This window comes from Hippocampus bargibanti, linkage group LG11, assembly GCF_051943395.1.
Source record: "Hippocampus bargibanti isolate YZ-2025 linkage group LG11, ASM5194339v1, whole genome shotgun sequence".
Classification (NCBI taxonomy): Eukaryota; Metazoa; Chordata; class Actinopteri; order Syngnathiformes; family Syngnathidae; genus Hippocampus; species Hippocampus bargibanti.
Genome location: NC_142744.1, coordinates 14,851,988 through 14,982,500, shown reverse-complemented (window position 1 = coordinate 14,982,500; position 130,513 = coordinate 14,851,988). Strand labels below are relative to the sequence as shown.

Genomic DNA, 130,513 nt, shown 5'->3' with positions numbered 1-130,513 from the left:
TTTTCAAACCAATAAATGAAAAACATGAAAACAATTCATTCAGCAAAAAGGCGCTCAAACCTTGTGAGCTCACATCTACAAGGAGCTAAATATCTTTTAAGGTCTTGCTTGTCTCCTTCTTTCTTCGTTTAGTCAATAGTTAAAAATGCTTTCATCATCATCATCTTTGTTTCAATGGCTGTGCACAAAGAAGTTGTCTGCTTGAGTGTACGTTTGCAATGGCACATAGCAATTAGTGATGGGCAGAAGCCTTTTACGTTACAATTGGTTCCTGTTAATAATCACCACTAGATGGAATAGGAACACTAACTGGAAAACAAATAAATGGGGAATATAAAGAGACCATATATCATATTTTCTGGTGTTTAAGGCGTACCCAAAAGCCTTCATTTTCTTCAAAAGATGACCCTGTGCCTTATATGCCGGTGTGCCTTATATGTGAAGTAATATTGAGCTACAACACGTCTCGAAAGTCCTGTCAGCAGCCACCGACTCCATTTCCCCCTGAAGAAGAAGTAGTGCGTGGTCCATGCCTGTACTGTAGCGCCTTATAATATGGTGTGCGTTATAAATGGAAAACATTTTGAAACATGTCATTCATTGAAGGTGCACCTTATAGTCTGGTGCGCCTTATATGTATATGGAAAATACGGTGTAACGTGCATTACATTATAGGGCGCACTGTAGTGCAGAAAGTACAGTACTTTTCAACAGGTCGGGCTTGTGTCCTTGTATGTTGGCTCCCCAGCAGCACATGTCCTTACTATCAAGTCATCAAGCCCATTACAGCCTAACTGGGATGCCCGTGTGACAAATTATGGGCGCATTATTTGTGCCGCCTCCATTGCAGGCAGTTGATCGCAGTTCCAGACGACACGACTAATTGCCCAGGCCTACTTTTAAATGCATTGTTTCTTTTCTTTGACTCTTCTTTCGCAGGATCGTATTTACTGGACAGACCGGGACAAGGCATCTGTCTTCATGGCCAACAGACTGACGGGTCAAGACATTCACACTCTGGCGGAAAACCTCAACGATCCGCACGACATTGTGGTCTTCCATCAGCTGCGCCAGCCGCAAGGTGCGCGTGTGACGTTTTCAGTGTATGCAAATTTGCATTTGCACATGTGCTTGTCAAACGCACACTCTCTGACACCCAGATTGGGTGTGAACTCAACCCATTTTGAGGCCAATCTGTGGGATTGTGTTAAACCGCACACATGAATAAATAATAAGGTGAGGTTTGGGAGTAGAGCACATTTATCAAGGCACAAACCTTCTGCAAATCAGATTTTAATCGCAGAACGTTCAAAATCGATGACAAATTAAATGATTGCTTTGCATTTTTTTGTGTGTTTGTGAATCGGATTGGACTGGCACCTTACTTTGTATGTGCATATTTATATGCTCCTGTCTTCCGGTTCAATGTACAATCACAGAAAAATAATATTATGCCATCCTTGTTTCCTCAGTTTTTGTTTGATTTGAATTCCTTGGTAGGCTACAATGAAATGTGCGTTCAATTGGACAAAAAACATAATGAGAACAAAAACAGCCATTAGAAGACCACCGCTTGATTTTCTTGATAGTAACCAAAACCAAGTTCAAGCATATCAAATGATGCTATAGTCAGCTATATTGTGTCGTTTTCACTGCATTCTTCAGTTAATGCAATATACTGCTCATTTGAACAAATAAATAAGGAATTGAAAATGCACAGGTCCAATCATTTTTTTCATTATTGTCTTTGCAGGCTATATTCAGGCCGTGCGTTTGGTTTCTGACCCTTCAGTGGGGATTTATTGGACTTAATCCCTTTCTTAGCACCATTGCATTGCAAATATAGAGAAATCAATACCAGACGAAAAATGCAATATAGCAACAGGGGGCTGTACCACCTGATGCATCTGCAATAGTTTGCAATCCATATTTGTTGTCAAAAACAATGAAAAAAGAAATAAAATATATGTTCCCAGACATTAGCATTATTAAATGACAGAATAGGCCGTGCTTGGAAATGAGACCCATTGTTAAATTAGTTTAAATTTCATTGCCCAGCCCTATTGATTCAGAAGGCAAAGAGAGAATTAGATTGACAGGGGTCAGCTCTGATTGGCAGGGTGATAGAGAATAGACAGAATAGAAGTTATCATGTTTAAAAGTCCATCCTGTTGTTCGCTTAATTGGCCGAACACGTGTGGCTAAAATACACAATGGTTTCTCGTGCACTTTGATCAGAACAGAACCAGCCTGTTAACTCTTTCCTCCCTCGCAGGCATTTTGCATTTCTTCCCCCACAGCATACATAGCCTGCAGCCGAGCTTTGTAGTGTGCTCCCTGAGTGGCTTCAGCAGGAAATTCATAACTAACATGTGTGTTCAAATAAACTGTTATAACTTCTTTATTTGTTGTTCAATCTTTATGAAACTTTCAGTACACTTTCATAAGATATAATAGAATAAGATAACAATGTTTTTTTTGTGAAATTGATTGAAGTTTTAGAAAATTATTCCAATGTTAATGAAGATTTTTTTTCCTCCCAAAACCTGCAAATTACAACAAAATGGATTCACAACAAGTCACATATGCATGAAATAAACATAGAATGCATTTAAAATAATTCAGGATGTTTTTATTTGTGGTATGGTTTAAAACATGGAATAGATATGTTCACCTTGCATTGCTCACAACCTGTTCTTGGCTCGCGACGAATTTTCTTCTTTGCACACTCTTTACATGTTCTCTTTTTATCCATTTCTACTGGCCAATGAAGGAGGGCAACAGTGTCATTCTCCTTCATGCATTCTCTTTTTCTTTTCCTTCTGTAATTGCCAAACTACTGATGAGCTAAGTTTGTCCTGAATTGTAACGGAGTCCATTTTCGGAGGCGACCTGTTCTGGTTTTCACTTGATGGTTTGGAGAGAGTTTCATCAGTATAAATCCATTGCAAATACAAATATCCACTAGAAACCAGAACATGTATTTCCACCATTTGCGTGATTTCCTGGAGATAGCGTATGAAGCACGTAGTTGATCGGCCCGAAAGTATTTGAATGGTGATAGAAGTTCATCAATGCAACAGTCACGACTGTGTCAGATGCCAAAATGTCTTCACCAACATGATCATCTATTTCATTCTCATCAGGATCTGGAAAGATATACAGTACATGGGTATTTTAGAAAAAAAAAACATATGGACCTCCGTTTCAATAATCATATTGAGAATGAGGTACAGCTATTAGTGTAAAACGCACCATTCACTTACAATTATTCGCAAGTCAGGATCAACAATATCATCATGAAAATAGCGTTAGAATGTTCAGAATTCGGGACACTCCTTATTTGTAATATTTCTCGGTAAATAAACAAGTTAGCGTTAGTTTATTTCATTTTCAAGGTTTATTTCAGTATCAAGGTAAACCTCTTCTGAATAGCTCATCAAATAGTTACAACATATACTTGCGTGGTATTTCATCCATGACGCTTAGAAGATGGAGGAGAGCAGGTTGTGTTGCGCATGAAGGAGATGATGTCACTGACGCTCTTAAAGGCAAAGCTGCATATAATCTGTTTTAAAGGGACATGTAACTTGTGCCGTATCAGTTTCAATCGGCACTTGAACTGCTACCTTTCATTTTCTCAATCTAGAAGCACAATCGTCCGTAAAGGGTTAACATCTACTCACGGCCCGCCTGTAGTCGGCATCCGGCATTATTTGCTATCGCTTCAGACTGGAGGTGTGACTCGGGATACACGGAAGTAAAAACACAACGACTGTAGCCGTTTGCCGTCAGGAATGAGTTAAACTGTCATCCTCAGGTAGCAGATCTGGCCTTGGGCAGAAGTGAGGACTTGATACACTCTTGTACAGTAAGAGCTCATTAGCCAGGTTACAAATCTTTCAGTTCATGGAAATACAACCCATTAAAATGTCTGCGTTCTCTTGGTTTATGGATGTTGGTGCATGTACCATGGGATTGGGCGTGGTATTCAAATCAAGAAGCCTGTGTTTTACTAATGTATCACTTACATTTGCATATACTCTTCATAAATAGCTTGGCAGAGGGCTGCAAAGGTAGGGCGTCGGTCGAATAAGCTCACGTAATGTGGCTTCATGAAAACTGCATCCCTACCGGCAGTAAAAGACAATCTTCTGTGTTGAGCCTTTGTTAACAGTGTCCGAGCGAATGTCTCTGCTGACACAGGAGTTATATCTGATTGAAAGGAAAAAAAATCAAAAACAAACTATATCCATATACAGATGTACTGGAAGCTCTGCAGTCTCGAAACAATACAAAATGAGAAGAGTCATTTGGGTATAAATGAATAGAATTTCAGGAAAGCCATATTACAATTGCAATATATATCCTCATCTATTCCCAAATTCAATATTTGATCATTTCAAATGTAATATTAATCCTCATCTTCTCCTCTGTCATTCTCCTCAGGTCCAGACAGCTGCAATCTAGGCAGTGAGGCCAATGGAGGCTGCGAGTATTTATGTCTTAAGGCGCCACAGATTACGGAGCAGTCTCCTAAATACACCTGCGCCTGCCCCGATGGACAGGACCTTGGCCGCGATATGAGGGCATGTGTGCCAGGTGAGACTTATGGAACGCAGGAAATGAAAACTAATGAGGTCTGAAAGGGATTTGTGGAGCACATCACTATTATGACGCAAAGCAATGGGTGTACACTCACTCCAATGCATTTGTTGCACCTGCACAATCGAGACAATCGAAACCTATAAGAGTCATGGCACAAATGTTGTATTTATGGTCACATTATGATTGATTTGCTGCATTGTAGTCAACAGAAAATAGATTTACATTTTGGGGGGTATGTTACAATGAAATGCAGTTGATTAACTGATTCACTGCCAGACGATCTGCAAAAATGTGTCCACTCCAATGCCAGGGTTTTTGTCATTTTCAGTCAAATTGCAGGACCAACAGAATATTGAGTTTTAGGACTACATAAACAGTCAATGCAGCGTAAAAAAACCTCTTCTTTCATCAGAAGACTCTCTTCTTTCATCAGAAAAAAAAGAGTTAATTACTAAGTTCAATGGGTCTGGAGTTATATGAGCTTGAAATGAGGGCGGCTGTACAAAAGGGAAATGCTGCCCCCTCGTGAGAGGGGAAAAACATTGCCAGAGGTCAGACCAGCTCTTTATCGGCACCCGAGCAAAGAAAAACCAAAACCATTACAAATTCTGGAAATGGCAGTGAATGAGGTAAAGATGTCAAAGAGTTTCCATGTGACAATCTTCAAAGTAATCCTCCCTCCCCCATTTGCGTTCAGCACCGAGAAATGACATGCCAGCCTCTCATGCATTTCCACCTGATACCACGGCAACAGAAGAATATGTGCCAACTTCAGAGAGAGTCACAGAGACAGACACCAGCCCACTTTTGATCACATCACAGCTTCCTTCCCTGGAGCCACGCACGCCCCTCAGCACAATCAAGACAGTATCATCCCAGGAGTCCAAGGCCCTTGGATCTCACTTGACTGCAACCGTCACCGTGGAGTCCACCACACCTGCAGGGGACAGCAGCGTGTCACAACATTGTGAGTGAACTTATTTATTCATTCTTGCTCTGTCTTATTTTAGGATGTATGACTTCAATATTACTTGCGATTGACAACATTAATTGAATGACACATTAATTGTATAAATACCTCTGATACATTTCTCCCCATAATTATTGATGTGTTCTGTTCCATATAGTAGCCTGTATTGCATTCTGTCTTTCTCTAAATAATGTAGGCCACGCTTAAAAAAAAGGAAAAATGTATTTAAAGTGCATTCCTTGAGAAAAGAAATCCCATCATATACTGTTCTCAAGCTACTTTCAGCGTTTTACATTGCTAAAGCACATGTAAGTAGCAGCGGAAGGGAAGGCAAGCCATCACTATCAGTTTGTGAAAAGGAACAAATTTAACCATGTTTGGACATATACGAAGGCGACATGGTGTTCAATTGGTGAGCACCTCCGCCTCACAGTGGGGAAGTGCACGGTTTGATTCCGACTCCGGACTTGCTGTATGGAGTTTGTATATTTTGCCCGTGTTTGTGTGGGTTTTCTCCGGGTACTCCGGTTTCCTCCCAAAAACATGTCTGGCAGGTTAATGGAACCCTCTAAATCACAGGTGTCAAAGTCAAGGCCCGCGGGCCAAATCCGGCCCGCCACATCATTTTTTTCGGCCCGCGAAAGCAAATCAAACTTGTTAAATTCCACGATGATTGCTAAAATCTGAGCCAATTTCATATTTTTGGATGTCAACCACAATAAAAGTCATTATTCTTGACTTCAGATTTGAAAACGAGTTATTCATTAATATACTGTGTGCTCTATATGTAATATTTGAAGGGATTTAAACATTCTAATGGGTTCCCCAAATTCATAACGGCCCTCGAGAGGAAACCATAACTACAATGTGGCCCGCGGCAAAAAATGACTTTGACACCCCTGCTCTAAATTGTCCAGAAGTGTGAGTGTGAGCATAGATGGTTGTGAGTCTCTGTGTGCCCTGCAATTGGTTGGAAACCGGTTCATGCTGTCCTCCGCCTACTGCCCGAAGACAGCTGGGATAGGCTCCAGCACCCCTGCAACCCCTGTAAGGATAAATGATTTGTGGATGGATGGATGGATGGATGGATGGATGGATGGATGGATGGATGGATGGATGGATGGATGGATGGATGGATGGATGGATGGATGGATGGATGGATGGGTGGATGGATGGATGGATGGATGGATGGATTTGGGTGGATGGATGGATGGATTTGGGTGGATGGATGGATTGATTTGGATGGATGGATTTATATGAGATGAATCTGGATTATATTAGATTATATTATATTAGATTAGCCTTTATTAGTCTCCCAGTGGAGAAATTCACAATTCACAGCATCAAAACTATGAAAGGAAGAAGAAAGGGAAAAGAAGTACAAAAACAAAATATAGGAGCTGCTGTAAAGGCAGCCACCTTCGCTGCGCCATCTTGAAGCCAAAATAAAGATGTCAATGGATGATTCTGCTCATTGCCTTCCTTGCCTGACTGTATACTCACATCCTTACACAATGTCAGGACTCGCACACTGCCTTGTGCAAGTGAGTTTTACTTAAGACTGGGTGCGGAAAGAATAGAACGAATAACAGGGGAGCTTAATAGAGCCAAATGGATGAATCTGAAAATGGGAAAGCAAACTCCCAGTGGGCACTTGGCACGTTGAGCTTTCAATTCATATTGTAGATTTATTCTACGCCTTTACCGCTTTATGGCTTATAAACAAGTGCTGCCCATTTATTTTATCACCTGCCCTCCTGTCTCCTCCTTATCGCTCAATGTTGCTCACATAATGTTATACCTTCATCATTCTTCATCCTTCTCATTTAGACTGTCTCTCTCCTCTGTGCCGTATCCTTCTAATGTTGCTGTCTCCTTCCAGCCGGAAGTGAACATTTCCTCCTTGGAGAGAATCTGACAGTGGCTGTTTTAGGAGTGGTCATCCCCATTGGTAAGTCACATTAAAACCTCCTCCTCTTTGTTTGTCTGCTGCTGTCTGTCAAAATAGTCCATACATAATCATATATAACATTATCGACTGTGGCGGCAAAAGAGAACTTTGGCCCATCGATGCTCCTTTGTGGGTTTCTTCAGGAGTCACATTTTGTGCGTCTGACATTGCTACGTTATTCACTCTACATGATGTTGTGCTGGATTTTGCTGCAGTTGATCTATTTTCGTTTGTATAGTGTACTTCCATCCATCCATCCATCCATCCATCCATCCATCCATTCATTCATCTTCCAAGGCAGGGGTGCTCACATTTTTTTCAGCATGGGAATTACTTTTGAAATGACCAAGTCAAAATGATCTACCCATCATATATATTGAGAAATATAGAAACATATTGAGGATTCTTGCAACTTATGTTGATGTATAACCACATATGTTGCATTACACAACATAATTATGTATATTTTTGCCATTCCCTGAGTTCACTGTAATTGGCAGACGAGACAAACACTTTGAAAATGTCATCGTAAAAAAAGTCCTCCTTTTTGTATGAAAGGGATACTTTTTTCTTTCGACTTGGTCCAGCTCCCCCACTCATTTTTATACCCTATTTTAAGTTTAAGAGGAAAAAAACAAGCAACTCAACTTTATTTGTTTAAAGTTAGTTCATGACAATGTCACATCACCTTGTCATGCGATCTAGCAATAGTACCTGACAGCATTTACCCTGACAAGGGTAGCGAGTGTGCTAGTTGCGAGCCAGTAGCATAGACGAGCAACTATTCGCTACTAGGGACAACGTAGAGTATTCAATTTACCTACAATGCATGTTATTGTAAATGGGGAAGGAAAACGGAGTACCCTAAGAACACCCATGCAGCCCCTTGAAAATGAAGAACCCCCCTGAAAAAATCCCTAAAAGCATACAGTGATACCTCAGTTTACGAACTTAATTGGTTCCCAGAAAGTGTGTGGAAGGCGAAACGTTTGTCTGCCAAACATTTATTTCCCATAAGAAACCATTACAAATTAGAATAATCCGTTCCCAGGTCTCCAAAAAAAATAATTTTCTTCTAAATAAGCCTTAAAGCTATACAAAATCGACCTTATTTTATGTATAATGAATGTGCTATTGGATTGTAATAAAATGAATAAACTGTACTGTATAATAAAGTCGTTTTATTTACGTTTGTGATGGTTGTTGATGTAGTTGCCTCTTGATGATATCCAAGTGAAGTTGCCGTGCTTTCTCTGAGATAATACCCTCATTTAGAATGTCCCCTGCTTGCAGCTTTTCGTTAATCCAAATCAGTTTTTCACCTCTTCTATTGCCTGAGATCATTGCTTGGACAACACAGAAACATCCTTAGCCACAGTAGCAATGGTCGACTTGGCGTATTGGTACTGGGACGCTAAGTCACACAAACGCACACCTCATTTGTGTTTTTCGAAGATCTCCTTCTTCTGCTCTTCTGGTCTTTTTCAGTACCCTAATTGCAAAACGTCTGTGTAAGCTCTCAGTCGTACAGGAGTGGTCCATCGATGAGAAGGTTTCTTCAGCCGTCATCTGTACAAATTTGAAGGTTTCGGACGTTTCGCCTCCTATCCAAGAGGCTTCGTCAGCGAACTAAAGTCTGACTGGTCGTATCGGCCCCTGTTTATATATCCCTAGTGTAGAAAACTAGTCTGCCAGCCATCGTGGCGCTGTTCGACCGTGTGTTTTTTTTCGTCCGTGGAAAACTAATTTGTCTGCCAAGATTATATTCTTGCGAATTTAATGTTCATAAATTGAAATGATCGTGAGCTAAATCATTCATAAACTGAGGTACCACTGTACTTTCATCCCAGCATAAAATTAAATGTCATGTTACAAATCTATATGTACAGTATATTATCTCAGCGTTGGACAACTGACAAGAAGAACCTGATCTGTGATCGTATTCTGCAGGAAAATAGCCTTGATGGATCAATTAGCCACATTAGCCCATTAGCATTGGCAAAAGCCGCTCGTGGCACTCTGCATTTTGTTAACTAGTTCCATAATTTCAGAGTTACCTCATGTAACTATTGACTCTAGTTGGTAAATTTTGCAAATTTCCCCATTGCGGGACGAATAAAGGTATTCTGATTCTGATTCTGATTCTGATAAATTAAACAATTTATGTTAAAATATGACAGTTTTTCGTGTCCATCTCTGTCATTGTTTTTTATGGCCATTCAATGGTTTCATTACGCTTTCTTTACCATTTTTGGCCATGCAGAGACAACACCCACAGTCACTCAATGTGCTTCACGTCATTCAAAATGTGAACCAATCTTGACACATCACAATTTGGCTGAATCACCCACACTAACACTTGATCACATATATGTTTCCCCCCACTTGCGTATCCTCCTCGTGTCTCATTTCACGCCATGGGCTTGTTATGCCTCATTAACGCCCCACTCCTCCCCCGGCGGTTGTGTGTTAAATGTTTCTATCCAGTTCCTATCGTTGCCACAGTGGTGTTCGGCTTGGTCTGCGCCGGCATCTACATGGTGTGGCGGAACTGGAGACGCAACTCCACCAAGAGCATGAACTTTGACAACCCTGTCTATCGCAAGACCACCGGCGAGGGTGAGGAAGACGAGATTCACATCGGTCGGACTGACGCAATTGGCCATCACGTGCACCACCACCACCACCACCGCCCGTACTCACAAGGAGTCGGCATGGGGGTGGTGACCTCGGGAGGTGGCGCCTGCCCGCAGTTCATCACCTTACCACTCGGAGGCAGCATGCCCGATCCGGGGACACATTGGTATACGGAGCAGCCCATGCTCGCCACTGCGTGAGCCAGGACGAGCGACTTCAGGGGCAAAGATGGCTGTCAGTGTTACACAGTGAGGTCAAAGGTGACTGGGGAAGTACATATCATCAAATGTCATCCACAACCATGTTCGTTTCCAATTTTCCTCATCCTACAGATTTCAACAGCTTCAACGGTTCTTGTTGTTGATCTATTTTTTTCTCTGATGGTGTCACATTTCGCATTGACAGAGTGGGTGTTTTGCACCATCTATTTTCTCAATCAGCCACTGAGTATTTTGTCCTAGATGTGTTTATTTGCGATCGGCGTTGGGCTGGGAACAGACAGTCATTGTGGCTCTGCGATGAAAGGGACAATATGTACACATTCATAACAAGATCAATCGCTCTGTCAAAAAGATCTTCCATGGTTTTTTTTGAAAACATTTCTCAGCAGCCGGGATAATGGTATGACTGAGTTGTTTGCTCTCACCTAATACCATTCCGCACTGATGAACTGAAAGACTACTTTTTGTTCGACCTTCAACACTCTATAAAGCGAAAGGATAAAAGCAGCATAAAAGGGGGAAAAGGTACATCAGGGGCAGAAATAACTACTGAGTGACTTTCCTTATTCTTCACTATGAGGTTTCAATGTTAGAAAGTTTCAGAGGAGCAATACATATATCCAATGAAAAAACACAACACAAACTGTGTGCCTCACCTATGCACACAGTTTTGATAAAAATAAAATAAACAGTCGTACAGTGTTTATAAGGTACAGTGACTGTACATTATATACACTAGGTAGACTGTAGAAATTTAGTTCATATACTAAAAGTGTTTGAACACTTTAATAGCGATATGCAGAGGGACAGCAATGCGGTCTCACTGCAGAGCAAGCCAGCACAGTTAGCATAGTCATTGCGCAATCCATGGTGAGGCTCAGCCGGCTGCTGCCTTACCGCTCGTCTCTACTTAGTATTTGAACGGTAAATGTGAGAATTCAGCCATTTTGAAAAAAAAAAAATCAAAAACTGGTGAGATTAAATGGAAAAGAACTTTAAAGTACAAATCACTGAATAAATATAACTGTTTAATTTATTTCTTCATTTGATATTTCCATTATGACAGGTGAGGCACGGCCTCACCTGCCTCCCTTGACTGCACGTCATTGCATATATCATCACTTTACGTTATATTGCAATTGTGTTTTCCCCCTCGTTTTTACACATGAGGAAACTATAATAGGGGATAGATTTGAGTTGTTCAGTGATGTGCAACTCAAATGGGAGTGGGGACTACAGTTTTTCAACAGCGCTGTTGGCTGGCCACATAGGACCACACACTTCTCAACCATATGCAGGACAAAAAAAATCCATGCAGATGTGACAAATATGTGCTTTTAATTTGTTATTTTTTTAAATCGACATATTCACTGTTCTACAACAAAGGATTTTAAGTAAACAACAAAATAACCAGAAACTGTGATTTGATTCTCTTTCACAAAAGTAACCATTTGGGAAAGGCACAAAATTGCTCAGTATCAAACAAACATTACGTGCAAGGCCAAAAGTAATTTGTCTGGAGCATAACATTCCATATATGCAAAATATACAATACAATACAATCATATTAAACCAGCATGCTGGCTTCACAGTGCAGAGGTCATGAGTTCAAGACCCGGTCCGGCCTACCTGTGTGGGTTTTCTCCGGGTCCTCCGGTTTCCTCCCACATTCCAAAAACATGCATGGCAGGCTGATTCAACACTCTAAATTGTCCCGAGGTGTGAGAGTGTGAGAGAATGGTTGTTTGACTCTATTTGCCCTGCGATTGGCTGGCAACCAATTCAGGATGTCCCCCGCCTCGTGCCCAAAGACGACTGGGAGAAGCTCCAGTCCCCACCGCGACCTTCATGGGGATCAAGCGGTCCGGATAATGGATGGATGGGAATTATATTAAACCTACTCACATTTCAGTACAGTACAGTGAAGTTTAAGACCAAGTGCAAATGCAATTAGACACGTGTGCTGACTAATGGCGAATGATGATTTTACGACTTAAATCTACACACCTGATGAAGTGGACAGAAAAAAATAGATATACTTTTGTCAAACCAAAATACAGTATTTAACAAGAATTTAGATGAACCAAAAATCATAAGAATTCATCAAGGGGCACTCAAATTGCTGCCAATTGCCCACCCCTGCACTCGAGGATGCAATGTGCAGTGATCACAATTCACCCACTCAGTGTTTTTATCCATACACACACAGTTGCACACACACAAACACACATACACACACACACACACACACACACACACACACACACACACACACACACACACACACACACACACACACACACACACACACACACACACACACACACACACACACACACACACACACGGTGTCTTCTGCAAACTGATTTCTTGTATTTTTTGTCTAACATTATTGTTATTATAATGATTATATTTGAGTGGTAGGCCCCAGCTGGTGACACATCAATAATACACCCCGTCTGCCCAATTTTGACACTGTGTTCACATTACACTGTAAACATTCTGGTTGTGTTTGTGTGTGTTTTCACTGATATGCATGTGTGTGCTGTTGTTCATCCTGCGGCCATATTGGAGTCGTTTTTTTAAACGCTCTGTGTTGCACAGTCCTCTTTGAATGCCTTCCGTCTCGCATGAAAGTTTGTGAAGCCGTGTGCTGTTGTGTCGATGAATGGCTGTCTAATTTATGCGTGGATGGCAGCATCGGAGGCACTATCGGGACTCATTGATATGTAAACATGTTTTCACAAAGTTTTTTGATAAGGTATAGCCGACTGTGATTTCCAAGAGATGATGTACATAAGATTTTAGATAAAAGTGTTGATATGTATCCTAATTTATTTGTACAGAGAGCACAACATTCCCTGCTTGTAATGATTCACCAAAGTTGTTAGTGTTTTGTCTTGTGCATTTTTTTAATCATCCAGCCTTATTTCTGTCTTGGTTCATGTGAAATACTGCAGACCCAGTGTTGCAATTATTGTAAATCTGTTTTGTTTGTGCCTTTTTTTCTTACTGTTTTCATGACAACACGGGACATTTGCAAAGACAAACGTTATTAAAACCGTACTGGTTCCACTTTTTTTGTGTTACTTTTTGGTACATAAAATCTGCAATTTTCTTCTTGTGTCACACTTTATTTCAATGTAAAAAATGTGTTATATGCTCACGACCTATAACAACAATACTACAACTAATATAGACACAGCAAGCACTCTCAGCAATCCTTGTGAGGATAAAGTGGTTCTGAAATTGGATGGATGATTTATATACTTTCATTCAAAAACCCACATTCATTATTTTCTCTGTTATTGTGGTGAATTTGTATGTTATATCCATCCACTTTGTGTGCTACTGGAAACGTCCATTAAAACCTTGAGCTGCTGCAGGATGAGAAGCAACATCGCGTGTTGAAACCTTTCTCTCTCTTACGAAGGCTGATTGCGACGATGCACGCTGAGGCCTGTAGCTTGCTGCGGGTTGAGTGCGACGATGTTCCAAGTAGCTCGTGGCTAGCTCCGTTACACGTGGTTGAGTGCGACGATGCTCGATGTAGCTCGTACCTTGCTATGCGAGTGCGCCGAAGCCGATAGCTTGCCTTTGGGGAGGGAAGCACCTGCGCGCCGGAGGCTCCAGGATGGATGACGACGTTTTACTTGTGTGAGCACGTTTTCACTTTTGTGAGCACGTTTTCACTGTATCTACCCCGGTCAAGGATGACGCTTCGTACTGATGTCACAACGTTTATTGTTGTTGTTGTTTATTATTGAGACTGTCGTTCTCTATCTAGCAGTTGCTCTGCTTGTGTCTCTCTCTCGCATTAGTCTCGTTCCGTCTGTCTCGCCTTACTCGCGTTTATCGAAAACACATGACACGGAAGCACAAGTGACAATAACAAACATTATAAATAAAGTATCGAAGACGATTTTAAGAAAAAACACACATATTAAGGTTTGCATAGAAACATTAAACACTTTTACAGAGCAACAAGTCCAAATAAACCAATGACCCGCCAGTTACAAGACCATTTATTTGAAAGAAAAGATCTATCTATTTCCACACAGGTGTGTTGTGCGCAATAAAAATAGTGTCTATCTGGCTTGAGTAAAATTTCCACATTTGTGCTTTGAATGCATATGATATACGGTATCAAAAGATGCTTACTATTTATTTTCTTGACACAATATGATAAGATAGTGATCTCTGCACACGAGCTGTTTGTTTGTTGACTTGTTTGTTGATTTGTTTGTCTTTCGTCACCACTCAAACTCGCTCAATTTACGAAATTTTGAAGTAGTCTCTGCAGTATTTTGATCGTGAGATTCATAGCTAACATCTCAAAGCATTTGAATGTTGAACGAGTGATTGGATAATTGTCAACTGATAGTATTAGCGTCTGATAGGAGACATGACCTTCATTGCTAGGTGAAGTTCTGGATATAGTGGCCCTGGCAGGTACTTCTTTAGTGTCCATGCGCCACAGACACAGTGGGTCGGATTAGAAATGCACCCGCCCCCGCGACCCTAATGAGAAATGAGCGGTACGGATAACGGATGGATGGATGGGTGGATGGATGGATGGATGGATGGATGGATGGATGGATGGATGGATGGATGGATGGATGGATGGATGATATGGCTCCAATGAATTCAATTGACTTTGGAAAGAGAGTCTTCGAGATTCCACTCTCCAGCTGTTCAGTGCACCCTCATCACCAGGATCAAAGATGAGATAACTCCCTGAGTGAAAAAAACGAGGTAAGCTTTTGCCACAATGACCCCTGTCTTGTTCATCAGGGAGCGTGTATACAACAAAAGTCAATGGGTCGAGCATGTGATGGCATAACCAGGCAAAGTAGGCCTCACACTCACGCACATGCACACACGGAGGCGGTCCTGAGCCATCAGGTACAGGGCCACGCAGGGAGACTTAACAAAAAATAATTTATTGAAAAAATATCATTTGGACTTTCATCTGAACTTAATAAAAATCTTTGGAAAAAAACAATATACTCTTGACCTTGTTGGCCATATTTTGGCTTATTATCACAAATGGCTGACTTTGTGGTATGAGGGAAACTTTATTGTGACAAGCAGTGTTTAAAAAAAATCCCTCAAGGATAACATTTTATTGAGACTTGAGCTGGAAGAAAAGTATCAAAACATTACTCAGGCCATGAAAATAGTTGCCAATCACTCGCAGGGCACACAGAGATGGACACACATCCCCGCACAGAGTCAAACTTCGGGATCATTTAGAGCTTAACCTGCTACGCATGTATTCAAAATGTGGCAGGAAACCGGTGACCTGGAGAAAACCTGCACAGGCACGGGAAGAACATGCAAACTCCACGCAGGTTTGCATGTTCGGTTTAAATTCTTGTTTCTTTCTTGGTTCGGTGTTCAAAGAAGTTCAGTGATAAAAATATCAGTAACGACGATAGATGGTGAACAAAAAACTACTTTATTCTAGTGAGACAGAAAAAGCACACTCTCGTCTAGGTAGAAGAGCGAAGACATGAGCACACGGACAAAGATAGAAAACAAAGAGAGCGAGCTCCCGCTCTGACAAGTTTTTGAATGTCCACAGCAGCGATCTGTTGTCCAATCAGCTACGGACAACTCAGTGTTGGGAGGGTTGTGGCGTCACACGTGTGTATGATTTTGAAGTGCGCTTTTCAACCCTTTCATGTCTTTCAATTCCTTGATCTCCTTGATGTGCGTCTCACCCTGACGCATAGCACACGATTGAAAATGGTATAAAAGGAGCTGTCGCAGGACAGAGAGATTGGGGCGAACCACGGGGCAGAATCATATCAGACTCATCTCGAACTCACGCCCGGCTCACGCCGGGCGTCGGACGGACATCACGGCTCGACTCCACGCCACGATCAAGCTCTGCGCGTCACCTGCCTGGGAGATCTGACAACGAACCTACTTACAAATAAAGAGAACCATCAAACTCTTTATTGGCGAGCCAGCCTGTTGAGAAAGTTACATTGTATCCTCATGTTATGTAATGCTGTAATACTGAACTGATCTGGCAACCTAGCCACGACGCGACATCACATGACTTGACAGCGATAAAAGCCAGTTTGTGTGTCTATGTTTTGGACTTCTCGTACGACGGTGAACGCAGCGGTTGCTGTCTGTGCTTCGGCAATAAATATCCTACTTGTATGATCTAAACAAGAGGACCATCTCGACTCTTTATTCTCCCAAATGCATCGCGAAAGCGCTGAAGATCTCAACACAGCCAGAAGCATTTTTTCCCTCCTCCTCAGCCCAATCAACTCTCCAAATGGAAACACCCAGATTTCCCAGCCGCCCGTGAACCCGGCATCTTCACAGCAAGACCCCTCAAGCCGAGCTCCCGATGGGCCGCCACCACCCGTGGGCGCCCCGCCCCATCGTGAAACCTGCCGCACCCTGATGGCCAACATCGTCCAATTCGCCTGGCGACTCTGCAACTAGCTGCATCGTATATGTCCACGATCGCACATCGTCGGACATCGCTTATGTCCACGATCGGACATCGTCGGACATCGCTTATGTCCACGATCGGACTTCGGGAAGACGCTTCATGTCCGACACGGCCGCCAACGTCAGCGTTTTTCCTCAGCGTCATGCAGAGCGCCATGGCAGCGTGATCATCGCCACCGTCGCCGATGACCGGCCTGTCCGTGCCCGGCAGCATGGCCAACCCCACGCACCTTCGTCCTCACAATCCCTCATCGATTCTCCGACTTGACCGATCCCAGCCGAACAACTCACGGTGAGAAGACCTTCCGGCATCGACTCGACGGCCGCGAGGAAAGTTTCCATCGATCGACTCAAACTGGCAGTCGTAGAGCACTCTTTGCCGTGCTCCCGTACAACGACTTCAGGCACCACGAAACTTCCTCGGCAACCACCCCACCGACGCCTGCCATGCCCGGTGATCGTCATCTTACCTGGCCTCACCATGTCGCAGAATGACTGTTTTTATTTATTTTTCCTTCATCGCTTTCACCGACTTCGGATCTAGGAGGGGAGCCCTGTGGCGTCACACGTGTGTATGATTTTGAAGTGCGCTTTTCAACCCTTTCATGTCTTTCAATTCCTTGATCTCCTTGATGTGCGTCTCACCCTGACGCATAGCACACGCTTGAAAATGGTGTAAAAGGAGCTGTCGCAGGACAGAGAGATTGGGGCGAACCACGGGGCAGAATCATCTCAGACTCATCTCACGCCGGGCGTCGGACGGACATCACGGCACGACTTGCTCGACTCCACGCCACGATCAAGCTCTGCGCGTCACCTGCCTGGGAGATCTGACAACGAACCTACTTACAAATAAAGAGAACCATCAAACTCTTTAGGGTCTTAGAAGTTGGAGCCATTGCTTCTTTGCAACGACTATTGAACTAATAAGCTTGATAATGCTATTAGACTGAAATTAAACGTGCAATAATCATAATGTGTACTAAGCTAAACATGAAATAACCCAATATGTTTACTAATGTGCATAAAACACTCTATCACCCGGAGTGTTTGATTTCTTAGGGATGATGTTGACTGCCCGAAGACAGCTGGCATAGGCCCAGGGATAACATGATTAGAAAATGGATGGATTATAAACACACACTCACACACACACGCATTCACGTTTTGCTACATGGTGGGGACATGGTGTGCAAAGGTTTTGACCCGTAGGAAACCAATTTCAAACATGAAAAAAACATTTACGAAACGATACGCGGGGTATCGCTCCAGAGAGCGCAGTCCAGCCTCGAGTCGAGTATTGGATTCGAGTATACATCCCGTAAGTAGCATTAGCCCCTACGACGTCGAGAGCCGAGATGTTGCCAAACCGATCGCATGAGAGCCGGACGGTCAGCGGCAGTCCCTACAGCGCGAACAGGTCGTGGAGAGACTCGATAACGCGTGTACCGGAGAGTGTCCTGGCGTAGCCGACGGACTCGCGAACGAGGGACGACAGTTGGATTGCGGTTCCAAGCGACTACGATCACAGCTTGATCCTAAAGGCGACGAAGGAAACTTTCGCAGACCGCGGATCCTAGCGCGAGTCGCTCGTTCCAGGACGGAAGCATCTAGAACTCGTCACAAACCGAGGTGATTCTTCAAAGTCTAACAGTATATACTCGAACAGCAGCGGCAACAGGTGTTTCACTGACGTATAGCATTGTAGACTTGAGATGATCGGCAATAGACCGATCATGAGAAAGTCGATGAACGACAAGGTATACGTTGTATAGAGATTGAATCATAAGTAACGAACATAAAAGTAAAGTGTCTAAGGTAAGTTCAGAAGAAAAAATTACGGAGCAAGCGACAGCAAAGTGCAGCACGCCCAGAAAGTTTAGAAAGCATTTGTGTTCAGAAAACTGCATTCGACATATGTTCGTAACATTCTCAACTCCTGAATTGCACCTGTTTCTGTCAGAGTACATATTACGATAAATGCCTATCCGATCCAAACTGCAATGCACTCGGAACCGTTCATGGAAGTACATCATGACCATACTGACCATACGCATTACGTCTCGAAAAGTCTTCGCACGTGCAGAATTCGAGGAAGGATATGTAGTAAGTCGTTCCATAAGATTTGGTCTGTAGGATTTCGATTGAATGTGCTGCACTGCTTTGCATCTGCGGGTAAGCTCGACCTCGTCACCTTCTTAGTCTCTCATTTATTCGATAATTCTGTCGTGTCACGTCAGTCCGCGTGCCAACGTTCCCGTCCATGCGACTGAACTTCGCCGATCTCGATCGTGGATGCTCGGTAATCGAGCTCGCTAATGTCTACGGATCGTAATTTCCTCGTATTCACACTCTATTCTGACTCTCTGCGTAGCACTCATCCCTTCCTCGTGTGCCTTTTTTTAATACGTTGTAATACGCTCAGGTTGCATTCACTTCACGGTTCGAGATGCATGACACTCCTTCTATTTGACGATTAGCCTCTTACATGATTACTTGTTGTATGTAAGCACTATCTTGCTTCGCTCAAGCTAGTACACCTATAACGACTGTGACACGTATCCTACGCAAATACGTCTGCACAACCTATTTATCGAGAACGATTACATCGCTAGTCGCCCTAGAGCATCAGCTACTTGCAGACTCTCGATTTTGAGAGATAACATCTTACACACATATTTGCAACTCTTTCAACTTGTCGAGGCGTGTCAACGTGTCGTTCACTGTACACTTATTGTGACGCAGGACGCAGTCAACATGTAACTGGAGTATTGCAACTAGAGTCTCAGCTCAACGCCAACGTAAGTGTAGCGATATATCGTACTGATGAGCACTTGCTCGAGAACGACACTTCCAGAAGTGTCACCTCAGAATAACTGGAAAATCTGAATGATTTGTTTACTGAAGAATGATTGTAGCACTGAGTTCAGACTGTAAAGATTTAGACTAGTGCTAATACGTGGAATGTACTGTCAGGAGAGCAGTAATTGTCGACTGACGCATTGGCGTCTCGCTGCGAATTCTATGAGAAATTGTGTTCAGACGTGATTATGACATGCAGATCTGCTAGTCAAATCGTAATGATCCTTATATGACATTAATTGACACTAATATTTCTGTTGCACAAGGAGCTATGCAAGCTTTTGAACGTATCAGAGCTTAACTCATGTTCTATTGACTCTGCAAATTGCTGTGCACTCACTCACTGATAAAATTGACATGCTGCAGATGATGTTCAAGCTTGCCACATTTCCTAGTGTCTGTCAGCAACGCAGCGTAAATTAAAATATTGCCAACTGACACTTGCATAAGTACTCATGATCAACAAATTTTGTTCCTTAATCATTCTGAATATACTCAGCTTGTCACGATCGCAATTACGTACATATGCAATGTAGCATATTCTCATAATTCACTTAGACTTGCCATATGGTCCGTAATAGATACTTGCTTGCAAGACTGGCTAATCAATTTCAATGCAAATGCAGTACATTGCAAGATTGTCGATATGTTAGCAGTAGTAGCAGACTGTAAAATACATTGTAAAAGATTCAGTTCAAAGTAATGATATTGAAGTATTGACAAGACAATCAAAATAAGTCTCAGATAAGTATACTATATTTAAGAAAGAGTAAAGTAATTCCATGAAATGCTTAAGCTAATAAAGCTAACGAAGCACAATCATTTAGTATTTTGAAACATTAATCAGAATGCAGTCATACTCGACTTACATAAATTATCGTTGAGAACAGTTCGCTCAACATGCTAGATATCGTCAATTGAAGCAGATCGATTAGATATGAACTGGACTGTATGAGCGCATTGAGTATGCTGCTGCACTTAATGATGGTACTTTGTAACAACATGTGCGTGATTCGAGTCAGTGAGGCTTGACGACATGCGATTGCTGAGAATAGATCTGAATGTTTGCAATTCTAGAATCATATGTTGTGCCTCACTCATGACCGTCGGATACGAATTACATTTTGACGTATTGTGTGATCTGGTGTGCTGACGGCCTGGCTCTGAGCGTCTGATTGATGGCATTATTTTCACTTGGACATTGAATACTCTCCATTGTCACAGTTTCCGTGCAGTAAGTGTGAGCTCTTTGTGAAAGTATTTTGACGTTCTAGAATATTTCGAGTTCGAAACCTTGCAAGTATAACCTAATTGTCAGCATCATTTGAAGGTCATTTCTGAAAGAAGAAGCATTCGTCTTGAAGGTTGCAGTATTTCATGTCGAGTGATCAGTTAAGCTTCGAAGCTTTTCGACATCAACATGACTCAGAATGATACGGTCACTGATGCAGATTATGATCATGGCTCTATCAGACAGTCGCAGACCTCGAGACTGTAAGTCTCAGGGCACCTGAGCAATGCGATGGGTCAGCCTCATGTCACAGCAGGACATCCATCGTCCGTGCGCACGAGCTCATTGCAAGCCAGTCAGGCGTCGTCTCGACTACTCGGCTTGGTTTGCGAGCTTGTCAAACTAGTCGTACGTGCGACATAACTGAGGGTCATTCACCCATGCAAATGTATGCTGCTATATCAACAGTCATCGGTTAAATGTCAGTCCTCCCACAGCTGATAATGCAATATCTGACATATTAGCGTGCAATCACTTGATTCTAGACTCCACGGGTTGAACTGCTAGCAGACTGTAAGATTCATTACCATCAACATTCTAGAATCAAATAGCCTTGCGATTTCGAGGACTCTAAGTTGCAGCATTCAGCTGATTCAGCTGCTTTTCTGAGGGAGTCAATCACAGCTTGCACTCGGGGTAAGTGACTCTCCCAGTCGGAACTCTGTATGACGACATCATCTAAGTATGCTGCTGCGTACCTCTTGTGGGGGGTGAGAATCCGGTCCATTAGGCGCTGAAACGTGGCGGGTGCTCCATGGAGACCAAACGGGACCCTGGTGTATTGGTAGAGCCCCTCAGGTGTGGCGAAGGCTGTCTTCTCCTTTGATTCCGGGGTCAGGGGCACCTGCCATTAACCCTTTGTGAGGTCGAGAGTGGTGATGAAGTGTGCCTGTCCCAGGGAGTCAATAAGATCATCAACACGAGGCATCGGGTACGCATCAAATTCAGACACCTCAATCAACTTCCGATAGACATTGCAGAATCGTATTGACCCGTCTGGCTTGGGAACCAACACGATCGGACTTGCCCAGGCACTTTGGGACTCCTAATTTACTCCAAGTTCCAGCATCTTCCGTATCTCCTTCTGAATAGCTGCCTTACGGGCCTCCGGCACCCGGTATGGACGTTGGTGGACCGTTTTTCCAGGTGTGGTGCGTATCTCGTGTTGCACCACGTCCGTGTGTCCAGATATGGAGGAGAAGACGTCTTGTTTACGCTCAACCAATTCGAGGGTTATCTGGCGTTGGTGTGGGTACAAATTTGGACCCGTCTGGACGTCTTCTCTGGCCGGTTCCTTCGCCTCGCTGGGGGGTAGGCAACTAAACAGCGCCTCTCTGGCATGCCATTTCTTTAGGAGGTTAACGTGATAAATCTGCTCAGGTTCCTCTTAGTCGTTTGCAGCATCTCCGCTGTGGCCTGGTACTGCTCCACCGCTGCCACTTTTTGACCCGCTGTAGTCAGCGACTGCTGACTGATTATCATTTTTGCCTCATAGGGCAGGGCTCGTAAGTAGCGATCCACGACAACGGCCTCGACCACCTCAGCTGCCGTGCTCCTTTCCGGTTCCAGCCACTTCCGTGCGATGCGGGCCAATTCGTGCATCTGTGCCCGTGGAGGTTGGTCTGGCTGGAAAGTCCAGGTGTGGAAGCGCTGTGCCATCTCGAACTTGGTGAGCCCATGTCTGCTGAGAATTTCAACTTTTAAATAGTCGTAGTCTTCTGCTCTGTCTGCGGTCAAGTCCAGGACAGCATTCAGCGATTCCCCTGTCAGGAAGGGTGCAAGCAATCCCACCCACTGCTGCTTGGGCCACTTTTCTCGAGTGGCGGTTGCTTCAAACGTATGCAAGTACGCCTCAACATCATCCGCCCCCCCCCCCCCCCCATCTTGGCTAAAAAATCCCCCGCCTTCACCCGGGGCATGTTCTTGGCGGCCATTTGTTTTTGCAAGAGCAATTCCTCTGCCTTCAGTTCATTGGCTCTCCTTTGCTCCTCCTGGAGAGCCAAATTGGTCTGATATTGGGCTTCCTGACTTGCAAGCAGGGTTTTCAAAATGTCTTCCATTTTTGTAATTGAGGATATTTTCAATTTAGAAAAAAACATAACACAAACCATCAATGTCCATGCACTTACTACCGCTTGTCCAGTGCCCGTATCCTCCACCATATGTGATATCATGAGAGGCTAGCTCTCAGCGGGACGGGACAAGAAGTGCAATGGACGACAGGTTTGGATACAAACAAAATGTTTTAATCAAGGGTTCCAGGGGGAATTCACAAGCAACAAAGGTTTGAATAGCGTCTCTTCCAATACTTATCAAAATAAAGTCTCTTCTGATACTTAAATCCAAATAAATTCTCTTCTGCTACTTAAATCCAAATAAAGTCTCTTCTGAGGTAAAACTGAAGACGGAGTTCTTTACAAGAGTCTCTAGGCCTCACCCCTCTTGACGTCCTCGTCATGTAGCCTAGCCACCTTAGCTAGGTTCAAATCCAGTGTCCAGTCGTGTGGTCCCACCTGGCAATGAGTTCCACGCAGCAATCAACTTCTCCACAGAGCACAGCAATCGAGCTTGTCTTTCCCCAAGCTCCACACTCAGAGGCTCTCTGCCTTAAGAGCCCTGCTTTCCAATCAAGCCCTGATCAGCTGCAGGTGTGTGGGTTAAATTGCTGCCTTCCACCAGGAGGGGCCAAGACTCTCTCTGGGTGGAGCCATCTTAGGGGGATGTATTTGCCCTCCAGGACACAGCCTCTCGTGACATCACAATATATATATATATATATATATATATATATATATATATATATATATATATATATATATATATATATATATATATATATATATATATATATATATATATATATATATATATATATATAAATAGCAGTTTATTTGCTGCACACTTTTGTGAATTGCCATAGAACTGTTGAAACATTGAACCTGTTGAAACTGTTGAAACATTGAAAGAAACTCAGGTACTTATTTGAACTGTCGGTAAGTAAAGAATCTGCTCAACATTACATATCAAGTAGACAGGATGAACTTAGTACAACGATTGAAAGAAACAATTTCAAAAGATCTCTCTGGTGCAAATTTTGAACTTCAGGTCGCAGACATTAGTCAATTACAGCCAATTAGCCTTCTCAACGTTGAGGGGAAAATCTTTTTTAGTGTGTCAGCACGGAGACTTTCCACCTACCTGGAGAAGAACAAGTACGTTGATACTTCTGTACAGAAGGCTGGCATCCCTGGGTTCTCTGGTTGCTTGGAGCACACCAGTATGATCTGGCACCAAATCCAAGCACCAAAGAAAGACAAGAGAGATCTTCATGTCATCTTCCTCGACCTGGCCAAAGCCTTTGGCTCAGTTCCCCATAACCGTCTCTGGGAATCCTTCAACTTCTTCCAGGTTCCATTACCGATTACTACCTTGGTAAAAGCCTACTTCGAAGACCTGCAACTGTGCTTCACAACACCTGACTTCATAACATCATGACAGCGTGTAGAAGTTGGCATCATGGCAGGTTGTGCGATTTCACCCCTGGCCTTCACAATGGCCATGGAGGTCATCATCAGGGACTCAAAATGGGTGGTGGGGGATGAGCGAACCAGGAATGGGATCCACCTCCCACCTTGGAGGTCATCATCAGGGACTCAAGGTGGGTGGTGGGGGATGAGCGAACCAGGAATGGGATCCACCTCCCACCTATCCGGGCATACATGACATGATGACATGACCACCTTGACCACAACTGCAGCTTGCACCAGGCGGCTCCTTGGAAAACTGCAGGAAATCATCAAATGGCCCCAGATGAAAATCAAGCCGAACAAGTCACGCAGCATCTCAATAGTCAAGGGAGAGCTAAAAAATGTGAAGCTCTGCATTGGTGATGACCCAATACCAACGGTGTCTGAGAAACCGGTCAAAAGCCTGGGCAGGTGGTACAATGCAAGCCTGAGAGACAAAGATCAAGTGCAGCAACTAATGCAGGACATCAGCAAAGATCTGGAAAACATCAACAAGATTCCACTGCCAGGGAAGCTCAAGCTCTGGTGTCTGCAGTTTGGACTTCTCCCTTGGGTAATGTGGCCACTCACAGTCAATGAGGTCCCACTCTCAACGGTGGAGAAGATGGAGCGAGCCATCACTAGATATGTGAAATGATGGCTTGGTGTTCCACGCTGTCTGTCAAACATCAGCCCCTATGGAAAAAGGGGTCCTCGAGCTTCCAATCACAAGCCTCACCGAAGAGTACAAGTGCTCTAAAGTGACACTTCAGATGACCCTGACAGACTCCAGAGACCGGAAGTTCAGTCAAGCTGCACCCCCCCTATCAACTGGACGGAAATGGACGCCATCATCGCGGTGCAGCATGCCACAGCAGCCCTAAGGCACAGGCCTGAACATCGGAAAGAAGGACAATGGTGATGGAAGAGCTGCGCCGCCAAGAGGAAGCTGAAAGAACTGCGAAGGCTGTATCTCTTGCCAAGCAGGGACAATGAATGAGATGGGAAGGCCTGGAGAAGCGGAAGCTCAGCTGGAGGGATCTCTGGGAAATGGAGGCAAGCAACATCAGCTTCATCATCAGAGCTATCAATGATGTACTCCCATCTGCAAAAAAATCTCCACCAATGGTATGGCGAAGATCCAACTTGTGACCTCTGTCCAACTCCAGGAACTCTCAAACACATCCTGACCGGTTGTAAGACCAGCCTCACACAAGGCCGCTACACCTGGAGGAGGTCCTGAAGAGTTTGGCAGTTGTCCTTGAGAGCAATACGAATGCCATCAACTCCTTGCCCATGAGAGCCACCACTTCCAGCACAGCACCATTGACTTTTATCTGAGAGGGAGAGGAACAGCCCAAACATCCTCCTGCGAAACTCGAGGTTGGACAGCTGTCCAGGGCCCGGGATTGGAAGATGCGGGTTGACATTGGCCAGCAATTGGTTTTCCCAGCGGAGATTGCAGCCACCACCCTAAGACCAGACTTGGTGCTCTGGTCCCCTTCACTCAAGGCTGTCTACATCACAGAACTTACAGTCCCGTGGGAAAACTCAGTTGAAGAGGCCTATGAGCGCAAGAAGCTGCGCTATGCAGAACTAGCAGTGGATGCGCAACAGAGAGGATGGAAAGCCAAGGTCTATCCCATTGAAGTTGGATGTAGAGGGTTTGTGGCTTCCTCCACCATCAAACTGCTAAACGACCTGAGCATCCATGGACAGGCTCTGCGGCACACAGTTAGTTCACCCTCTGAAGCGGCAGAAAGAAGCAGCCACTGGATCTGGATGAAGAGGAAGGACCCTTGTTGGGCTCATAGGTCAGCAACCTAAGCCCCCCCCGCCCCCCACCCACCAGCTTCTGAACATCTGATTGGGCATGGGACAGAAGCGCGGGCGTGATCAACCTGTCGCTGGCCACCATCGATGAGGGTGTCTAGTGATGAAAGGCCGAAACACCCAATGATTCTTTGGAGCACTACTGATGATGTGTCCCAAATTCACAACCTTCCCATCCCTGAGGCACAGCTCCCACACCACTCTCAACATCAAGGTTAAATCTCATGTGCGGACCATCCATTGGCTCAAACGGACAGAATAACATCATGTCCAGTGTTTCATGATTCTCAGCATGCTCATTCTTGTATTAGACATTGTAATAGGAAGACAATTGTTTTGAAAAGATGCTTGTTGGACCATAAGCGATGCAGCCTATCGAAGTGTTGCTTTAATTACTGTTACTGTAAAAGCATTTTCCCTCTCTCACTGTATATGTATGTATGATACCGTCTAGTGATTTCATGGTATCCTTTATTGTTCTCAGAATAATATGAGAGCGAATAACAATCTAATAGCTATTCAAATCATACCAAGAAATGTTAAATCCAGGTTTTCAAAAAATATGTTTTTCTCCATATCTATGATTAATAGAATAAGAATCAGAAAGCCTTTAATGGGGAAATTTGCAATAGATTAAGCACAATAGATTCTTATGATGATACTGACCGGCCTCTGGAGCTCAGGGACACTTGCACTATGACCACCAACATCACTAGAAGTGTGGTCATGGCTGTTGTCATCATTGGAGCTCTCTTTGTGTTTTATCTGAAAAACAAAAAAAAAAAAACATCTAATCAACTGCTAATGAAAGAATGTTTGGCATAAATGGGTTACTCTCTTCAAATATGTTTCACAATGTGCAGGTGGCTGAAGTCGCAAGTTTTTATAACAGTGTCGATAAAGTTAAGTTTAACTTCATTTCATTTGTGGCAGACTATAGTTCAGCGAACGTTGCATTCAGTCAAATACGGTCCTTATACCTTGGTTGACATTTGTGGTTAAGTCTTCTCAGATCTCTCCATCTCATCCAACGACTTTGATTCTGCAAAAACAAAAATTACATTTTGAGATGTTAATCATGTTGTTTCTTTTTATTTATTGATTGTCATTTGTGGCACTTTTGGAAATACTGTTGCATGTTTTTTTTTTTGCCATTACCGCCAGTATTGGACCGTTAATGGCTTGATCTGCTCTATTCAATGCAAAGAACTAAATGATCACTGTCCTTATTTCTGACAAGAATTCCAATAAATAGCCTTGAAACATTTTCAAATGCTGAGATTACAATTGCTGCCACTTTTATACCTGTCTCTGGCTGTTTGGATCAATCTGTTTATTTTGAACACATGCAAGGATGCATCTGTGAAATAAAAAAAAAGGTTGCGTCTGAAAAGGGGGCCAAAGTCTAAAATGGATGGGGCCAAATTTAACTAGATTGCCCAAGTATACAAAACTGATTGGAATAAACCAACATACATTCATTGGAGCATGATATTTCTAAATTAAAAAAAAACATTATTTGTCGAAAATCTATAGTTCTAATGTACAATTTTAATGCTATCGATGCTAGTGCTAGATCTCCCGCCCCCTGTCATGAGGCAGGAGAACTGTGTGCCTGACCTATGCACAGACAAAAAGTAAAATATATATATTATAAACACTGTAGTACAGTGTTTATAATGTACAGTGATTGTACATTATATACACCAGTTAAACTGTAGAAATTTAGTTCATATACTAAAAGTGTTTGAAAATTTAGCGATATGCAGAGGGACAGCAATGCGGTCTTACTGCAGAGCAAGCCAGCAGTTGGCATAGTTATTGCGTAATCCATGGTTAGGCTCAGCCGGCTGCTGCCTCACCGCTCGTCTCTACTTAGTATTTGAACGGTAAATGTGAAAATTCTGCGATTTTGAAAAAAAATGGTGAAGTTAAATGGAAAAGAACTTTAAAGTACAAATCACTAAATACATATAACAGTTTAGTTAATTTTTTTCATTTGATATTTCTATGATGACAGGTGAGGCACGGCATTACATCTGGGCATTCGAAGTAAACCACTGTTGAGTCAAGACGTATGGCACTGCTTGTCTTGTGTTTTTTTTTCTGGATCCCACAACACCGTATCTCCCTTACCATAGTGGAGAGCGCAACATGTATCAACTGAAAAGCGAGTCCAAGGTATTGAAGTAGCGGGCAGGCAGGTTGTGATTAGCCAGGTGGCAGATGACACCACGCTCTTCCAAAGGCCATAGCTCTGGTTAAACAGTTTCCCAAAGTGTCAGGTCTCTCGCTAAATATAAATAAATGTAAGTTGTTAGCTGTGAACTCATGTAATGAGTCTATGTAATACAACATACCTGCAAAAAATCAAGTGACATACCTAGGTGTTGTCATTGCCAAAGAAGACGAAGAGCGTTGTCATCTGAACCTCGATCCAATAATTGATAAAACCAAGAAGCGCTTCAATCACTGGTTACAAAGGGATCTATCACTAAACGGAAGAATACTGCTAGCAAAAAGTGAGGGAATCTCTCGGTTTGTATATCCTACAATGGCTTTAAATGTGGATCCAAGTACATGGAAGTGTACTGTTTGGATATTACAACAAGACCGACGATAAATATTTTATTATTAATTTATTAGTTTTTCTTGCCAAACATCATATTCATAAATCAAATTTTGTGGGAGGAAACCCTTATTTGTAATATTTAAAAATGAAATGAAACTATATCAGAAAACAATTCAACCATCTGCCGACCCAAACGTTATCAAAACACATGATTTGTTGATGAAATATGGTATAGGATGATGTGCTTGCCGAATCATCTGGTGTTCCCCCCTCTCTTTTTTTGTCAATTTCACTATGTTGTGCAGACTCAATGAAATGTTAAAACCCCTGGCACTCCCCCGCTCTTTATCTCACTCTTCTTTCTTCTATTTTTTACTTCTGTCCTCCTTTTTCCTTTTTGTATAATGATTATCTGTCAGGAACTCTTATTTCCTGTGCGATCAGGTATTGTCTCTTACGCGATTATGTCACCTAATGTATGTTACTGTCTCTTACGTGATTATGTCACCTAATGTATGTTGCCAACTGTTTACAAAATGTTAAGTATGCAGAAAGATTTGTTGAGACATGTGGCGTCACCGGTGCGCTCCGCAGCCTTAATGTCTTTCTATTCGTTGATGTGCGTCTCACCCTGACGCATATCACACGCTTGAAAATTGTATAAAAGCAGCTGACGTGGGACAGAGAGAATCAGACTCATCTCAGACTCACAGACTCAAAGATACTTGCAAAGGCCCGGCTGACGCCGGGCGGACATCACAGGACGACTTGCTCGACTCCATGCCACGATCAAGCTCTGCGCGTCACCTGCCAGAGAGATCTGACAAAGAACCTACTTACAAATAAAGAGAACCATCAAACTCTTTATTGGCAAGCCAGCCAGGAGGATTTTTCCCTCCTCCTCAGCCCAATCAACTCTCCAAACGGAAAGAACCAGATTTCCCAGCCCCCGCATCTTCACAGCAAGACCCCTCGAGCCGAGCTCCCGATGGGCCGCCACCACCCGTGGGCGCCCCGACCCCACCGTGAAACCTGCCGCACCCTGATGGCCAACACCGTCCAATTCGCCTGCCGACTCTGCAACTAGCTGCATCGTTTATGTCCACGATCGGACATCGTATATGTCCACGATCGGACATCGTCGGACATCGCTTATGTCCACGATTGGACTTTTGGAAGACGCTTCATGGCCGACTCGGCCGCCGACGTCAGCGTGCTTCCTCAGCGTCCTGCAGAGCGCCATGACAGCGCGATCAACGCCACCGTCGCCGATGACCGGCCTGTCCGTGCCGGCAGCATGACCAACCCCACGCTCCTTCGTCCTCACACTCCCTCATCGATTCCCCGACTCGACCGACCCCAGGTGAACGACTCTGCGGTGAGAAGACCTTCCGGAATCGACTCGACGGCCGCGAGGAAAGTTTCCATTGATCGACTCCAACTGGCAGTCGTAGTGCACACGTTGCGCGTGCTCCCGTACAACGACTTCAGGCACCACCGAAACTTACTCGGCAACCTCCCCACCGACACCTGCCATGCCCGGTGATCGACCGTCATCGTGCCTGGCCTCTCCGTGTCGCAGAATGACTTTTGTTTTTGTTTCTTTTTCCTTCATCGCTTTCACCGACTTCGGATGCAGGAGGGGAGCCCTGTGGCGTCACCGGTGCGCTGTCTTTCAATTCCTTGATATCCTGACGCATATCACACGCTTGAAAATGGTATAATAGCAGCTGTCGTGGCACAGAGAGAATCAGACTCATCTCAGACTCATCTCAGACTCACAGACTCAAAGAGACTTGCAAAGACCCGCACAGGCACGGCCGGCTAATGACGGACATCACAGGACGACTTGCTCGACTCCATGCCACGATCAAGATAAAGATAATTTGGTGATAATGTCTCAGATTATAGAGGAATGGGGGAGTTCAAAGGCAGAAAGTCGTTGGGAAGGAGTAGAAAGGCTGGGAGAGGTGGGGGGGACAGAGGACCCGAGGTGCTGATGGATTTTGTTGATCTTTTCACTAAAAAACATAAGCAGAGTGTTGCATGTCTCAGAGGAATAGAAGTGTGAGGGGAGAGAGATAGGTGGTTGTGTGATTTTGTGATAGAGGGAAAAGAGGGCCCGTGAGTTTTCAGGATTAGAGTCAATGAGTCCAGAGTAATATTGCGATTTTGCACGAGTGATAGAGTCCTTATAATGGGTAAGGTGAGTTGCGTACATGTCCTTGTGAGTAGTGAGCCCAGACTTCCTGTAAAGTCTTTCAAGTTGGCGAGATTTTGCCTTGATGGAGCAGAGATGGGCAGTGAACCAGGGTGCAGACCGGGTGAATTGGATCGACCGGGACTTTACAGGAGCCAGGGCGTTGAGGGTGTTCGTGAGGTCCGCGTTGTACCGGGAAACAAGTTCATCAGGAGATGAGTTGCAGTCCGGAGTCAGGGTGGCGATCATCTCAGCGCGGGTGGCAACATTGATGTCCTTGATGTTGCGATATGAGATGACACGGGGGGGTTTGGGGAGAGAGAGGGTGATGGAAACAGTGAAAGAAACCAGGAAATGGTCTGTTATGGGGAGTTCATTAGCTGTGCAATTCTTAGGGATAAGGCCAGACATGCAAATGAGGTCCAGGGTGTGGCCTTTTATGTGGGTGGGAAAATCCGAGAATTGATGGAGACTAAAGCTGTCGAGTGAGGCGGTGAAGTCTTTAGTGAGGGGAAGAGTGGAATTGTCCATGTGGATGTTGAAGTCCCCGAGAATAATTACATTTGGTGACAGGGTGGAGAGGTGTGTGAGGACATCAGAGAATTCTTTTAGAAAGACACAATGTGGTTTTCACTTCACTTCACTTCACTTCATCCCATGGCCTAGAAGGCCGTAGGGGTGCCATGATGGACGTCTGGGCAGTCAGAGATTTCCAGCGCTCTCGGTCTTCGTGGGTAGCGCGGTCGTTGTTTTTCCGGGCCTCGGCCGATCCGTAATGAGTGATCCTGACTGTTTGTACATCATGACATTTCAGTAGGCAATTAAACTTGGTGGTGCCTATCTCCTCTCCAAGCTCTTCACCAGGAGTTCCGGAGCCCCCCTGGTTACCCTTGTCTAGTTTAGCCTGCCGGTCGAAGCAGTTTGCCGTGGTGTGGCCGCAGAACCTCTGCTACTTGGAGCCATAGACAAGAGCTGGGTGATGGTGAGGACCAGTTAGGGATCAACCAGCTATAAAGCATCAGCAATACAGCTGCGACCGTATCTCCCTCAAAGGTACTACCTCTCCCATACACCCCATACTCACAAAGTGGTTTTGGTGCACGGTATACAGTGGCTATGATGGTGGGTGAGGGTCCAGAAATTTTACAAGCAAGGCATTCAAACGATAGGGTTTCTTGGAGTAAAACTTGAAGGATTTTCCAGTTCTTGCGGTAAATTATCGCGAGACCACCTCCGCGGCCTGAGAGGCGGGGCTTAGAAATGTAAACAAAGCCTGGCGGAGTCGCGCCATTGAGCTCGGAGAAGTCTCCCGCCATTTGCCAAGTCTCATTTATACAAAAAAAGTCAAGCTTACAGTCAATTAGAATGTCTTGGATGAGACACCCCTTTCCCGTAAGCGAGCGGACGTTGAGGAGGCCGAAGTTGATGCTGGTGGCGTCCCCACTACGAGGCGCATTAGCCGACCTAGCCAGGCCGGCTAACATACGGTGATCGACCGAGCGGCTGCTCCTTCTGCGCGGCTGGCGGACGGATGACCACAGGGAGGTGATATCCTTGGAGCCATCGAGGTGAAAGCCTCGATGTGATCCGCGGTGGATATACCTCCGGGAAGGGCGACGAGCGATTTCCAGGAACCGGAGAATCGCCGGTAGCACGCTCGTCCATCGGGAGCGGAACTTCAGCAGCTCCACCGCCGAGTACTGTAGCCGTCTAACAGGTCGATGGAGAAGCAACATGATATTCGCCAGCAACACCGAGAGAGAGGCAGCGGCCAGGTTAGCCCTCGACAGCGGGAACAGGTGGGTGGAGATGATAACGCGGCTTCGTCTGTGATCCGGATAAGCGACCGGGATCGAGAGATGGATCGATAGCCAACGTTCGTAGGTGATTGTCTGGTATTTCCAGAGGCTCGTGAACCATAATAAAGCTAAAAAGAGGTTAAAAAGGCTAAAAGAAGGTAAAAACATTTCGCGGGAGAGCAGCGGCAGCCAAAGCGCGCCAGCGTCCGCTCGTCCCGGAAGCGGAAGTTCTAGAACCCTGTTCGAAAACCGATTTGTTCGAACACAGAAACCATTTTTCCCATTACAAATAATGTAAATCCGTTCCAACACCCTGAATGTTTACCTTTTTAGTACAGTATTTTATACATTATTTTATGCATGAAATTGCACATTAAAATGCTGACCAACACATAAAAAGCAATGTATATCTCAGAAAAGGTTCAGCAAAATGGCAAAGACACAAAGAACATAAACATAAATGTAACCCAGGCTAATTGTACGTTCGTAAAGAAAAGAATTATTTGTGGTGGTCAGCAGAAGGTGCAGGTGGACGGAGGAATTTATTGTTTGGAAGGGGTCATGTTCCATAAAAACTTCGGGGAGCTTTTCTGTCTGAGGGGTGCTCACATGTTCAAATGTCTTTGCTCCTGTCACGTGCGAGTTGACAGCGGGGGGCGCCCTCCACCTGCTGTCAATTCTCTAATCACGGACACGGGGCATTCATACGGTTCGCGATCACCTCGCCAATGCCGGATGATTGACTCACCTCGCCACCGTACCTGGAATCTTCCTTCGATGCGCGAGTGTATCCGGTCCCAGGTAATTTCCCCGCGTCCCGTAAATTTATGTCATCTTCCGGGATTGCATAATTTTGCACCCTCGTGTGCCATTTGCTTTTTGGCGTCGTAAGCGGGTCGGATCACCCCCTGCCTTCTTACTCGCTGTGTTTTCTTTTATTTGTGAATAAACATCCTGCTTGGTTAGTACGTCTCCGCCGCCTGCTTTGGGATTCCAAACATTCCACTATGTTCCGACGAGTAAGCTGCCGTCACTCTCGCTCGGAACGTGAAGCTACGGATAACTCGGCTACAGGATGTTCTTTTCTCTTAAAATATCTATCCAATGACACTTGCTCTCACTCCCACAGCCACATCACTAGATTTCACAGCCTCCTTATTCTTTAATATCGTACTGATCGTAGATTTCGCCATGCTGTATTCCCTAGCCAGATCAGACACTCGCACACCTCCTTCATATTTTGCGATTATTTCTTTCTTAAATGCAATAGTTGTACGCACTACTTTTCTTTTTTCACTTGTAGGAGCACTTACTTTCTTTTGAGGCATGATTCGGGGCTAAAACTCTTCGTACACCTATATTAAACGCTAGAGCAAAACGCAGCACGTCTGCAAGCGACAACAGTTGGTCACGGAGAGAGCGATACACCCGTACGCCGCTCAGCAGCCCACCCTCGCGTACGCACTCACGCGTCGTACTGGTGTTCGAAAACCGATTGTTGTTCGAACTACGAAGCAAGAATTTCTCGAATATTTTGTTCGGACTCTGATTTGTTCGAACTGTGAGGCGTTCGAGAACCGAGGTACCACTGTATTGTATTTGTCCGCCAGGACGAGCGAGAAGAAGTGGCTGGGGAGAGGGAAGTCTGGGTTTCCCTACTGAAGCTGCTGCCCCCGCGTCCCGCACCCGGATAAGCGGCAGAAGATGGATGAATGGATGGATGTATTGTATTTTGTGCAGCCAGCCCCATTTCAAGCTCAGATAACTCGAGACCTATATACTGTAACTTAGGAATTAACTTTTTTTCTGTTGTAAGAAGAGAGTCTACGGTTTCTAACGCTGTATTGAATGTTTACGTAGTTCTAAAATTCAATGTTCTATGACTCCTGCAATTTGAGTGAAAATGACAAAAACCCTGGCACTGGAGTGAACACATTTTTGCACATCGCCTGGCAGTAAATGAGTTAATATTTCTTTTTTTTTAAGACACACTATTTGCTGCTCAGGTTTCTCTGTACAGCAAGAAGGCTGATAATGAATGAAAATTTGAATTTAAATTCAGACAGCTTAAGCGTCACATTGATAAAAATGTTTGGATATGCCAAGTTTGTGTGCCTTCCGCTCAAAGCATATCCATCAAAATGACGCGTGCAGGGAATGCCTTCACGAATGTCTGCAACAACATTTACCTTTTAAGTTTCATTGCAGCATAGGTGTTAAAATCCAGGCCTGTGGGCCAGACCCGGCCCGCCACATAATTTTATATGACCCGCAAAAGCAAATCATATGTCAACTTCCATGACACTTTGCATAAATCTCTACCAAAATAATTTTGTTACCTGGTTTACACTCATTTACGATAACAATAATTGAAGAATCAAAAGTTATTTTCAGTACAAGTAATAAGACGATACAATGATCTATTGGGTCATAATGGTCGTTCGAGGGAAGACTTAACTCCAAAGTGGTCCAGATCAAAAATGAGTATGACTTCCTTGCAATAGAGCTTTATTGAAAAATAAAGTCAGCAACTGAAAAAATAAGATTGTACATATTATTTAAAAGCATGTCCAGATACGCTGGTGTGGGGTACATGAAAAAACATAACTGTGCAAAGAACTTAGCAACAAAAAAAAATTATAGTAATTTTATCCATAATCATAATAATACCCATGTAACACACGAATCGTGTGGAGTCTTTTAAGAAGATATAGTTGACCAAATGCTCACAGGCATCAACCCTTAAACTTTCTCACGAAACAAGGTCAACTTGCAATGCGTTTTTTCGGTTACACAAAGTCCGACGTCATGACTGCGCTTGAGTCTTCGCATGGGCTTGCAGAACAGTCGCTGTGTCACTGTGCGAACAAAACATGGCGATGGAGAGTGCAGTACGACCATTCTAAAAAGAAGAAGAGATTAAAAATGTTTGTCATATTTCAAATCAGTGTAGATTTGGTGCGACGCGCCAATTCCTGAACCGGTCGGATACTGAACTCGGCCCTTGATTTGAATTCTGCGCTAATTTATATACATGTGTGTGTGTGCGCGTGCGTGCGCGTGCGTATGCGTGTGCGCGTGTGTGTGTGTGTGTGTGTGTGTTTTACACTGTTTAGAAAGTAACTTTTCTGTTCCACCATTACTCTTTCCCAGTGGACAAAGCAAAAAATATTAACATCCTGGAAAGCTAATAAGTGAACAGCCATTCCGATTTACAAGAAGGCCCTAGGAAGGACTTTCTCAGTCTTAGGAAAACCGTACTTGGCGAGTTGATAAGGCCGCACTCTGGATTAGTCAGCTTGAGAAGGTTTCGGCCCTTGAACCAGGTCATTTCTTTGCAAAAGAGATGATAATTCTCCTTGGTTGCAGTTTTTTTTTCGCTGCCATCAAAAGGCCTTTGTCGAAGTCTTTATTACGAAAGGCAACAAAGGAAGCAAAACTTGATTGGTTTGCGGTATCACCTGATCAGTCAGAGTCAGATCGCACTGGGTCCTCTCCAGCAGCAGTCTGGCGATATGCGTGTAGCCCCTCTCGGATGCAAACATGAGAGCTGTGGTTCCCTGAGCGTCCTGGATGTTGGCGTCTGCGCCACAGCTCAGCAGCAGGCGGACCATCACCACTCGTCCGTGTCTCACAGCCAAATGCAAAGCCGTCTGGCCTGTCTGTGTGACAATATGTGTTGAGTTTGCAAAGTATTTGTTCAAATCATATCACAGTTCAATAAAGCTGTTCAGGGTTCATTTTACCTCCCACAACTATTATGCGGTGCCTATACACACCACGGGACTAATGAAAATTGACTCTAGCCTCCTCCCACATTCAACAAACGTGCAAATTAGCATAATCTGAGACTATAAATCAGTGGCTCTTCACTTGGATTCAAAAGAACCTCAGAGGTTTCTGTGAATCTGTCTCAGGGGTTCAAAAGAAATTCTAGCATGATAAGGATAAGACACACATTTGCAATGGAGATTTACCTGACGAGAGGGGATGTTCACATTGCCCAGCTCCATCAGCCTTCGGACTACTTCCATGTCGCCGGGGTTGTCGGGTGTTGTGAGTGAGGCCAGCATCACTGCCGAGTAACCAGCTTCATTCTGGAAATTAACGTCACTTACTCCTGTGTGGCAGGGAGATGGCATTTTTCACTTTTTAGTTTTGAATTGCTTCTTATTTATCACAAGGATATGTCGTACCGGTGTCCAGGAGCAGGCTGACAGTGTCGTATTTGCAGTGGGAAACGCTGTAATTGAGAACTGTGTTTCCATTATCGTCAGCCAAGTTGATGAGGAAGGCCAAAAGTGAAGGAGTTTCCTTTTTAACCTCCCTCAAGTACATATTTACTTTACTGGCCACTGAATTCTCCTCTGCTGCTGTACTGAACCAGTCCTGGAAAAGAACCACAAGGGCCCCCCGCTGCAACCAAGAGATTTGAAGTTTATAAGATGGAATGTGAGTGTGGAAGAAATACAACTGTACACACCGTGTCATTGGTAGGATTCTCAATGTTGTCCATGTGCTCGTTGAGGAAGCGACAAGCTGACATAAAGTCGGCATTTACCGTCTCACTTGGTACAGAAGACAGAATGAGAGATATGAGGGCAAAACATTGCAAAGAAGAATCACCATGTTGCATTCTGGCCCTCTCACCTGCCTTGAGTTGTTCTCTTGGAACCAGAATCCCCCTCCTTTTGTTCTCCCTTGGGCAGAGACTTTATGTTGGCCATATCTGCCGGAGCATCAGCTTCAACAGATGCCGCCTCGCCATCTGTCCGTTCCGGCTCAGTTCCGTGCGATATCACTTGCCTCTTTTCTTCCGTCCCCGTCTTCTGCCTCTCTGCTTCCACTTGGGTTGCAGTCATCTCCCGAGGTCTGATGCTGTTCTTTTCCTGCTCTAAACCGCAAGACATCTGCGGCACGTAGTCCTGCCCAACTGGATTGCCAAAAGCATTTTTTTGGTATCTGTATAATATGTAAGGGACATAAAAGAAAGGGTATGTCACGGAAGTGTTCAGGTGTAACATTACTTCTCATTAAAACTGGTTTAGCCACAGAAATAAACTATTGGCTCACCCTTCCTGAGCAGTATTTGAGGTCCAAGCATCACTGTCATTTTTCATGGCACATTTCCCACCTATAAATTCATTTCAATGTTGAATGAATCAGTGCTACATACATTATTATAACAAAATTAATCAAATGTCCAAAAGCATCATGTTGGCCAGTCACTTATTGAGCACTCACAGAAAGAAATACATGTGAATGCTGAGAGATTCTTACAAGGTTTGAAATAAATATTTTCACACCACAGTTTGCGAGGCACAATTAGCATTTTGCCCCTCATTAAAACAAATTGTTTCACAAAACTGAGAATCAACCGCCGAGGCATCACAGCTGGCCTTTATTGCTCACATCACCCACTGCGGATATTTCAGAAGATGACACATCTCAGAGGATGACGCACAGATTTCATAGCAACACTTAGCTAGCAACAAGCTTCACATGGCAACAGCTGGAGCTAAACATACTATGCAGTCACTCCCAAGTCTATAATCATTCCAAATAAGATTTTCATATATGTTTATACTTACATTTATGACACGGATCATCTGATGAAAGGGCAAGGGATGCTCATTGCTAAACTAACAGCTAACATGTTTGATACAGTAATTAATACATTTTTATGGATGTCTGACTGGAACTGCATTTAAGAGGAAAACTTTCAACCTTGAATGGCAAAAAACAAACATATTTTAAAGGCCGGGACAATGATGGCAAAATATATTTGCTCAACAGAAAACAAAACATTCATTAATTTATGTTGACATCTTTTATTTATTTATTTATTTATTTGCTAAATCCTTGCTTCATTTCACCGAATTGACAGATGTAGATAGGTGGGTAGATAGATAGATAGATAGATAGATAGATAGATAGATAGATAGATAGATAGATAGATAGATAGATAGATAGATAGATAGATAGATAGATAGATAGATAGATAGATAGATAGATAGATAGATAGATAGATAGATAGATAGATAGATAGATAGATAGGGACAGAGAGATACATATCAAGGCTTGCCATTGTGACTGTGCTGTATCTAAAGCCTGACTTTGTCTTTTTACGTGTGACAACTGCAGTAAAACAAAGTTGAGGGTACCTCTATGTTGATGTGCGTGCCCATTGTCGTGTCCAAGCTGAGTGTGGTGGGATGTAAGGATGTCGATGAGTCCCATCATTTCCTGCTGCAAAGAGATAACCTTCGGGTGTTTCACTTCCTCGGCCATACTCAAACACTCCCACTGCTCACCCAGGAGTCGCTTGATCTTATGTATGTGATGGATAACCTCAGACATGTCTGAAGTGTCAGCAGAAACCTCCATTGGCAGACATCTTTCAGTGGATTCAACATCATCTTTGAGATGAGCGTTTTGTCCATTTGTGCTGACACTTTTTGACATCGCTGTGCTTTCATCCTCCTCCTGGTCGACAACAACTCTCTCTGCCCGTAGCCACACGGCAGAATTTGTGACAAGGCGTTCCATCTCTTCATCTTTACCTTTGCTCGTCTTCTGCAGCTGTCTCAGCCGCCCTGTGAGCCTCTGATGGTCAAGTTCAGTCTCATGAAGCTTCTGCTCCAGCATAGCCACCCTAGCCTGGAGCGACGTCACCGTTAGTAGCTCGTCCAGATCTGAGCTCATCCTCCACTCATGTTTCGGATGATAATCTTGACAAGTACTAGTACATCGTTCATAGTGTGAATTGTTATTGTTGTAATGGTTCCCATAGGTGCCAGTGTAAGAAAGCGGTTGAATTTGCGACCGCAGCATTTCTTTTTCCTCCTGTAGTTGACAGATCTGTGATCTGAGGTCTGGAATGACCAGTACCTCCCTCTCCAGGTCGTCCACATGTTCCAAGGCATCTCGTAGGCGTCTCAATAGGTCTGAGCAATCCTGGGCGTGAGTAGTCTCTGGAAAGTCAAAGATGTCTTCACAAGACTTGTTTCTGTCTCCAAGATGACCCCTTGAACTTTTTAGGCTCTCGGATTCCTCCATTGCCTCCAATCCTTGTCTCAAAAGTACTGTAAGGGGCAGACTAGTGGCCCGGAGGAGATGGGGTCGGATGTGCTCACCCAAGGGTTGCTCATCAAACGCGCAGATTTTGGCCTCAATTTCTGCTCGGCCACGTGGCGAAATTGGCGACCTGTAGTCATACAACCAGGAAGTAGAGCCGTGGTGGTGGTCATCAGACAGTCGAGACCTGGGGCCAAGCGCTCCGGTTGATCCCCAGGGGCTTGGACGGTAACCATACCCGGAAGTATTAAGGTGCCGCGGAAGAGTGCTAGCCCGAGGGCCTTTGCTCTTGCGCTGGATCGAAATTTTTTTTATGGTTCTGCCTTTCTCAATGTCATCAACATACTTGAGGAAGTCCAAGTCCAGCCGAAAACCATATGGGGTTTCCACTGAGTATGGAAGGTTGCCTTTTATGAAACTTTCTGAAGCTTTGGTCGGCTGCTTATTCCCTGTAAACATTAAAATGGAATTTTGAACATGTTAGGTGTCTCCGTTGCTTTGGCTACTTATATGTCCTTCACGGTAACTTGACGACATTCTAGTAATCAGCAAGTTTGTATATTGTTGTATATTAAGAATTTTATGCTACCAATGTTTGTGCAATACGTTGGACTGTCGATCGGAAGTGTGCATGCAATTGTACCCCAAATGTGGAGATGGTGCATGCAGAGAATCTATGGATATTAACCACTGGATGACCAACCTGGGACTGACAACACTACGAAATGGTCCCGAGACGTGAATGTTTGTGTAATTGCATCATCTCCCCATTCCATAATTGTAAATTGTGATGTCACGAGAGGGCAAATACATTCCCCTAAGATGGCTTCACCCAGAGAGTTTTGTCCCCATCTGGTGGAAGGCAGCAATTCAAACCCCACACCTATGGCTGGTCACGGCTTGATTGGCAAGCAAGGCTTTTAAGGCAGAGAGCCTCTGAGTGTGGAGACTGGGGGAGACAAGCTCCATTGCTGTGCTCTGTGCAGAAACTGATTGCTGCATGGAACTCATCGCCAGTTGGGACCATACGACAGAACACTGGATTTGGACCCTTGCTAAAGGTGGCTAGGCTACCTAGGAAGGACATCAAGAGGGGTGAGACCTAGAAACACATGGAAAAGAACCCGTCTTCAGTTTCACCTCAGAAGAGACTTTATTATAATATCAGTTTTGGAAGAGATGCTATTCTTGCCTTTGTTGCTAGTGAATTCCCCCTGAAACCCTTTATTAAAACGTTTGTTTGCATTCAAACCTGTCGCCCATTGTGCTCCTTGTCCTGTCCCGCTAAGAGCTAGCCTCTCATGACATTACAAAATATTTACTGTTTTTTTTTTTTTTTTTTTTTTTTTTTTTTTTTTTTTTTACTGAGTAACAATTTGAAACATCCTACCATTATATCTTTCTGTCATTTTGCTGGATCTGCAGTCACATCATCTGGTAGAGATGTCTGTCAAAAGAAAAAAACAACAACCAAAGAATAACATAAGTGAGTTAGCCTTTTTTACAAGCACCAGAAATTGTTAGGTGGCTATCCCATACTGTGAATATATCAAATGGCGAATGAATAATTACATAATGACTATATTCATGGAGTGGGGGGAAAACAAAAGTATTTTGGCGCTGGCAGTCCTTGGGGTTGTGCTGTGGCATTTTTGGTGAGACAGCACATCATTCAGATTACGCTTGACGCTGTTTTAGCTTAGTGCACAAAAGCCAAACAATTGTACTTAATTGCCTTCCTTTTTTGTCCCTCACGTAGTCTGAGCGATGTGCTTCTACAGCTTTTTCTCCCACACTGATTCATTTCTTCCATGCGCATAGATGGCTGTTATTTTCCTGTTGCATGTCTGATCTACACTTGATTACTACCCTGCTGTCCAGGGTGAAGAACGGAATAACAAACTACGTTTTAGCCTTTGGAGCGATGGACAGCAAAAAAGGAGGGGGAACAACATTTCTAAAGGCACGCAAGCATTGTTATGACTCACTGTTATCCTAACTTGGTGTTTGCTTAAATCAACAGTTGGTTTACTTTTCTAGCTTTTCTGTGCCTTCAACTTGAGCTCTGGTTGGACACAGCGTTTAGCATTTACAGGAATTGTTTACATTCAATTTTAACCAACAACAATGCCCATGATGCTGACCTGTGGAATAATTTTGTCATTTAGCTTGCTCATCTGAGTCAGGGCAGTCAATTTTTAACCAAATAAACATTCTTTCTTTCTTTGACCTGTGTACAAAAAGCAGGAGAAGCATTATGTTTTAACTGTATGCCCATGTGTCGGTCCTATTCTTGTTCACGTGTGATTTAGTAGTTTGAAGTTTTTTTGTTTTGTTTTGGATTTTTTTAGGTCATAGTCCCCGTTAAACTGGACACAAAAAAAATATGATTGTGTTACTCAAAAGTCAAGGTTGCTGAGACCTCATGTGATACAGTATTGGTTTTTGAACCCCAAGATAAGTGACTCTCGTGTGTCTGGATTAGTTTTGACCAGGTAACTGGAACACGGGTTGGTATTAAAAATTAATAAACAAATAAACAGATGAATCGATGAATAAATAAATACACAAATAGATGTATAAATAAAAACATAAATATATGAATGAATAAATACATAAATGAATGGATAAATGGATAAATAAATAAATAAATAGATATATAATTAAACTGTGACTGTTAAGTGTACTTGAGTTTTGAAAGGCGCTTATAAATTTTATGTATTATTATTCATACGTACATACATACATACATACATACATACATACATACATACATACATACATACATACATACTGTGATATCATGAAAGGCTAGCTCTCAGCGGGACAGGACAAGAAGTGCAATGGATGACAGGTTTGGATACAAACAAAAGGTTTTAATCAGGGTTCCAGGGGGAATTCACAAGCAACAAAGGTTTGAATAGTGTCTCTTCCAATACTTAACAAAATAAAGTCTCTTCTGATACTTAAATCCAAATAAAATCTCTTCTGAGGTAAAACTGAAGACGGAGTTCTTTTACAAGAGTCTCTAGGCCTCACCCCTCTTGACGTCCTCCTCATGTAGTCTAGCCACCTTAGCAAGGTCCAAATCCAGTGTCATGTCGTGTGGTCCCAAGTGGCAATGAGTTCCACGCAGCAATCAACTTCTTCACAGAGCACAGCAATCGAGCTTGTCTTTCCCCAAACTCCACACTCAGAGGCTCTCTGCCTTAAGAGCCCTGCTTTCCAATCAAGCCCTCATCAGCTGCAGGTGTGTGGGTTTAATTGCTGCCTTCCACCAGGTGGAGCCAAGACTCTCTCTGGGTGGAGCCATCTTAGGGGGATGTATTTGCCCTCCAGGACACAGCCTCTCGTGACATCACACATCCCTCCCCCTTGAGACCGACGTCCTCGGTGGGGTGAAGGATGCGAAACAGGCCAGGAAGGCCTCCCTTCGGGAGAGGGCATCCGCAATGCCTTGCGGCTTGCCAGCCCTGTGGACAACAGAGAAGTTAAAGGCCTGCAGGCTCAAGAACCACCTGGTTACTCTGCTGTTGGTCTCCTTGTTCCTGGCCATCCATTGGAGAGGAGCATGATCAGAGACCACTGTGAAACGTCTTCCCAGGAGATAGAAGCGCAATGACTCCAGCGCCCATGTAATGGCAAGGCACTCCTTCTCCACTGTGGAATAATTCTTTTCCCTGGGCAACAGCTTCCTGCTAAGGTACAGGATGGGATGTTCCTCTCCTCCATATACTTGCGAGAGTACAGCCCCCAGACCAACTTCTGATGCATCCGCTTGCACCATGAAGTCCTTGCTGAAGTCTGGTGCCACCAGGATCGGACTGGAACATAGATCCTGTTTTAGATTGGCGAAGGCCATTTCGGCCTCTGGGCTCCATTTCACCAATCGGGAGTGTTTTTTGGTCGTCAATTCTGTCATGGGGGCTGCTATAGTAGCAAAGTCAGCGATAAAGCGTCTATAGAAGCCAGCCATGCCTAAGAACGACCTCACCTGCTTCTTGGTAAGGGGTTGGGGCCAATCTTGTATAGCCCGTAGTTTTGCTTCTTGAGGCTTCATCAGCCCCCGTCCTATAGTGTAGCCCAGGTAGTTGGTCTCGCCAAATGCCAACCTGCACTTTTTCGGGTTTGTTGTGAGACCTGCTTTTCTGAGGGAGTCAATCACAGCTTGCACTAGGGGTAAGTGACTCTCCCAGTCGGGACTCTGTATGACGACATCATCCAAGTATGCTGCTGCGTACCTCTTGTGGGGGGTGAGAATCCGGTCCATTAGGCGCTGAAACGTGGCGGGTGCTCCATGGAGACCAAACGGGAGCCTGGTGTATTGGTAGAGCCCCTCAGGTGTGGCGAAGGCTGTCTTCTCCTTTGATGCCGGGGTCAGGAGCACCTGCCAATAACCCTTTGTGAGGTCGAGAGTGGTGATGAAGCGTGCCTGTCCCAGGGAGTCAATAAGATCATCAACACGAGGCATCGGATACGCATCAAATTCAGACACCTCATTCAACTTCCGATTGTCATTGCAGAATCGTATTGACCCGTCTGGCTTGGGAACCAACACGATCGTACTTGCCCAGGCACTTTGGGACTCCTCAATTACTCCAAGTTCCAGCATCTTCCTTATCTCCTCCTGAATAGCTGCCTTACGGGCCTCCGGCACCCGGTATGGACGTTGGTGGACTGTTTTTCCAGGTGCGGTGCGTATCTCGTGTTGCACCACGTCAGTGTGTCCAGGTATGGAGGAGAAGACGTCTTGGTTACGCTCAACCAACTCGAGGGTCATCTGGCGTTGGTGTGGGGACAAATTTGGACCCGTCTGAACGTCTTCCCTGGCCGGTTCCTTCGCCTCGCTGGTGGGGAGACAGCTGAACAGCGCCTCTCTGGCGTGCCATTTCTTTCGGAGGTTAATCAGAATCAGAATCAGAATACCTTTATTCGTCCCGCAATGGGGAAATTTGCAACGTTAACGTGATAAATCTGCTCAGGTTTCCTCTTACCAGGTTGCATCACCTTGTAGTTTACCTCCCCCACGCGTTCGATGACCTCAAAGGGCCCCTGCCAGGATGCCAGGAACTTGCACTCCACGGTTGGTACCAAGACCAGCACTCTGTCCCCTGGCTTGAACTCTCAAGGCTGGGCAGGTCTATTGTAGGAGACTTGCTTCTGTCGTTGGGCCGCTTCCATGTGTTCTCGCACTATGGGATAAATGGCCTTCATCCTTTCCCGCATGTACCCCACATGCTCGATGAGGGTACGTTGTCGGCACGGCTGCTCTTCCCAAGCCTCTTTGGCGATATCCAGCAGTCCTGTAAGAGTACAACAACTCAAAGGGTGATCCCAGTTTCGGCCATCTTCTTTGATAACTTTCCTCATCATGGCCTTGAGTGTTTTGTTGAATCGCTCTACCAATCCATCTGTCTGTGGGTGGTAGATGGAGGTTCTCAGCTGCTTGACCTTGAGCAGGGCACACAGGTCCTTCATGACCTTGGACATAAAGGGGCTTCCCTGGTCGGTCAGTATCTCCTTTGGGATCCCTACCCGGCTGGCGAGAGCAAACAGTTCCTTTGCGATCTGCTTTGTGGTAGCCTTTCTGAGGGGGACAGCTTCTGGGAACCGGGTGGCATAATCCATCGTTACTAAAATATACTGGTGTCCCCGAGCACTTTTTGGTAGAGGTCCGACTATGTCCAGCCCAAGCCTCTGAAAAGGGGTCTCAATGATGGGTAAGGGAATTAGCGGGTTTCTGTATGTGGGCTTGGGCGCCACCTGTTGGCACTCCGGGCAAGAACGACAATAGTTCTCCACATCCTTGTGCACCCCTGGCCAGAAGAACCGTTGCAAGATTCTTTCTTTTGTCTTTTCCACCCCTAGGTGTCCCCCTAGCAGGTGTGTATGTGCCAAGTCCAGTACTGTAGCTCGGTGTGGTTGTGGTAAAAGAAGTAGTTCACGTACTTCATCATTTTGCTTCGTAACCTGGTATAATAGCCCCCGATGAACCGCAAAATGGGGGTATGTGGGGCTTGTCCTTTCCCCCAGTACTACACCCTCTAAAACCTGCACATTCTTCATGGCGTTGGCAAGGGTAGGATCCTGTAACTGGGCTGTACCATACCGGCCTGTTAGAGGAAGCAGCTTCTGGATCCCTGGGTTCTCATCACAATACATACATACATACATACATACATACATACATACATACATACATACATACATACATACATACATACATACATACATACATACATACATACATACATAACATACATACATGATATACATACATGAACCACATCATCTCAAGGGATTACATTATATTTTTAAATAACATTTTACACAGTCTGTCCATCATCTAAATAAAATAAGTAATTTTAGCTTTCTTTTACTGTATTTTGAAACCGTAACAATCCTCTCATGCATATTCTGTCAACTCAATATAGTCGTCGCCTTGCCAATGCTGCGCTGCCCTAATGACCTTGTATATTCCCTTCCCTGTATTAGGCCACCAACCATCAGCCACAGAGGCTGCAATGCCTGCTATGCTGAAGACAACCACAACACGAAATGTGTGGCTTGGAAATTTGACCCCCGTTCTCGAAAAACTCATGAACAGACCTCAGCAAAAAGCAAAATGCATCAAGTTTGCCCATGGCATCTCAACCGAGTAGACACTTCATCATGTGAACGTGCTATACAGGTTTTCATGAAAATGTAGTCAAATGTGTACTGGTAAATGTCAAAGCAGCGATATTTCACAATAGGTATGAATCATCTGAATATAAATGTACCATGTCAGATCGATTTATTTTTCCATGTTCTGTTTTGGGTGAATTAGTTCCATTTGACTAATACAGGAAGAAAACGTGAAACGTTAAGGAAGGGAGTGCATTTAAATGTAAAACATGGAAGTGCTTATCTTGTGTTTGGACTCTGATACGAGCAGAAAGTATATATCGGATGCCAGGTGGCTTTATTGCAGGCAGAAATCTTTCAGCTCTCACTCATCTTAACTTAGCCCATACATGTGGTGTAAAGCTGTGGTACATTTGATCACGTTTAGACGCAGATAAAATCTGCCACTTTTTTATTTTGACAAACTAAAAGACAAGCAGACTCACATCCACTCTGGGCTGCAACTCACATTATTTTGATAATTGATTACTCTGTAAATCTGTTTCAATTTTATTCCCTGATTTCAAAAACAGGACTTTGTTTCACATTGGCGGTGCACGCAGATAAATTAATTCTCATTCACCGGTTTAGTTTATAAATTGTCACAAAAAAAAACATATTTTCTGGTGTATAAGGCGCACCGGAGTACTGTACAAGGCACCCCAATGAATGGTGAATTTTTCAACTTTTTCCACATATAACGCACACCGGACTATAAGGTGCACCTTCAATGAATGAAACAAATTATCCAAATGCTGTATATAAATATAGAAATGTTCTCCAAATATAAGGCACACCACATTATAAGGCGCTGGAGTAGAGGCTGGGGTTACGCACTAGGGGGAAATGGAGTCAGTGGCTGTTGAGAGTAGTTGCGTGACCTGTTGTGGCTCAATATGACTTCACGTATAAGGCGCACTTGCATGTAAGGCGCAGGGTATTCTTTTGAAGAAAACCAAGGTTTTTGGGTGCACCTTATACAGTGAAAAATACGGTAGGCAAAAACATGAATTGTTGATTTTCAAAGTGATTTCTGTGGGTTTTTTTTCATTCAACACCAACATGAACAGGACTCTATCAAGGAGAACAACAGAAATCACAGAATATTTACTGTTCAAAAGCCCATATTGTGATCATTTGCGCAATAAAAAAAAATCTAATGATCATGAATGATTGTCGATTATTTTGATCAATCAATTAGTTGTTGTTCAATCATTGCAGCTTTGCTTGGAAAGAAGTTTGTTTTTCCCGAGAATGAGATTCTCATTTGGGGTGGATGAAGGTTGTACAATAAACAACATCTCATTTGTTATTCTAATGTTTATGTCTTGGACTTCCCTGCCTCAGGCATTCGTAAAGATGGGTTCCAAAAAACCAATATGAGCGTAGTTGCAGTGCGATTGCCTGGCAACCAGTTTAAGGCACACCCCGCCGACTGCCAGAAGACAGCTTGGATAGGCTCCAGCATGCCGTGACCATTGCGAGGATAAGTAGATAAAAAAAGATGGACGGACTTCACTGCCATAATTTACTTGTTGAATACTTATACAAAATATCACTGAAGCCCCAACCAGATCTATGTGGCATACAATTTAGAATAGCTCTGTCAACTAAACAAACACGTGAGCCCAGAACAGCCTCTCCAGTTCATGCACCTAAATATAGTCACGCATCCATTTCTCCCTTCACCAACATTACCACGAAAGAAACAATATTGCATCTGGGTTAGGAATCTCCTAAGAGTCATTGCCCAACAATTTTCACATTCCCATGGAGCGCCTATACCTATATATGTGTGTGTGTACGCATGAATTACAACGCATGGTAACATCCATATATTAACGTGCAATTTTCCAACGATCAAACTTCAAAGCAAAAATGAAATAATCTCAAAATTTTGATTGATCAAAAATAGCATCATAAACACATCGAGGTTGTGTAGGTATCCAACTGATGCGCCCTTGGTTTGGGTGTATCTGGAAGTCCCACAGGATCTTTGCTCGGTCATTCTCCACCACTTTGGGAGGTGTTTCCCATTTTGACCTTGGGGTTTCCAGTCCATACTCCGCACAGATGTTTCGGTAGACTATGCCAGCCACCTGGTTATGGCGCTCCATGTAGGCTTTCCCTGCCAGCATCTTACATCCTGCAGTTATGTGTTGGATTGTCTCAGGTGCCTCTTTGCACAACCTACACCTTGGGTCTTGTCTGGTGTGGTATATCCCTGCCTCGATGGCTCTGGTGATCAGGGCCTGCTCTTGGGCAGCCAGGATGAGTGTCTCTGTGCTGTCCTTTAGGCCAGCCCACTCTAGCCACTGATAGGACTTCTTGAGATCAGCCACTTCTGCTATGGTTCGGTGGTACATCCCGTGTAGGGGCTTTTCCTCCCATGATTGTCCCTCATCCAGCACCTCATCCTCTGTTCCCCATTGTCTGAGAGACATTCTCTGAGTACATCATCCGTTGGAGCCTTCTCTTTGATGTATTCATGGAGCTTGGATGTTTCATCCTGGACAGTGGCTCTCACACTCACTAGTCCCCGTCCTCCTTCCTTACGGCTTGTGTACAGTCTCAGGGTGCTGAACTTGGGATGGAACCCTCCATGCATGGTGAGTTTTCGGGTCTTAACATCCATGGTCTGAATCTCTTCCTTTGGCCACCTTGTTATTCCTGCAGGGTATCTGATCACTGGCAGGGCATAGCTGTTTATTGCCCGGGTCTTGTTCTTGCCATTGAGCTGGCTTCTGAGGACTTGCCTCACCCGCTGGAGGTATTTGGTCGTAGCCGCTTTCCTTGTTGCTAGTTCGAGGTTGCCATTGGCCTGTGGTATACCTAGGTACTTGTAGCTGTTTTCATTGTCTGCTATTGTTCCTTCAGGGAGTGAGACCCCTTCAGTGTGGACTACCTTGCCCCTCTTAGTCACCATCCGACTACATTTCTCCAGCCCGAATGACATTCCGATATCACTGCTGTAGATCCTGGTTGTGTGGATCAGGGAGTCTATGTCCCTTTTGCTCTTAGCATACAGCTTTATGTCATCCATGTAGAGGAGGTGACTGATCATAGCTCCATTTCTGAGGCGGTATCCATAGCCTGTCTTGGCGATTATCTGGCTGAGGGGGTTCAGTCCTATGCAAAGCAGCAGCGGGGAGAGTGCATCACCTTGGTATATGCCACATTTGATGGCCACTTGCATTAGTGGCTTACCATTGGCTTCAAGTGTGGTTTTCCACATGCTCATCGAGTTTGCAACGAAGGCTCTCAGGGTCCTGTTGACCTTATACAACTCCAAGCATTCAATGACCCATGTGTGTGGCGTCGAGTCATATGCGCCTCAGGGAGGTTGCTGTGCTCCTCTTTCAGAGTCACCAGCCATTGTGCACTGCTGTTATGTGCGACCTCCTTCTCCCATATGCCTTTCCAGTATCTTTCAGTTTCCAGCCTTGGAGGGTCTGCTCTGCTCTTAGAACCCTGCCACTGAGCGTACACTTTCGCAGGTTGTGTTGCGAACAGCCTGTTTATTCTTCAGGCCTCATTGTCTTTCGTATACCTCTTTAGGCTTTGTTTGACAGTTTCCAGTGCTTCAGGTATGGTTATCTGCATGTACCTCTTGGATATATATATATATATATATATATATATATATATATATATATATATATATATATATATATATATATATATATATATATATATATATACAGTAAAGTCTCGTTATATCGATATTCAAGGGAGTCCGAAAAATATCGATATAACAGGGACTATCGATATATCCGATCCTGCGCCGAACTGCATTAAACAAAAGCCGCCAAAAGAGGGCAGCCAAGCGCCATATAAGAAACGGAGCTGGCCATTAGCTCCCTTTTTTTTGGGTGAGAGATGTTCCCCCAATGTTGCCTCAAAATGGCACATATAATTCTTTAATGATTGTAAACATGTATGCTTTAATCTTCAGAACTACAGTGTATTTGAAACATATTCATAACTGGATGTGTAACAAGAAAGCATATTATCCGAATCTGAAGCCATTGTTTGGATTCACAAGCAATGCAAGACGTCTTGGCGTGAAGTCATTTTTATTTGCATTTGAATAAAAAGTGACATCGGCTGTCCTTTAATACACAGTATGGAATGTTAATAATTTTCAAAATCATCGCGCTTCAGCAGACAAAACAAGAAACATTGTTGCAAAAAACGATTGCATTCATATACAGTACAGTGGGCATGTACATAACACAACAGGGAAACCTGACTTCATTTTGTATTTGGTGCGTTTTTGACATGTTTGTAATTGCATGTTTTTAACAGTCCTCGAGCTGTCAATGAGAACATCTGACGAGATCCTCCTCATATAATAACGGACAACAACGCAAATTGAGAAACGGCTATTGTTGCTATCGTGGCAAGCTAGCATAATGACCTTAAGTTAACTCTGTTTGTACAGTATAATTGTCTGATATTTTCAAACTATTTTTTTATTATGGATTTGTAAGGTCATCCTTCAGTTTTGTCCGGCTACCTCCGCAGTAGATGAATAAAATCAGCCGGATAATTAGCATAAAGTAGCCCAAAACCATAGACACTATATATTGTAAAACTGGACTTCTGCCCACACCGTCTTCATTTCCTTTCCACTGGTCATCTGCAAAACGGTTTGCTTCTTGTTTTTATGATCTTCCTAGAAAAGCCTCCCTTTCCCCAACTTTTTGGCTGTACATTCAGCATTTTTTCCAAGTGCATAGCTGAAAGAGATTTAGATCCTAAAACCAGCGGTTTGGCATGATTTTTTTCCCTTTGGTCTTACTGTCTTGTTTTCACCCGGTAGCCAGCGGTATGGTGTTGGAATTGTCCTTGCGTGGTAACATTGTGCTATCCAATAGCAAGAGTGCAAGCGATATTGTGTGGCATCTTACCAGCATTGAATTTGTTGGATATGTGCGGACAAAGCTCATACCTTGAAACAGCTGCCAGAGATATTCATGCAAGAAAGAGTGTCATGCTATAGTCACAGTGAAATGTTAAACATTTGCAGCTTTGCCTTTGATTACAAAGACATACATCATTACATCGCGTTATACTCTGACAATCACTTAAAATGTGAAAATATAGCCATTCCCGTCAAAGTCTGAAGCGCACTTTCTCAGACTAAATTTAGAGCAAAAATTTGTTGGGGAGAAAACATTCAAGGTGACTGGTTCAACATCCATGCTGTTAAAAAACACTCTAAACAAAGAAACAAAACCTAAAGAATGAATTCAATGTAAAACTTACCGTGAGACAAACAGATGAGACTTTTCCAAGTTTGATATAAGTAGTCCCTGGGGTTCCCTCAGCGCCTTGCACCCTGAGTGTGTCTGTGTGTGTATTGATGTGTGTTTTCCTTGCTGTCAGGGAGAGTGACATGCCAGGGCTGTTTGATAAATGCCAATGTGCATGCAGCCTCCTCCATAACAGAAGCTGGGTTTGCTGCTGTGTATTTAAAAAAAAGGAGAGTAGAAAGCAGGGAGGAGCTTGTGAACATGCCCCTTGCTACTTGAAACAACTATCAGGGAGGTAGTTTGCTGAGAAGGCCAGCTGTTCCGTCTGGAGTCTTGACGGCATCATGTGACAACGTTTACTCGAGTCTGGCGTGGAAAAAAAAAAAAAAAAAAAAACAGTACCACCCAAAACACAAGTGTCAGTACTGGACCACCCTTGTACTGTATAGAATGTGTAACTCTATCCTTTGCCACGGGATCTATGGCAAGTCAACAGAAGGGAGAGCGCAGCGCTCGGTGCCATCTATGGAAGGCATACAGTACATACCCGTCATTCCTCATGGATCCCCTTTCCTTCTTTTACCCCTTCCAGCTCACCAACCATCATGCCAGGAACAAAGAATATCATTTGTTTTTTTATAAGCGCGCACGATATGAATGGAAGCAAAAAAAAAAAAAAAATACACTTTTGGCCTGGTGCTTCACTTTTTCGACATTTTATATTACAGACACATTCCAAAATGGAATCAATTCTTTTTTTTCTCTCTACGCAACAAAGCCCCGCAGGTGTATGACATAGCACAAGCTTGGCACAAAGTCAAAGGAATTGTCTCAAGTAACAAATCTGGGGAAGGGTGAAGAAACTGTTCCACTGCTTTGACAAAGCAGCATGACTCTTCCTCGAACTGGCCACCCCTCTAAAACCAGACAATCAAGGAGACAGGCCACAATCAGGGAATTTTTGTTGAGTAGCGTAAACTCAGTCGGGTTCTGAGGGCTGCAGACAGGAGTAATTAGTGAAGCCCAGTTTTCAAAGCAAACGCGGTGAAGCGATATTTAGCTGTTGCCAGCAAATGAAATAAACTGCCAACGGAAGTGAAGTCAGATCCAAAATCTGTCACGGTTTGCAAGGTGGTGATGGCAGTTGTGGATCCCAAAATAAGCAGGCAGCAGGTTGTATTTGAGAAATTGTATTAAAATAAAGTCAAGAGGAACAAAATCTAAAACATCAAAATCATCTGAACAGAAAAATACAAAGTATCAAAGAAAAACCAAGAGTAAAAGTCTGCCAAGATGAAACAAACACATGCACAGCATACAATGCAATGAATGCACTGCACAAAGCAATGACCCGACACCGAATGGTCGTGCCGGGAGTCCTTTTGACTTCCACTGATTGGAACGACCAACATCTGCGCGGCTGCAGGGAGGGCCAACAGCGTTACCCATTGGTCGTCAATCAGAACGTGGCAGTCTGCCACTGATCGGGACGACCAGCACCTGTGCAGGTGCAGGCAGGGCCGAACAGCGCTACCCGTTGGTCACCAACCAGATCATGACAAAATCCACAACTACTCAGCAAGCAGGTCAAGAAAATAACCCAGAAACTTTTTTTTAAAAAACTGTTTGGGCGTTTCATATTTTTTATACTGTCTGTTCATCACATTACTTGGTACCTGCCATTAACTACATCCATCCATTTTCCATACCACATATTCCTGCCATTAACTCATTCACTGCCATTCCAAAATGTATTTGGGAATTGAAAATGGGAATGTGGAGCACCATTCTCGAATTCGTTCAGGTTTTGTTTTTTTCATGCTTGGGTGCCGATAAAGCACTGGCCATGGCCTCTGGCAATGTTTTTTTCTTTTCCACAAGGGGGCAGCATTTCCCTTTTTTCCATTTTAGCACTTTGTAGCACTTTCACTTTTGTAGCCACAAGGGGGCACAAGCCAGTGTCTTATTGTGCCGGTCCCAAGCCCGGATAAATACAGAGGGTTGTGTCAGGAAGGGCATGTGACGTAAAAAAATTGCCAAAACAAATATGCGAATCAAACCTCTGAAGGAAGGAGGCGAGGCAAGCACTGGGTGGGCAAGAGGTCCTCCCAGATGACTGGCAAACTACAGCGAACATAATCAGAGACACAGGTTGGAAAGTACTTGATGTATCGAGTGGAAGAAAGGTAGATTAGGAGACTTGGTGGTAGAATGGGGAGGTGCAGGAGTGTATACAGAGAAAGAGGTTAGCAAAGAAGAAGTGGGACACTGAGAGGACGGACGAGGGTAGACAGCAGTACAAGGAGATGCAGCGCACGGTTAAAGTAAAAGTGGCAAAGGCCAAACAAGAGGCATATGATGACTTGTATGCTCGGCTGGAAAGCAAGGAAGGTGAGACTGATCTTTACAGGCTGGCGAGTCAGAGAGACAAAGATGGTAAGGACCTGCAGCAGGTTCGCGTGATTAAGGATAGAGATGGCAATGTATTAACAGGTGCCAATTGTGTGATGGCAAGTTGGAAAGAGTACTTTGAAGAATTGATGAATGAGGAAAATGAGAAGGAGCAAATACTAGAAGACGTGACTGTTGTGGACCAAGACGTAGAAAACATTAGCAAGGATGAAGCTGAGCCTGAAACTGCAACTCACCTCTTCTGGGCTTGTCCCGAAACTACTCGCTTCTGGAAACACTTTGTCAAATACGTTCAATGTAAAGTCACTTCTCTATTCATATTTCATTACAAAGACATGCTGTTTGGATATTACAACAAGACCAACGATAAATATTTTATTATTAACTTATTAGTTTTTCTTGCCAAACATCATATTCATAAATCTAAATTTTGTGGGAGGAAACCCCTATTTGTAATATTTCAAAATGAAATGAAACTATATCAGAAAACAATTCAACTATCTGCCGACCCAAATGCTATCAAAACACATGATTTGTTGATGAAATATGGCATAGGATGATGTGATTGCCGAATTCATCTGGTGTCCCCCCCCCCCTCTCTTTTTTGTCAATTTCACTAAGTTGTGCAGACTCGATGGAATGTTAAAACCACTGGCACCCCCCTTCCCCCCGCTCTCTCTCTCTTCTATTTTGTTCTTCTCTCCTCTTTTTTCTTCTTGTAAAATGATTATCTGTCAGGAACTCCTATTTCCTGTGCGATCAGGTACTGTCTCATACGCGATTATGTCACCTAATGTATGTTGCCAACTATTTGGAAAATATCAAGTATGCAGAAAGATTTGCTGAGACACACCTCAGATGTACTTTTAGAAGCTCCACAAGCTATTCAAAACCAATGGTTTTGTCTACCTTTGTTGTGTTTCGTTTGCAGTGTTGTTTGTTTGTTTCGTTTCTGTTGCTTTGTATGTTTGCATGCCATTTGAATTAAAAAAAAAAAAGAGAAAGGAAAAAAAAAAAAAAAAAAAAATTAGCAAGGATGAAGTTAGGAGGGCGCTGAAGAGGATGAAGGGGGGAAAGGCACTCGAGCCTGATGATTTACCAATCGAGGTATGGAAGTGTCTCGGAGAGGTGGCGGTGGTGTTCCTGACTGGGTTATTCAACAAGATCTTAGATGGTGAACAGATGCCTGAAGAATGGAGACGAAGTGAACTCGTGCCCATTTTTAAGAACAAAGGAGATGTGCAGAGGTGTACTAACTACAGAGGAATAAAGTTGATGAGCCATACAATGAAACTCTGGGAAAGAGTAGTTGAAGCAAGACTAAGAGCAGAATTGAATATTTATGAGCAGCAGTATGGCTTCATGCCAAAAAAAGAGTACGGCAGATGCAGTGTTTGCTTTAAGCATGCTGATAGAGAAGTACAGAGAAGGTCAGAAGGAATTGCATTGTGTCTTTGTAGATCTGGAGAAAGCGCACGACAGGGTGCCCAGAGAAGAGCTGTGGCATTGCATGAGGAAGTCTGGAGTGACGGAAAAGTATGTCAGAGTGGTGCAAGACATGTATCATGACTGTAACAGTTGTGAGGTGTGCTGTGGGTGTGACGGAGGAATTCAAGGTGGATGTGGGACTCCACCAGGGGTCAGCTCTGAGCCCGTTCTTATTTGCTATGGTGATGGACAGGCTGACAAACGATGTTAGACAAGAATCTCCTTGGATCATGATGTTTGCAGATGACATTGTGATCTGTAGCGAGAACGGGGAACAGGTGCCGGAGTAACTAGAGATATGGAGATATGCCCTGGAAAGGAGAGGAATGAAGATCAGTCGCAGCAAGACGGAATATATGTGTGTGAATGAGAGGGATCCAAGTGCAAGAGTGATGCTACAGGGAGAAGAGATAAAGAAGGTGGAGGATTTTAAGTACTTGGGGTCAACTGTCCAGGGCAGGGGTGCTCACACTTTTCAGCATACGAGCTACTTATAAAAACAACCAAGTCAAAATGATCTACCCACTACAAAAATGCAAAACATAATTATTTTCAAATGTATTAACGATTCTTTGTATATACAATGTATGTTGTTGTACCTTGCATAACTGAATAAGAGTAGTGACCTATCATAGCTGTGCCCGGCGCCGCCATGCCTGGACATTAGGGATATATAAATAGGGCCGATACGACCAGTCAGACTTTAGTTCGCTGACGCTTGGATAGGAGGCGAAACGTCCGAAACCTTCAAAATTGTACAGATGACGGCTGAAGAAACCTTCTCATCGATGGACCACTCCTGTACGACTGAGAGCTTACACAGACATAACTGAATAAGCCAATATTGCACAACACACATAATATTAGATACTGTGTGAATGATAATAGTGAAGGTATTCATTGATTGCTGCTAAAGAGTTGATCGTATCGACTACTTGTGTTATCGTAGACACTGCAGTACACACAGAGTGGTGATGTATGATGTCATTGTTCCAACTGCAGTGTGTCGAGATGAGATTCGTAGTCTCCAGAATCCCATCATCGTGCAGATGATCAACATTCTGTGTCTCTGCACTCACCTCCTGTACCAGGAGTGTTGACTTAGATGCTATGGATGAACTTTAGTGTGTCCGCAAATAGCTCATGGCAACATCTCTCTGGCGACATCACTCACTGTGATCACTCTGCTTTAGTGTCAGTTACCATCTTTGGCTGCTCACATTTTGACATCTTGCTTTCATCCTCACTGAGTACATCCTCTAGTCGGCGTCAGCCATCTTGCATTTGTGTCCGTATCTCTATTTACTTGCTCGTCTCTGTGCCATGCTAGCCGTCCCGTGAGCTCTAGTCTCAGTCTCATGCATTTCTGTCCTAGCTGACTGCTACGTATGCATTACGTCTAGCTCCCATGATGACATGTAGTCGCCAATCAGCTCATGTCGATGTAATTGACAATGTACCGCATTCTACTGTAGATATCCTTGTCAATGGTCCCAAGATGTCCAGTCTCATAGACTGAAGTCGTCTGATCGAGCATTCTCCTTCTGTGTCAGTGCTGTGCAGGCTTGGATCCAGTACCTCTCCATGTGTCTCAAGTCCACACAATGTCTTGCCGTTCAAAGTGTCTGACATCTGTCTAGTCTCACGATCTCCTGTGGTCATACTGCTGTCCAAGACTGATCGTCTCCAGATCCAGGTGAGTACGTTAGGATGGATTGTCCGAATGCCATCTGCCAATACTGCTGGCACTGCCGTAGGATGTTCGACTGTCAAACAAGTGGACTGTAGTCTCAACGCCGAATTGGCCGTCGGTGGCATCGAGGGACTTAGACCATACTCCAGAGTAAGTGTGTGATCAGAAGTAGACCGGGGCCATAGTGCGCCCGGTTGTCCCAGGGGCTTGTGAACTTTCACGACGATTTAATCGTCTGTAACCATCTGTAGTTGCACGGTCTTGAGACATGAGACCAGTTGATGGTTGCTTTCATCTGTCAGTTCATGAGCATATTGTTGCATTTATAAGTGGTTCTGCATGTATAGTTGTAGGTGCTTGAGAAACTCTTGAATTGTTCGCATGCAATGTATTCACCGTGTACTTAACAATTGATTTACCAATGTTGAATTCGTTGTTTATTAGAATGTCCATCAATTGTAACATTGTCAATGTCAGAGTCAAATAGATATTTGATAACAATGTATGTACCAATGATGTGAAGTGTGCATCAATATCATTACCATATGTGAATGTGCTGCATGTCCTAGTGGCAGATCATGACTAACTGAGATAACCACTACAGAAATGGTACTCACACATGAGTTAATCTCACCTCGTAGTGTAGCCATGGAATTGCAGTACCAAGTAGAAGTTATGCCCGAAGTGGCAAGTAAGTTCTACTAGGCGGCACTTGAAGATGTCACGCTCATTTCTCTGAATGGACTGCATTCAACAACTTGGAGGAGTCATCAGCCTTGTTGGCAGGAATCGAACGACTGGAGTAGCTGTAAAGTGTGCTAGCTGAGTCTGTGAGCATCTGATGCTGCGCAGTAGGACCATGCCATTGATTCACTGAAGACTATCATTGACTATGCTAACTTGAGAGACTTTAGCATACCTAGTTGTAGCACAGAGGATCATGACCTGTAACAGTGTAAAATGACCGACACAGTTTCACTAGAGAGTTATAGCTTTCAATCAGATTGGCATCTTCTTGAGCTATTGCATATCTGAATTGTATACTTTTCTATATTTTTGTAGTTCAACTGTGAACATTCCTGACACCGTGCCTAAGTTAGCCTCTGATCTGCAGTACATATCTGGCTAGTGTTTTATGAATTACCAATATTTAATGTATTACTTTTTTAACCTTAGATTCTTGGATAGCATCCTAGTCAATTATTTGGAATGCATTTCTGAATATCTGAGTCGTCAATGCATGATCATGTATGTTCGCTCTAGTCTGCGAGTGCGAATTTGGTCGAGACAGACTTCATAATCAGATGACGTGTTAGCTGTTAACTGAAATTGACATAGTGCATCAACAAGAATATTGACTATGGCTTCATGCTATGTGGCAATTATTTGTAGCGATCATTGCCTAGATAGCTTGCTGTATGCTTTGTGCAGCTACTTGTACTATTCTCCATTCTTAGGCTACGGATTGCTTAAGCTCAAGTCATTTAGCTATCGGAAGTCTTTCCAGTGCAGATCACTCATTTCTACACATCACTTATGCATGGCTACTACTGGTGATTCGTGTCATCTAACAGTGCGTTTACTCTAGACATTTGGGCCTCAACTACTTGGTGACTACAGGTGATTTCACAAGTGTTAACACATTTATAACCACAACTGTGTATGACTACACTGTTAGGTTGAATTAGTGTTTAAGCTTTGTCTAGTGTAGTCAATTTTCCACTAAACTTGGTTCAATTTCATTTGACTGTTCAAAAGCTAATTGTCAACTTTACCTCGCTTGGATCTACCTGTTCGCATTACTTGATTCTAGATGTCAGTTTTTATTCTGAATTGTTTATTTTAGCATATCCTTATAATTCTGTACTTTACAATGATGATGTAGAATCAAATAGTTTGAACCTAGTATCATTTCGTCTTTTGAGTGTGATCTTAAGTAGTCTGATTTTGTTGTTTGAGTTAGGTCATGTCTGTATCAATGGTACACTAAAAACGAATATGATTGATACATAATAGTTTGAACTACATTGAATATAGGTGAATCCAAATAATGATACTAAATGTCAATATTATGACATGGAAATCGAGTATGAACTAATGGTATTATAATTAAATTATCAGATAAGGATTAATGAAATATTAAATATCTTATATAATACATATATATAACGATATCATACTGAGATAGCATAAAAATACATGAGAACATGATAAATACTTAATCGATGACTGTAATGTATAGTTAAGGCTAAATGAGTCAAATTCAAGAATACTAATCATCTAACAACAACTAATCTCATACTATGATCGAATCCACTAAGCTTAGCGTCCTAACATCATGTCATGAGTATTGATAACAGTTCTGTCAATTCAGTCGAGGTATAGATTCTCTAGGACTTCTTAGTCATGCTCATACAAGTCCTTCGATACTTACACATAATCTTCTGAGCATCGCAATGACAATGTTTACAGATCCTCTCAGCACGAGCTCTCATCCATCTGCGACATCAGTGGTCATCTAGCAGCTTAGAACCTGTTCCAATCGTCTCATCGTCTGCCGGTGTTGTAATGCATCACAGTTGCCAGCATCAGCTTCTGAACTACAACTAGCGATGAGCTCTCCAGCATACGTCTAGCTTCTGCGACAGCCTGCATCTGAGAAATTCTCCCTGCTCAGCCACGGCCATGGAAGTGTGCCGTGTCCACCTTATGGAGATGCCTTAGCCGTGCCTCCTGCGGATAAGCTCCAGAGACCAGAGCCTGGTATCGTACGTCGACAATCTGTCCTTGGCACCATTCGGCAATGCGAATGGACTTGTCTGACCCAGTGTCAAACTCACCTCATGATGGCCAAGAGCCTTCGCCTGTATGCAGATCTCTGCGGCTTGCAAGAGCTGTGGTCCTCTGTACGTAGCTTACAGGTGCGAGTCCAGATACCACCTTAGCTGCAGCTACATCAGACGATTGCCTAGATTCTCCACCTTAGAGCACATAATCCATGAGACCACTTGTCGTAGTGTTGAGACGTTTGAACGGCCATAGCATCAGTGCTCATGTGGATCCGTTGCACCTTCCTTGAGTGTCTTCTGGAATGTAGACTGTTAGCATAGCGCAAGACAGTTCTCGTCTAATAGCTGCCACTGTCGAAGGCTATAAGCCAACTGACTAGCTTTTCAATTATCTTCTTCTTCTCCTCGACTGTGATTTTGTTTTGTGTCTTCTTTGGCTGAACACGAGCCTGTGGTGGGTTTTGAGGTGGGTTCCCATAATAGTTCCTATAATGGTAAAATTATCTGCAAAAAGCTCCTCGGAGGCGATCGACGTGTGTATTCAAAGAGGGGGTGTGTGTAAAGCTGCGCCGGCTGGAGCGCTGTTCTGTCGTGTGCTTCCGCCGAAGATCCGAAAATCACTCCGCCAGATACTTAGAGGGTGTCTATCGCGAAAAGTCGTGCGTATTTCAAGGTTTAATTTTCATAAATTTGATGTTCGTAAACCGAAAAATTCGTAAGGCAAGGTGTTCGTTAACCGAGGTCTCACTGTACTGGTCTGATCTTGATGGCTGTCTATTGAAGATTTAAATGCCTATCTGAGGCTTCTCTCTTTGGCTGACCCAAATTGCTTCCTCACATTTCAATTGAAGCAAGCTTTTTTTATTGATTTCTGGAGTTTGTTTATCTTGTTGTAAATGATCTGTCATCCCTCCTCACTGCACTACCACAACCCATGCCGCGTCAGTAAATTAATGTTTTGAAACGTGAGAATGCATATCAAATCTGAATATTAAAGGCTTAGTTGAAATTCTTTCAATATCACATTAAATTTTAAATGTATTCACGAAAAATATATCATGTGCAATGAATGTACTCAAGTCCAACTTGACTACAAGATAAACGTTTGAATTTCATGACCTGTATAGATATGGGTTGGGAACTGCCCCAGCTGCCCATAATCATTCTTAATACACATTGATGGTAATGCACGCATAAGACATTTTGTTCGTGTCATATTATTTATTTGCACTGTTTCAATGAAATTTTCATTGTACAGTGATACCTCATTTTATACAAACTTAATTGGTTCCCAGAAAGTGTGTGTAAGGCGAAAAGTTCATCTGCCGAACATTTATTTCCCATAAGAAACCATTAAAAATTAGAATAATCTGTTCCCAGGTCCCCATTAAACATTATTTTCTACTAAAAAAAGCCTTAAAACTACACAAAAATGAGCTTATTTTATGTATAATAACTGCTATTGGATTGTAATTAAAGAAATAAACTGTACTATATAATAAAGTTGTTTTATTTATCTTTGTGATGGTCGTTGATGTAGTTGCCTCTTGATGATATCCGAGTGAAGTTGCCGTGCTTTCTCGGCGATAATACCCTCACTCACTGTTCCCTGCGAGCTGCTTTTCATTAATCCAAATCAACAGAAATTTTTCAACCTCTTCTATTGCTTGAGACCTTTGCTTAGACCAGTGTTTTCAACCTTTTTTTAACCAAGGCACATTTTTTTTCATTTGAATTTTTTTTGCGGCACGCCACTAACCATCTTGCAGGAACTAGGCAATTTTTACCACACGGACGAATATTAAATTACACTCCCAGTCTTTTCAGCACGGACACCAGACAATGACATAGTATTAGCAGAAAATGATTAATAAATGTTTGTAAAATTTTAAATTTGAAAAAGGGGCATCGGATAGTTTCTCACGGCACACTAGCGTGCCGCGGCACAGTGGTTGAAAATCACTGGCTTAGACAACACAGAAACACCCTTAGCCACATGTAGCGATGCTTGACTTAACATACTGGTACTGGAATGCTAAGTCAAACGCACACGCGTTCGTGTTTTTTGATGATCTCCTTCTTCTGCTCGACCATAATTTTCTTTTGTGTCCTCTTTGTCTTAACACTTGCCTGTGGTGGGGTCTTTTTCGGTCCCATAATAGCAAAATTACTCCATTCGATAACAAACCACATCTGATCTCACTCAAATAAAATGGTTGTGGAAAATTAGTCCGCCTGCTGTGTGGTTTTGTTCGTCTGCCAAAAAATTGTTCGTATGCCAAAATTATATTCTCGTGAATTTAATGTTCATAAGGCAAAAAAATTGTGAGCTAAAGTGTTCGTAAGCCGAGGTATCACTGTATTTGGTGTAATGTGATTACGGGTTGAGGGAACGCTGGCGCGTGTGGCTGCCGCTGCTCACCCACAGAAAAACGTATCCTGTGACTGTAAAGTGACCTTGATAGTTTTGAAAGGCGCTGAGAAATTAAATGTATTAATTATTATTATTATTATTATTATTATTATTATTATTATTATTATTATTATTATTATTATTATTATTATTATTATTATGTCTTGTTTTCCTGTGTCCCATGTTCGTGACTCGTCTCGCTCTTGTTTTTTCTTTCTCTCTTTTCTCATCGTCCCTGTTCTAGCTCCTTTCAGCCAGTGATGTCTTATCGGTGTGCCCGTTTTTGTGTGTGTGTTTTTTTTCATTACTTCCCTGAATTCTTTTACTCATTCCTGACAGTATACAAACACATGTTTACTTTCCATTTAGTTTGTAATGGTGGGAATTACCTTTCCCTTTGTTACCGTATTTTTCACACTATAAGGCGCACAAGGGCGTGGAAAATCCTACTGGACCCTCCACACCCTGCCCACCACCTTTTCCAGCTACTCCCATCAGGCAGTCGCTACTGAGCCATGCGCACTAAATCCAACAGACATTTAAACAGCTGCCCACCGTCAACTGCTCCCCCCAAATATAACCGTATAGTGGCTCTAATCTAGATTAGATCAGATCAGATTAGATTAGATTAGATTAGATTAGATTAGATTAGATTAGATTAGATTAGATTAGATTAGATTAGATTAGCCTTTATTAGTGTCCTCCAAATTTATTTGTCATGTCTTTTTTATGATGATACTCGTTCAGCATGTTCTACCTGAGACAAATTCATTGTGTGTTCTACATACTTGGCCAATAAAAATGATTCTGATTCTAAAAGACTTCAATTTTTCAAAAGACGACCATGCACTCTATAATCTAGTGTTCCTTATAGATGGAAAACATTCTTAAAATATGTCATTCTTTGAAGGTGCATCATTTTATGCAGTGCGCCTTATATCTAGAAAAAAATTTAATATATCTCATTCGTTGAATGTGTGCTTTATAATCCAATCCACTTTATAGTCCAGGAATTACGGTACTTGAAACTTTGAGGTTCCTTTGTTTTATTTGTTTTACTTTGTCTATCCAGTTTTTCTTTTATTTTATCTGTACGGTCAATCCTGTTCCTATACACCAGAAATCGCAAAACTGTACGTATAATTGATGTGATTGATGACCAGATTGGTGTACACCATTAATCATATGGGATTAGACTGCAGTCTCTGTTTTGAACCTGAACAGGATTAACATGATGAATGTGTGAAAGAGAAAAATTGTTTAATGAACTTGCATATTTTCCTGTTTTGGAATTTGACACATTCTTTCTTTTCCCCTCCAAGCCTAACTGAGTCCCACAATTCACATACTGTCAGCTGCAAACCATACCTCCCAGAAAGTCGGCCACTGTAACGAGCAGCATTTTACTTAGCTGTAATCAGGCCTTGTGGCTGAAACTAGGGTTGTAACTGTGTTTACTGTTTAAACAACGTGGGGCCTCATGCAACGCTGCTGCAACACAAGTGGTTAGCGATTAACGGAGAGCCTCAGTCATCACTCTTTGAAGATTGCCACTCCGTAAGCATCACGCACAATCCTCATGTTTGTCTGTTGGTGAATATTGACTCAAATATCATTGCTGAGGACCAAAACAGTGATTCTTGCGGGAAAGCATTTTCTTTTTTTTCCTCAAATTGACAATCTAAGGAAGGGCATTTGTCACAATATGACCAAAGATGTCTTTTGTCTGTGGCGTCTGTCAGATTTAAATATAAAAAAATAAAAATCTTAGATTTAAAAAAAATCACCTTGTGTGTTCCAGGCAAGAAGAGAATCCAAACAGTATCAGAATTGATCTCATCCAAGTGAATCATTAACATGCTTTTGACAGTGCATAAAGCTCATGATGTTCCCATCGTGGACTCTTCAGTCTGTCACAAAAGAGAGTGACAGCTGGCAGCAGTAGAATCAACTGAACGACAACATGAAAACATCCCTGATCTACTTATTTATTCTTGCTGGTGCCGGACTAACTGTTCTGTGTGGCAAAGAAGAGCAGGCAGAGGTTTCTGTTGAAACCCCCTCATCCTTTGCAGCTCCGGATGATGTACGACTTTTGGCAAATGGACTCCTCAAGTTAGGCCAAAGCCTACGGGATTTTGTGCACAAGACCAAGGGGCAGATTGATGATATCTTCCAAAAACTCAACATATTTGGACGTTCGTTTGACCAACTTTCTGTACTGGCAAGTGAAATCAAGGAGGAGGAAGAGGAGCTGAAGAAGACGGCGGTGGTCCTGCAAGCAAACAATGAGGAGATTAGGGGCATATCTGTTACAATTGGCTCCAAGGTGGACAGCATTATGCTGGAGAAGAGCTCTCTTCACAGCAAAGTGGAAGGCCTGGAAGAGAAGTTGAGAAGTCTGTCTCAGAGCCTGTTGACTGGTGACCAAGTGAGAGACATCAATGATCTTAGGGTAAGGCACCTGGAGAATTCCTCCACTCTCCATCTCCTTCTTCCAGGAAGATCAGCACAACAATTTCAGAAAGCTTTTGTGTGATGTAGTCATCAAAAAGCAGTTTTGTCCCTGTGATTAACAACCTGCCTTTTGCTCCTTGAGCAAGAGAAATTAACTGATGAATGAAAAAGGCAGTTCACAGGTCTTACCTCCTTCACTCATTTTTTTAAAACAGGGAATGATTAACGGCCAGGAAGAAAGCATCACAGAGCTTCTGAACGCTGTGAGGGAGCAAAGTGATCAACTCAACTACCAGAGGCTTAAAATCAAGAGTCTGGAAGACAAGGTTGTGCGATATTTTTTTTAGAAATGTCCAAATCTCTGATGCGCATATCAGAAAGAACCTCAAGTTTTACTCACGAGACATGATATTTTCATTCTACAACATTCCAATTTCGATTTGAATTTCATTCTCTGTTTATTAAAAAATGGACTTGAGTTTACCTGCGTCTCCACGGAGGACAAGCGCAACAATGGATGAAGTATTTTGAAATAAAATGTCTTTATTTACGGAAGAAATTCCAGACGCATTATGGTTAGTTTAGGGTGAGTGTTAAATTGTCACAGGAATTGATTGGTATATTGCAGTGGTAGGCCGTGCATGTCACGCCCAGGCCTTCAGTAGTGCTACGTCTGAATTAATCAGCTCCGAGTGTGGTGTGATATTACTACACGTCCACTAGAGGGTGGGGTTGGCCAGGAAATAACTTGTGACTTGAAGAAACTTAAGAAATATTGTCAGTAAACTTTTAAACCTTTTACTATGAGCGTGTAGATTCATGATAACCTCATAAAATTGCAATATTATTTGCTATTTGTACAAGCTCCGGAGCTGTCCAACCTTAATAATGTCCATCTATTCTTGAAAAGTCTGTCTGAAAATGGCTTAAACAGTATTTCTGCAACCAAATCCATTTATTCTCCTGCTTCAGCCATTGCAGGTTGACAAAACCGCTATTAAATCAACACAACAAAATATTTGCTATTGCAGCTCGCTACAGATACAGTGTGCTAGCTAGCCCTGGCCAGTATATGCTTTTCACTAGATGAATGAATGGCTAGTGACTAGGTATTCATGTGACTAGCAATTCATAGTTTGCAAAAACTCGGACGTTTCCAGCGCCTTCCATCAGGCATTGGGTTGCCAACTTGAACCCTAATTGGTTAAAGCAACAGTTTCATTAACATTGATTTTTATGCTCGAGGGCCTGCAGAACTGATTGTAAAGGCGTCCAGGTAGATTTCTGACCAAGGTAAAAAAAATGATGGCTGAAATGTGATTGGTTAAATGCTTCTGGAAGCACCACAACAGGGGAGAGACAACGAAAGGAAGCTGGAAGACTATTTGGAATTATTTAATAAGAATTCATGGACAAAATATAATTCTCATTAGTCTGCTATTCAGATATTTTTAGGCCAGCAGAGAAGGCCTTGCAGGCCCTGACGGCCCACCACTGCAATACACTGTATTGATGAGAAGGTTTCTTCAGCCGTCATCTGTACAAATTTGAATGTTTCGGACGTTTCGCCTCCTATCCAAGAGGCTTCGTCAGCGAACAGCGAAGCCTCTTGGATAGGAGGCGAAACGTCCGAAACCTTCAAATTTGTACAGATGACGACTGAAGAAACCTTCTCATCGATGGGCCACTCCTGTACGACTGAGAGCTTACACAGATGTAATACACTGTATTGCTTGAATCATTGTTGACGTTGCTTTTGATATTTTTGTGGATGTCATTACCTATACCTGCACAACCCGATGCAATTCAATCATGAGCTGCATTAAAAGTATTTGCCAAGATAAGAAGGTTCAGTTTGACTGATGTGGTCAGGGAGATGTATTTGTGTGCTTGTAGATGACATTGGGTGATACAGTAACTGCACTGGATCATTCAGAGACTGGGCTCGAACGGTTTGATTTGCCCCTCTTTGTGGCACGTGACCTAACAATTGGAAACACCCCACATTACGATGCAATGTTGTGACCATGAAAATATACAGGAACATACAATTTAACCTTCATGAAAGCATGACCTTTCTGACACTGTCAATCAATCCTGATTATTGTTTTCTTTGCATGTTGATAATGCTCATGTATTGGGATTTGGGGAATTTGTAACTGCATGAGCTTCTGAGGTGGATGTACGTATTATGTGTGTCCAAATTAATATGCCTGCAATGTTCCTTAGCTTACAGCCAATGCATTTGCTCAAGACACAATTGAAAGGATGCCTGAATCTTTCAGCAGCGACACACCCACACTCAGCCCGTATCTGTCCTCAGACTCCAGCAAGCAAACTGCAGACATGGGTAAGATCGGTATCAGCACTTCACTGGATGGGAGCTTCATAGCGATATTAGAATTGCTATCTGTCAGGAAATGTGTTTATTCAGTCTGACTGTGCGTATGATCAAGGTGTTAGATTTCCCAGATGGCAATCATAGTTTTGTCTGTTAGATACACTGGGCTCGGCATTCAGTATCCAAATGGCTTTCTGAGGAAATGATTTCACGTTGAATGCTCTTCATTTCACCATTGTTTTGGTCCACTTAAAATAGATCTTCCGTCAGACTGCAGTGACGTGTTCAACAGAGGTGAGAAAATCAGTAGAGTGTACGCCATCAAACCTAACGGATCGGAGCCCTTCAAGGTGTTTTGTGACATGACTGCAGGTGAAGTGATGTCGTATTAAGCTCTGCTGGAAAAGCAAAATAAAAAAAAAAAAGATTCCATTGAAAAAAAAATATTCCATTGACTTTCTTCCAGATCATGGAGCAACAGTCATTCAGCGTAGAAGAGACGGCTCTCTCAATTTTGACCAATCATGGGAAAAATATGAAAATGGATTTGGAGATTTCCGCGGTATGTCAAAAGATTTCCATAATATTTCATCCTATATCGTGTGTTGTTGGAATTCTTCAAATTCTTGAAAGCTAAGTTTGAAATATAATTTCAAAGACCAACCTGGAATTAAAATGACAGAAAAGTAAAAGAAAACAATACTAAAATATCAATACAAAAAATAAAAAATGGCTGTTGCTCTTGTGTACAGTACACACTTAGAATGAGATGAGAAGAGTCAAAGATGAAACTGCCATTAAGGTCTTTTAGTATGACAACATTGTCCACAGATTGGTAAAACGTGCTTTTGATTACTGTCTTATGTTATCTGTATCTATGTTCCTTCAGCGTTTATGTTTATTTGAAGCAGTCTCAGTCCTCGAGGTCAATGCTAATTTAATGTTAGCATTTCAATGGGATTCTGCATTGACTCATCGCTAGCGGTGCTTTTTAAAACAAACATGTCTTGTCTTTAAATACACAATGTGAGTAATTATTTTTGTTGTGTATTTCATTTTTCAGTAAACGCCAAGTGTGGTGATATTAAACATGTCGAAACATACTCAGAGAGGGCATCATGTCATTAAAAAAGGGATTTGAATTGTTTTTCTTCAATGATTTCTTTTTTTATCATAGTTACATGAAGCCAAAATTGACATTAAATTTCAAGCACGACAATTCAGTATTTTTTTTAGGGTACAATAAAGTACTGTATGTGCTTAAATTTATCTTGCTAATGTATTAATTCAAATCTGGAATACTGTGGTCATTTGGTTATATGCTGAAGTGATTTTCTTTCTGGAATAATAATAATAATAATAATAATAATAATAATAATAATAATAATAATAATAATAATAATAATACATTACATTTTAAGCGCCTTTCAAAGCTCTCAAGGACGCTTTACAGTCACAGACAAGCATAGGTACTATAATAAATGAAGTACAATCACAAATAGAATGCAATAAATAAAATACAATACATAGAAACAAGAGAAAGATCTACACAGAAATATGTCTCACAATAGTTTACCGCTACTTTGCTTTAGTCGTCAAAATGTGGTTCTAACGTGCTCGCTCGTGTTTCTGTCTGTACTTCTCATTTCTGTTTGTTCCAAGGGGAGTTTTGGTTGGGTCTGAGGAGGATTCACTCGCTGATTTCACAGGGCAATTTTGTCATTCACATCGATATGGAAGACTGGAAACACAATAAGCGCTTCGTCCAATACAGTTGTGACCTTGATGGTCCGGAGAGCAACTACACACTTTACCTCAAGCTGTTGTCAGGAGATCTGAGCGACCTCATAAATAACCACACGGGCATGATGTTCTCCACTAAAGACAGGAAAAATAACAAGCAACGGGACTTCAACTGTGCCCACAACTACACAGGTGAAAAATGTAATTTCTTGAAGATTCAAAGCATTTAGCTAGATTCTTTTTTATTCAAATTCCCTATAACTTTAGGTGGTTGGTGGTTCAATAGCTGCAGGGACAACAACTTGAATGGGAGATATTTCCGCATGAGATACAAGGGACGTTCAGATCGTCGAAGAGGGATTCATTTGAAGCTGGGACAAAAAGCTCCTTATTCGCTCCGATTCACACAAATATCGGTCCTTCCCTTCAACACGTCTGGTGGTTTTCTCCCAAACAACCTGTGAAAAATTAACAGTGAGAATGTAAAGGACTGCCTATTCAGGTAAACATTGGAAATGCTATGTGTGTGCCGCCATCATTTCAGAAGGCGTGGAGCTCACAGTTAGAGATTCAATTCAAGTAGGAATGAATTCAAGAGCGACAGCTCTAAGAGTTGTTCCGTCTGAAAACACAAATGGGTTGGGGAAAGAAATATATATATACACAGTATTTTCTAAAAAAAAGATTTTAATTAAGTTGTTTTTAAGGGTCACCCTTTAGTTTGTTGTAAAAAGTAGTAACACCCAATTTTAAAATACTTATAAATTGTGATTTGCTGTGGCGACCCATCTCATCTCTCTTCAAAAGCAAAAAGCCGAAAGGAGAAGAAGAAGAAATTGTGAATGTATTACCATTTATTGTAAAACAATCTTTTTTTTAATTTTGTGTGCAATTTCTCTATCTTTTATGATTCTATGTAGATTTTTATACCAAGATGGAGTCAAAAAAGGAGAAACTCTTGTACTGGCCAGTGATGCTTTTCTTTGTTTTGTGTATAATAATAATAATAATAATAATAATAATAATAATAATAATAATAATAATAATAATAATAATAATAATAATAATAATATGACACAAGAAGCCATCAGCGAAAATCAGCAATGGAATATTTGAATGGCTTCAATCCGATGAAATTTCGTTTCATTGAAAAGTTGTTGGACGTTACAACCCAGGACAAGCGTTGTAGGTACTGTTAATAAACAGTAGAGGGCAATGCAGGTTTTTACTATTTATGTACTTTGACCACACTGTTTTGCATGTTTGTATCGAATCCACTCATTTGCTATGTGAATTTGTCCTGTAGAGACGGTCGAGTGAGTTGAGCCTTCCCAAAAGATTTACAAACATTACATTTATTTTCCATTTAAACCAGGGATACGCAGCTTCAATTCTAGAGGCAGATATTTTTTGACCTTTTTCTTTTTTTTCTTCCTTCATTTCCCCAGTTTTCTTGTGTACTTCTGAATAATAATAATAATCTCATCTCTCATCTCATTTTCCGTGCCGCTTATTCCTCATTAGGGTCGCGGGGGTTGCTGGAGCCTATCTCAGCTGTCTTCGGGCACGAGGCGGGGGACAGCCTGAATTGGTTGCCAGCCAATCGCAGGGCACACAAAGACATACAACAGTCACTCTCACACTCACACCGAGGGACAATTTGGAGCGGTCAATCTGCCTGCCATGCATGTTTTTGGAGTGTGGGAGGAAACCGGAGGACCCGGAGAAACCCCACGCGGGTCCGGGGAGAACATGCAAACTCCACACAGGGAGGCCGGACCGGGACGCGAACCGGCGACCTCTGCACTGTGAAGCCGGTGTGCTAACCACTCGACTACCGGGCCGCCCCTAATAATAATAATAATAATAATAATAATAATAATAATAATAATAATAATAATAATAATAATAATAATAATAATAATAACAACAGAAGTATTTGCAAACTTGATTGTCCCAAAAGAAGTCTTTTAGCTCTCATGTATCGGTGCTTTCTACATGACCACTGTGCGCCATCTATTATTAGAGTCGATTATGTGTTTGATTAAGACAGTGTCAACTGCATACATGCCCTTTCAATTTCTGTCCAGCCAGATTGTAATTGCCCCTTTCATTGCTAATCCTACTCTTTCAACGTAAGATGCCATGCATAATAATAATAATAATAATAATAATAATAATAATAATAATAATAATAATAATAATAATAATAATTGGGCGGCCCGGTAGTCGAGTGGTTAGCACACCGGCTTCATAGTGCAGAGGTCGCCGGCTCGCGTCCCGGTCCAGCCTCCCTGTGTGGAGCTTGCATGTTCTCCCCGGACCCGCGTGAGTTTTCCCCGGGTCCTCGGGTTTCCTCCCACACTCCAAAAACATGCATGGCAGGCAGATTGACCACTCCAAATTGTCCCTCGGTGTGAGTGTGAGAGTGACTGTTGTATGTCTTTGTGTGCCCTGCGATTGGCTGGCAACCAATTCAGGGTGTTCCCCGCCTCGTGCCCGAAGACAGCTGAGATAGGCTCCAGCAACTCCCGCGACCCTAATGAGGAATAAGCGGTACGGAAAATGAGATGAGATGAGATAATAATAATAATAATACATTTAATTTCTAAGCGCCTTTAAAAACTCTCAAATACACTTTACAGTCACGGGATAAGAACTTTTTTTGTGTGCGGGTGAGCAGCAGCAGCCATTCGCGCCAGCGTTCACTCTACTTGGAAGTAACACAGCAGCAAAGTTATGAAAGGAAGAGGAAAGGAAAGAAAGAAGTAGAAAAACAAAATACAGGAGCTGCTGGAAAGGCAGTAACTGTTACGACGGCATCTTGAAGTAAAAAAAACGTAAAAAACTACATAACAAATACTAATATGACAACACAAAGACACAGAGAGTCATTCATTCTTCAGCACTTGCTGTACCCTCTTTGTGACATGAAACAGTACATACATATTGGTTTATATGGCGCTTTAACAACAGCTGAAAAGCGCTAACATGAAAAAAGGGGAAATGCTGCCCCCTTGTGCAAGCTAAAAATAACATTGCCAGGGGCCATGGCCAGCGCTTTATCAGCACCCAAGCATGAAAAAACAAAACCCAAACAGATTTGGCAATACGGCCAATATTATCACTTCCCGAATCAATTCATGAAGGGCAGTGAATGAGTTAATAACTGAAGCTTCTGTAAAATTTGCTAACTTGCTTTATTGCTGGAGCCAGACCCCACCCTGAGCCTTGCGGCCCTTGAGCCCCTTGAACCAAACAGTTTGCCACCAGCCTGCTTCCACACTGACACACCCAAACACAACCTTATGGCTTGACATTGATTTCTCTGCACACGTGTGAAGAAGCGTCTTCAGTTACTCGCCCTGTGTCCGCGCGCACACACACACACACACACACACACACACACACACACACACACATGCACGCACGCACGCACGCACGCACACACATGCACGCACACACACACGCACACAGACACATTAACACACACACAGTTTAGTTTGAAAAGCTATTTTGGGTCCAGTTTGGACTACTGTCAGCCTGTGTACACTCTTGGAGAAAGAGGAGGAGTAGTCAAGATTTCAGCCAGCAGTTACATCTCTTTAAGACGTTCTCTCAAAACAACAGCTTTTTTTTTCGCTTTGCCTGATGTTGCGTTGGGTGAAAATTTCAAAACAAAGATGAACAACAGTCCTTTGCGGGTGCTGACTGTCCCTACATCCCCTTATGCTGACCAGAGACCTGGTACCAACGGTCTGCGAAGAAAGGTCCATGTCTTCCAGTCCAGGAGGAACTATCTGCACAACTTCATCCAGAGTATATTCTCTTCCATTGACCTACGTGACCGTCAGGGTTCCACAGTGGTGGTGGGGGGAGATGGACGCTTCTTTAACCAAACTGCTATTGAGGTCATTGTGCAGATGGCAGCTGCCAATGGGGTCAGTGACACCATGTGTGCTCATTTGCTTACGTTGTCCGTCCTCAGTGCAAGCATCCATAATAATATTACGTTGTGTGTGTGTCGGATTTACTTGATGTGTCATCTGCCCCAGAGGCCACCAGTTATAATTTCTTAATTGCTTTTGTTGTAATTACATTTTAAGCAGATGAGATCAGCTGCGTGGGATAAGCAGATGTTTTGCATTGTATGCAAAATTGGTGATCGGTCGTAATGACATAATTTGCAGAAGAATCTACGGCATCAGAAGGAGCATGAATATGACGGCAAACACAAATTTGTTCACTATAGGGACAGTCTGTCTTGACATCATAAATGACGTAACTTTCTCAGCATATGCAGTCAGATGTTATGTCTTTTTTTTTCAAAGGTTTTAAAAAGAATTATGTCGGCCAGTTCTAATTGCCTGCAAAACGTAAATCAACCAGTTGTGCAAATAGATTTGATACATTGGTCCACCTATGATTGGTTTGATGATCAGTTATTTTTTGATTATGTTCAGCTTATTTAAAACTCACTTGACTTCAAAGCATACCTTGATATGATTGATTACCTAAATATACAAAATCATAACTTCAAAATATTTTGCCAAAGATTACGAATTTACTCTATATTGTACAAAATACAAAATATACAAACAAAATATAAAGATCTAATACCATTTATTATCTTTGATATCAATGGAAAATCCAGCCAACCATCTATGTTCTACATTGCATGACCTTGTAAGGGTGACGTGTCATCTGGAGTCTCATCTGATGTCTGCAACCTGAGTCTTTCGGCACTGTGATGTCATTTTCAGTCACCAGAATGTGTCAATTCAATTCAAAATGGCTTCCCCCTGAGATGGTTAAAACAGGTGCTTTTTTCTGCTTAATTCATGTTTCACCAACGCAATATTAATCAGAGTTCCATGTTTGGGTTAACATGCCAACATCACATGACCAGACCCAGAACAGAAGTGAGCCTTGATGCTCGTTATCTCAGCCCTGATTAACTGTGATGTCATTTTTAGTCGACAGCAAGTGATAGTACAAGGCAAAATGGCCGCCCTACAGATAGATAAAAATGGGTGGATTTTTCTGCTTAATTCATAGTCCACTAATGCAATACTAATGAGAATTCTGTGTGGTCTCACACATTACACATCATCGAAGAGAACAATTTTTACTTGACTTACCCTTATAGTGAAATTAGACTCCTTGGAAGAAGAAGTGCATCAAATCCAATGAAGTGGTATGCCTGCTTTCACCACTCTGAGTGAAACACCCACACTCACGCATAAATATTTACCTGTGACATATCGTCAGGTTGGCCATCTCATTGTTGGTCACCATGGATTAATGTCCACGCCAGCTTGCTCCTGTGTGATCAGGAAATTCAAAGCCATTGGTGGTATCATCCTCACTGCCAGTCACAATTCTGCTGGACCTTGCGGAGATTTGGGCATCAAGTTTAACACTGAAAATGGAGGTTAGTAGGGGCATCAATCATGAGTAAAAAGATCCAACAAAACGAATAACTCAGTATTGCCTGGAGATTTTTGAGTCAGGTAAACGTTTTAACTCATGCGATTGAATTCTTGTTTTTTGTTGTTTTTCTTTCCGGTTCATCAAGGACCGGCTGATGACACCATCACAAACAAGATCTATCAGATCAGCAGAACTATTGAAGAGTTTGCCATCTGCCCTGGGCTCAGACTGGATCTAAAAACTCTGGGCAGGCAGACATTTGACTTGGAGAACAAGTTCAAACCCTTTACAGGTAAATTAACTGAAAGCAAAATGCATGAAAAAACTTTACACGGCTCTCAACCAGAATAACTTAAAGCTTCTCCTTTATGTGATTCTTTTTTTTTTTTTTTTTGGGGGGGGGGGGGGGGGCGATCATTTCAAGTTGAAATTGTGGATGCCGTGGAGTCCTATGCTAACTTGATGAGGAACATCTTTGATTTTGCTGCCTTGAAGGAGCTCCTATCTGGCGAGAACCACATCACGATAAGACTGGATGCCATGCATGGAGGTGAGACTTTTTTGTTGTTGCTTTGCTTTAAAAAAATCACATGTGAACCGCTGAGCAGAGTTTAGGTGTCATTCTATCACAGACAGACAAACATATAAAGTCCACATCTGCTCTGCACACAGCTGACTATAAATGTATATGCCCCCCAAGCTAATGTCCACAGTCCAACTTCATCCAACAGGTACGCCTCTTGTCCATATTTGTCTGTTTCCACTTTGTAGTTGTAGGTCCATATGTGAAGAGAATTCTGTGTGAAGAGTTGGGCTGTCCTGCCAATTCCGCCGTCAACTGTGCCCCAATGGAGGACTTTGGAGGTCTACGCCCCGATCCGAACCTCATCAATGCCGCAGACCTGGTTGATAGCATGAGGGATGGAGAGCCTGACTTTGGTGCAGCTTTTGATGGTGATGGGGTGTGTGCCCCAGACGTTAAAAGCTCAATGAGAGAAGTCTATTTACTGTCTTTTACCTCTCAAAGTAATCAGGATTTGGCATATCTGACTAAAATTAATATGAAGTTGAGGTTCCTGATTTCTTCTTTCTGTTTGCTTCTTGGGTCTCCAGGATCGAAACATGATCCTTGGGAAGCATGGCCTCTTTGTTAGCCCATCTGACTCGGTGGCCGTCATCGCTGACAACATCTTTTGTATCCCATACTTTCAACACAGAGGAGTGAGAGGCTTTGCCCGCAGCATGCCCACAAGTGCAGCATTAGACAGGTAAATGTTTGATTTAAAACAGATTCTTTTCTTACAGACAGTGTATTGTAGGTGTTCAAATACCTGACATGTTTCGGTGTATACTTCCGCCTTCGTCAGAGTGACATGTCAGGTAGTTGAACACCTACAATACACTTTCTGTAAGAAAAGAATCTGTTTTAAATTAGATATCAAGTAGACAGGATGAACTTAATACAACTGCAGTAAAGTCTCGTTATATCGATATTCTCGGGAGTCGGAAAAAATATCGATCTAACCGGACTATCGATATATCCGATCCTGCGGCATGTAAATTTTCTCCTTGCGTTCATAGAAATAGTATCGTAATAAGCAGTGCTGTCGATATAACGAGACTTTACTGTATATAGGTAAATATTTGGCATGGTTTGTATTGGAAAGAACAACAGTCTGTGTTTTGAATTTTTTTGTATACCATCCAAAAATATGTGCATTTTTTCAAGAGTTTTTGTGAGGTGGTTTCCCATTTAAAGCAGGAACAATACATTTTAAATGACATCCAGAGTTTAACTATTTTATGCAAAATAAGTGGATTGTAGAATTGCCATTTCGTGTATGACCAGCAATGCGTAAAAGCTTGGCTCGCTTTGACTAAATTAAGATAAAGTGACCTTCAAATACAGTATACTCATCAAGTATTGTGGTTTACTTCCATTTCAATTCTATCTGGATGTGCTTCAAATCGTGTCTATTTCTGTATTTCTTGCAGAGTAGCCAGGGCAACAAAAATAGAGCTATATGAAACTCCCACTGGGTGGAAGTTCTTTGGAAACCTCATGGATGCAGGTCGACTCTCTTTGTGTGGAGAAGAAAGCTTTGGAACAAGTACGACTTCAGTCAAAAGCTTTATTCTTTCATACTTTTCAGCGTAGGATTGCTTTGTTGCATATCCTGTTTCAGGTGGAGACCATATTCGTGAAAAGGATGGCCTTTGGGCTGCGCTGGCGTGGCTGTCCATCCTTGCCACACGAAGACTAAGTGTGGAAGACATACTTAAATACCATTGGCTAAAATATGGAAGAAACTACTTCACCAGGTCTGATGTTTTGCCCATAAGCAGCCGTGTTCAAAGATCTGACACATTTAGACCGTCAGTGAGTCAAGGAATCAAAAGTGACAGATATCAAATTAATTTGCGAATACGTACATGTAGGCGCATGGTCATGTACATGTATTACTTGTCGTACATGTAGGCGCAACGGTCAACAGGTATTTAGCACATCCGCTTCACATTTGATTTCTGAGGTTGGCTCGGCTCCCACGTTACAAAATCATGCGTGTTTAGGTTCAATGACCACAACTGTGAACATTGGTATGAATATTTTTTTTTTTTTTTTTGGTATTTGGCCTGTCATCGGCCGGCAACTGCAGTCTTTAGATTAAAGACTGGTCGAACAACAGTAGAAAACACACTTTTTCCTCAGGACATTACTGCTCTCTAGTGGATGATTATTTTTTAGTAGGATCTGACAGTCAATAATAATGATAATAATAAATTTCATTTATACCCGCCTTTCAAAACTCTCAAGCACACTTTACACTCACAGGATAGGTTTTTCTGCGGGTGAGCAGCGGCAGCTGTATATATATTTTTTATCTCCAGGTATGATTATGAGAACATAGATATTGATGCAGCCTGTGAAATGATGGAGGATCTCGAGATCATGATTGCAGACAAATCCTTCGTGAAGCGGCGATTTGCAGTGGAAGACAAATTCTACCAAGTGGAAAAAGCAGACAATTTTGAATACACAGACCCAGTTGACAGCAGTCTCACAAGACACCAGGTACTGTACAAAACAAATATATTCTGCTGCATAGTGTGACATGCTCGGGAATGTGTGTCTGGAAATTGGAATTTCCTTTGTAGGGTCTGAGGATCATCTTCTCTGATGGCTCTCGAATCATCTACAGACTCAGTGGTACATGTAGCGGCGGGGCCACAGTTAGAATCTACCTGGAAAGCTACGAGAAGGAACATGTCTTTCAAGAAACACAGGTAAATAAAAAATATACAATTATTTAGAAACAAACTCATACAAAATCCTTTCAAAAAATAAGTACAATTGCTTTGGAAAGAAAAAATAATAATAGTATTCAAACATGAACATTATGTGTTTGTGTTATTTATGGTATTTATTTTAAATATTCTAGATGTGTTTAAAAAAAGTTTTTTTTTCCTGCTGTATCTTTAGGTAGCCACATAAAAATGTTAAGGAAAAAAATACTTGAATGAAATATCAGCTATTTATCGTACATTATTTCTTAAACTTTGATGAAAATATATGTTAGCAGTGTTTGTATGTTTTAAATTAGTCTTTTAGGGTCTTTTGCTTTTTACAGGTCTGATTTTTTTTTTTACTCAGTACAACGTTTGTAGGCAGCTGTGGTTGTTTTTAAAAGTGCTAAAGTTGAGTTGTTTGAACAAATTCTCCAAATATTAAAAAAATAAATCAGGTATGAGTACATTTCGTATTACTGTATTGCAACTTTTCAGTGTGTCTTAACAAACTTAATAAACATTGAGTTTTTATCATTTCATTATGTGCTAACCATAATTATTTTTTGGGACAGGTAGTGCTGTCACCATTGGCTACAATTGCTATCAAGATTTCCCAGCTTCATCACAGGACTGGTCGAACTGGTCCATCAGTCATCACATAAAACAACCCCCCCTCTCCCCCAGTTGCTTTTATTTTAAATATGAACTTTATATTACTTTTTTTTCTGAAGTGGCAGCAAAACACATATTTGAATTTGAGGCAATAGTTAATGATTTCATATAATCAGCTCTTTATTTTTTGGTTGACCACTGCCTTTTCCTCTATATTATATATATATATATATATATATATATATATATATATATATATATATATATATATATATATATATATATATATATATATAGTAAAGTCTCGTTATATCGATATCGGATATATCGATAGTCCCGGTTATATCGATACTATTTCTATGCACGCACGGAGAAAATTACATGCAAACACGGTCGGATATATCGATAGTCCCGGTTATATCGATATTTTTTCGGACTCCCTTGAATATCGATATAACGAGACTTTACTGTATATATATATATATATATTCCCTATGAGGTGGTTGGGACTTGTTTCGTGAATATTTTACAGCCAATTCTTTTTTTTTGCTGTGTCTTTTTTACTGTTAGTACCTATCAATCTGTTATTTGTATTTGTGGAATATCACATAATCATCTCTGAAGCTTCATACTGGAAAATTGAAAGTCATCAGGGAATGACATCCGTAAATTGGAATGAAATTAGTGGGTACCGAGGGATAAAAAGCACACTTGTTCATGCATACACAACACATTATTTCATAGCAGGCAGCATTTGCACAATAAACCTTATTTTGAGACGAAGAAGGCGCTTTGAAAGGCGCTTGAAAATAAAATGTATTATTATTATTATTATTATTATTATTATTATTATTATTATTATTATTATTATTATTATTGTAAGACAAGATGAGGTAAATCCATTTATTTAGCACAATTATCAGGTAACTCAATGTGTTTCAGATAGTGACAAAATAACAATTAAAAGCAATAGAATTTAAGAATTGTAAAACAAGAATAATGTAACACATTTAAAAACAAAGTAGAAAACATAAATAGTTTACTAAAATTATTAAAATAACATGCGTCCTATGTATATAATTTTGGAAACAAATGATGGAAATGTTCTGAAAGATCTGAATCGGGTATGTTGTCGGACCGTTAATTTTACTTGCACTGAGGATTGAGAGGAGAAAAACAGAAATGTACATCAAGCATATTTGACAATAAAGATGAACTTGATCTTAACCCCAATTTAATTGCATTTACACTTTTGGTCTAGCTTCCATTTTGGCAGCTCCAGAATCAGTTGTCGTTTATTTTTCTTCTTTTAACCACACGTATGTTCTTCGATAAAAGACTTACAGTAGGTACCTGCATTGTTTCGGCCATAGGACGCCATCAATTTGCAGATGTTTGATCGCAGCTGCCGATCAAACACATTATCCCATATGAGAGAATTTCATAATACAGTACATACTGTAACGTCCGGGGCTTGTTATTTGCACATTTGAGGGGCTGGGCGAAAGAGCGTGACGTCATTTAGAGATGGGGGGAGCTTACAACAATCGAAGTTTCGCAGACTGAGAGAGGAGAGCATGTGTCTGTGTGTGCTAACTGCTCCGTTTGTTTAATAAAAATCTGACCAGTGACCGTTGCGCATCCTTTACCACGCTGAGGGGCATTACCATACTGTAACACATAACCGTGATTAGAAGATTAATTAAGCATCGAAATCTATTTTCATCCATCCAGTGGACATTTTGCTTTGCACAACTACTTGGTCAATTGAAAACATCACTGTGTCATGGGCTGCAAATGTCACGTGTCATTTTTAGTTCACTGTAGATGGTAAAATGGCTGCCCTTTAGGCTGATAAAAGATGTGGCTACTTAATTCATGTTCCACAAAAGCACTATTATTGAGAATGCAGTATTTAGACAAGTGCGACCATGTCAATTCTTTTTGTGTTAACTTCTGCTTTAAATTTGTTATTTGTATTTTTCTTAACTTCCGCGTGAATGTAATTGTCTCCTTCTATTTTTTAAGTTGTACTATTTTATTTGCACTGCAAATGGAATTCCAAGTTAAATAAATCATCCACTGAATACGTCTGTGTAAGCTCTCAGTCGTACAGGAGTGGTCCATCATCCACTGAATGCACACCATTCTTCTTTATTCTATTTTGCTTCATCCCAAAATGCTTTGCGTTGGTTAAGGGGACAGAGGAGTGGAAAAAAATATTTGACAGGGAATACTGAAATATGTTGAGGACCACTGCTCCAGTCGATGTACGACTTGACCTCTGGTTTGAACACGTTAAAACGAATTACAAAGAACCTTGGTGACATGAGAAGTTGCCGTTAATTTAATAAAGTCTCGCTTCACTTTGTTCACAAAGGGCTCCGTGACGATCTTGTGACCACATTTGCAATCAGTTTATCAACAAAGCAAGTTAGGACAAAGTCGAGTATTTGTGGTCATCGCGGAAGCTCGTAAGCATCAACGTTGTCGGTCGACTTGTTATGTCACGTGACCAAGGACAAGGAAGTGGAAACAGGAAGTTCGTAACGTAAACTAAACTAAAAAGAAACAAAAACTCGAAATTCGTTCTTCACGATGACTGGTATTAAAGGTATTGTTCTTTAGTGTGCAAGCTGGTCGGTAGATATCGCCGGTAATGTGTTGCTTTTGACTTTTCTCAAGTAGATTAGCTCTTTGACGAATTTAGCGTCGCGGTGGTATCTGAAAGTTCGGACTGTCACCAAATCCCGATGTGCAGCACGTGTTATGTTTTAATACGTATCCGATGCTGCTTTGAATCATGTTCTAATGCATACTTTTTTCTCCACTAGAGCTGGTCGGGTTGTCTTTTGGTAGCGCTGTCGGCCTTACGTTTCTGTTTCTTGGATGTGCAGTGCAACAATATGGGTACGTTGTTTGATAGAACAACATTGTCTCGTACAAATCTCATTTACCAGACTCAGTTATCAGGACAGATTTCTTCGGGAATAACGACGTTACAATTGTACTTGTTATTGTTTGGGGATATAGTCACTTTACTTTGTGGTGTACAGATTGGTTATCAGTGGTATGAACACTTAATTTGCAAGTCAAGTCATGCAAGCAAACCACACCTGTAACATATTGCAAACATTAATGCAGTTAATGATAACATGTCTGTTGAGAATGTGTATTTTATTCAAGTGTTGCACGTTTTAGCTTATTCTCTCAAGTATTGATCTGTACTCATCATGATATACAGTGTATATGGCACTGTTGCTGCATTTTTATTTTGTATATAAGGATGGGCGAGTGAGGGTACCTTAATATAGGTACAGTACTCACAAAGGTTGCTTTTACCAGCCAAAAATACATAAAGGCGTACGGTGATACTGAAAATTAAATTTCCAATCATATATTCTACTATGCAGCTCTATTAGTTTAAACATGATATTATGATGAATATTATATTTGTGGAATATCAATTAAAGCAGCAAATTCCACCACGTTCTTATCCATTTCAAGCTACAGATAACACAGATGCTCAGAGCTGAGTTCACGAAACTGATGTGATAAATGTTTAAAAACACTCCTACACAAAACACAAACAATTACACAAACAACTTCTTGTTTGGTTTCCACATTTCGCTTGTAGTAGACGTGCAGATTCCACCATGACCTGACCCACTGCTGAAAAGGATGCATTGATCCTCTCCTCTTTGTCTAGAACTGCTTCATGTCACAAATAATAATAATAATAATAAAAAAATAATTTCTAAGCAGAGGGTACATCAAGTCCTGAACAATGAATGACTCTCTGTGTCTTTGTGTTGTCATATTACTTATTTATTTATTTATTTATTAACTTAATGATGGCGCCGCGAGAGAGGCTGCCTTTCCAGCAGCTCCTGTATTTTGTTTTTCTACTTCTTTCTTTCCTTTCCTCTTCCTTTAATAACTTTGCTGCTGTATTACTTCCAGGTAAAGTGAACGCTGGCGCGAATGGCTGCCGCTGCTCACCCGCACAAAAAACAAAAACAAAAAAAAGTTCTTATCCCGTGACTAAAGTGTCAGTCAGAATCTGGATACCAAGCTATCTTAATTCACAAATAGTCACTATAACATCAAATTGTCTGGTTTTGTTTTGTCATCCCCTCCCAGAGTTTACTGGCCATTATTTGTGCTGATTTTCTACCTCCTAAGTCCACTTCCACTTGTCATAGCCAAGCGTGTCAGTGATGAGACAGACTCCTCCAGCAGTGCATGCAGAGAATTTGCCTATTTCTTAACAACTGGAATCGTCGTATCAGCTTATGGCTTCCACATTGTCCTCGCTCATAGTAGCACAGTGAGTTCACTCGCAACATGACATTATTTTTATAGTTTGTTGACTATTGTGTCAATATGATTTCACTGTCTCACCACTCTGGATTTCTGGAGCAAATAATGTCAGAGTGAGAGATTTTCTGAATCATTGAGATATTTTTTATTTACAATTTATATACTTTCAGATTCTTATTACTTAAAAAATGATCCCGCTTCCTCATCTGAATGTTGTGTAATTATTTTTGTGTTGAATCAAAATTAATCATTTGAATATGCAATGCGATTGTAATGAGCAATATGTGTGCTTAATTTTTTCCGACAGTTCACAAACCAAATTAGTAACTGAATCTTAATTTGAATTTCTTTTTGCACTGTCATCTTGAAGTTGTCATGTTTTTTCAATGAAGGGATAGAAATGCATGGAGATTTTCATCTGATGAAGCGTTAGATTAATCATTATAGCACTAGAGCATTTAAATATCTACTTTGTGTCTATTGTGTCTATATTTAATTTATTTATTTAGTTGTACAATCAACCCCCAGCTGGAGTGTTAATAAACATCTTAAAGCACACGCAGCACCGCAGGTGTTTTCACAATGTAGGAACTTTCATACACAAACCACACCATTTCAGCATGTTAAGTTTTATTTTGATTATTGTTGTCAGAAGCCAAAATGGAACTCCAAATTAAGTCGTTTATTACCGATGCGGTCCTAAGATATTGCCCCATTAACCGTGTTGTTTCTCATTTGCAGATCGAGTGGGGTGCCTGTGGTCTTGCGCTGACAGGAAATACAATAATCTTCTTCACAATCTTTGGCTTTTTTATGGTGTTTGGAAGAGGCGACGAATTCAGTTGGGAACAGTGGTAAAGTGTTTTTGTTGTTGTGAGCAGACATAAGATGAATAGATAGATGGACTGATGGTCGGGTGGGTGGCTTAGCAGCAGACTAAGGGATACAGTAATGCCTCGCTAGAACATGGTTCATTTTCACAGCTTTTTTTTTAAACTGGATTTTAAAACTAATGTCAATAGTCTGCGCGCCTCATCGCTGTACAGCACAGCTATCAAAGTCAAGGACCGGGGGCTGGATCTGGCAGACTACATCATTTGTTGTGGCCCGCGAAAGTCAATCAAGCATGTCATGTTCAATGAAGACTGCTAGACTGAATCAAAATTTCAAACAATCATATGTACTACACAATAACAATAATTCTGTTTTTAAAACTACTTTGCCATCTATTTGTTGTGGGCTGTGTATGTACAATATGTGGAGATGATTAAACGTGTATGGTTACTCAAAATTCATAACGGCCCTCCGAGGCAAACCAACTACAATGTGGACCCGCTGTACTGTACAGTGAATAAATTGCCAAAAAAATGCCGACAAAACATTCTGTACACTATTTTTCAAACATGTCAGTTGTTGTCAGAAAACTTTAGTTTTTTATTTTTACCGTGCTATGGCCTGGTTTTATTCAATACTCTATTGCATTGTGTAGGTAATAGTTGTAAATACTTGGATAACTTTACAGATTTCACTTAACACAGTATCGTTTTGGTACATAACCCTCGCAATAAACAAGGGACTACTGTACTCAATTTTGATTTGAGTGAGGCAACCAAATTTGAAATATGGCGACCTCCTTGTCATGTTCTTAATTATGGCTTCACACACAGCTATTATTGTGCCTTATATGTGGGACATCAGAGCTGAACGCTCACCCCAAATAGGTTTAACCACATAATTTGATATCTAAACCTGTGATTACTTACATTTTTTAATATACTCTGTGTGTTCAATGGACCGCAACAATCAGTTAAAGTAGCAGAACTGCTTGTTTAAAAAATTTGATGGCAAGAAAAGTCATCCTTGCAACATCTGACAAACACAGGTTGGATGTCCAGTCGTGATGTTTACGTATTTTGGAATTTCCTTGTCATTTTTAAATGACCCAATTTTGGTCTTGTGCAATTGTATACATTCTCACCAAAGATCATATGTAAGATAATGCCTATTAATATTTACCACCAATCTGTGTGCCGACCTGCCAGTTAAACATTATGAGGCGGCACATTTTTATTCATTCACTGTGTGAACATAGTCTACTACCGTCAAATATTATCCCTATTTCTGCAGATGACAGCCATACAATTTAGGCGTTTTACAGGGTGACCCAAAAACGATTGCAACCAACACTACATCTGATAAAATTGAGCTTGATCGTGGTATTTATCTAATTTTTCAGATTATTCAAAACGGCATAGCAACAGGAACCATCAATAGCTTTTTCTAAAAATGCTATGGACAACTGAGCAGAGGAAGTTTTGCATGGAGATCTTTGATCAATCAGATCAGGTCATTGAAATCTGCATAGGTGAAATTTGGATGTTCAATTGACACTTCAAAAAACTCTGATTTACAGATGGGCCAGTAATTTCACGACCAAAGGAAGGAGCATTAAAGATGAAGATGTCCAAAAGACATATGCTAGCCAAGATCAGAGCTTTTCCAACAGAGGAAGGTGTGTGTGGGGGTGTGTGTGTGTGTGTGGGGGGGGGGGGGGGGGGCACTCGTTTGTGTGTCCGGGGTCATGACCGACATTTGGAGCCCATTTTGGAAAGGTGATACATTCTTAACCACATGGACGAAAAAGCCGTTGTTTTCAGGACTGAATTGTTATTGAATCAGATATGGAGTGCAGTCATTTCTGGTCACCCTGTACATTTTGAGTGGTGGTCAGTCTTCATAATGAGTTGAGGGCTTCCAATAAGAAAACCAACGTTGAGTTTTGATTAGCATTGAAATAAAAATTATGAAGTAATACCACATGTTTTCTCTGCTACATTTTCATTAAATTCTTATAGGCAACTTGATGAAATGGCGGCTCATTTCCTGAAACCATGCCTCTTTTTGGCGCATGTACAGTATGTTTTATCATGGCTGACGGGTGTCAATTGGGTCTTCCAACACTAATGAGTGATTAGACTCTTAAAAGTGTTTTTATAAGCTCTTGACTGAATGTTGTTTTCTAACACTCATTAAAATTGTATTGGAAGAAAAAAAGCAGAAGCTTCGTCTTGCTGTTTTGTTCAGTGAGTCTACTCTTGGGCAGTGCTGACTGGTGCTGCTTTCAAAGTCACATGTATATTGAGTTGGATGCTACTGTTTAATTGCAGAATGCACTTTGGGGATACGTTGTTCCATAAATACACTTTGAAGGAAAAAAACATACTGAATAAATGCTAGTTTTTATGGTCAACGGGATTCTTCCCCAATGTCCCTGAGAGGATACTAAAATGTTCCGAGAATCACGACTTGATTCCTGAATGCTTTTCCTTACTTGATTCCTGAATGCATTTTCTTGTGATGTAACCTGTTAAGAACGATTTAACAGCAACGACAATGACACTAGGTATTTTTTCATAATCAAGTAATCAAGTAAACTCTTCTAGATTAATTGATTGCACTGACAATTACACATTTCATTGTAGAAGTTATGCATTTTGATGACTTGTGTGGGATCTGCTGTGCTACAGGGATACCAAACACGACATTAGTGAGAAATAACGTCAATACGACAAGGATAAAAGAATGCTGTCCTGGAGTAGCATTAGATGCGGAAGTGAGGAATCCGATTGATTCATTAATGAACAGTAGTCAAACAGGTTAACCGTCCGCTAAAAGTCGTTTTACGGTGTCTGTTCAACCAGACGCTTGACCTGCCGGATTCATTTTGACCCGGTTGTGTGTCGGATGGATCGCGGTGGGAGTGGGGCGGTGCGGGCCGGCGCAGCGCACAGGCGTTGGCTCGCGGAGGGATTGCGTAGTCCGTGCCTCAGCCAACCAATGGGCTTGTTGAGTTGGCGAGTGGTAACCAGCGCGAATGCCCGAATATAAAAGGAGACTTCAGCTAAATGAGAAAGCTGACAGGACCGAGGGCTGACCTGAGGACTTTCATCGAACGACACCGCTGGATAACCCGTTCTGTCTTGAGGTACACGCACTCGAAAATAATTATCAGAATGTCGAAACATTTCGGTACTGTTACTGTTCGATGTCCACTTCTGCAACATTCAAACATGCAGTGCAGATAATCCTGTAAAGTTTGGCTTCATGTTACTTCGTTCCGCTTTGACGTAACGTGCTTTTTTGAGTTCATGTTGAAAACCCAACTTACAACATATATCGTATAGTTGCCAATTTCCTTGTGAAGATGTAGACGCAATACATGCCATTGCCTCATAATGCAGAGGCAAGTTTATGGCACAGCTCTTTCGGGAACATGGTCATCTTTGTGGGAAAGGATTTTGCATTGGGATTTAGGGAGGTATGCACTTCTACTCCAGTACTGTACATAAACAATCATTTCAGAAATGAGTCCAGACAAGTCTCGTGTAATTGAATTTAGTTGAAGTAGATATTAATAACTAATAATACTAATAATAACTAATAAGAATGATAATGACAGCTCTTTTTATTGTGGTAATTAGTGGTAGGAGCAAGCAGCAATGGCTGCTTATCAGTGTCTGGTTTAATGAGACATCACATTGATTTATGTTCAGTTTTTTAATATAATAATCATAATACATTTAATTTCTAAGCGGCTTTCAAAACTCTCAAATATGGAATGGGAAAGCACTGTACCTATACCTGGCCTTATTTAATTTTATTGATAACCTGTACCGTTTTTGGTTGTTTTGCACTAAATAACTTGAACATTAATGCCTGACAAATGGCCATTTGGAATGCATTTTCTTTTTGGTTCCTTTGTGTTATACACAAAATGTGTACTTAAAGGACGACTGGCACCACTTTTTTGTTTCTTAACTGACATCAGAAAAACGTTTTATAGCATCTAAAATACCGAAAACACACAGGCTGATATTTTTAGTCAAATTCTAAACACCAATAAAAATGACTTTAAGTGTCTAAAAACGACTTCAAATTGAAACTGGAAGTGGCCAGTTTCAGAAGGTCCCGCCCCCTTGTTCGTGGTGTCACGCCAAGACGTCTTGCCCTGCTTGAGAATCAAAACAATGGCTTCAGATTCGGAGAAGGTGCTTGTTACTCATCCAGTTATGAATATGATTCAAATAGTTCTGAAGAGGAAAGCATACATGTTTGCAATCGGTTAAAGAATTTATTCCGTGTCATTTTGAGGTATCTGGAGAGAAATGTTAATTCGGAAATCGCGCTTTTTCAATTACCAAATAAATTAAGGAATGGCCGTGAATGAGTTAATATCAGATTGTGACTATGTACAGTACGTAAGCTTTGGTTGTTTGAAAGTGCTCAATGAATCAAGTTGAATTAAACAAATAATTATGTCATGTCAGGTGTGTTAAACATGTGGCCCACATGTTAACATCGAATCTTAATATTAGTGCATGAGTCTCGATGCCCTGGGTTGATTGGTTTATTTAAAATCTCAAATGGACTACCATGTATCAGGCTCCTGACAAGCGTAATAGTGAAGTGACACCAAGTGGAAGGAAATATTTAGGTCCGGAGAAGAGAAAAGTTGGTGATGAGAACAGCTGATTGTTGTCAGAGGCATACTTTGGTTAATGGAGAGACTCCCATCAATACTGGCCGAGTCAATCACAGGGCAGAAAGAGAGACAGAAAACCATTCACGCTCACATTCACTGAACTGAACCCGCCTCTGTCTGCGCTGAAGTCAGGCGACCACAGTGCACATCTCAATTCAAATATAATGAATACTGGCTGTGTCTTAGTTGCCATTTAGCAATTAGGGGGGGTATCGAGAGTGCTTTTGTAAACCAAGAATCGCGCAAGTGGCTTTAAATGCAATCATTCTGTTTGCTGCCATACAAGGTAATTTACAAGTGTGCTCTAACCCTCAACATATCGTATAGAATCATCATTATAAATGAGCAGTTCCATATTTCTGGGTTTGTTAGTTCCGGCCATCAAAGGTGCTTTTGCTACATTATACGTATATCCATTTGTATCTGTAGTCATCTTTTTGACTTTTCTTTCTTTCTTTATTATTTATTTATTCATGCTTTGCAGAGTTTATGCAGAGTGTGGCCTACAGTTCTGTGACTGATTGCAGGCAATGTTTTTTGAGAATTGTAATTGTTAGTCGAGAGGAGTGGAAAATGGTACTCCGTCGAGCAGAGATGATTACCAAGGCTTAGCATTCCTAATTGGACTCATCTTTTTTCATTTTCATTATCCTCCACCTCCTGCTCTTGCCTGAAGTTTGTTATTGCGATTCATGCATTATTCTCTGATGGCTTTAGAAGTGTGTAATAAATAAGTAAATACACACATCTGCGTCAAATAACACTAGGGAATCATATTTAACAGAATACTAATTAAAAAATTCAATAATATCCCCAGCACATAGTTACATGTTTTTAATCAACATTAAGTCAATTATTAAAATCGCTTTTTTAGCCGGCGACGCATTCAATCTGAAAAAAATACAATTGGCACACGAATATTGGTTGTAGTTATTGAAATCATAATTTTACAAAATCAATCAATAAGCCGTGTGATGAATGTTCAATTACTGAAAAGTAAATGATCTTGTCTTGTCAATTCAAAGACGGCAACGGGCTGTTCTGAGGAACAGGCTGTTATTGTCTTCTCTTCCGTTACAATTTGATTGCTGATTAAACAAAACCATGCTTTGCCTTGAGCTGCACTCTCTTCTTTAGAAAAAAAGTCAAAGTCAGCTTTATTGTCAAATATGCTAATATCAATTGAAATACAATTAATTAATTAATACAATTAGAATCAATTGTACCAGAATTTAGATTGGGCTATTTACAAGAGTGATGTAAATACACTCCCCTTGTCTTCGTTCCTTTCCATTTCTACCAATTGACCACGCTGAATGTCATTCTTGTGGTCTCATCTTTGTGTTGTTCATTTGCGGTACAGCAATGTCCCCCGTATCCCATTTGAAACAGAATATGGTCTTTTCTCGATAATTGTAATTTATCAGTTGGACTCTCATGGTTCGTGATATTGAGAAGGGTTCGGGTTACTTGTATTCCGATCCAACTCCGAAGGGAATATTTTGTACAAAGCACCTCAAGTAACTTTTCATTGCCATGCATTTCTGGCCAGTACAGAATGCCTTTGTGGAGATTACCGTAATTTCCGGACTGCAGACCACACCTGATTATAAGCCTCATCCAGGACATTTTAAACAAAAAAAACATTTTGGACATACATAAACCGCACCTGTCTATAAGCTGCATATTTATAAAGAAAGACTGTACACAGCAAAAGTTTAATAAACTTTTCTTCCTAACCAGTGCCTGTAACGCGGCAGCAACACAACATGCATCATGGTAGTAACACAGCCCGAATAGGGCTGGTTTAAAAAAAACATGCTGATAAAAGTGAGGCACGGCAGTACCACAGCAGCAACACGTTAGCACTCGGTAACAATCTGGGTACAAAAACATACTAAGGTAATGAGACACGGAAGAATCACTAAAAGGCTGGTTACAAAAACAGCAAGTCGCTGAGAGCCGTCGTCATCTTCCGACTCTAAAGTGTAAACAGAAACCATGGAAGGGTGGCCCGGTAGTCGAGTGTTTAGCACGCCGGCTTTGCAGTGCAGAGGTCGCCGGTTCGCGTCCCGCTCCAGCCTCCGTGTGTGGAGTTTGCATGTTCTCCACGGGCCCGCGTGGCTTTTCTCCGGGTCCTCCGGTTTCCTCTCACAGTCCAAAAACATGTATAGCAGGCAGATTGAACATTCTAAATTGTCCTTAGGTGTGAGTGTGACAGTGATTGGTCTTTGTGTGCCCTGCGATTGGCTGGCAACCAATTTAGGGTGTTCCCCGCCTGGTGCCCGGAGACAGCTGGGATAGGCTCCAGCACCCCCCGCAACACTAATGAGGAATAAGAGGGATGGGAAATGGATGGATGTAACCATGGAACTCTTCCTCTTGCATGTCGGATTGGAATAGCGTCACATATTCCATGTCACACACGCTCTCATTCTCTCTTTCGTTGTCACTGTGTCGCTTTCATCCTGAGGTAAAGTAACTCCCGAGCTTGTGCTGTACTTTCCGTCACGCTGTAGAATCTACAGTGTAGATGCTTTTCGAAACTGTCGGTGATGATTAATTTTTTTCACACAGCTCCACGCTATCAGGATTCACTGGCAGACTTGTGCAAAAGTTGCTCTTCGCACATGGCCAGTTTTGGTAAACGATTTCTCGTCGCTGGTCATCCGAGCCTCCCATTCAACTTGAAGGGCCATTTTAAATGCACGATTCACACGGAAAGTTACATTTAACTTGCGTCTTCCTCAGCACATACTGTATATTCGCTCTGTCTCACTCTTCCCTTTAGTGCTCGAGCCACACCATTACAAAAAATGCATAATTTAGCCGCAGCGTTGTATTACCCACAGGAAAGCTCGTGACAAAAGTCGTGGTTTATAGTCTGGAAATTACAGTATGTATTGCAGGGTTCACATGCATTGATTGAAATTATCACAGCACTCTTCAAACGACTGTTTCCATTGTTCAACGTCGTCGTTTTGCACACTGAGCACAATTGCATTTGGCAACACATGCAAATTACAGAGTGTAGTCTAATAAGACGATCCACCTTGAGTTAATGGGGTAGGTCCTTTATCTTCCACAAGACCACATAAGGCACTGATTGTTTGGATAAAAGGAGGGCCGATTTCCAATATATACACAAGATCTTTGAATACCCCGATTTAATTATGAACACACAATAAATTTGCACAAGTAACAAAGTTCGGTTGGAAGGAAGCATTATTGCGTTAATTGAATTCAGCGTTGGCGTAATGGTCTTGTTTGTATTCTTGTTTTAATTTTTATGGCTTAGCAACTTTGCTGATGGTGGGTGGTTTCTTTTTGTTGTCTGGTCTTTATTATTTCACTGTTGTTGCTACTAAACAAGAATGTGTTGACGCAGATTTTCAACACAATAATTGATGGGTTTATTTTGATCGTTCGTCCTTGGTTCATTGCTTCTACGGGCGTTGATGGCAGAGGATGGTTAAATCATCAGGAAGCCAGGTGTTGAACAGAAAGTTGGTTGGTTTAATCTTGAAGAGAGCGGAGACATCGTGGGAGGTCAGCGAAGGAGGAAGGCAGAGAGAAGAGAGAGAGAGCGCCGAACTAGAAAGGGAGAGCATTCATACGGCGCACAATGTGTGACGTGATAGGATGTGACGTAATGTAAATGCGACATCATGTAAGGGAAGGCAGGATATGACGTATCAGGAAGTCCAAAATGTAAACAAAGATTACAGAGCGATGTTTAGAGATGTTTGTATGGCGAATTACCCCAACAATAATAATAATCAATATTATTTGCTGACATAGTTGCTCCCCTTTTTTTTACATAATCACAACTCTCATTCATCGTGCAATAATCTAATTGTAACATGATTCCTTTAATTCATTCATCTTCTGGAGCACTTTATCCTCACCAGGGTCGCGGGGGTGCTGGAGCCCATCTTTGGGCACTAGGCGAGGGACACCCTGAATTGGTTGCTAGCCAATCACAGGGCACACAGTGACAAACAACCACTCTCAATCTCGCACCTAGGGGCAATTCAGAGTGTTCAATCAGCCTGCCATGCATGTTTTTTGGAATGTGAGAGGAAACCGGAGGCCCGGGAGAAAACCCACGCGGGCCCGAGTAGAACATGCAAACTCCACACAGAGAAGTTGGAGCGGCATTTGAACTCACGACCTCCGCACTGTGAAGTCGGCGTGCTAATCACTTGACTACAGGGCTGCTCGTAACATGTATTTGTTACATATTTTTATGCTTTAGAAAACATTGTCTGAATTTGGGACTGGGGCTCCGAACAGGTTGGGGCATTTACATGGAAAACATGTCTCTCCTTACACATTTTTCCATTTAACTCATTCGCTGCCAGACATGTGTCCACTCCAGTGCCAGGGTTTTTGTCATTGTCACTTAAATTCCAGGACCCACAGAGTATTGAGTTTTAGGAATCTTGGACTCTCTTCTTTCATCAGAAAAAAAGTTAATTCCTCAATTATATGTGTCTTGAGTTATAGGAATTTGAAATGAGGGTGGCTGCCCAAAATACAATGCAATACATACATATCGGTTTCTATCGTGCTTTAACAACAACTGAAGCTGGAGCAAAGCGTGAAAATGGAAAAAAAGGAAATGCTGCCCCCTTGCGGAAGAGAAAAAACATTGCCAGAGGCCATGGCCAGCGCTTTATCGGGACCCAAACAAGAAAAACGAACAGAAAAAAATCCGGAATGGTGGTCTATGTCATATTTTCAATTCCTCAATAGAATTGTGAAGAAATGTTTTCTCGACGCAATTAATATCATAAGTAGAGGTACCACGGTAATTGGAAAAAGAACTACATCTCACGATGAATAACCCAACTGCAATTTTTCTTTATAATCCCTATGCGCAGGTGTCTATTTCCAAAACACGAGAAGAAAGAAGAAACTGTTGTGTTCACAAAGTCATGATGAAGAAAAGCCGCAGTGTTCAAGGAGACGTAAGTATTGATTCTTCCTGTTAGTCTTCAATGCAACAAGATTCCAGTGGTCCGGTTTATGTTGATCACACACCCCATCCATGGGAAAGAATTCATTATAACTCAAAAGGTTTGTCGTGTTACAATTTCCTTTGGAGGGCAATTTTAGAATTTCAGGCTGCACGAGTCAGTGTCTGTGTATAGTTTGTGACCCAAAAGGACTGTCCTTACCGTAAACAGCCTTTAAGTGTGTGTGTGTGTGGGGGCGCGCGCACCCACGAGTGAGGTGGGAAGAGGACAAAGGGTGTTAAAGGACAGCTGACAACTCCGGACAAGTTGTGGCCATAATTTATAAAATCACTTAAAATGACTTCTGCTGAGCACATTTTGAAAAGATTCCACCGCAAATAGCTATATTTTACATTTTAAGACTTGCGCTGAATATTCATGAAGTCTTGTTTTCCAGTTGATGACGATTACCCGAAGTGATGCCACATTCGGAACGCCCCTGCCCGAGAGAGTGACATACAATGCATTTTAGGTACTTTTTTTCCTCTGAAAACACCATGTTGATTGCGAAATTAGAAGGAAAACTACATAAATAATGCGATGGTGACTCATGCAGCCAATTGCGGTAACACGCATAAAGAAGGTGTAAGTTTACACAAATTCCCAGCGGACAAATCAGCCCATTTCCAACGGAGCTTGTGCGCCATCTTGTGCATTTTCTGGGCGCTACATCAGAGTCCAGATCTTCACCGGTTTCATTGCTTGCAGACAGCTCAAATTGATACGGAAGGCCTTCTTTAATCGATTGCAAACATTTATGCTTTCCTCTTCAGAACTATTTGAATCATATTCATAACTAGATGAGTAACAAGAAAGCGTCTTCTCCGAATCGCAACTCTCTGAAGCCATTGTTTTGATTCTGGAGCAAGGCAGTGTGTGACCCATAGTGACGTCACAAACAAGGGGGCGGGACTTTCTGAATCTTCCCAGTTTCGAGCTCATTTGTGGCGTTGTTGGGACACTTTCAGTAATTTTTATTGGTGTTTTGCATTTGACTAAAAATATCCCAAAACTTGCGTGTTTTGGGTATTTTAGATGATATAAAACGTTTTTCTGATGTCAGTTAGGAAACCGAAAAATTGTGTCAGTTGTCCTTTAAAAGACAGCCCGTGCCAAAATGGCATATTGGGAAGGAGGACAGATCTGACCGAGAGGCCCATCTGTTTCTTCTCTACTCGCTGTTTATGACTGCAATGCCTCGCTAGATCATTTACTCCACCAATGTCCAATAGGCGCTTGAAGGGCACGCTGTGATCACTGTGTCTGGCTCCCATCAGACTCTCTTGATATATCTGATCTGTTTTTCTGTTTTATTAAACAGTTTCTGAAAGCATTTGTATATTAAAATAAAAAGCGATCCATTTTATGCTGGGTTTTGCATGTGGCAGATACTGTACATTAAAAAAAAACTTTTTTTTACCGATTAGTACCAAGATGCTAATCATAACATCACATCAATTTTTTATAGCTGTCCATGTGACGCACTTTGTTACAGCTTCAGCTATTATTAAAGTGCTCTAAAAATTTATATCATAATAATACATTTCATTTCGAAGCGCCTTTCAAAACTCTCAAGGTCACTTTACAGTCACAGGATACGTTTTTCTGTGTTTGAGCAGTGTCAGCCACACACGCCAGCGTTCACTCAATAACTCAAAAAGATAGAAAGCTAGGTATCCACATCGCTAATAGCTAGCTAGTTAGCTAATAGATAGCAAATACATAGCCAGCTAGGTAGCCAGATATGTATTGTATTATCTTCTTATCAGAATCAGAATCATCTTTATTGCCAAGTATGTAGAACACACAGGCAATTTGTTTCCGGTCGAACACGCTGTCGCTGCACTTATATCATCATCAAAAAATAGCAAAGAGGCACGATACGGTTCCATTTGGGCTACTGTTCAAAGAGTTAATTGCTTGGGGGAAGAAGCTGTTTAAATGTCTGCTGGGTTTGGTGCGCATGGATCGGTAGCGCCTGCCTGTGTTACGACGCTCGAGTGCAAAGAGGCAGAACTCGAGCGACGGAATCTTGGCGATAGGGAAGGACCCGAAATACACGGCGTGACAGGCTTGGATGGATCAAGAGTCTTTACTGGAACATGCATCAAATAATAACAAACAGGGAAGAGTGGAGGAAGATAACTAAATGACAGCAGACCTGGCAACACGGAAGTGGAAACGGCAATGACCAAAAATACTCCGACGGAGACGGTAGTGAGCGACAGACAGATATAGGCAGAAGGCACAATCAGTGAATGACAATCAGCTGTGGGAACCCAGGTGAATGATGATTGGAGGGGCCGTCTCCCAAGATTGGCGGAGGAGGTGACAGGAGGGGCGGGGCGCGCCCCGGATGGCAACGAGATGTGACAGCCTGAGGGGAGTAGCTGGAAAAGAGGGTGGGCAGGGTGCGAAGGGTTCAGTAGGATTTTCCGCACCCTAGTTTGGATTCTTGCAGTGTGCAAGTCCTCGAGAGTGGGTAGGGCGGTGCCAATGATTTTTTTCCGCCGTCCTAACTGTCCATTGAAGTTGGATTTTGTCCATTTTTGTGAAGGCCCGAACCAAACGGTGATGGAAGAACACAGGATGGATTCGATGACAGCCGTGTAGAAATGTTGCAGCACCTCCTGTGGCAGGCCATGCTTCTTTAGCAGCCTCAGGAAGTACATTCTCTGTTGGGCCTTTTTCAGGATAGAGTTGGTGTTGACCTCCCACTTCATGTCCTGGGAGACTGTGATTCCCAGGAACTTGAAGGTCTCAACGGTTGACACGAGGCAGTTGGATAGTGTGAGGGGTAGTTGTTGTGATGGATGTTTCCTGAAGTCCACGACCATCTCTACTGTCTTGCGCGTGTTCAGCTCCAGGTTGTGACGGCTGCACCAGAGCACCATCTGCTCCACTTGTTGTCTTATTAAGCTCTTGGTCAGTCAACATTTTTAGCGCACATGTACCATTTTATTGATGGGAATGATGAAATGACTGAGCATATTTACAGTACCTATAGTTGTGGAAAGAAATTCTTCGGCCCATTGATTGGGAAACACTGGTAAAGACGAGTAATTTAGGCAAAAAAACTCTTTCATCATCCACTTCACCTCCCTTCAACATTGGGGCTTTGTCCTGCCTCTAATATCTGCTCAGTTCCTTTCATGACCCTAAATCGCTGTAGATGATCAAGGTGGTTGTTTCTCAATGTGATGTTTTATATTTTATGGCAATCAGGATCACATCAATGGCTGAAAAGACAAAATGAAATTGGAACGTTTCATCCAGCAGTTGCCATTTCAACTGAGAAATCAAAAAAGTACTCCAATTATGTTTGGATGTCCGTAATGCCATCAATAGTCAATTGAGATACAATTCTGCTGCACCACAGTAAAATATTGACAAGGATATTTGTAAATTTGTTCTCAGTTGAAAGCGTGCGTTGCTTCTCGAGACTCAATTTTCCCTTTTTTTGCCCCCAGTGCAAGTAATACTAGACCCTGTGTCTCATAAGCAGGCACTATAGATCAGAGTGATGACATTTCCAAGAAGGCCCTGCAAAGTCAGCAGAAAGACTCCTCGAGAGGAGCAGACCGCTTGCTCCCATGTTTCCGGATCATTTTCAAAGTCACTTATGTACACATTTCTAATCTTAAATACAGTAATCATTTGCTTCTTCGCGGTTCGATTATCGCGGCCCATGATGCATCTCGGATTTTTTTTTCGAACCTAAAAAAAAGGCCGCAAATGGCATCGAAAGTCACTACAGTGCAGCAGTGTGAAACAACAGTGGTCACAGAGAGCAGCATGCAGCATTCATTCGATTTACTGTTATTTTTTTTTTTTTTATTGATTCATCCATTTTGAGGCATTACTGCGCTGTAAATGAATAAAACCGTACATTAGTTCAGTAACCAACAACATTGATTTTATTTGGCCACACCTGAGAATGAAACTATTAATGTAAACATTTTCATCACTTTGCTTACTGTACATTACTCGTCTTGACTTTGTTTATTCATGTTAACTCCGTTTTTCTTTGATCATTTGTTTTCGTGCTGACTCCGGCCGAAACTGATTGGCCTAGTAGTGTCATGACTACTGAACAGCCTTCAATCTACCTGAATGCTTATCCCTCCTCCTTTTCTAGCATCTCGTGAGTTCAGGTTACGTACTGTATGTATTCACGTATTTTCATTTGTACTTAATACACCCCCCAACAATGGCTCCTAAACACACCATGCCTTCGAGTTCATCCAATGAACTCAAAAAGAAAAGTAAAATGATGACGGTGAGTGAAAAAGTACAATTACTCAACAAACTGGGGGAAGGTCAACGTGATGCCACTGTTACACGGCATTACAATGTCACTAAATCCACGGTGCGTTACATCAAAAAAGATGAGTAGTGTACCAGTAATTATTATACTGTATATACAGTACTTGTTTATAGTGGACTGTTTACTTTATTGCAATAGTTTTGTACTGTACTACAATCATTTGCTTTGTTTCTTTATGCATGTCATGTACTGTGTTCCACTGAATTTGGCCTTATAAATATTTTTTGTACACGTCTAAATTCAACAATCCATGTAGGGTTCGCTACATCACGGTTTTTCGTTTATCGCGGGTGCATTAACCGCGATAAACGAGGGATTACTGTATATTGGAAATACTGACGATGACTGTACTGCTATATTTTTTTATCACTTCAAAGTCACTCTTCACCCTTCCTCATATGCTACACCAAGTCTTGAAATCCTTTTTTCCTCCACTGTATCCGTCTCGATTTGTGCTTTTTCTGTTTGCGTGGTCTGAGCTTCAATTTGATACAATTATTTTATCAGGATAGGAAGGATCCTCCCGGAGGGCAATACTCTCCGGGCAGCACCCTTGGAGTAGAGTTGTGCAAAGTCCATCGGCGCTTTTCTGGCAACCTGCAGCTGCCTCCGTTGTCATGGCGACAGTCAGAGAGGGAGCGGGAGCGGGGAAGTTTGGTGTCCCCGGTGGATGACCCAGTGACTCACGCCAGGCCGACCAGTCTCCCAATCGCTTCTCTGCCCCGGATTGACATCACAAAGGCTGACCCCAACAGGTGAGGCTTTTGCTGTTCAAAGTCGAATTGAAAGTAAGTGGAAGTGAAATCTTGGGAAAAGTATAAAAAAATATTACTTAAATTTTTTTAAATTAACACTAAGGGCATTTTCTTTGAATCATTGCATTTATCACATGTGACATACTGTATATAGTCACATGTGTTACTTTATCCCTGCAAGAATCACTATGATTACTTGATGATGAACAAGTATGAATGAACAAAGAACCCCCAGGGAATTATTCTCGTGAGACCAAGCTGTTTGACCAGCATAGCATACTTACAGTATTTATTTGTGCAAAATAGATGCATTTCAAATCTAGGTCAAGGACACACAAGTGACTATATTTTATATTTTATGAAACCACCACTCGACTTGATGGGATATGTGAGAGTGTCGCACAAGATGGCATCCTCTGGCATCTTGTTGAGTTTCATGTTTTTCCTAAAACCTTATAAATGCTCTTTTTGGCTTCTTGCCTTCAGCTTGGAGGGAGAGAATGGCCCATCATTGTGCTGTAGTCCTTCTGACCCTCAAGCCTCTCCGAATTTAGGCCTCGTTCTTCATCCCAACCTGGCGAGTCACGGTCAGCGTCGAGAGTCCTTCCTCTACCGCTCCGACAGCGACTATGAATTATCACCAAAGTCGCTTTCTCGAAATTCATCAATCATTGGAGAATTGTAAGTCGTTTCCAATCATTATTCATTGGGACACTTTTATTTAATCACTGTTTTTTTTCCCTTTCATTTTAGCCACGGAGAAGACTTGATAGTGACCCCCTTTGCCCAGGTAATCAGCTGCTCCTAAGCAAGCATATAAATTCCCTCTGGGCTGTTGCAATGTAGTAACATTATCTTTTCTGCCTTCTAGTGGCTACTTATTTAGTTGCATTTTAAATTGCTCTGTTTTACGCTATCGACTCCACATAATTTTTTAGACTTCAACCATCCATTGCCAATCCTCTGTAAGATTGCGCGATATGATTGAGGCTATCCCATCTGATTTACAAAATCCAGATTGTATTAGATTAAATTAACTTTAATTACCATATTTTCTGGTGTGTAAGGCACACCCCAATGAATTGTGTATTTTCAAACTTTTTCCATATACTGTATAAGGCGCACCGGACCATAAAGTGCACCTTCAATGAATGTAATATGTTTTCCAAATACAATATATAAAAACATGAAAGTTTTCCAAATATAAGGCACACCACGTTATAAGGTGCTACAGTAGAGGCTGGGGTTAGGCACTACTTCTTCTACAGGGAAATGGAGTCAATCGGTGGCTGCTGACAGTAGTTGCGAGACCTATTGTGGCTCAATATTACTTCACATATAACGCGCTGGGTCATGTTTTGAAGAAAGGGAAGGCCTTTGGGTGCGCCTTATACACCGGTAGTCTCACAGTGGAGAAATTCACAATTCACAGCAGCAAAGTAATGAAATTGTTTTGTTTTGAGATTGTTGTATTGTTTAGGTCACTTCACTTTTTAAAAACCGAAAATGACTAATATTTTGTTGTGCAATGATCCGACTCGTGAGTGTGTCGGCCTCACAGTGCAGAGGTAGAAGGTTGGATCCCAGCTCCAAGCTTTCTGTGTGGAGTTTTTCCATATTCTTCCCATGCCTGCATTTTTTTTTCACCCTGGCAATTCCCTTTTCGTCCCACATTCCAAAAACACGTGTGCTCGGTTCGTGGAACACTAAACTGTCTCTAAGTCACTGTGTCATGGTTAATTGAAGTCCATGCAGGGCAGCATGACTTCACTTGCAGCGATAAGTATCTGCGCGTGCCATATGATGGACTGACGAACATTTCACAATGTACATAGTTGACCTTTAGCCGGATGTCAGCTTAGTTTGGCTCCAGATCACAATGAACCTGAACAGGAAATCTGCGCATCATAGTCAATACCAATTTTATTTGCTTTTATTCATCTGCTTTTTGGTTCTTTCCTTGACAATGTCAAACAAATAATTGTTGTGCGATCTGCATTACACTTAAAAACGGAATCATTCTCTTGCTTCGTTGCTTTTTGATAACTAATAAATATTTAAATAAATAAATTGTTTCTAAATTGTTTTTCCAGGTTCTGGCAAGCCTTCGGACGGTCAGGAATAATTTCACCACATTGACAAATGCGAACTGTGCATTCAATAAGTAAGTCAATATGTTGTGCTTTTCTTTTCTTTTTTTCTTTCTTTTTTTGTGCATCGTAAAAGTTTTACTGCAAGGTACAGCAATGTCTCAGTTTTAAAGATTTTCACTTGGGGGCGCCGCTGTACCAAAAATATTTTATTCAAAATTCCTCGAAGACATCTCGATTGACTCATACCAAATGAAGATTAAATTTAACATAAATACAAGCGCTGTTTTTTTGCTCATGTTGAGTTTGATATAGAATGCTACATTACTTTATAGCTGTTTTGGAGGAAGAAGGAATGAACTTCATTCACTGTAATATGTAACAAAAGTCGATCAATCTTGTACATATGAAAGGGAAAGAAAAATAAATGTAATCATTAAAAAGACATTATATTTTCCTTTTTTGTAGCATTTATTTTTCTATTTCTGTTGACGTGTTATGATAGGAGGTCTCCTGCTGCAAATCAATCTCCGGTGGCAAAAGTCTGCCTGTCGGGTAAGTTCAGCCTCTTACTGCCTGTGAAAGCAGCTCACTCAGATGACCTTCCCTGAATAATTTGGTAACACAAGGGAAGGGCTCACGTTGCGGCTTGCAATGACGTGCAGCAGTGTGTTTAGTCTGACGCATTCAAGAATCACAAAGTCAGTTTATGCTGTGACGATGCTCTGCTCAAGGCTTTAATGAACACAATGGGGGATTTCTTGGGTACATTGCGGTTTCCATCAGCGTTAAAAAAAACTATACACACAAGGTTAATGAATTCAAGACAAAACTGCCCTTAAGTATGAATGTGAGTGTGGAGGGTTATTTGGTCCTGTGATTGATTGGCGGCCAGCACAGGACGTACCCAACCACTGGCGTAAAGTCAGTTAGTCCCCAAGTCACCCGTGACCCAAAAGAGGGTAATAGAAAATGGATGGAGACATGCCTGTGTAAAAATAATGGTAACAACAGTAACATGTCACACTATAATCCTGCCCCAAATGTTTTTTTTTCATTTTCAGCTCAAAAATAACCATTCACCAATTAAAAGTAGACATTGGCTGAAGATTAGGTCAGCGATTGAATCATTTGAGCCTTAAACCAAAAAAGTCCACATTTCCAGTCTGAAGAGATGTTGTGAAAGTACAGATGGAGAGCAGGGGAGTGAGTTATGGACATTGTTTCCTGCTGCACTGGTTCTTCAAGCCTGATTGACGTCAGCAAGGCCTTCAAAGCCAGCGATCTCGACTTCCTATATGGGTCGCTGCAACATCGCGCAACAGGAAAAATAAAACAAGACAACACTAAAGTCTCTAATTGCGTGCGCCTCACTTCTCGCAACCTTGACCGATTACTTATGCATTCAATTGTCTGTTAACAAAAGGGGGGAAAATAAAGACACATTCGTCACACGTGGTGTTTTGAATGCAGTCTGCGACCCTCCCTTTTTCACCATCCAGTATGTCATCAGATACTTAAGAGAAAACAAAAGAACTCACACCTGCTCCTGAGGAACAGCGATTGTTCCTTTGGCTCCTTTCTGTCTCATTTTCTCATCTGTCTGAACGGAAAAGGGGACCAGATTTTTCCTGTTTTGCATTTGTGTTCGCAAAAAAAAAATTCTCTAATAGCGCTAAAAGATCCATTGCAGTCCATCTTGAATTCCCCCAATTAAGCAATATTCGGAACCAAGTATTAGTTGGCCAGATTGTTCTGTCAATATGTCGATAGAAAGTTACGTAAAGAATAACCTGTCAATTTCAACCACTGAAATAAAATTTGACAAGGGAGGACTGAAATGAACCAGAAACACATGGCCACGGTCACGAGCTGCAAGATGAGGGGGAGTCAGGGGTCTTTTACTTTTCCACCTCACACTGTTTTGCGTTATCATCCAGCTCTGTTGAATGTAAAATGACTCAAATGTTGATCATGTGAGTTTTCAGTGTTCCTGACCCAATCAAACCTTTGTCCCGTGAGTCCAGCGGCCGACAAAGGGCTCATTCTTCCCTCACTGATTCAGATTGTAGGCTTTGCTCTGTGTTATACTTGATAACCACATAGTGCAAAGCTTGGCTGTGACGTCCTTGACCGTCACTTCTGAATCATCTGAAATGGCTGTCCGTAGCATGAGCTGCATGTCATTCCAGGCGTCACAGACACAGTATAAATCGTCCAAAGGAGATTTGTACTGGCATTGGATAGTTAATATTTATTCGATGCCTTTTAGAATAAAATTTTGTGAACAGCACAATCAACACAAGTGAAAGAGGGGCGGAACATTTTTAAAATGTCCAATTTTCATTGTACTCCTTTACATTTGAAGTGCATTGCTTTTCGTGGCTCTCTCACAGATTCCCCGAACTGATTTGTCCAGTAGTAGTCTCACAGGCTTCCCTACTCCAGTTTGGTCTGGGCTAGTGACGGAAATCCGTATGCGCAGAAAGAATCCAGTTCAGGTTTTCCGGGCTCACAGCCAAAGGAGAGGATCCTGAGGGCTGGAAGCTGCAGCTTGGTTAAGTATTTGAATTATGTCATTGACGTCAGCAGAGTCATAAAGCTTGTTGCGGCACATCCTTCAAGCTGTCCCGTGCCAACAAAGCTGCATGGTGCATTGTTCGAGGGTCGTCAAACAGGACGTGATTAAGTGTGTGCACGCTTATGTTTGTATAACAACTTAAGTCTTTCGTTTTGATAGGTGAAGACATTCTGTCACAATTGTAAACTATCTCATCAAAATTCAAGGTGGCTCTTGAGAGAAGACAGTCTCTGGGTAGAGTGGTTGTGGTATTGGCCTGAATGTTTAGTTTTTGTCATTTCCACTCAGTCTACAAAAACCGTTGACCTCATCTACAAAAAACAAGTACAAATCCACAAAACAAAGGCTAGAAGATATCGTGTACATCATTTTTTTATGCTTCTCATGATCGCTAGCTTTTTTTGGCCGGAAAATTACCGGTGTGAAAAGGAAAACTAAAAATGTAACACCAATGGAACTGACTTACATAAGGCCCCACGGTCACATGAAAATAAAAAAAAAATAATCACCCATCACGTGCTAAATCAACATCAAATTATTATTAAGAGATGTCACGGCAAATTATAGGGAAGAGGAATATGTTAATAGAAATGCAGTTGTAGATCTGCTTGATGTTGTTTTAATTCACTAACACATTGAACTGCTTTGCATTTGAGCCGACCAGTCCCCTTTGTACATATAAAAGTAAATCATATCCCCAACTTCATTTTTCTTTCTTGATTTGTTGTGGCGACCCCTTGAAGGGAAAAGCCGAAAGGAAAAGAAGAGTTGCAATAAGGTGATTTCAGTCATTTGTCAGTGTCACGTGTCGTGGCCAAGTCAAAAGTATAACGGAACATTATTGCACATGTTGGTTGCACATTGGTTTCTCTCTCCCGCACACTCTCTCCTGCTCTTGCTCTCTCACCCCCCTGCGCACCCTTTGTCTCTCATACAAAATGCCATGAGGTCACAATGAAGGATGTGTGTTAGCGTACATGATAGCTTGAAGCGAACTGGTGACTCAAGCCTATCTGCACATATTTCCTGACAAGTCAGATAAGCATGAATAAACTCAACACTCATCCCAACATTCACGTCAACTTCATCTCTATCCAGTAAGTGGCTCACACATACACATACACATCCACACACACGTCTCGAGTTATTAATAAAATATTTTAGTTTCTTTTTAGGTGTTTCTGAAAGAACACATAAACCCATTAATCTTGGCTTCCCCCAAACCAGCTTTTAGGGCTCATTACATGTCATTGAACGAATAGTTTTATATTCCCTTATATAACGCCTGTGCATTAAAGGAATCATCTTCTCCTGTTGGTGCTGGCTGAAAACCTTCTCAAGGTGGCATTACGGATAAGGCAGTGCACTTTTGCTAACCACACTTGAGCCAGACAGCCAAGGAAACAGGTTTGGGGGGTCGAATGAGCACAGAGGGGGGCAGTGTGAGGTGTATGAGAGCGGAAGGTGTCTTGGCCAGGAATGGATTTGGAGGGGGATGTTTTAGCCCAGCCAGTGTTGTTAGTGCTGTTGATGCCGCTCACAGAGGCTGGTTTGTGGCCCTATATGGGAGAGCTGGGAAGCAGACCGAGTGTGTCTGGACACTGAGGCCTGTTGTCCTCATAGAAGCCGCCTGCATATGGCCGAGGCATTAGGACCCCCGGATGAAAAATAGACCTCCATAGAAAAATAAAAGTCTGGAAAAGTACCCTGCGCAGTGTGTGGGTGTAGGTGCGGAACGTGCGTCACATCAATTTTGACTAGTGACAGTGATATACAAAATGTCACCACTGGTAGCTTTGTATCCCTAAATGTGAGGATAATTAAAGCATTTTCATCTGGCGCCACACCGGGAATGCAAGAAAACAGTTCAATCCAAAACTTTTAATTTATTTGAGTTGATTTTGGGGTAGGGGTGGATATATTTAAATGAAAATGAAGCACAAATTTCACATATATCAAATAATTAACAACATTGGACATATTTAAAAAGAAATAGCTTGTCCAAAATAATTCTAATCCTTTCTTGAATAGCAAAACTGAAAAGCAACCATCGAAAAAAAATCTTCGCTCCGCTCACATCCACACCCACCGTAATATTCAGAGCACTGGTTCTTAATCTGTTTGAATTCAATACAAACAGAAGAGACAATGAGGCACACTTGGACAAGACATGCTGACAAGAACAGATGGAGGCAAAAACATGAGACACAGAGAAAACACATTCAAACATTAACAGAAAATAACATTATTAGAATGGGAAATTATCAATCACCACGTCAAATTAAAATCCCAAATATTATTAAAACACAGGTGACACATGCATGATAAGTCAAAGTGGGCAAAAGGGGGACTGCAGACTTGTAATAATGTGCTCGGGCAAAGGATGGTTGTCACACGGCAGCCGCAGACTGTACGCCGCCGGAGCAACGGGTGACTGGCGTGGTGACTCCGGCCGCCCAGTCGGAATGTGGTCAGGTGACTGGAGAAACAAAGACGTAATGAGCAGACATACACGATACAAAGAGGAGTCGTAAGAAAACAAACCAGAACTAAATCCCAACATTGAAACCAAAATGTGCTGGATGTCAAACCACAAATCAAAATATTCAACAAAATACAGTTTGTGACATTTACTGGAAGTCAACAGGATCCGTTTGTGTACGTTCTCAAAATGTTTTACTGTAAGAACGGGGATAATGATACACGCTCACTTAATTCAGTAGCAAGTTGGAATTAGGGCAAGTTAACAGTCTAAAGGCTACGACTGCAGTCACTGACCTACAGCAAACATTTTGGAATCAGAACACAAAAGAACATTTGTTCTGAAGACTAATCATAAAAAATGACCACGACGTAATTTGCAGCTTTTGCTTTTGATTTTGAACGACTCTTTTTGAACTGCCTGTTTCCATTCACCGGGACTGAAGGGAACTGAAGCAGAATGTGGTCGCACCTTCTTGGCAGCATAGCAGCCAAGCGCTCCGTACGTTGATGTAAGTTTCAGCGGCTTACCGTATTTTATTTATTTGTTTATTTATTCATTACGTAAATGGCTTTGATGTTGACTCGTTCTTTGCCACTGACTTTTATGTGACTTGGATGCCTTGATTATTGGAATAGTTTTGCCACAACGCTTGGTAACTAGTCGTTTCCAGCCAAGGGTACTTTGCAGTCCAGACTAGGTGCTCAAATTCATGGGAATATTTCTAACATCAGAAACAAGAAGCCAAATGGGCCACAATGCTCAAAGCCCATCTCCATATTGGCCCCTGACTCTTGGTTCTCGTATGCAATACATTTTTGTGATGGTCGTTTTTAAAATTTTATTTTATCAGCAGCACACGTGTGCGAAGAGATTTCATTGAACTTCTTTGCCCTGATTCAGGGTGTATTTGCCAATTCGGAGCTCTGAAGTGCTTTGATCTGCTATACTGACGTAAAATGGGGCGCAGCATGCTGACTGCCGTGTTGTGCTAGCCAGATGGGGTAAATGTATTCCATGTGTGATGCTTATGATGTCGATGGGTCTTTTTCAAGGAAAAAGAACGGTGGGGAAAATCCAGATGTGTGCAGCGTCAACTACTTTCGGGCACAATTTTTTTGAATAAACACATTTGTCATTTTATTTGAATTTGCTTCTTTGCATTTTATTATTGAAATATTCCTCATGGCTCCCTTTTCCCCCACTTGTCACATGAATGGTTCACTTGATTGTCCTTTTGGAGCCACTCCGCGACCTCGTATTGATTCTGCTCCGTGTTTTATGGAAGTTCAGGGTCAAATAGGAAGTACTTTGGTTTCTTGGCACATAGCTTGGTCCGGGTTTGGACTCTCGCCAACGTCAGAGTCAAAGTATGCCCCTTTCGTTACTTGTGCAAACAGGGTTTGATGTCTGATATAATCCACACCCCTTCTTCCTCCATGAGCCTGTGAGTGAGGTGAACGAGTCGTTTGGGGAAGTGAGGTGGCGTGACAGGAGTTCCTGCTGCAGTTCATCTGAGTTTATGGAGAACACATCTGCCTTTTTAGGCAGGTTAAGTAGCTGTCATTTCAGTACTGACAAAAGTGCACCCAATCACTTCATGATGCATTTGATAAAACAGATAAGGAAGGATTCATTCACCAAAATTCAATTTTCAAGCACCTCTGGTCTGCAGCTTAGTGTGCTCACCATTTACAGGAGGGTGGCTGTTTTCATGTTGTGGTTAATAAACCAACTGCAGGGAGGCAGCGTACTGCCTTGTCTGCAAGCTGGTGGTTTTGTCGAAAATTACTGTGAGGCGGCTAAGCGGACGATTGAGAGTCTGCAAAGGGGTGCGGGCGGCAAGGGGGGTGTCAGAGAGGAGGAGAGAGGGTGGGGGTTTGATGAGCCCATGACTGAGCGAAAGCGCGGGCTATGGAGAGAAAAGGGCTACTGAGAGAGTCGGCAAACAGCAACTGTAGCCTCAGCTTGTCTGAGAGTTGGACTAGGCTGAACTTTCAGAGGTGGCGCCGCGCAACAAGATGAAGGAGCTCTGTGTGTGCAACTCCCTGTCATCCTCTGCACCTCCTGGCTGTTCAGCTGGACAGTCCGGCAGAAGGGGAAGCCATTCTGCCACTCTTGGACCTGCGCGCATGGTGCCAGCGCGTTCCAATATGGATTTAGATCCTTTGGGCCCTGACTACGTTTCCATGTGTCTATTGGCAGATGAGTCTTACCAGAAGCTCACCCTCGAAACCATGGAGGAACTCGACTGGTGTCTGGACCAGTTGGAGACCATCCAGACCTACCGCTCTGTCAGTGACATGGCATCCAACAAGGTATGTCTCAGAATTTGCTCTGTTTTTGTCATTATTGGCGACCTGCGGTTGTTGTGTTTCATCGCTTATCGTACTTCTTCAATCTTATCAAGCAAGCCTAAAGAGTCATATCTGAAGGAATGTGAGGGACAAAGCCTGTTGCTGTTGTTTACAAGCTTAGGAGCGATTTTCTCATGGGTTATATTCAAAAGCAAGAAAAGTTATGGCGATAATATCTAGTTACACATTGTCCTGCAATTTTCATCACGGTAACAGAAGGCTTATTTACCTTTGTAGTGGGTTTTCGGTAGCCTGGTGCGTCTATAAAATTTTACACTAATCACCCGAGTTCCATAAGCCTTTGTTTTCATGCATAATTGATGCCTGAGTTGCTTTTAGGTCATGTTCCAATTCCACATTCACTTCAATCGTTTGTTGTCACGCTGAGGAAAGCGTGGCTACTTTCTCCAATGATATTAACAGTTTGTTCAATTTGGAATTTTGAACATGAATGACACTTTGTACAAAACTTCAAAAGTGGGTTTTCTTTCATTTCTTGTTTTTTCTTTCAATCCGTTTCCATCTTATTTGTTTTTGTTGTTTTTCAATTCGGTCATCACATGAAGTAATGCGGTCCCTCTGGATTGCATTGAAATGTAATACTGTAGTCCACAATTCATTATTCGCTCTTTCATTTGGGTGAGTTATAGTAATCCCGACCCTCAATGTGTGCAATTATGGGCAAGAAAAGGGAGTCCATGTCATCACCGTATGAAGTTCACCAAATATCATCATGACCGTCACTGCAAAAAGAATCTATGACTGGATTACAATGGCGAGCCTCATCTTATGTTTCTATGTTCTCATTGGCAGACGTTGTATTCAATCTGTGGAAATTTCATTTTTCGTGGCCATGCTGATTATACTGACTGTCAATTGTTGAAAAAAAGTAAAAAAAACAAATTAACAAAATATTGTGTTTTGAAGATTGGTGGCCCTCCTTGTATTTGAGTATACACGGTATGTCTATTTGGTTTCATTTGAATTCTAGTAAGTAGGAGACAGACTCCACACCGGCAATTATTACTCAAACCTCACACAGACAGGCGAGACTGCGTGGCAGCATTCCACGATAAACACCAAGGATGATGTTGACCATTTCCGTCTCAACTATACACTGCGGTTCGTGGCTGGTGACTGACTGTCACCGTGACCTTAGTTTCCGGTCTCTATAATTCTTTGTAGTCCCTCTGTCTGCCGCTGCTCCGTTTCCTGACAATGGATGCTGTTCTGACTGGGTGGTCAACTTGAGTCTTTCCATGCAACCACGTCACTGAGACTGTAAAGACAAAGAGCACGCGACCACGCAAATATATCTTAAGCGGTCAGGCAGACTGAGGGTATTGTTTAGGAGTCACTCACCTCCGAAAGGACCCTTTGCAAACCACTGTTGCAATGGATTCTTTGGGAGAGTGTCATGGTTAATATGCCGTGGTACTGTAGCTAAGTTTAAAGACTATGTTTTAGCTACCATGTATGTGACGTATTTATATAAGTGCATCATCAGTGTAGGGTCCTCACAACTATTATAGGACACGTTTGTTAGAGTTTGTTAAAGAAGTACAGGTAACGGCTGAAGAAACCTTTTCATCGATGGACCACTCCTGTACGACTGAGAGCTTACACAGACGTTTGTTAGAGAATTTGTTTCTTTTGAGACCAGTAGACCTAATTGAACCCATAATCAGTCGCAGGGTGTCTCCACTTTCACTGTCCAAGGTGCATCCGGGGGTCTGGGACCACACAGCCCGTTGACCACTAGATCGGTCCCGATGACCTCAGGATGGGGAGCTGCCTGCCTGTACCTCACTATGATTAGCCTCACCGCACTTCCAGTGTGATGCTGGTGACGGCCTTGGACAAACATTGCCATCTGAATCCAGTTAGAGGAGTTTTCTGTGGGTCGACATTTGAGCACACCCCTGAGCCGCGTGCACGCAAGTAGGAAACTTTAATTCATGTGTGGTCACTTGGTCTTTGAAGTGCCTGCCGTCTTTGGTGGGGGTGGCGAGAGGGATACGGAGGCAGTGGCAAAATGACTTAAACAGATGCAGATGAGGGTCTGTAGCTGTAACAGGAGAAATGGGCATTAAATTATAGTGTTATGATTCCATGTCACTAAAAGTATGGCCAGAACATCAGACATGCCGCAGCAGATGACAGTCTGCAAGCTGGTGGTTTTGTCGAAAATTACTGTGAGGCGGCTAAGCGGACGATTGAGAGTCTGCAAAGGGGTGCGGGCGGCAAGGGGGGTGTCAGAGAGGAGGAGAGAGGGTGGGGGTTTGATGAGCCCATGACTGAGCGAAAGCGCGGGCTATGGAGAGAAAAGGGCTACTGAGAGAGTCGGCAAACAGCAACTGTAGCCTCAGCTTGTCTGAGAGTTGGACTAGGCTGAACTTTCAGAGGTGGCGCCGCGCAACAAGATGAAGGAGCTCTGTGTGTGCAACTCCCTGTCATCCTCTGCACCTCCTGGCTGTTCAGCTGGACAGTCCGGCAGAAGGGGAAGCCATTCTGCCACTCTTGGACCTGCGCGCATGGTGCCAGCGCGTTCCAATATGGATTTAGATCCTTTGGGCCCTGACTACGTTTCCATGTGTCTATTGGCAGATGAGTCTTACCAGAAGCTCACCCTCGAAACCATGGAGGAACTCGACTGGTGTCTGGACCAGTTGGAGACCATCCAGACCTACCGCTCTGTCAGTGACATGGCATCCAACAAGGTATGTCTCAGAATTTGCTCTGTTTTTGTCATTATTGGCGACCTGCGGTTGTTGTGTTTCATCGCTTATCGTACTTCTTCAATCTTATCAAGCAAGCCTAAAGAGTCATATCTGAAGGAATGTGAGGGACAAAGCCTGTTGCTGTTGTTTACAAGCTTAGGAGCGATTTTCTCATGGGTTATATTCAAAAGCAAGAAAAGTTATGGCGATAATATCTAGTTACACATTGTCCTGCAATTTTCATCACGGTAACAGAAGGCTTATTTACCTTTGTAGTGGGTTTTCGGTAGCCTGGTGCGTCTATAAAATTTTACACTAATCACCCGAGTTCCATAAGCCTTTGTTTTCATGCATAATTGATGCCTGAGTTGCTTTTAGGTCATGTTCCAATTCCACATTCACTTCAATCGTTTGTTGTCACGCTGAGGAAAGCGTGGCTACTTTCTCCAATGATATTAACAGTTTGTTCAATTTGGAATTTTGAACATGAATGACACTTTGTACAAAACTTCAAAAGTGGGTTTTCTTTCATTTCTTGTTTTTTCTTTCAATCCGTTTCCATCTTATTTGTTTTTGTTGTTTTTCAATTCGGTCATCACATGAAGTAATGCGGTCCCTCTGGATTGCATTGAAATGTAATACTGTAGTCCACAATTCATTATTCGCTCTTTCATTTGGGTGAGTTATGGTAATCCCGACCCTCAATGTGTGCAATTATGGGCAAGAAAAGGGAGTCCATGTCATCACCGTATGAAGTTCACCAAATATCATCATGACCGTCACTGCAAAAAGAATCTATGACTGGATTACAATGGCGAGCCTCATCTTATGTTTCTATGTTCTCATTGGCCGACGTTGTATTCAATCTGTGGAAATTTCATTTTTCGTGGCCATGCTGATTATACTGACTGTCAATTGTTGAAAAAAAGTAAAAAAACAAATTAACAAAATATTGTGTTTTGAAGATTGGTGGCCCTCCTTGTATTTGAGTATACACGGTATGTCTATTTGGTTTCATTTGAATTCTAGTAAGTAGGAGACAGACTCCACACCGGCAATTATTACTCAAACCTCACACAGACAGGCGAGACTGCGTGGCAGCATTCCACGATAAACACCAAGGATGATGTTGACCATTTCCGTCTCAACTATACACTGCGGTTCGTGGCTGGTGACTGACTGTCACCGTGACCTTAGTTTCCGGTCTCTATAATTCTTTGTAGTCCCTCTGTCTGCCGCTGCTCCGTTTCCTGACAATGGATGCTGTTCTGACTGGGTGGTCAACTTGAGTCTTTCCATGCAACCACGTCACTGAGACTGTAAAGACAAAGAGCACGCGACCACGCAAATATATCTTAAGCGGTCAGGCAGACTGAGGGTATTGTTTAGGAGTCACTCACCTCCGAAAGGACCCTTTGCAAACCACTGTTGCAATGGATTCTTTGGGAGAGTGTCATGGTTAATATGCCGTGGTACTGTAGCTAAGTTTAAAGACTATGTTTTAGCTACCATGTATGTGACGTATTTATATAAGTGCATCATCAGTGTAGGGTCCTCACAACTATTATAGGACACGTTTGTTAGAGTTTGTTAAAGAAGTACAGGTAACGGCTGAAGAAACCTTTTCATCGATGGACCACTCCTGTACGACTGAGAGCTTACACAGACGTTTGTTAGAGAATTTGTTTCTTTTGAGACCAGTAGACCTAATTGAACCCATAATCAGTCGCAGGGTGTCTCCACTTTCACTGTCCAAGGTGCATCCGGGGGTCTGGGACCACACAGCCCGTTGACCACTAGATCGGTCCCGATGACCTCAGGATGGGGAGCTGCCTGCCTGTACCTCACTATGATTAGCCTCACCGCACTTCCAGTGTGATGCTGGTGACGGCCTTGGACAAACATTGCCATCTGAATCCAGTTAGAGGAGTTTTCTGTGGGTCGACATTTGAGCACACCCCTGAGCCGCGTGCACGCAAGTAGGAAACTTTAATTCATGTGTGGTCACTTGGTCTTTGAAGTGCCTGCCGTCTTCGGTGGGGGTGGCGAGAGGGATACGGAGGCAGTGGCAAAATGACTTAAACAGATGCAGATGAGGGTCTGTAGCTGTAACAGGAGAAATGGGCATTAAATTATAGTGTTATGATTCCATGTCACTAAAAGTATGGCCAGAACATCAGACATGCCGCAGCAGATGACAGTGACCATATTCTTTCATCTGATTGCTCAGCATTTACCAAGAAACGTCTGTTTTACAGTAATGAACCTGGGCAAAATCCAATCCGTGTTGACACTCTAAACAAACGTAAATGAGCCAGTACTCAGTTGCTCATTCCCGGCTTTGTAAGATTGCAAAGTGGGTGTTTTCGCAATATGCCCCTTCCTCTACATGTGTCGTTTCGATGAAGGCCAGCACATGCTGCAAGACTTGCCACAAATGCTGATGAATGCTGAACACACATAGTAGGCGGCCATAGCGGTAAATTTCCTCAAAATCACGTCAATGTGTGTGTGTCATTGGCTTTTCTCCAATGTATTCAGGTATGTTTTCAACCTGGGCACTGGCCCATGTATGCGTGCCTACAGGATGTCTAAACAGTCTTCGTCAATGATGCTGTCATCTAAGAAGTGAAAGAGGAAGTAGGCGGAAACACATTTTGCCCCAAGGTGGTGGGCGGAGCCTGAAAGCTCTTGTGAGAGTCAAAGCCAGTCAGTTTAGTCCACTTCATCATGACACTTTCTGTCTTCACATGAGAGCTTAGGGATCTGGCTGAATTGCTCAACTGATCCATCCAATAGTTTCGACAATATTCATTTTCTTGTTTGGAATTTATGTTCGTGACAATGGGACTATGTTTTTGTGAAAGAGAGACAAACGCTCAGATGCTTGCTAGTTGGACTAAGGTATGTTCTCGTGGTTGTAAATTGTGCTTTGAAATACAGTATGATGACTGGAATTGTGCTTGAATGCGGTCATTGATTTCAGCTCACATTATTAAATTACTTCAGAGACTATTTTCAATTCTGAATGTAAATTTCCAGATTAAATTCTTAAAGAAGTCTTAAGAGTTAATAATTTTAAATAATAACAACTATAATCATATTGAGAGATCTCACAACATCATTTCGCCAAATTATTTCCAAGCGATTTTTACTTTTTCCTGAGTATCAACGTCCAGTTCCATTTCAGTTTACCAATGCGCCTGTCACTTCTTCAACTTTGGTCAACAATGAACCACACATTGTAGATGCTTACAAAGACTCAGATAAAATTCTTCCTGTAACTTATGTGTTCCGTTTTGTCGTTAAAATACAAATTGATCGATCAATGAGCAGCATGCATCAAGTCGCTTCTTCTCATCGTTGTCATTTCAAACTGCATTCGCTATCTGATTCAGAGTGTCCCACGTGAGCCTCAGTGTCTGAATCGGTTCCTAGAAATCTCCTCAAATCTGACCATTGCATTTCTTTGAAGTATCGCCCTGAGGTGTCATTGAATTGAATATAGGCGCCTAATAAATTGCTCCCATTAATTTTTTTTTTGCTGAGTTCCATTCAATTTGCATGGCTTCCCTCCGGCAGTCTCGTGAGTGCAACCAAGGTTTTGAATACTGTGAACTTGACAAATGTTAAACTGTTATTGTGAACTAGCTGGGAATTTTTTTACAGGAAAGTAAAAGAAGCTATTGTATGGACAAAGGCAAGAAAAAACAGATACAAAATCTTTGAACATGGAAACTCTTCACTTGTAACAATCCGGCATTGCAAAACAGAGATTGTTTCCGTGGTAGAATGCCTTTGCATTATTGAAACCGTTTTTCAATCGCCGTATTTTCATTCTTGTTTGGGAACCACCACGAGAAAAGCACAATGGGGCACGTGACTGTTGCCATGGCGTTGAGATTGTCGAGCAATTGGTGGCACCGTAGGTGGGCTTTGGCCTGAAAACTCAGTTGTCACTCATCATCTCCGTCCGTCTGCATCTGTCCTGCACAAGTAAAAATGAAATATATTCTAGGTTGAGGTTAAACTGTAAAAGTGGGCTCCACCTTTCAACTCAAAACATAATCATAGCCTGAACCAGGCCCAGCAGCCCCTCGCACCGTGGCAAATTAATACCCAGAATTTCCTTCGCCATGTGATAAACACGCCGGTGCTTTGAAGCCGCACATTGCGCAGTATACGTCGGATCTGTTCTGCATTACTGGGCAGAGGAGAGGGAGAACAGCAGAGGCGGTGGGGACCAGACAGCCAACGGGAGGGGCTTTTGCACACAGCTAACAGTCTTACGTGTGGTAGAGCGAGAGAGAGATATTGTAAGGGGGGGATTCCCTGAATTTCTGTTTTCTGCAGTGCCGTGCGTGGCCAATTTGTTTAGCAATGGGGGCAGGGGCATACAAAGATGGTGAGATGCACCAGTATTTTCACCTCATGGGACTCCACAGTTAAAGCGGAACCCCTCTCTCCCCATCACCAAACCTCTCACTCTCTCTCTCAATATAAATAGATATATTTATATCTCCCCCTCTGTGGTCTCGCTGTGTCTTGGAGCCTTCCTCTCTTCCTCTCTTAATCTGGGAACAGGAAGGCTGGACGCCCCCCTCATCCCTTCCGATATCCCTGGATTCCATCTGGACGGTGGCTGGGGGACGCTTTCCGAAGGAAATATATCGATTGCAAGGCGGGGAGGGATTCCATCACATGTGCCATCGGCGTGATCGTGAATCTGAGGGACGATGAGGACCTTGAGCGCAGCCCCTTTTCAGGGAGCTCAGCTGGGGCGTTTTGGCCAGCCGTGGATAGTCTTGGAAATCTGAGCACGTCGGTTTCGCCTTGAGGTCTTGGCGCCGTGTGTAGGAGCTCAGCCTTGGGGGTCCACTCAGAGAGGAGTGCGCAAGGCTGCTTCTTTTGGGGAGCACCAGGGGCTCGGCACAGCTCAACACAGCTCAACACCATGCCTGAAGCCAACTACTTGTTTTCTGTGTCCTGGGGATACATCAAGGTGTGTCTGGGACGACAAATTTCTTACGTGTGTGTCTTCAGTGCTGTCCACCTTCTCTGGAATTGTGGAGTTTCTCCAATTTTGCATTACAACATGGGGTATTGCTCTTCATCTGGTTATGGTCACACTCATTGTCATTCAGCATGTTTGGGTAAAGCACCATGACATGAACGTCAGCGTTCGTTCTCTTCTGAAGTGATGGCAATGTCGGTGCGTACATGCAATTGGCTTTAAAGTGTTGTGGCTGGTTAAAAACCCTTTGATTCCATATGGATTTAGTTACACTTGAACTGGGCACTAATTGAAAATCGATTTCAAGAGCAACAGACACCTGATCAACATCAATACGAATTCCCCTCAATTAAAAACATATGTTTTTGTTGTTTTTTTCTTTTTTCAGTGAGCAAGCAAAACCCTGTTGTTTCTGGATGCAGATGTTACACGGATGACGTTAGATTTGTGCCCCCAGAGGAATTCTGAACACAAAAAGTGCCTTTTGCTGCCAGATTTTGGATAATCCTTGTGTTAATTGTTTATTTCATTTTTCTTTCATTAATGTCATCGTTCTGATTTTCAATAGGTTTAAAAAACAATTATTGATCGACAAATAGGAAATACATGGTTTGGCATAGTCTTTCTTATGTTGCACATTGTTTCAAAATTCATTATTTTTTTTCTTTAAATTTGACCAGTTTATCTAATTTAGCTGCCTTAACCTCCTATTCAAGATTATGTATGTGTGATGTAAGAGTTTCAGCTATGATGAAAGGAAAAGTATATAAAACTATGGTGAGACCAGCCATGATGTTTGGACTGCAGACACTGCCATTGAAGAGAAGACAGGAAGCAAAACTGGAGGTAACAGAGATGAAGATATTGATGTTTTCAGGGGCGTTCCTTTAATGACGTCATGTACGGACTTGTCACCAACTCAAAAACAAGACTTCCTGAATATTCAGCGCGAGTCTTAAAATGTAAAATATAGCTATATGCGGTGGAATCTTATTAAAATACGCTCAGTAGAAGTCATTTGAAGCCATTTTACAAATTATGGACACAACTTGTCCGGAGACGTCGGTTGTCCTTTAAAACTCCACACAATATACTTTATTTTATGTATAATATATGTGCTATGGTATTGTAATTAAAGAAATAAACTACTTGATGACAAAGTCATTTTATTTACCTTTGTGATGGTCATTGATGGCTTGACGGAATGGATAGCTTTTTGCATAAAGTGTCTCAAGGAGCTCTGGGTTGTACACCTTAGAAGTTGTGATATTGCAACAGCAACAGATGCAGGAAGAAATACTAGAAACTTCATTTATAGCTGGTTCCCTTGCTTGGATGTTCTCTTCGAATTGTACTGATGGCTTGTGCGGGCTATTTATGGAGCCTGATTGAAGGGATATTTTAACCTTGCAGTCTACACTCTGCCTTTCAACTATCAATAAAGTTGAAACAAGTCCAAATACCACTGTATTTTCTGTCCATTTTCTCACCATTTCATTTTTGTTTTTTGTTTTTTTCCACTTTTCTTTTTTTGTTTCAAGCTTTGTTGTCTGCCTTTTGTGTGTGTTTCTGTTTCTGTAACCCCTCCCCCCTCTCACTGCTGTGTGTGTCCCCTCCCTCCTCTACCACGGATCTTGACCAATCACATGCGGCTTTAACCGATGACTCGGGGCAGGGAATAGAGGACAAAAAAAAGTCGGCTGCCATTTTCAGCTCCTTGTTAGGAGGACCGGCTACTTCGCGAACGACACATCGCTCATTGTGGCGCTCCGTGTGTTTTCCGAAAAATAGTTTGTATGCCAAGATTATATTCTCTTTAACGGTCGTAAAGTGAAAAGTTCGTTAGCTAAAGCGTTCGTTAGCCGAGGTATCACTGTACATGTTTAATCCCCTCCATGTTACATACACAGCACACAAGAAATTGAATAACTAGTTTTTAAATCAAAAGTCAAGAATAATGACTGCTCTTGTGGATTACATATGACAATTTGAAATTGTGGATCAGACTTGAACATGCATTATGGAACTTTACATGCTTGATTTGCTTTCACGGGCCATGTAAATTGATGTGGCGGGCCATATCTGGACCCCGGGGCCTCGACTTTGACACCTGTGTCTTGGATGGACCCCGGGTTTCGAAAATTGGATGCAGTTGAACTTAATCTGAACGTGTGGTGTGCAACAGCAATCTCCACATCATGTCCCGTAGCTCATTTGATCACAATGTAAAATGGAGCTAAAATAGGTACAAAAGTCGCATGTCCTCATGAGACATTCCAGCCTGATTTTCATCCGTCTGCTCAGTAACATCCGTGATACTGTTGCGAGTAAAAAAAATCCTTTGAACTTCACTTCTGTTTTGTCTCCAACCTAGTTCAAAAGGATGCTGAACCGGGAGCTGAGCCACCTGTCTGAGATGAGTCGCTCCGGCAACCAAGTATCAGAATACATCTCCAATACCTTCCTAGGTGAGTCTTTGCATATGACCTCAAACACACAGACACATGACAGCCTGTTATGTTCCGGTGCTGTCTCATACTTAAATGCACCAATTTCCATGAGAAGCACCCCTGATAATGTGACCAGGAGCAGAGCAACTCGCTGGTGTGCACCACTGCCTCCAAACCAGTCTAATCTGGTCTGAAGGAGGGAGACGGGGCTCCCTTTTGCACTGACTGCAGTGCGATGTAGAGGTTGGGAGAGGGCAGGTTGGGTGTTGAAACAAGGGGGGGGGGGTGTTGTCACAAGGGAGATCAGTGCAAGGAGTTTGGCAAATGGAGAATGTCTGTATGCTTTGCAGAGGAGCACGTGAATGTGTGTCTTACCGAGCCCTCGGGTCCCAAAAGACAATTCTATTATTTATCATGGGAGCTGGCTGGTTTCTGTTTTTTTTAAAAGCCTGGCAGCATTTAGCCTCTCACGTTTTCTCTTGAGGCTTTTCCTCAGTTTACATTCTGTTTAAACACAAAAAGAAAACGGCACAGGGGGAAAAAAGGAAGCTCAGCTCATCCAAACATCGATTTGTTGTCATCTGCATTGCAGCAAGCAGCCATCCAGTGGAGTGGGAATATTTACCTGCTCTACTTTACTTGCCGTTTTTTGATGCTGCCTCTTTGTGCTGGCTGCATGCGGATCATCTAGCATGCGAGGTTGTCACACAATATATTGCACGTACGCTGATCAAATTTGAACATAAATGGGTTGCAACTCAAAATAGTTCGCACTACTGCGTTTTATTATACTGCTGGTTTCAAGCCCGAATGAAAAAACAAAAACAATGGGCGGGTTTCATCAGGAAGGGCATCCGGAGTGAAAACCTTTGCCAAACAAATCATACTTAGCAAGACAGGACAATCCAAAAATCACAACAACCTCTCAAAACACTCCTATGCAATATGTGGCAACTATGGTACTCGGTGGTTTGGTGCCACAGCATGACTGTCGTGGGATTTGTATTTATTTATTGTTTTAACGTCGCAATGTCTCAAGCCCCATTTGTCCAAACCACAATTCTGCTGCTGATGTCACATGAAGAATAGGTCATGAATCTGTCTTTTTGGGTTTTCACATATGGAAGGAGTCAGCGATCTGTAGTCGCAAGTTTTGAATCAATTTTCTCTTCTTCTGGTGCACTCCACAGACAAACAGAATGAGCTGGAGCTCCCATGTCCTGTTCCCAAGTCTTGGGAAAGAAAACGGCGGCAAGGCCAGCAGCCACAGCAGCAAGGTGGGGTCATGACGCAGATTGGCGGGGTGAGGAAGGTCAGCTACACACCATGTTTCGCTGGAGGCGTCAACAATCGCTTTGGGGTCAAGACGGATCAGGAAGAACTCCTGTCGAAGGTGGGAGGTCACTTGATTAACTGATTTTTATTTTTTATCTCTTGGGCTGATATGCATACAAACTGCTCTTTACAATGTTGTCTTTAAATCAGGACCTTGAAGGTATCAATAAATGGGGACTGAATATCTTCAGGGTGGCAGAGCACTCTCACAACCGGCCCCTCACATGCATCATGTACGCCATATTTCAGGTTCGTGTCATTTAGACAAATACTTTTTTTTGTACGGGACCAATATAAAACTTATCTGGAGGAAAATAATGATCACCGTTTTTGTACATTTGTTTCTGACATATTACAGACCAAACTACTGGAAGCAGTTTGGTATAATTTTAAAAGAAGTAGAAGAAAATGTTTTTGTGGTTTGGCTGAATATTTTGGAGTTGAAACAGACAATTTTCAATTCTCTTCTGTACTGTGTCATTTTTAAACTCAACCTTAACCCAGCAAATGAACAATTTGAATCAAACACTTGACATCTCATCTGGTGTAAATGAGGGGCATCTTTTTTTTCGATTCCTCAAAGTCATGTCCTTGCCTCCTATTTCTTGATAGAAAGTGGCTAATAATAGGTGCTGAGAAATCCTTCACACACAAAAAAAAGAAATAAGTATCTAACTTTTGTTCTGTGTGTGACTCACAGGAACGAGACCTGATGAGGACATTCAAGATTCCAACCGATACGTTTGTGACGTTCATGCTCACCCTGGAGAGCCACTACCACTCTGACGTGGCTTACCACAACAGTCTGCATGCCGCCGACGTTGCCCAGTCCACACATATCCTGTTGTCCACGCCGGCGTTGGATGTAAGTGTCTCACACTTGTACACATTTGTCTATCCCGAGGCGGAAAATGGAAAAGCGTTTGTGTAGCATTTATATATGGTTCCTTTTGAAAGTGGGCTGGCGCTAGGACTGCTTTTCCTCACATGCCTTTTTTAAAAATTGTTTAATGAGCTAACTTCCATTGACGTCAAGCCTAATGAAATCGCAAACCACACGCTTAACACTAAGAGGCTTCAAACCCATGACGAGCCTGCTCACCCAGTTTGCTGAAAGAGCCTAATTTGTTTTATTGTCCCATGAAAACCCAGGCTGTATTCACTGATCTGGAGGTGCTGGCGGCTATTTTTGCAGCTGCGATTCATGACGTCGATCACCCGGGAGTATCCAATCAGTTCCTAATCAACACCAGTAAGTGTTGTTTTCAAGCGTTTACACTGCAGGTCGATTTTGACGCTTTATAGCGATCTGCCTCCAGGGGCAATCGCTCGGCTGTTCGCGGGGAACGTTCCACGGTTGCTATAGTTACCTTCCCTCCATTTCATTTCCCTGCCGTTGCTCCCTCATCCCGCAGATTCCGAATTGGCTCTGATGTACAACGATGAGTCAGTGTTGGAGAACCACCACCTGGCTGTGGGCTTTAAACTGCTTCAGCAAGACAACTGCGACATCTTCCAAAACCTCAGCAAGAAGCAGAGGCAGACGCTCAGAAGGATGGTCATAGACATGGTGAGCAAACGAGGCCGGACTGATGGCTCCGTGCTCAGCTGTGACAGGCCGCTGTATCCCCGAATGACATCTCATGTGTCGCTTCCCCTTCAGGTTTTGGCGACGGACATGTCGAAACACATGAGCCTGTTGGCAGCCCTCAAAACGATGGTGGAGACCAAGAAGGTGACAAGCTCGGGAGTCCTTCTGTTGGACAACTGCACGGACAGAATGCAGGTAAAAGGAACGCAATAGTCGCCTGGGACAAAAGTGAGCAAAAGGATCCAGAGTTTGAACCGTGGACCATTCTCGCAGGTTCTTCGCAACATGGTCCACTGTGCCGATCTGAGCAATCCCACCAAGCCTTTGGATCTGTACCGCCAGTGGACCGACCGGATTATGGACGAGTTCTTCCACCAGGGAGACCGAGAGAGGGAACGGGGGATGGAGATCAGCCCCATGTGTGACAAACACACAGCGTCAGTGGAGAGGACGCAGGTAGAGTTGATGCACTGAAATAACACGCTTGAGATCAGCATAGGTGGGAAAGGTCCACTTGATCCGGACAAAGTACTGGTGTGCTTTAACTTGATTTTTTTTTCTTCTCATGTTCAAATCACTGAATCGTAATGAATTTATTCAAGTCCTGTTTTTAAAGAAAGGTATGAATGTGAAATAAGGACCTTGAAGGTGTCAATAAATGGGCAGAATAAATGAAATTACACTTTTGAACCATATGGACTGGTAAACAGCAAGACCACAAAGCAGTGAATGCGTTGATTGATGCTCAAGACTGTTTATTTTCCAAAAATAATACAGTAATTGGATTCAAACGTGTATTTTTTTTTCACTTAAATTTGCTTCCTTTGACAAAACCTGGTGTTGAGAAAAAGCACAATAACAGGTCTATCTAAAAAGACGTACGTACCTGGCAAAAATACTAAAGTACAGTCAGGAAATACAGTAAAGTCTCGTTATATCGATATCGGTTATATTGATAATACTGCTTGTAACTGGCGGGTATCTTGTCATTGGTTGCCATGAAAATATAATTTACAGTAAAGTCTCGTTATATCGATATTCAAGGGAGTCCGAAAAAATATTGATATAACCGGGACTATCGATATATCCGACCCTGTTTGCATGTAATTTTCTCCGTGCGTGCATAGAAATAGTATCGATATAACCGGGACTATCGATATATCCAATATCGATATAACGAGACTTTACTGTATTTGGACTTGTTGTTCTGTAAAAGTGTTTAACATTTCTATGCGAAACTTTATATGGGTGTTTTTCTAAAAATCATCTTCCATACTTTATTTATAATGTTTTGTCATTATCACTTCCGCTTCCATGTCATGTGTTTCGATAAACGAGAGCAAGGCGAGACAGACAGAACGAAACTGATGCTCGAAAGAGATAAATGCAGAGCAACTGCTAGATAGAGAACGACAGTCTAAAGTCAACGTTTATCTACTTTCGGTTAATGTTAAACACTTTTACAGAACAACAAGTCCAAATAAATTATATTTTCGTTGTCATGGCAACCAATGACAAGATACCCGCCAGTTACACTGCTTATTACGATACTATTTTCATTTCCCGTGCACATTTCTAGTCTTTTTATGTATAATTACAGTAAAGTCTCATTATATCGATATCGGATATATCGATAGTCCCGGTTATATCGATACTATTTCTATGCACGCACTGAGAAAATTACATGCAAACAGGGTCGGATATATCGATAGTCCCGGTTATATCGATATTTTTTCGGACTCCCTTGAATATCGATATAACGAGACTTTACTGTAGTTTTATTTAGTACGATTCATGGTTATTACGATAATCCGGTTACTACGGTGCTCTTTTTCATCTCCCCCCGGCCATTTTGCTACGTTTATATCGATACAAAAGATACTTAAGATGAATCGATATTTGCTTAGGGGTTTCTATACAGTACCACCATTATCGGAATCTGTATCGGTCGCGCCGTTGGTTGACTTGGTCACGTGACGCTCCCGTGTCTTGCAGTGTAGCAGACGCCATTTTCTACCGTCTTCAACCATAGCGAAACGAAAGAATTGTGACCTCGGAACGAAATACAACAGCAATCTGGCTGTTGAGGAGAATCCAACACGAAATCAAAGCCAATATGCCCCAGAAGATTCTCATAATGACGAGGATGATGAGGATGAAGAACCAACTGAATACACACCTATTGCAACAAAGACACAAGCGTTGCAAAGTGCTACGGACGTACGATCTTACTTAGAATCCAGAGAAAATGCATCAAGTTTTTTAGAAATGTTAAACAAGATTGAATCGTTTGTGTTAAAAGGTTTTTGAAAGGAAATAGTCATTAAAAAATGTGTAAAGATGTTTTTATTTTATGCAAAGGTTTATTTTTCACTTCACTACTGTACAAAAAGCATGCTAGATACGCAATCCATGAACCCAATGATAAAATTACATGCCATGGCAAAGATCCCCCATTTACGTATTGCCCCCCCCCCCCCTCCCCTTTTAATGCAGTTCGGCGCAGGACGGATATATCGATAGTACGGTTATATCGACATTTTTCCGACTCCCGCGAATATCGATATAACGAGACTTTGCTGTATTTTGAACTTTTTACAAGGGATTTTGAAAAATACCATGTTTTCCAGTGTATAAGGCGCACCCAAAAGCTTTCAAAAGATGACCCTGCGCCTTTTACGCAGATGCGCCTTATATGTGTAGTAATATGGAGCCACAACAGGTCTAGATAATACCGTCAGCAGCCACTGACTCCATTTCCCCCCGGAGAAGAAGTAGTCCATCACATAACCTAAGCCTCTACTGTATGTAGCACCTTATGATGTGGTGTGCCTTATATTTGGAAAACTTTTTTGTATTTACGTAATACAGTAAAGTCTCGTTATATCGACATTCAAGGGAGTCCGAAAAAATATCGATATAACCGGGACTATCGATATATCCGACCCAGTTTGCATGTAATTTTCTTCGTGCGTGCATAGAAATAGTATCGATATAACCGGGACTATCGATATATCCGATATCGATATAACGAGACTTTACTGTATATTTGAAGTCCCAGAAAGTGTGTGTAAGGCAAAAAGTTCATTTGCCAAACATTTACTTCCCATAAGAAACAATTAAAAATGACAATAACAATAATACATTTCATTTATAAGCGCCTTTCAAAACTCTCAAGGACACTTGACAGTCACAGGATATTTTTTCTGCGGGTGAGCAGCGGCAGCCACACGCGCGAGCGTTCACTCAACCTAGAAATAACCCAGGTCCCCGTAAATCATAATTTTCGACTAAATAAGCCTTGAAACTACACAGACCATATTTTATTTATAGAAATTGTTCTATTGTATTGTAATTAAAGAACTAAACTGTACTGTGCAATAAAGTCGTTGCATTTACCTTTGTGATGGTCATTGATGTAGTTGCCTCTTGATGATATCCTAGTGAAGTTGCCTTGCTTTCTCGGCGATAATACCCTCCCTCACACGGTCCCCTGCTAGCTGCTTTTCGTTAATCCAAATCAACACAAGTTTTTCAACCTCTTCTATTGCATGAGACCGTTGCTTAGACAACACAGAAACACCCTTAGCCACACGTAGCAGTGGTCGACTTAGCATACTGGAACTGGGACGCTAAGTCACACAAATGCACACCTTGTTCGTGTTTTTTGATGATCTTCTTCTGCTCGACTATTTTTTTTTTGTGTCCTCTTCGGCTTAACACTAGCCTATGATGGGGTCTTTTTCAGTCCCATAATTGCAAAAGTTCTCCACTCTATAACAAACCACGTCTGCACTTAAAGGGGGTGTGGAAAACTAGTCCGCCAACCACCGTGGCGCTATTCGACCGTGTGGTTTGGTTCGTCCGCCGAAAACTAGTTCGTATGCCAAGATTATATGCTCGCCAATTTAATGTTCGTAAAGCGAAAAGTTCGTGAGCTAATGCGTTCGTAAACCGCGGTATCACTGTATATGGAAAGTTTGAAAATACACCATTCATTGGGGGATCGTCTTATACTCCGATGCGCCTTATACACCGGAAAATACGGTACAGTAAGGGAATATTTTGTACGTATACTTTAACTTTTTACTAGGGATGAATCATTTTAAAAAATAATTCGGTTTTCCCTCCTTCAATATTCCGATTTAATATCTGATTATTTATTCCGATGTCCTGTTTGAGACATTGTAAAACTAATACATGAGCAGTATATAAAAAAAAATTAAGTCGAACAACCGACTTTTTTTTCTTTTAAATAGCAGCCTTTTCAATTAAAAAAACGTAATTCTCTGACATTGCAATGTTGACTTGAATTTTCTTGTTCAGTCCAACTTCCCACCATTGCTGATCATAAACGTGAGCTAATTCCTTTGAGTGACATCCACTGACGTCATACTTTGTTCCTTTTCAGGTGGGCTTCATTGACTACATCGTGCATCCTCTGTGGGAGACGTGGGCCGACCTGGTCCACCCGGATGCCCAGGACATCCTGGATATGCTGGAGGACAATCGCAACTGGTACCAGAGCATGATCCCCCAGAGTCCCTCCCCTCCCTTCTACTCCGGCGAAGGTGACGGTGGACCGCACGGGCAGGTGGAGGGTCTTCCTGTTGCCAGCAAATTTCAGTTTGAGCTGACACTGGACGAACAGAAACAGGAAAGCGCCGAGACGGAGGCGCTCCAAGGTCATCCTGCCGATCGTGATGGCGTCGTCACAGGGACGCACGACGTCTCCCCGGCCGAAACATAGCCTGAGCGAGCGCTTGGTTGGAAGAGTGCAACGCCTTTTGGGGATCACGTTGAATTGCAGTGGAGAAATCCTGCAACGTTGGCTCTTTGGAGCTTCCTGGCTGTGAGGGCCTCGCTCAACGTGCTGCATTCCTGCTGAGGAGCCTCAGAAACCCCGCGGCGGTTTGTTTTTGAACCCCGGGGATGCAAGATGGGGGCACTTCTGTTGAACTGGAGCTTGGAAAACGTGCCGTCTGTCACAGAAAAAGGACCCTGATGAGTGGACAATATTCATTTATGTACACGGACCGTTGGAAAATTCCCAACTTGCACTTCAGAACATTCATTGAATTCATTAAGTGGCCAACCAAGTTTATAATAATAATAATAATACATTTAATTTCAAGCGCCTTTCAAAACACCCAAGGACACTTTACAATAAAAACAAAGCATACAACAATAAAACAATAAGTAAAATGATAAATAATAAAATAGCAGATTGAACTAGACATTGAAAGCAATTTTAAACAGAAGGGTTTTGAGGTGGGACTTGAAAATAGGGAGGGAGGCAATATTACGAATATGGGGAGGAAGTGAATTCCAGAGTTTGGGAGCAGAGCGGCTGAAAGCTCTGCTCCCAAAGCTTATTTGGCACCAAGTCGTTTTTTTTGGTTGTTGTTTTTTTTTTTTGCCAACATGTCTGAATAACGTGTGCCTTTTTTACAACCCTATCCTTTTGTAAATATGTTTCTAATTTATTGGACGCATTCCTGTAGCCATAAGACGAGTACCATTTTCTACAGAAAGGACATACTATTTGTCTCACAGTCTTCCTAATGTTCCGGCATCTTCACTGAAGCGTTTCGAAATCAAAATCACTTGGGACTTCCCAGCACACTTTGTGGCGACGGTGACGTTCGGCTCAATATACAAAACCGAAATCATGTGAACCCTATGTGTGTTTTTCCCAAAAAGTCCACCGCGTCAGCAACTAGTAACTCCATTTTTTAAATCCAAAGATTTTGCCATTAAGAGCACTTTGGCGGCTTCGCGTGTCATCTTGTAAGTTTTGGTGTTAACGCGAGGTGGGAGGACGACGTCAGGCAGACGAATTTGGCTAATAACGTCCGTTTTTTGGGAAAAAAAAAAAATATTTTCCCTTCCGTCGAGTTCAAGTACTTCCATGACGCACACACCGGTTGTGCTTAGTTCGCACCCTTCCAGTCTTTTGAATTCACTCTAAGCATTTTCACCGTAAATTTCAAATGACTTGGACACACGTGTGACACGTTTCACGACACGCAAGTGATTTTAATAATTTTAAATTTTTGTCCTTCCGTTTGTGGCACTTATTCGACAGTTTCTGCAGCTGGTTGCCGATCTGTCAACGTTAGCTTAAAGGTACCGCGTTGTTGAGTGCGACCTTCATTTAAAACGTGGCTGGAGCAACACGTCATGACGTGAGTCGCTTTCTCCACGTGCGTTTGTGCGTGTGAAACATTCTCAGAATTGCACAGAATCTTGTTCGTATTAAGCCGTGCAAGTGCTCAACCCTTCCTCTGTTTGCAAACAGTCTTATTTATTAACTGTATAGTTTCCTATTGATATTGTTTCGGAATTGTCACTGTATATTTGTTATTTACATGCACTATATGTCAAATCAGTTTGACTGAAATTGGTGGATTTGGCGTTGGACTGTTTTATTATCAAACCACGATATGGAAATGATGTAGTTCCAATTTGAACTATTTGGAACGTACTCTCCTTTTGGGGCTTTGACAGATGTTAGGATCCACCTCGTTTGGGGTGCTGACTGTTTCGCTTAAATGGAAGCCATTAAGTTCTCAATAATTTGTACGGTGACGGGTCATTGTACAGCTTGGAATATCCATCCAAATGTATTTTTTTCAGTGTTTTCTTTACAGTAACTATGGTCCAATGGTATACATTGTACTCAACAATTGTTTTCTATAAGATGATTAAAATAGGCATGTATTACATTTTCCTGACTGGAGTGATTTTGGGGCAGAGCAATGATACCTGCACAATAAATCATAACACATTTTTTAACAGTCTCCTACTTTTCCATACCCACTTTGTTGTGCAATGAAGTGCGAGCAATGAAGTGCGAGCAATCGATTTATATTTCACTTTTTGAATTTCTGTCTTGCCAGCTATATATAGCATGTAGCGCTTTGGAGTGTGTGTGTGTGTGTGTGTGTGTGTGTGTGTGTGTGTGTGTGTGTGTGTGTGTGTGTGTGTGTGTGTGTGTGTGTGTGTGTGTGTGTGTGTGTGTGTGTGTGTGTGTGTGTGCGCATTTGGGCTGGCATGGCCACTTCAGAGCATCTTGTCACCCACAGAATTTGAGAATGGAGAAAAAATGTGATGTACCAAAATGTTTCATAAAAATTCAACTCCACAAGTGAAACTTGTGCAAGCGTTGAGTGGAAATGTTTCAATTCTTAAAGCAATGACATCAATCACTCGTATCCCTGATGAGTTCAGTCCTGTGGCCACAAACTCATTGCAATGTAAACAGGAAGAATGGAAGAGATAGCCATGCTATGTGATGTGCTTAGCCCTCAGGGCAGTCATTCTCCCATGGCGTCGTGCACCTTGACCCAAACTGATAAGCACCTGAAATACTCGATCCACGAGCCGGGAAAGAAAAACGGAATTAATATGAAAACGCAAATGACGTCAAACGGTTTTGAGTTTCTGTCAATAAAGACACAAAAGGAAACAATTGATATTATGTTAGCTCTAGCTGCTGAAGGACAAGCCTTCATACTGATACGGTGTGCTTGTACTCGCTATTGAGCATTAAGTAATCACTTGACGGACATTCATCCAAATTGTGTAAAACAAAAAGGACAAATTCTCGACACACACACACACACGCACACACACACACACACACACACACACACAAGAATGTGTATAATTGAGGCTAAGTAAAATGCTTGTGCTTATATTTTTTAAAATTCTGCTAAAAATGCAGTGACTGGGTTTTCTCTGGGTACTCAACTCATTCACTTCCAGACGATGTGCAAAAATGTGTCCACTCCAGTGCCAGGGTTTTTGTAATTTTCACTCAAATTGCAGGACTCACAAAATATTGACTTTTAGGACTACATAAACATTCAATGCAGCGTAAGAAACGTTAGACTCTCTTCTTTCATCAGAAAAAAAGTTCAGCCCTAAATTATATGGGTCTGGAATTATCTGAGCTTGAAATGGGGCGGCTGTACAAAATAAAATCTGCTGGTAGCAAACCGTGAATATTGAGGCAGGACATACTACATGTGCAAGTACAATTAACTCATTCACTGCCATTCCCAAATTTGTCGGGAGTTTTGTTTTTTCTTGTTTGGTTGCCGATAAAGCACTGGTCGGACCTCTGGAAATATTTTCCCCTTTTCACAGGGGGGCAGCATTCATCTTTTTTGCCCATTTTAGTGCTTTGATCCAGCTTCAGTTGTGAAAGCCCTATATAAACCAATATTTATGTATTTTGAACAGCCAGCCTCATTTCAAGCTCATATAACTCCACACCCATATGATTTAGCAATTAACTCTTTTTTTTCCTGATCAAAGAAGAGAGTCTAATGTTTTTTACGCTGCACTGATGTTTATGTAGTCCTCAAGAAGAATGAAAGAAGAGAGTGTAAGGTTTTTAGCGCTGTATTTAATGTTGATGTGGTCCTAAAACTCAATATTCTGTGGGTCCCGGAATTCAAGTGACAATGACAAAAACCCTGGCACTGGAGTGGACACATTTTTGCATATGTCTGGCAGTGAATGAGTTGTAAGGGTTAACATGGAACAAACTGTCTTCCTGGACATTCAGTTCAATGTATATTTACAGTCAATAAAGGCGCACAGTCCAGGAACATTTTTTTCCTCATGAAGGTGCTCCATTCTTCCATGGTAACCGACAGGGACTTACTCTAAAACCCAAAACACAGGTCAAGTGGTTTGTCAGCGACTGACGTCATGTGACTGATCCAACTCTGGCAGCGGCGTCTGTGAACTGTCTGGTTTCGGGTTGGACCGGAGGTTCCTCACAGCCGCTCAGCTTCCCGCCTCAGCGCGGTACCAGCCAGGTCCAGTGAAGCCCCGCAATCTTTGGCCAATGCAGGGAGGAAGAGAACCACTTCCTGAAAAACAAATCTGCTCTCTCCGTATCCACATTATGAAAACAAATGTCTTCCTGAATTTTTTACTCAGCAGCTGCTGTTTATTTTCATTTGGATTGACAATGTGTCGTGCAGTCCACCAGTTCGGGGGAAAATGTAAGGGAATATGAGTGGTCTTTGCAGTGGAATTCAATGGAAGTTTGGGAGGACAGTGATGAGATCAGATGGCCTCAGACTGATGAGGAAGGAAGAATGTCAAAATAGAAAGCCCCCCTCCACTCTCAGGAAAACGAATGGAAATGATCAAATAGAGGGATTTGCTTCCTCCAGAGGCTACGTGTAGGAGTTTCTCTCTTGCTCTCTGTCTGGCAGTAAAATGCAACATTCGGACAATAACAGGATGGGTGCTTCCCACTAAATGTCATCAAGCATCAAGTCGTCAAACATGGTGGGAGTCA

General features: G+C 42.2%; 6 protein-coding genes across 11 annotated transcripts in view; 5 read left to right on the top strand and 1 right to left on the bottom strand.

The window, feature by feature from the left end:
- LOC148891747 (low-density lipoprotein receptor-related protein 8-like) overlaps positions 1–13,505 on the top strand; it is a 75,093-nt gene extending 61,588 nt beyond the window's left edge. For 2 of the 3 annotated variants that reach the window (XM_089007641.1, XM_089007639.1), the window contains 5 exons: positions 940–1,081; positions 4,450–4,602; positions 5,306–5,575; positions 7,461–7,529; positions 10,017–13,505. In XM_089007641.1, coding sequence (XP_088863767.1) covers positions 940–1,081; positions 4,450–4,602; positions 5,306–5,575; positions 7,461–7,529; positions 10,017–10,366 — 984 coding nt within the window. In that variant the 3' untranslated portion in view covers positions 10,367–13,505. The remainder of the gene's footprint in view (positions 1–939; positions 1,082–4,449; positions 4,603–5,305; positions 5,576–7,460; positions 7,530–10,016) is intronic. The other variant, XM_089007640.1, reaches the window with a different exon arrangement.
- Positions 13,506–35,421: 21,916 nt separating this feature from the next.
- Positions 35,422–52,152, bottom strand: LOC148891746 (KN motif and ankyrin repeat domain-containing protein 2-like). 2 transcript variants are annotated; one of them, XM_089009061.1, is made up of 11 exons: positions 51,945–52,152; positions 41,398–41,454; positions 40,711–41,109; positions 39,095–40,456; positions 38,004–38,064; positions 37,581–37,892; positions 37,414–37,498; positions 37,127–37,319; positions 36,908–37,050; positions 36,392–36,592; positions 35,422–35,832 (listed from the first exon to the last, which is right to left on the bottom strand). In XM_089009061.1, exons 3-11 carry the CDS (start codon positions 40,781–40,783, stop codon positions 35,737–35,739), a joined length of 2,526 nt encoding a protein of 841 aa, XP_088865187.1. In that variant the 5' UTR covers positions 40,784–41,109; positions 41,398–41,454; positions 51,945–52,152; the 3' UTR covers positions 35,422–35,736. The 2 variants fall into 2 exon arrangements, with proteins under 2 accessions (XP_088865187.1, XP_088865186.1); XM_089009060.1 differs by having other exon boundaries at positions 37,127–37,346; positions 51,945–52,149.
- A 12,473-nt stretch (positions 52,153–64,625) lies between these two features.
- On the top strand, positions 64,626–70,738 carry LOC148891745 (angiopoietin-related protein 3-like). Its single transcript, XM_089008872.1, has 7 exons — positions 64,626–65,181; positions 65,399–65,509; positions 67,413–67,533; positions 67,783–67,896; positions 67,991–68,086; positions 69,187–69,459; positions 69,535–70,738. The coding sequence occupies exons 1-7, from the start codon at positions 64,690–64,692 to the stop codon at positions 69,729–69,731; spliced, it is 1,404 nt and encodes a 467-aa protein (XP_088864998.1). The 5' UTR covers positions 64,626–64,689; the 3' UTR covers positions 69,732–70,738.
- A 1,052-nt stretch (positions 70,739–71,790) lies between these two features.
- Positions 71,791–78,821, top strand: LOC148891744 (phosphoglucomutase-1-like). Its single transcript, XM_089008694.1, has 11 exons — positions 71,791–73,208; positions 74,539–74,701; positions 74,846–74,992; positions 75,125–75,250; positions 75,472–75,662; positions 75,814–75,968; positions 76,696–76,811; positions 76,887–77,022; positions 77,590–77,773; positions 77,857–77,985; positions 78,561–78,821. The coding sequence occupies exons 1-11, from the start codon at positions 72,951–72,953 to the stop codon at positions 78,648–78,650; spliced, it is 1,695 nt and encodes a 564-aa protein (XP_088864820.1). The 5' UTR covers positions 71,791–72,950; the 3' UTR covers positions 78,651–78,821.
- Positions 78,822–81,082: 2,261 nt separating this feature from the next.
- LOC148891743 (leptin receptor gene-related protein-like) lies at positions 81,083–85,983 on the top strand. 2 transcript variants are annotated; one of them, XM_089008843.1, is made up of 5 exons: positions 81,083–81,214; positions 81,435–81,510; positions 82,744–82,930; positions 83,665–83,777; positions 85,337–85,983. In XM_089008843.1, coding segments are annotated over exons 1-5 (393 nt in total). In that variant the 5' UTR covers positions 81,083–81,198; the 3' UTR covers positions 85,338–85,983. The 2 variants fall into 2 exon arrangements, with proteins under 2 accessions (XP_088864969.1, XP_088864968.1); XM_089008842.1 differs by having other exon boundaries at positions 83,665–85,983.
- Positions 85,984–86,859: 876 nt separating this feature from the next.
- On the top strand, positions 86,860–127,981 carry LOC148891742 (3',5'-cyclic-AMP phosphodiesterase 4B-like). Of its 2 annotated transcripts, XM_089007853.1 has the most exons (17): positions 86,860–86,908; positions 93,352–93,438; positions 98,321–98,568; positions 99,055–99,249; positions 99,322–99,358; positions 100,662–100,732; positions 101,164–101,213; positions 107,927–108,039; positions 118,187–118,280; positions 119,453–119,655; positions 119,748–119,846; positions 120,298–120,462; positions 120,750–120,849; positions 121,013–121,167; positions 121,261–121,383; positions 121,462–121,644; positions 125,600–127,981. In XM_089007853.1, exons 2-17 carry the CDS (start codon positions 93,406–93,408, stop codon positions 125,936–125,938), a joined length of 2,208 nt encoding a protein of 735 aa, XP_088863979.1. In that variant the 5' UTR covers positions 86,860–86,908; positions 93,352–93,405; the 3' UTR covers positions 125,939–127,981. The 2 variants fall into 2 exon arrangements, with proteins under 2 accessions (XP_088863979.1, XP_088863978.1); XM_089007852.1 differs by lacking the exons at positions 86,860–86,908; positions 93,352–93,438; positions 98,321–98,568; ... (3 more) ...; positions 101,164–101,213; positions 107,927–108,039 and adding an exon at positions 110,414–110,798.
- The last annotated feature ends 2,532 nt before the right edge of the window (positions 127,982–130,513 follow it).

Coding starts and splice junctions, on each gene's coding strand:
- LOC148891746 (XM_089009060.1), bottom strand. CDS start 40,783: ATGGAATGGGGAGATGATGCAATTACACAAACATTCACGTCTCGGGAC. Junction 37,499..37,580: donor AAGAGAACAACTCAAGGCAG/GTGAGAGGGCCA, acceptor TTCTGTACCAAG/TGAGACGGTAAATGCCGACT. Junction 37,051..37,126: donor CAGCCTGCTCCTGGACACCG/GTACGACATATC, acceptor CCTGCCACACAG/GAGTAAGTGACGTTAATTTC.
- LOC148891745 (XM_089008872.1), top strand. CDS start 64,690: ATGAAAACATCCCTGATCTACTTATTTATTCTTGCTGGTGCCGGACTA. Junction 65,510..67,412: donor TCAAGAGTCTGGAAGACAAG/GTTGTGCGATAT, acceptor AATGTTCCTTAG/CTTACAGCCAATGCATTTGC. Junction 67,897..67,990: donor GTTTTGTGACATGACTGCAG/GTGAAGTGATGT, acceptor ACTTTCTTCCAG/ATCATGGAGCAACAGTCATT.
- LOC148891744 (XM_089008694.1), top strand. CDS start 72,951: ATGAACAACAGTCCTTTGCGGGTGCTGACTGTCCCTACATCCCCTTAT. Junction 73,209..74,538: donor AGATGGCAGCTGCCAATGGG/GTCAGTGACACC, acceptor ACATATCGTCAG/GTTGGCCATCTCATTGTTGG. Junction 74,702..74,845: donor GTTTAACACTGAAAATGGAG/GTTAGTAGGGGC, acceptor CGGTTCATCAAG/GACCGGCTGATGACACCATC.
- LOC148891743 (XM_089008842.1), top strand. Junction 81,511..82,743: donor TGTGCAGTGCAACAATATGG/GTACGTTGTTTG, acceptor ATCCCCTCCCAG/AGTTTACTGGCCATTATTTG. Junction 82,931..83,664: donor TCCTCGCTCATAGTAGCACA/GTGAGTTCACTC, acceptor TCTCATTTGCAG/ATCGAGTGGGGTGCCTGTGG.
- LOC148891742 (XM_089007853.1), top strand. CDS start 93,406: ATGATGAAGAAAAGCCGCAGTGTTCAAGGAGAC. Junction 108,040..118,186: donor GTGACATGGCATCCAACAAG/GTATGTCTCAGA, acceptor TCTCCAACCTAG/TTCAAAAGGATGCTGAACCG. Junction 121,168..121,260: donor GAAGGATGGTCATAGACATG/GTGAGCAAACGA, acceptor CTTCCCCTTCAG/GTTTTGGCGACGGACATGTC.